Source organism: Ambystoma mexicanum, chromosome 13, assembly GCF_040938575.1.
Source record: "Ambystoma mexicanum isolate Mex_15411 chromosome 13, UKY_AmexF1_1, whole genome shotgun sequence".
In the NCBI taxonomy this organism is placed as follows: Eukaryota; Metazoa; Chordata; class Amphibia; order Caudata; family Ambystomatidae; genus Ambystoma; species Ambystoma mexicanum.
In genome coordinates this window covers 692,605,666-692,749,844 of record NC_090938.1, presented here as the reverse complement: position 1 = coordinate 692,749,844, position 144,179 = coordinate 692,605,666, and positions in this window count along the sequence as shown.

Genomic DNA, 144,179 nt, shown 5'->3' with positions numbered 1-144,179 from the left:
TTGATGAAATGAGAAAGGCGATTTGGAAGCTAAACCTGGGGAAGGGTCCTGGCCCTGATGGGCTTCCAATTGAATTCTACCGAGTGATGCCAGAATAAGATGTGTTGCTGATGAGAGAGATGTTTAAAGATAGTAAGTCAAAAGGTCTGCTACCACTAACTTTAAGGCATGCTACAATATCCCTATTGCATAAACAGGGTCATCCAGAACTCTACGCAGGGAGCTACAGACCAATCAGCCTGTTCAATTGTGACTCTAAAATCCTTTCAAAGGTCCTGGCCAGTAGGCTGGAGAAACTGCTTCCTAAAATAATTCGCCCTAACCAAGTGGGTTTCATTAAAGGAAGACTATCCTCTATTAATGTGAGAAAACTATTGTTTACCCTGGAAGTTTGTCAGAAGCACAATTTGGAATCTGTTGCCCTGTCTCTGGATGTCGAGAAGGCATTCGACCGTGTGAGATGGAGCTTGTTGATGGGTACCATGGAGAGGATGAATTTGGTTCTGGAATTTCTGAGCTGGGTTGAATTATATACAAAACCAACTGCGGAGGTCAACATGAATGGAGTCATATCTGAGAGATTTGAGTTGCAACGAGGAACAGAATAAGGCTCTCCTTTGTCTCCTCAACTTTTTGTGATCTCAATTGAGCCTTAAGCGGAAGCTATCAGATCTAATGAAAAAATTGTGGGCGTCAAATTTGATGGAGTATGTCAAAAATGATGGCTCTATGCCGATGATTTACTACTGGTCGTCCAGGAGCTGGCTTCTTTAATTTCAGAAGTGATGATCTTGATTGATACCTTCAACCTGTTGTCAAATTATAAAATCAATTGGACTAAATCAGAGGCTCTACCAGGTTTGCATTTGACAAACTGCAAGGTGCTAGAGAATCTGGGTTTCAGATGGTGCCCAATGCAAATGAAATACTTAGGAATTTGGATTACTGTAAATTTGAGAAACATGATGAACCTGAATTCGGACATAATTTTGCAAAAGATGAAATTGGAGTTGGACTGTTGGAATGAGCTTGGTCTATCCTTGGGTGGAAAGATTAATGCTATTAAGATGGTTATGGCTCTGAAAGTAAACTATATTTTGAGTATGTGAGTAACCAGACATGAAGAAAGGTGACACGCATTCTACAAAGCTTTTTGTGGAACAAGAAAACACTGAGGTTAAAGCTGTGGAAATTGCAGTTATGGGAGGACAGGGGTGGTTTGAATGTACCACATTTCAAAACATTTCATCAAGCCTTTTCTCTACAACATGTCCTGCTTTTTTTGGATGAAAGGGATGATGAATGGGCAGAGGCAGAGGCTAAAGGTGCGGGCCCCTGGACCCCTGGGGCTCTTTTGTACACTAACACAACGGATCGAAATAACCAGTCTGATTTAACTAACTTTCTTAGATCCGCATGGAAATCGTATGCAAAGTCTGCAGGGTTAATACCTGGTAAAACGGGTATTTCATCCATCTGGTTGAACCCGGATATCAAGTTGAACAATAAAACCTTGTTTTGGTCAGCGTAGTACTCTGCAGGGATCACTAGAGTCGAGGACCTTTTTGAAGGAACACATTGGAAAACATTTCGAGTTTTGAAGCTTGAGTTTGATTTATCATTGTGTACATATGGTGAATACTGAAAATTGAGGAGAGCAGTGAACATTCCATCTTTGATCAGTTCTGATTTGCCAGTAAGGCTGCGTAGGATTGGCAAAAATGAGCACTCAGCGTCCAAAATTTATAATTTGCTAAGCAGTTTCGCAGATGGGAATGTCAGACTCCAAGAGAAATGGTCTGGTTATTGGAAGGAAATCCAATGCTTACCCATCGAAAAATGATTGGATGGAGATGTATCACACAAGCAATATTGAAAGTGTGATATATTCTGTGCAAGGGAAGAGGCATACTTTTGATAAGATATGGAAGGCCTTTTGGATACAGATTAGATCAGACTATGTATCGTGTGTCAAGTTAACCTGTATACAGATAAGTAGGCATGCCTGTTTTTATCTCTTATTGTAATGTTTGGTACTGTTACTCATATGCTACGTGATTGGATGTTCTCTAAGGTTTTCTTGGTGGATGTATTCAGGACCGTGTTTTAAATGCTTTTGGTTATTCATTTTTGATTCCCTTCTTCTCCCCCCCTTTTTTTTCCTTCTTATTCGTCATATTCTTCATTATTGTGATGTAGATATTTAAGAATTGTCTCTATTTTGCTGTTATGATGTGTTAACGTTTAATAAATTGGTTTAAAAAAAATAATAATAGAAACTGCTCTCACAGAAGAATGCCCAGGATCATGGGTAGGTTTTAATCCCTTTCTTTTTGATCAACTTTCGTTTGTTCGACTACCAACGATTACACACGAACACCATCTGCCACAAGGTTGCACACTCCTCTGCTTGTTCTTTTCCATTTTCCTATCCTACTCTTGCTTCTCTTATCCTCCCACACTTTTCCTTTCCACCACGGACCACAGTCTGCTTCACCCAAGGTGTGGGCACAATTTGCCCCTATCCAGACAAGCATTGGTGTTGTCAGATCACAACTATAGTGTAATACTTGACTCAGTATAAAAGATCTCATAACCTAACATAAAATATGACATTTCATTGCACTGTTTTCCATTCCATTACCTGAAGTTGCCCTCAGGGCCACCCTGGCAGCCGGTCCACAGAAACTGGCTTAAAGGGCATACGTCTTTCTCAGGGTCCATTTCAGGGACCTAGGGCCCAGACACAGTCCCGTTAGGGAACGAATGACACTCCTGTCTGATACATATTTCTGAACTGTGCCACTTCTTTCTTTTCGTGTGTTTATTTATTTTCATCCGTACTATTTGCAACAGGAAGCAAACAAAAGGTAGCATGTTAGCCTTGTATAATACACAAAAACAGCAAATTTCATATTCTGGAAGCCAATGTTTCTTTCAAATGATCAGTGCCTGGATGCCTTTGGGTTTTGCGTGTTTTATAAATGCATAAATAGATAAATAATGCCTCATTTGCCGGCCTGCGCTTGTTATGAGCATATAGGGTAGTCAGCATATCACAGCTTTGAGGACAGGAAACTGTGAATTGCCTCAGGATCGAATGAAGCAAAGGTGTCCATGGTGGAGCCCCCTCGCCTTTGTTGTCTGGCCCTTCCTCCACTACAATTCTCCATTCTCTTTTTGCCAGTCAAGCTGAAGCAGATCAGACCCCTAAGCTAGAAGGGGTGAGTCTGGAGCAGGGTTTTGTTTGTGCGTTTGTGGGTATGTGTGTAGCATCTTAGTCCCTTTGCTGTGTTGTTGTACTGGGCTACAATATTATTTGTCGGGTACACTACTCTACACCATGTTTTTGTTATGTGGCTGTGCTATGCTACCCTATGCTATCTTCGCCCTGCTTTGAAAATGCTATGGTTTCTTAATTTTGACATGCTACTCTACGTTACGTTATGCTCTGCCAGGTCGAGTTTTGTGGGGTGCTGCATGTCACCTTCTGGCTGCTTCAAAGCACTTGTCTGCCTTGTACAGAGGAACATGACATTAATGTGAAACAATATGACATGGAATACACGACATAACCAGGTAGTGTGATAAAAAAGAGGCCTACTCCAGTGCTCGAAGTGTACAAAAAGAAGTAGTGCAACTATGTTTCCTACTGGCTTGCCCCCACTCCCCAGAAACCTCATCACCACACCCCCTCCCACACACAATACAAAGCCCGAAACACATGCACCTGCTGTTTAAGGGAATGTTCAGCGCAATGCACTGAAAGTGCAAGTTTCATCTTCTTCCTACACTGTTATTTTAAAACAAAACCATTCCAGAACGGTTTATTTTTAAAATAAAAGTTTAGAAAAAGTAAAACTTAATTTTAAACAAGCAGAGGAGCACCGCTTTCAACCACTCCTGCCCACTTTGACCACTGGCCTACTCACGCTAGTGGAAACTCTTGTTACCTTGTCTTTCTGTCTACTGCGCTCTCCTCCTCTGAACGTTCCACTGATTTCACCCCTATCACTCTATTGTTCACTTTAACATCTCAGACCCTCCACCCTCTACTTCTTCTCTCCCTCTTTAATGACTAAGAGGACATTCCATCAGGACTCTTCCTCACGATCCCTCTGTCCCCCATTTCTCCTCTCTGCCACTTCAACTCCTCACTACTTCCTTCCTACCTCTCCTACTGAATTAGCACCCATACTTCGCAGCACCAACCCATCGTGCACTCCTATCGTCGACCCGTTTGCTCCTCAAATGGTGAAACCGTTTCAATCACCTGTCCTTATTTCTTGGAGCTCTTTAACCTTTCTCTCAGCTGAACTCTTCCCTGCCCCATCACATTTGCCACTGTCCTGCCTCTTTTGAAGGAACCCTCTGCTGACCCAAACGTCCCAGCAGACAATTGGCCAGTTTCACTCCCTCCCCATTATTCAAAGGTCCATAAGCGTGTGGTCTTCAAACCGATCACTAAGTACCTTGAGTATGATGGCCGTGGAGATCCACTTCAATCTGGCTTCCATAGTAAAGACTACACAGAGACTGCACTCATGCATGTCTCCAACTTTCTCTCTAATTCTCACCACTCCAAACTTTCTTCTGCACGCATCTTTTTAGACCTCTCTGCTGCTTTCGTTATTGGCAACCACTTCTCTCTCTCCTCCTCTCTCCCCAGGGCCTTGGGGCTCACCAAAATGCCATTGCCTGAATTGCCTCCAACGTTGAAGGCCACTCCTCTCAAAACTCCTGGAACTCACAAACCTCAGACCCCACACCTCTCCCATCGGTGTGCCCCAAGGATAAGTCCATGGACATCTGCTCTTCACCATCCATGCCTCTGCTCTAGGTAGATTTATCTCATCCTTCGACGTTCATTACCAACTCTTTGCTGACAACACTCAAATCTTTTCCCCTTTCCCTCCCTCACGTCAGCCATCTCAGAACAGTTAATGAACAGTCTCACTGCAATCTGTCACTGGATGGATCTCTGCTCATGCTGAGCTCTTTGAAAACGGACGCAATGTTTCTCCTTGCTCTCAGTGCCATGCGTACCCTCTTCTCCTATCTCCTTCCCACCTTACCCTCTTGCTCCCTTGCCGAAGGCTCATAACCTTGGGGTTCTCTTTGATAGTAACCTCTGACCCCAACAATTCATAACAAAGAGCTTGTTTGTTGCTCTTAATAATCTTCTCAATATTAAAAAAATCATAAATGTCTTACTTTCACTCCATGAACACTCTAATCTCCACTCTCATACTCTGCCAACTCAACTACTGCTCATACCTACTCCTTGCCCTTCCTCTCTAGTATTTCCTCTCTCTAGACAAAGTCTTAAACTTCACTACCCACACTCTCTACAACCTACATGTGAGGAGACAGGAATGAGACACGGACACAGAGGAGACATGTTTGTGGCTGTACCCTTTTATTTAAATGAAAAGGGGGTTTGGAAAATGCTTCACTATGCTTAATCTACTGGGAATTTCCCCACAGCAACCAAAAGCTAAGGAGTCTGTCAATGTCAAGATGTCCAAATGAAAGTAAGTCCTGTGTCCCTAATCCTATTCTGGCCCTCACACTCTAAAACAAATATTAGGTGTAAAAGGGTAATGTTTCATGCCTTCTTAAAGTGCTCAAAATGTTCAAAGTTCAGCAGAAGAGTTCAAAATTCAACAAAAGTGTTTCATTGCGGACAACAGCCATAGTTCTAGGAAGAGCCTTCTTCTCTAGGCTCTTTGCCTTAAACAACCTGTTTCAAAAAGAATCACCAAACTTTCATGAGGATCTCTGTCTCCCCTCAGAACATTCACGTTGTTTGAGGAAGTTGTTCCCATCCCCCAAGGTTTCTCTTCACTTCCAGATCCAAAGGTACCTTTCTTCCCAAGGACTATTCCTTTCCTTTCCATTAAGCACTTTGTTTACAGTTCACATTTCACAATGTTGTCTTTCTTTAACTTACTCTCTTAATACAACACAGTTCATATGTATTGCTTTCTTTTTAACAGGTCACACAATATATCATACACACTTCTCTTCACCTGGTATACTCTCCTGCTAGGACTTTGTATATGAAACACTTAACTTGCCTTCACCTGGTATACTCTCCTGCCAGGACTTTGTATATTTAACACTTAAATTGCCTTCACCTGGTATACTCTCCTGCCAGGACTTTATATTTGAAACACTTAACTTGCCTTCACCTATAAATGCTCCTTCAGGTAGGATTTTATTGCTGCATTTACTGCCTGTTTAATAAATACTTTCATTTGTTTAATAGCTTTCCATTTGCTTTCTCTTTGTGTTTATTATACCATCCATTTTCACATTTATTTTTATTGCGTTCCTCATTAGTTACGAGCTTCCCACTCGCTTGAACTACTTTTGTTTTCATTTATTTCTGAATAACAGCATTGGTGCACTGGCAATCCAGTAACTCTTTTACTTTCCCTGGTCTTACTGGTTGCCTTTGCCGTCAGTTTGCCTTCATCTGCTTTGCTGTACTGGCTCGGTGAGTGCCTGGTTAAGTGCAGCCTTGCTGCTGTTCCAGTTTCCTCTATGCGCGGTTCCTGCAGCATTTTTTCCTTCCTGGTTCTGAACCAATGGCACTGTCTTCTCTTCTCTCCGAAGTCGGGTCGGTCTCTCTGCTGTCTGCTGCACTGTGTCTTCCTACCGCATGTTTTTTAGCTGCGTTCAATGACCAGCAGGCAGACCTGCGCCTGCAGCTTCTCCATTCATACTCCTTCTCCTGACTGCTCTTTCCTCAACTCTCCTTCTCTCGACACCCCTTCCCTTCACCACTGTCAGCTGGGTTTGGCTTGTATTTAAACTTTCCAGTCCATTTTCTTCCTTCCCAACATCTAGACTGTTGCGTTTGATACTCAGTCTTAGAAATCATAATTACTCCTTTGTTCTTCCTTGTGTCAGTGGGCACAGTCCTGCCTTTTGAATGACTTCAAGGGCGTAACTGCTGATCTTCATTAGGAGTAATCTTTATTACTCCTGGTCTCTTCCTCATCTCAGTAGTTTGTATGTGGTCCCTATTGGAATCTTGGGGAGAAACTAAAGCGGATCTACTGATATATTGGGGAGGGGGGTATGTGGTTTCCTCCAACCATGTCCCATCATGTCCCAGAGGTATTCTTCCCCACAGGTGGTCTGCCCTCATATAGCCGCCCCCAGGATCAGGATCACATAGCGGCTGCTGTCCCTGGTGACATAGGAGGAAGCAGCCTTAGGCAAAGTAGTGATGACATCACTAGATCCATCACACTACCCAATTCCTCCTCCACGTCTACCTAATGACACCTAGTTGACTCTCCATGCACAACTACTCCCTTTTCTAGTTCTTTCTCCTCGTCTGCAAAGCTATCAATGGCCTTGCTCCTCAGTACATGCCTGACTGTATGTCTGTCTACTCATGATCTCGATTCCCTCCGTGCCTCCTCTTAACCCCTTCAAATGACCCATACCCCCATGCCTCCTTTCCCTTCTGCTCTTTCTACCGACTCACCATGCTGCATTGTAACCCGCTGCCCATCACACTCAAATACAGCCCAGCCCGACTGCCGTTCTCTTCAAAGGTCAGCTTAAACTTCACTTATTTGCTAAAGAGGGAACTCCCCATGCACTCTACCCCACCCTCCCTACCTGACCCCACCCCTCCCGCCTTGCTGCCTGATAATGTAATTTTATATATTTGCAATTTTAAAATGTAACTTTATATATTTAGTCTGAAGCACTTCCCCCCTAGGTCAATGACTTTTTTGTTTTGTTGTTGGCCTAGGTCCCCCTTTGTTCGCTGTGCTATTGTACAGGCACCCTTGGTGGGGGGATGCCGCCACCATCTGTAAATGTGTTGTTGTAAGTCATTTCTGATCGGAATTGACATCCCCGTTCTTCAAATAAATACACATACTGAAGACCTACTCTTTACAGCGGGCTCTGCTGAGCTTATGTGCCCTTTTTAGCATAAACAACCAGGTACAATTCATAGGAAACAGGCCCTTCTGATGACTGGGTGGCACTGACGTTTGTGGCTGCCATGCAAGCAATAAGGTATATGAGTGGCGGGGGAACCTAGGACAGGAACCACAAAAATTTGTCAGACTCAAAACGAGGAGATAAACCCACAGATATATTTCGTCCCACTATCCTCCCTGCACCCCACCCCACCCCTCCTAACTCACCACTTCAAGATTAAACCTGCAAAAGTATTTCAACCCAGCAACCTCCCCTAAGCCCCAGCCTAAACCACACTCACCTGTGCCAATGTTGTGGCCTACTGAGCTGGATTCTGAATGCAGCACTGAGTAAGAAACTTCTCACCCTTTTCATTCGCATAGACTATCCCCTTTCTTCAAGTAAAATAACGTAATTGTATTATTTATGTATTTATATACAGGAGGAAAAATGCTCTGTTGATCACAAAAGAATGTACAGTAGATAGAAATCAGATTTGAAAGGAAGCAGTGAGCTTCTTACAATGGAGTGAGTTTGAGGGACATTCTGACCAAGTTGTGGAGGGAAGTAAATGGAGCAGTCACCAGGGACAATACATAAGTGGACATACATAGATTAAGATCAACCAACATTGGCAATGTTTAAGTGCAGGTAGGCGGTATTGGGTGTGACCATTGTGGGTGAAGTGCTAGACTAGAGGCAGAGGAGGTGAGGGACAGAGGCAGGTTAGAGGCAGGGAAAGCATGTTAGCTAGCAGGCCGATGAGAGTTAAGTTAAGAGGTTTAGAGGGTAACTCAGAGGCAAGGAGGTAGGCTTTTAGTTTGGTTTGGAACAAAACCGTGTGTACTGTTTCACGGATGTCCGGGGGAAGAGAATTCCATGCAAATGGAGCAATCAGAAAGAAAGATCAGAAGCGCGAGCAAGCACAGGGAGGGTGAGGAGCCACAAGGGTAGTCGAGGCGGCAGAGAAGAAATTACGAGAAGAATTGTACATTTGGATAGAGGAGGATAGATACAGCGTTGCCTTACCGTGGTTAGATTTGTGAACCAGGAGAAGACATTTAAATCTGGCCATGTTTTTTATAGTCAGCCATCCTACCTGGTGAATGTACGAGAAAGTAGGTGTGAAGTGACGGAGTTCAAAGAGGGTCCTGATAGCTAAGGTAATGATCTTGTCGAGAGGACAGAAAGCATAATTGGGGAGACCAAAGAGGATGCTGGCACAGTAGTCCAGTTTATAGAAGACAAGAGTGGTTAAGAGATGCTTGGCCGTGTCGAAAGGAAGGAGGTACCTGATTTTCCTAATATGTAGGCGGTTGAGACGAGCTGCTGTTCCAGTTTTGGAGATGAAAGTAGAGAAGGTCTGAGGAGCGTCATAGATGACACCGAGGTTTCTAGCTGAAGAAAAGTAGGGGAGTGTCAGGTGGGAACTGGATAGGTAGAGGAAGAGATGAGAGAGAGTATAAGGCAGGGAAGAAGAACACCACTGTTTTGATAGAGAACCCAAAGTAGGAGATTAGTTCCCCCGTGAGCAGAGGTGTAGCGTGTAAAGAGCAGCAGACCCAAGTCAGAGCATTGTGGAACACCAACAGCTAGAGGGGTAAGTTGAGAGGTGTTGTTGCTCCAGGAGACAGAGGATTGGCGAGGTGTGAGGTAGGATTCAGTGCAGGCAAGGGCTTGATCGCAAATCCCAAGAAGAGAGTATTAAGGAGATCAGAGTGATTGTCAGTGTCAAAGGCAGCAGACAAGCATAATTAGGATAGAGGATTAGGCAACGGGTGGGAACGTGCACTGGGTGGGAGTGGCAGGGAGGAGCCCCCGGAAAGGTGCCAAGAGCAGGCCGCATACAAAACGCTGAACTTGCAGGTGTGGCCTTTTTGGCCAAAAGTCTTTATGTTCTGACTTTTATTCGCAGCCAACAGACATTGATCTGTATAATGAGTGCACGCTGAGCACTAGGATCACAATTATTATTATTACATATTTTTATAGCGAGGGCCTAGCAGCGGAGCACTAGACAGTTCATAGGGAAAAACATTTGCAGCAAGAATTTAACTGAAGAAGACTTGGAGCAGTCTGGATTGTCATCGGGATGGAGTCCCAGAAGGCCTTGGCGTGTCATGAGAAGGACCATTTACTCGTTTTCTCTTTATAGGATGTTCTAGTTTCCACGCGGGTGCATCAGTGTCGGTGCAAAGAAAAGGTGTGGCATCGTGTTACTCCAATTTTAAAATCACACACAATGCAGGTTTTGATACCTTTAATTAGGATAATTGGAAATATTATGCAGAGCTGGAACAATGCATTAGCTTTCAAAGTCCCTTAGACTTATTCAACAGATGGTGCAGAGTGAATATACTTTATTGTGCTAATGCATGTTTCACTTATAAGAGCTTCTTCAGGGATAACATATATTGTTTGAGTCTGTGCCTCATAGTTCTTGGAGTGAAACAAGACTTTGGTGTAACCAGTCTCAACTTTTAACCAGAATCTTGTAGCAGTGGCTTTTTTTGGGTGCGGGCTCTGATGGCAAGTTCGGCAGTGCCCTGCTGAGCACTGCTCATGCCTTAGGTAGCAGCATTTTCTGAATGATTTACTATTCCATTGCTAGTGGTCAGCGCGCACTCATCATACTCAGACTTAAACACTTATTTTAAATCAAATGTTGGTATTACCCACCTCAACACTGCTGCTATAAATTTCCTGTTTGCTTGTGTATTTTTATTTTCTATTTTTTATTGAACAGAATTTTAAATGACAAAATAAGATGCAAAAAAAACTCTGAAGCAATCGCCATAAAAATTTATCAGGTGTTTGCAGATTATCACAAAGTGTGTCTTCTGCATGGAATTTAACCCTGCCGTGTCCTTTATAATTACGGTTTAACCACTTATTCAAGTTATATACAATCTATTGATTGACAACCAAGAATTACAGTCAAAAATACAATATAAAATAACAAAGGAAATAAAAAGAATAAAACCTCTCATTTAATATCAACTCATATATCGCATTCCTGCATAACCGCTCATTAAACGCATTTCTTGCATATTTCTCCTACTGCCATCCTCTCCTTACTTACTCATGGCTTATCTGTTTCTCCTATCTATTCTAACTGCTTCTCTATTAACTATCCTTCCCTTCTCACTAAGTCTGTTATGAAGGAAATAAAAAAATTATATCTTGGCTTCCAATCCAGGTCTCCCCATCGCTGATACCTATTCCAGCGCCTCTGCCAGACAAACCCTCACTGACATTCTCTTTTTCGTTCCTTCGCCGGATGATCTCTGGCCCCCTCATATGATCTCTGTGCTCTGTTCCGTCTCCTCCTCTCCCATTAATGGTGGCACCCGCTGGGAAGTCCTCATGGATTTCTTTGACTCCTCCAGAGTCATCATTAATGTCTACCTGAATGGCACTGTCATAGTGCAAGGCCCTCAGGCTAATCTCCTCCTCTTTGATAGCTGGTTCCTTCGTCTCATCAACTTGCTCTCATTTCCAGCTGTCCCCTTCTCTTCTCCCTTGGCTACCTTGTCCCCCTTTCCTGTCGCATCTGCACCATCTCAAGTTTCCTCTACACCTCTGCAGGGCATACCCCTAATTTGTACCGCTCCCCGGAAGGTTTTTAAGGCTGGCAACCTTCTTCATCTTGCCACTCTCAACTTTCGCTCTGCTGTCAAACACCCCACAGACATCTGCCACCTCCTAGAAGAACTTGACCTGATGTCCTTGGTCTTACCGAGACTTGGTTCACAGCCAGCTCGGTCACAAGTTTTGACACTCTCCTCCCTGATGGCTACAAGATCCTCTCTGCCCCCAGATCCAACCTGCCTGGAGGGGGTGTAGCCCTGATCTCCCCTGAGTGGATTCCTGCCTCTATCATCCCCACTCAGACTTACTCTTCTTTCAAATGCCTTGTCTGTAGGCTCTATCTCTCAGCTAGCCTCTCTCTTACTGTTGCAACTCTCTACCGGCCCCCTGGTCAAATCACCTCATTTCTTTCCGAGTGGGCAGACCTCTCCTCCTCCCTCCTGGCCCCAGCCACTCAACTCCTCCTCCTTGGGGATCACAACATCCATCTTGATTCTCCCTGTTTTCCTCTGTGCTCTTTCACAACCTCTGTGATTCACTCTCCCTCTCTATCCTCCCCTCCGTCCTGAATCACACACTTGATGTCTTGATCTCCTCTGGCCTCCCCCTCTCTACTCCCCTCACCACTCCTCTCTCCTGGAGTGATCACTGCCTCCTTTCCTCTCATCTGTCTATCTCCTCCCACCAAGCCAAGCCTTCCCCAGGATTGCCACCCACCTTCTCGCACATCCGGCCCTTGAAGCGTGTGTCAATTTAGGCTTTTGCTGCACCTTCTCCACACCCCCCGGCCCCTGGCTGACTCACACCCTGACACAACCCTGTCTCTGCTCTACTCCTCTATTTCTGCTACTCTTGATGTTCTTGCCCCTGTCATGAGGATCAGTTTGAAGTCCAGAGCCAAGTGTAATTCCTGGTATGACTCTGACCTAGCTACACTTAAATGCAAGTGTAGGGCGGCTGAGAGGAAATGGAGAGCTTCCTGCTCATCCTCTGACAAACTGGCCTGCTGCCTGGTCCAAAGGCAATACCGTCTTGCTGTCCGCTCCAAGAAGAGAGGCCACATTCAATCCTGCATCTCTGTGGGATCTAACAACTCGGATAAACTCTTTAAAATCTGCAAGGAGCTGGCCAACCCTGCTGCAGTCTCCACCCCTCCTCTCGCCTCCCAAGCTCTTTGCAATGCCCTTGCCTCTCAGTTTAATTCCAAAACCCAGGACATCTTGTCCACCCTCTCCTCTGCCCCCCTCTCCTCTCTTCTCTCCATCCCGGCTTGCTGACCCTCCCTCAGCCACCTGCCTTTTCTCCCCCTTTCCTCTTTTCCCCCTGGATGAGGTTGCTAGACAAGTCCGATCTATGGAGGCCTCATCCAAACAGGTCCATCCCTGTTCCTCTAAAGCCATTAAGGACCCCATTGATACCCTTGCTCCGGCCCTTGCCGATTTCTGTAACCATTCTTTTGCCTCTGGATCTTTCGCCTCCCCTCTGAAGCACTCCCTTGTGCATCCTCTCCTCAAGAAACCCACAGCAGATCCCTCTTGTACAGCTAACTATTGCCCAATTTCCATTACTCCATTTATGAGGAAGCTCCTTGAAAAGCTGGCCATCTCCCAGCTTAACCCTCATTCCGACTCTGTTGGCTCTCTCCATGAACACCAATCTGGATTCAGAGCTGCCAGAAGCATTAGAACTGCTCTCCTGAAAATCTGTGAAGACCTGCTCTCCAACCTTTACTCTTACATTCCCTCTGTCCTCATCCTACTTGATCTTTCCTCTGCTTTTGACACAGTCAACCATACCATCCTGCTCAATCGTACCCATGACAACTTGGGTTTCACTGATCAGGCTCTGGCCTGGCTGACCTCTTTCCTCTCTGGTCGACCTTCCCAGGTCCAACTTAGGTCCTTCCTTTTATCCATCTCCCTTTCTACCTATGGTTTCCCCCATGCAACTAACCTCTCGCCCTGGCTTTTCAACCAATACCTGGCAACCCTTGCCTACTGCATTTCCATTTTCTGCTCAAAGTTCCAGTGCTACGCTGATGACACCCAACTCATTTTCAGGCTTCCCTCAGACACCTCCTTCCCTTCCCTCATCTCTGATTGCCTAATTGCCATTCGAATTTGGTGTGACACCAATGATCTTTGTCTAAATGCCAACAAGACTGATATCTCCTCATTGGTACCCCTTCAGCATCCTTTCCCCTCACTCTCTGGCTGGCCTCCCTTGGCTATTCTCGGGGTCATCTTTGATTCCACACTTTCCTTCGCCGCACACATCGCTGACGTCTCTAAAAAGTCAAACTTCTTACTGCACCTCCTTAGAAGGACTCTGCCTTTCCTCTCCTTCCCTCAGAAGATCACTGTCTTCCCAAGCTCGGGTTCTCTTTAGGTTGGATTACTATAACAGCCTCTTTATAAATCTACCTGCCTCCACTCTTCGACCTTTACAACTAATCCATAACAGGACTGTAAGACGTGTCCTTAGCCTCAAGGCCTGGGATCGAATCTCTCCAGCTCTGGAATCCCTTCATTGGCTCCCAGTGGATGCAAGGATTACATGTAAAACCATCTGCATTGTCCACAAGGCTTTCTGGGGCCTGGGTCCAAAATACCTTCAACTATCCCTCTGTAAATACCTCCCCTCTCGAGCCCTTCGCTCCTCTACCTCTAACTCCCTCAGGTTCAGTCGTTTTTCCAAGAAACAAGCTGGGGGCAGATCTATGTCTTCAGCTGGGGCCTCCCTCTGGAACAGCCTCCCGGCCACCTTGAAACTTGAGGAGAATCATCTTCGGTTCCAGAAGCACCTCAAGAACTTCTTCTTTGCTTCTGCCTTTGCCCCTCTTCTCCCCTGCTGACCTGTTTTTCTCTCTCTGCACTGTGTACCTGGCCAGCCTCTGTCCTTTGGGCCCAGGTACCTGCTCAACCTGCCCCCCTCCTGCACTGCCTCTGGGCCACCCCTTGCACTGGGATCTATATCTGTACCCATACAGTCCCCCATTCTTCTTCTGCACTTATCAGATATACCCTATCTGACTAATCTTGCACTTGCCACCTGCTGGCTGCACTGCCACCTGCTGGCTGCACTGCCACCTGCTGGCTGCACTGCCACTTTTCACTGCCTTTATTTATTGCACTTATTATTTATTCTGTTCTCTCCTCTGTTCCGCACTTTCCACTTCTCCTCCATCCACGCACTTTCCCCCTTTTTTCCCTTCTCCATGCACTTGCATGTTCTAAATATCACTGGGCCTAGTAAGATCGTTGTTTTTGTTCTCCCTTGCTCCCCTCCCTTTGCTTGGTTTCACTCTGAAACACATGTGTATGATCACGATATAAATAAAATATATAATTAGCAAGTTTGTCCCCCAGAAATCCTCAATCCTCTATGCTACACCCCCCCACCCCCCTCCCCTGCACATTTCCTAATAATGGAACTTAGTATGCAGGGCTCGACATCTCGGGATTACACATCCTTTCCAGGCGGGCTTCCCACGCCTTCGATGATTTCAACTCAAAGAACACCACAGCTAATAACCGCAAAGCACACCTACACTCAGCGAACCGTGTTAACCGAACTGAAGCTGCCAACAGCACATCACAGCTCTCTTGCACTTTTCCCGCTCGTCCTACTAACTCACCCCACCCCCATTTCCTTCTCCGATCCGCCAGAGCGCCACTAGAGTAGTGCCGTAGTGCAGGTACAAATGTCCTTTAACATTACCATTTATTTCTACATGGTTGTCTGCCATAGGAAGAATGTATGTGGCTTTTCTACTAGCAGACACTAGGTGGCGCTTAAATACAACAAATGATGCAAAACGGATGATCGCTATGACAGAGAATGCAAGTTCTGGTCTGTGCCTTAGATGGGCTTTGTACTTTCAGATATTGAGAGGCTAGCATCACCTGGCTTCATGGGGTAGGGCTCGTGCCAACCCCTTTCAATTATTGACCAAACGTGTGAGCCCCTCATCTGAGAACGAACAAGGCCAATCACCTCATACTTGCCAACATGACCCATTCCAATCTGTAGGTGTTTACCCAGTCCCAGTTTTTTTCTTTGCATTTTTTTCATTGCATTCTGGGATTTGTAGTTCCACTTTTCCCACTATAAAACTGAGACTACAAGTCCCAGAATGCAAAGACAAAACCAGGACTGGATAAGCACCTACAGATTGGAATGGATCATGTTGGCAAGTTCTGTGGGATGGTGCTGGTTCGTTTTAGCTTCCCGTACCTTTCACTGAGGTGAACTATCCATTCCCATATCAGTCTGGTCCCACCTGCAAGGGCAGCCCAGCAGCAAAAGGCCAGGCATTTCTTTCCTGAACCAGAGAATCAACACCAATCCCAGACGTCATGGCAAGCGCACACCTAGAACCCACGCCACTACAACACCCTGCGGCCTGTGCACATCAGTCCATCAGACCTGGGGGTAAACAAACTGCCCCCATTCCTCGACGCCTTCATCAGCCAGCACACTCAATGGGCACCTAGAGCCTGGCCTGCGGCCACCCCCTGCAGCCTGTGCACACCTAACGCCAGCCCTAGCGCCACTCCTTCCCGCCTGAAAGCCTATGAGCATTAGCCATCAGGGCACACGTGCACCTAGGACCTGGCCTGCAACCACTCCCTACGGCCTGCGCACATATGTCCATCAGACATCAGGCTAAGGGCACTTCTGGAACTTGACTTGCCACCACTCCCGTGGACTGTGAACATCTGTCCATCAGACATAAGAATAAACGCACATCTGCAACCTGGCTTGCCACCACTCCCGTGGACTGTGAACATCTGTCCATCAGACACCCGGCTAAAGGCACTTCTAGAACTTGGCTTGCCACTGCCCCTGTGAACTGTAGCATCAGTCCATCAGACACCAGGCTAAGGGCACTTCTGGAACCTGATTTGCCAGCGCCCTCCGTGGACTGTGAGCATCTGTCCATCAGACATCAGGCTAAGGGCACATACTCGTTGGTTCTTTCCTTTGTGAAGCCGTACTTAGTCCTTTTTTAGTTTCAATGGGACAAAGGGCTCACATGCAGTCCTATTACTGTTTTTAGTCCCGCGAGTACTTATAAACACAGCCGCGGATGTTACACCGGACGGCGTGCATTCCAGTTGGCTGCTTTTCGAGACGAGAGAGAAGGCTCGTTCCGGGTGAGAACTTTGTTATTTCTTCATACACTCGTTGACTTTCCCTTTCGCGAGCCAAACTCAGTCCTCCTTGCACTTTCGATGGGACATAGGGCATACATGTAGTTCTATTAACGTCCCTAGTTCCGCGTGTATTAATATACTTAGCCGCGGAGGCTATATCGGACGGCGCAAATCTACGCCAGCTGTTTTAAAATCAAGAGAGAAAGCTGCTCTAGGTTAGAACTTCGACATTACTATACTGGTTGGAAATGGGCGCACGAGAGGTCAGGAATTGTCGGTTGCAGCATGACAAATAAGGACAGGCTTGTGTAAGTGGCATTTGCCTGACTCAAGCAGCAGTCCATCTCCTCCGATGAATTTGAAATTAATCTTAACATTCTAATTCTATTATTCTAGTTTCTTAGAGGCTCGGAGGTTATTCATCTGTCAGAATCTAATTAATTCTGATGCAGCTTGTTTTTCATCCCAAAATGCTCTTGTAATCGATGCACTTAATGATTTGCAACTATTAAAATGCAAATTTGTTCTATACCTTTCCTTTAGGGTTCTTCACCCACGGTCCTGCAACTGTTGGTCTCTCCTTCCGGCTTGACCCTACACCGTCTAAGATCCACAGATTTGGAATATTTTCTATCTTTATCTACAATTTAGTCCAATGCTGTTTTGACCCGAGTTTGAAACATTCAACATTTTAAGGTTGGTAATAGAAGGGGCAATATAGCGATCTACTCCCTGTGGAGACAGGGGATACTGGGGTTTAGTATTTGAAGTTTGAGATAATCTTGTGATATCTCATTAAGATTCATATTTTTGTCTTTTTAGATGTAAATTTACTTTCATCTTCAGTCCTGTTCGGGTGGCAGATCGAAACAAATACAATTTTCGGCACCATATTTGGACCAACTTAGGTGAATATATATATATCCCCAGGTTTCATTTCTATGGTTGGAGGCGTTGAATATTAGGAGGCTCACTCATTATATTCTGTATCTTATACTTAAAGTTTCTTTGTTTTTTCTTTTTTGTCTGTTTTAATGTGTTTTATTAAGGGCTAACGTCTCGAACAGACCTTCAGATCTACAATCAAGCACTCTTGAATTGTACAAAGTTTTACCTATGAGAACTACTGAGTGAAAAAAATTCAAGCATTAGTATGTTCCAGGTTTATATTTGCAATATTTAGTGCGCCCTGAAGAAGGCGACTACTGGCTCGTTTAATTGAGCCAGATAGGTTGATTTCGCCGAAACTGTTATGATATTCGAAGATCATGTATGCACAGTAGGCACCTAGCACTTTTTTGCATTTAGCACTTTATTCCATTGTTAACAATTTGGCACTTAGCACTTGGTTGCATTTGGTACTTTTTTCTATTGTCAACCATTCATTTTTTCTACAGCATCTCCACTATTCGAATGAAATTTGAAAATAAGATAGTGATGCTTTACCTTGAGTAATACGAGGTTATGAATTGTGGTAATCAAATTGCGATTGAATGTTTTAAGGCATTAGATTTGACAAGTATTTTATATTAAAATTAATTCATCTATTTTATTGTTGTTTTGATGTTTGTATATTATGCAATTTTATAATGGTAATAAATTAAAAAAGAAAATGTGAATTTATCATGATTGGGCTCCCTTCACTTCTTCGCCTCTATTTCCATTATTGGGTACTCAAATTAATATAGTACTCTTCCATGTGAACTTCTTTCCCCTTTGGGTTTTTTTTTGTGTTAAGGGCACTTCTGGGACCTGGTTTGCAAGCGCCCCCCGTGGACTGTGAGCATCTGTCCATCAGACATCAGGCTAAGGGCACTACTGGAACCTGGCTTGCAACAGCCCCCGTGGACTGGGAGCATCTGTCCATCAGACACCAGGCTAAGGGCACTTCTGGAACCTGGCTTGCCAGCGCCCCCCGTGGTCTGTGAGCATCTGTCCATCAGACATCAGGCTAAGGGCACTTCTGGAACCTGGCTTGCCAGCGCCCCCCGTGGACTGTGAGCATCTGTCCATCAGACATCAGGCTAAGGGCACTTCTGGAACCTGGCTTGCGAGCGCCCCCCCGTGGACTGTGAGCATCTGTCCATCAGACATCAGGCTAAGGGCACTTCTGGAACCTGGCTTGCCAGCGCCCCCCGTGGACTGTGAGCATCTGTCCATCAGACATCAGGCTAAGGGCACTTCTGGAACCTGGCTTGCCACAGCCCCCGTGGACTGTGAGCATCTGTCCATCAGACACCAGGCTAAGGCCACTTGTGCACCCGGCTAAAGGCACTTCTAGAACTTGGCTTGCCACTGCCCCTGTGAACTGTAGCATCTGTCCATCAGACACCAGGCTAAAGGCACTTCTGGAACCTTGCTTGCCAGCGCCCCCCGTGGACTGGGAGCATCTGTTCATCAGACACCAGGTTAAGGGCACTTCTGGAACCTGGTTTGCCAGGCCCCCCCCGTGGACTAGGAGCATCTGTCCATCAGACACCAGGCTAAGGGCACTTCTGAAACCTGGTCTGTGAGCATCTGTCCATCAGGCATCAGGCTAAGGGCACTTCTGGAACCTGGCTTACCAGCGCCCCCCCGTGGACTGTGAGCATCTGTCCATCAGACATCAGGCTAAGGGCACTTCTGGAACCTGGCTTGCGAGCGCCCCCCCCCCCCCCGTGGACTGTGAGCATCTGCCTATTGTAAATCAGGGTGAACACAAAACTAGAACCGACCATGTTGGTGATAGCAAGTCAGGCATGGCAGTGGCAGAAAGTCAGACATGGCAGTGGCAGAAAGTCAGACATGGCAGTGACAGCAATTGAATGAAAACCCGGCATGGCCCACAGATGGGCTCCTCTAGGGTACCCAGATCACTCCCTGTCAGGAGGGATACCGTGTCTCAGTGCTGGGCTTTCACCTTCTCCGTCCATTGCCTGCCGGGAGTTGTAGTCTTGGGTCACTTTCGTTGCATACAATGGACTGCAGTAAAAGTAAGGTAAACGCAAAGCCCGGGAGTAGAGAAAGGTTTATAACGGGAGGGCAGAGGGGGGGGGGATTTAGAGCGCACGTGGTGAAAGACAGGTGCAGGCGGGCACAATAAAATACTTAACTTACACCTATATGTCTCCCTTCCATGCCTCCTGGGTCCCCACTCTCCTGGGGTTTCGAGGTCGCCCTAGGTGTGCCTTGCTGGAAAGAGGGTATGCCACTGAGGGTAAGAGGTAACCAAGGGAAGGACTCAGACCCCTCTAGGAAGAGACACAAGGTTAGACATGCACAAGGCGGTACAAGGATAGAGAGACACTATAACTCTGGTGTACGGTCTCTTTAGTGGCAGGATGACGTCATGGATGCATGCAGTCTCTGTGCACGTGGCAGAGGAACCCTTGCCCTTCACCTGAATTGATAGGGGCGTGGCGGATGGCCACTGGCTAGGTCACTTTCAACAGCAGTTCCTTATTTAATACAAACGCATACAAATGCACACCAAGGTTAAAACACACCAACATTAACACTTATAGCTAACTAAGCAGCTGTGCAAAAAGTATTGAAAAGATAAAAATAGTCTTTGCAAATATATTCCCTGTCTATGAAGTGCACTTAATAAGTAAACTATGTACAAAGTGTTCTTACTTGACAAGCAGCCTGGCCAAGGCTGTCTGGACATCCCACATTAGCCGTGACTGTGATCCTAGTGGGCAGGGCGTGAAGAGTGGGCCCGCCCGGCAAAGGGGCGGGCCCAGCAACAGTTACATGCGCTCCACTTCCTGAAAAGGAGCACAGCGTTGAAAACAGCGCACTGTGATATGTTGCGCGCCACCCTTCCTCTAAACTGGGCTGCCGTGTTGAAGTGGAGGCAGGGCAGTGGCGGTGCGAATTCTATACGAATTGTCCGAATGACAATTGACCTTCTGCACAATTGACCAAATTTAAACGGTCAATTAGGCTATATATGCAGGGGAGAACCCCCCCCGCAATCCCCCACCCAATCCAAAACCCCCCCAAACTCCCACCCAATAACCTTATATTATTATTACCCCAACTCAACCCATTATATATATAAAAATAACCATACGGTCAATTGTACAGAAGGTCAATTAGGACCACTGTAATATGAACAATTGTGGCATTTGGTCAATCGGACTCGAACAATTTGGGTAATACCGCAGTGCGGCGTGGAGCTCCTCCTGACATTGGGGCAACGTGTAGATTAGAAGATCACAGGCTGTAGCGTTGTGCACATTTGAAGGGTCCCTGATATGCCACACGCGCAGGGGAACCCGCCATTCAAGGTGCAGGCTGGGGGATCCCGGGCTGTACCACTTTAATATGTTTTTATTTTTAACAACATGTGCCTCACCATATGCCCCTAAAAGGAGTTGGGGAGTTACGTGTTCACCCTTTCAACTATCCCCAACCCAATGATAGCGTTGGCAAGATCGATAAATCTATCCAACCACGATCTTGAATAACAGGCCGCATGTTGACATACACTTACCCTGAATCTCAGGCACTTCCCACAATACCTCTGAACTACCAGGAACTTGCTCTAAGGATGGAGGAACGTAAGACTGGGTAGAACGGACAACGTGAACCTCACACTGGACCCCTGGTGAATCATTCGTAAGTCTCATAACTGGCTTACTCGCACTGATGGAACGACAGAGAGCACTCAGGCATCATCTAGGGCTTCCTGCTGACGTAGCTGGTGGCCATCTGCCACGCCACTATCATTAGAGGTAAAGGACACGGTTTCCTCTGCCACATGCAGTTTAGCAGGGGTGATGGGATCGGATTTAGGATAACTCTTGATAGGTCGACATCAAGTTCTCTAGGAGTGGGGTCTGGACGCGTGGCTGGAGGAACCCACACAGGTGTCTGGTCAAGGAAAGGGTTACTGCAGACGTCCAACCGATCGCTCTCAGCGTCTGCATCTTCATTGGTTTCCTGGTGGCATTCCACTGGTATCACTCCCTCAGGAGCTCGAGGAGCTTCAGTGGATTGAGCCATTGAATGGCATTCACTTTTGGGTCTGTCAGCACAGGATCGCTACTGTTTGTCATTGGCTGATTGCGCAATGCGTCTTGTGTCTCCCTTTGGGCAAGCTTGATCACCTCCCGGACTGTGAGCTGGTGGTTCTGATGCAAGGTCTTGATTTTTCTTGGCCCTCCCTCCTCTCACAGGGAGCTCTCCCAGCTGATGCTGTGTGAGGAACGGTTGAGAGTCCCACTCATTGTCCACCTTGTTCCGTCAGCTCTCCCCGAGGCTCTGGATTAAGGCATGATTGCCAGGCTGAAGAGCATGCAATATGACCTTGGTGTCGAAGCAGCATTTGTTGCCCTGAGACATCTTCTCCACAGCAGCCCCGGTGAGCTGATGGGCTTGCTCTAGCTGCCGCTTGAGCAGCTTCCCCTAGCTAGTGTAGTTCTCACTGCCTGTTCCATCTGTGGACGCTCCAAAACATAGGTCTGCCTGCATCTGGTCGCCCCTTCTGAACATTAAGTAGTATGGCTTAAACATGTGGCACCATTCTTCGTATCGTTGTAAGAATGGGTCAGAGTAGGTACATGCTGACTGTACCTGGTCTTCTCCTCTGACCTCAGAGTGCCCAGTATCTCCAAGAGAGTGCAAATAAATCTCTCCAACTGGGCATCCCTCTGCTGGTGGTACAGAGTCATAAAGGTCTTCTTGATGTCAACGAGCTCCAGTATCTGCTTTATCAGTGTCAACTCAAAATCCAGTCCATGGTTGGAATTAATCCTAGAAGGCCAACGGTAGTGCACAAAGTATTTCTCCCACAGCATGTTGGCAACTGTGGTGGTAAACTGATCTTTGGTGGGAAACACCTGCATGTACCGAGTAGGGGGTCTGTCACCAATAGGATGTTCTGCACACCTCGTTGATCCATCTCTAAGCTGTGGAAGTAAAGGCGGGAAAGGTCCATGGCCCAGAGCTCTTCAAGTGCCATAGATATGCCACAGGATGAGCCATGTCTTCCTTGTGAGACACCTGGCAGAGTACTGACAATAATACTCCATGTCTGCGGATAGTCTGGGCCAGAAAAACCTTGAGCGGACCAACTCAAAGTTTATGTCCCTGCCAAGATGTCCATGCTGGTCATGGAGTGCATACAATATAGCTTAGCAGAATTGCTGCAGTTGCACCCTGCCGATCTCCCGCTCTGCTTTCCTTGTACACGACTCCACCGTTCTGCGTGAGCCTTGTTCACTCCCTCATCTTTGCAGCATTTCCTGGATCTCGAGGGACATTCCTGGGAACATCAGCTCCCTTGGCCTTGTCTTGAAGGAACAGAATGATGCTACGATCCACTAGTTGTGGCAGTCAGACCTCACCTCGGGTCAGACGTGGTAGCTCAGATTCCTCCAAGCTAGTGACGTTACAGTAGATGGCGGGTACCGCCTCAGTCAGTGGTCCCAAGTAGACCATGCCCCTGGCTCTGTCTGGCTCCTGCTGACTTGCAGCCCGGAAGATAGCTCTAATGCCTGCTGAACAGAATTCCTTCCATGAGGCAGATCTAGCTGTATCGTCTGGCAGAGCGCGAGGACTCCGAGAGAGGGCATCGGCATCCATGTTAGTGCACCCAGGTTGGTAGTGTGCACTCAATTTGTATGTGGACAATGTGGTGAGCCATCTGTGTCCAGTAGTGTCCAGCTTTGCCTACTTCAACACATAAGTTTGTGGGTTGTTGTCTGTCCTGACCATTAAAGTGGCACAGCAGAAGTAATCCTGGAACTTCTCTTATTACCTACTTGAATTCCAAAAATTCCAACTTGTGCCCTGAGTAGTACGTTTCCACGTGCAGGCCCCTACTAGCAAAAAGCGACCGGTCTCACCTCACCGTTGACTCCTGGTAAAGGCCAGCGCCGGATCCCTAAAGATTCATGTCCATGTGCAAGATGTTTGGCAACCATGGATCCATGTATGCCGGGACTGGTGCTGTGGTGAGGGTCCACCTGAGCTCCTCGAAAGCCTTCTTGCATCAGTCAGTCTGCTGGCGAGTTGGGCCGCCCAGGGCCAGGTCGGGGGGGGGGGGGCTGAATCAATAAGCACTAGGTCACATGCTAGGTGTGGCCCAGGTGACATCAGGGCAGCCCAGCCTCGACACAGTAAGTGGGTTGGCCGAGGGCCAGGTGGCAGCGCCTTGGGGCTTGATGGCCCACCCTGGGACCAGTCAAGGAGGGCCCAGAAGATCAGTGCTCCGGGCTGTGCGAGCGGGGCGATCCGGGAGCCAGAAGAAGGTTGCCAGTGTTGCTGGCCTGCACAGAGGCAGGTCAGGTGGGCTAGCAAAGGAGAAAGTCCTGAGCCCTGCCCACGCGCTGGCCTGCGTGAAGAAGCCAATGGAGGCCCCAACGGTGAAAGCGGAAGTCTGGGATGGGTTCTTGCTGTGGGCCGGGAGAAGAGATGCACCCGCATCCGAGTGCAGGAAGGACTGGGGCAAGGCCACCTATCAGCGCCACGCAGGCGTGGTGATGGAACCCGCAGGTGATGGAGTGTACAGCGTCCCACCTAGGCGCAGGGCGTTGCACAGAACAACAGCAATCCTTCGGATCGCGGTGGTAAAGTGGCACCCCACAAGGCCATGAGGAGCCGCAGGAGCCATACACATTCGGGCTCCGTGGTAGCGATAGCAGTGGTGCCCCACGTTGCCACAGTGCAATGCCATGAACAGGACAGCACCTGCGGAGCCCATCCTCTTCAAAAAATTTAGCGAGGGGTGAGCCCTCGGCCCCACCACCATCATCCTAATTATTAACCCCTTAACTGCCAGGCTATTATGCAAGTCTATTCAAAAAGGACGAGCATACTCGTCCTTGGCACTTTTAAATATACTGTGACCCTGGGGAAGAGAACTAGAAGGCCAATGGGGTGGCTGACTGCAGCTGCCATCCCACATAAGTGTATGGAATGTGTGTGTGTGGTGGGGGGAATGGTTAGTGGAGGTGGAAGCCTTGGGAGAGGGCCGCCCACTGGGGCCGTCCTCTGGCACCTCCTCTGGGTGTGTGGGTAGTGCTGGACAGGAAGGAGTGTGCAGGTCCATTGGATCCCCCTAGGGGTCCCTCCATGACCCCGTGGAGGCAGGGTGGGCTGGCGGAGCAGGAGCACAGAAGATGGAGCACTCGAGAGAAGGACGATAATAGGTGGAATATTTGAATAGTACAAAAGGGGATAAGAATTGTGATGTTTATTTTTGTTCTTGATTAAAACAGAGGTCCCCTTTGGGGCCTATAATACCCACCCTGGTGCATGGTGTCATTGGGGGTTAAAGTGAAGGAAGGGACCTCATGGGGCAACCCATGTTGTGTTCATGATGAGTAGGGCGTTACATCTTCCTGTTGCAGGTTGCCTAGCACTCCTTTCTTGGCAGCTGGGCTCAGACACGAAGGGTTGGGGAGTTGTGCCTACTGTGGACACTGGCGGGAAAAGGGGGAAGCAGTCGCTGCACCTTCGGAACTACTACACAAAACTTGGATCCTCGTTTTCTCACCATGCACCGAGAACATGGAATGACCTACCGAAGAACATACGGAACACGAGAAATCACCTAGCATTCAGAAAACTGCTCAAACCCTGGCTCTTCACGGCGTAACCAGAACACCACACAGAAGAACACCCCGACCCCTATCAACGAAGAATAAAGAGACCGACACCGTCCCTCACCAAACAACCAAACTCGATCAGAATGCACCGCACGACAGTCCACCAGACATCTCGAGAGATAGTCACAAGAGGAGGACACTACAGACCGGACACACAGTCAGACCAAGACGAAACCACTTAGTCGACTCATCCACAATATCACAGCCCATCCCACACCGAAGGTTTCCAAACAGACATATTCACTTTGATGGAAGGGTAAGAAGAGACCCCGACTCCTGCGTTGTGCCAAAACCGAATCTATGTCAGGTGTGAGCCCTTCTCTCCCCTCGCGGGACTCGATTTTAGCAGCGTTTTAGGACTGCACTGAATTATTCAATTATTCCTCAATCACAGCGAAGTAAGTTACTATACCGAGTTGCTCAGTCGGGTGTGGGCCTCTCCCCCACTCTTACTCTTATTCCCGAATCGCGCCGTTTTCGCACCAGGCAAGACTCCGGAAACCCAGGCATTCAGCCATACGGTGATTAGCTGCAAGACATTTAACCACATTGAACCCACTAACCAAAAAAGAAAAAAAAAACCCTAAACATTCTACATACTTATCTCGCACAAACTAACACAACCACCTCTCGCACCACAATCCGCCTCCACTTCACCACACTGCTACAACACATAAACCGCACCAACAGCACACGAGGACTGACATCGCCCCGATACTCGTACCAAAAGCTCAGCTCCCGGTGTATACCGAGTTGAAGCTGCCAACAGAACACCTCTCCTCCCACTATCCTACTTCCTCTTCACCCTACTAACCCATCCCACCTGGTGACGCTGCACGGTACAAATATCTTTAATATTTAACATTTACCAGAAGACACAAGTGGAACCCGCCCAGTCACAGCGGCCCCGGGCACGGTATAGACCAGTCCACCTGCGTGCTGGCTGTTCTGCCCCAGCAGGCATCAGAAGGGGCTGCATACAGAAACAGCAGTGGCACAACTTTCCATTGGGTAGATCGGGCTTTAGGCCCCCCTCCGAAATGTTAGGCTATGTTGAATTGAGCTGGCTGACCTACAAAGCTGTTAACAAAGGCCTGGCAATTCCTAGTACAAAGTGTTTCATTGTTAGAACGCGCACTCATATGCATGCATGTTTAGGTAATTTAAAACGTGGTAGGGTGGGGGAGCTTGTACTTGCATGTCAGTGGAGAGATTACTTGCATGTCAAGTGAGTGATTGGTGAATCGGGGGTGCAGGAGACACCTCATTCTCATAGCAGTTGTTAAGTGTGTGGTTTCAGACGTGAAGGACAGAGTTAACTGCTTGTAACATTGAAGCTGCACCAGAATACTCTCATTAGAGTGTGTAAAGACGTTAGATGCCTCCACACAAGTACATGTGCCCCTCCCCCACAGCCTCTGAAGATCACGCCTCTCCCAACATTTGAAGGGTTAGCCTAGCCCCCTCCTGGGAAGAGGGTGGCTGTGCCGTGATACAAGATTAATCTTCCCGCCAGAAAGTCTGTTCCCACGGGGTACAGGTCCCGTGTAATTGATGGAGCTGCCACTGGAACTGCTGAGCAAGCACAGCTGGGACTGCCCCCAGCGGGGGCAAGAGCTCCTGGGCTGAGGCAGCTCCTAAGGAGACGCCCCAAAGAAGCTGGAGGGGCCATCGATGAAAAATGGGGGTGAATGGGTTGGAGATCAGCAAAGAAAGGTTGTGCGGTTGCATCACTCTAATTGGGCGAATAGAAGCGTAATCCTAAGGAGTCAAAAAAGGGGACCAAGGACTGGGGTATACATATAGAACGCCATTACCAGGGGTACCAGGCAAAGGCGCAACATTGAGCTGACCGGGCTTCAGCCGCCTCCCCCCACGTCCCTCTCCCCCAATCTTTGCCAGGGAAGTGATTGGAAGGGTGGAGGGGGTAGGAGACAGATCATTCTCACAGCAGTCCTTAAGTGGGTACTTCCAAACTTAAAGGCGTGAATTACCTGCTTGTAACATTGAAGCTGCACTAGAATAGTCTCATTAGAATGCGTAAAGATGTTAGATGCCCCCACACAAATACAATTTCTCCTACCCCACTGTCTATGTAGTTAGCGCCTCTCCCAACATTTGAAGGGTTAGCCCCTGCCGAATTGTAGGTTTCGGTCCGCCGCTGGTACCAGGTGGGAGGACTGTTCAGATCATGTGTGGCAATGCATGCGGGTGTTGACAGCATGGGGTGATGTTATGACTTTGGCGAGGAGGGTACTTTGCTAGGGGTGAAATCATTACTCTCATGGCGCTTAACTTGCTGACTTTGAACTGCTGGGGACTGTACAGCCAGAGAAAGAGTTTTTTTTCTGATTTTTTCCAAAGGGAGGGGGGGGTGGAGCTGCTGTCTGGCCCTCTCAAGACCCTTCCTAAAGGTAAATTATATGAGATCAAAAGAGATGTGGGTAGGGTAGGGATGTCGGGTGATCCCTATTCCCATTTCAGCCCAATAGGGCTCAGTGGGAATGGGGATGCCTGTAGCACCGGCACTGTGCCGGTGCTACAGGCCTGCTGTGCTGTGCTCTCAGGTGCCTTTCATTCCGCCAGGTCAGACCTGGTGGAATGAAGGGCACCCGCAAGCACAACTCGGAGTTTGCTGGTCCGGATACAATGGTACCGGCAAGCTTACCGGTACCATTGTAACTGGACCGGCAAGCTCGTAATGAGGCCCAGTGTCTCTGATAGTGATAAGTGATAGTGATAAGTGTATGAGATAAGTAGTGGGGGGGTGGCAGGGAGAGGTACACTAGGCAAGGAATGAAAGTGGCTGCAGATGTAAGAGGAAGTAGAAAAAAAGGGGGGCCTGCACGGCACAGTTCCGGCCGGTCTCTAGGAGGCTTTTAGATAAGGGGGGCACAACTGCAGGGATGTATGCAAAAAGGATCACAATGAGTGCAGTGCATAAAAAGGGTGCATGATGTTAAGAGCACACCCTCAAAAACGATTTTAAACAGAGCACAATGCAATACAAAATGGATGCAGTGATGTAAAAGACAAACGACAAAGAACGATTTTTCAAAGAACACAAGAGCTGTAAGAGAAATAAAGTAGGAGGTAGAGGGGCAGAGTGAAATAACCAACAGTTAAGGTTCGGGTGTTCGGGGAGGAGGTAGTAGAAAAGTTCAGCCCACACTCACTGCATCTACACCCTATTGTTATTAAATGCGCCCCACCGCCGCAGGCGCATTTAATAACAAAAGGGTGCCTGCCACACCTTTTCTCACTAAGGCAGCTCGGGGGAGCCCTTAAAAGACTCCCCCGACTTGGTGTGGCGGGGGGGAGGCTAATGGTGCCCTGGGGGGCATGGCACCCCGGCCAGTCGCCCAGCTCGCTCCCCCCCCCCCACCCACCTAAGGCCGGCTCTGCCCACAATGATAGATTTGATCAGCATCTGCAGCTGGAAAGCACAGCAGCTCCCCTCCATTCTCTCCCCCCACCTCAGGATGCTGGTTCTGGCAGCTGGAGGGGAGGTGGTCGTGCTCTGCACACTTTTCCCCAGAGCTCAGAATCAGGCGCCTACTTCATTGAACCAGAGTCCCACCTGTAGCCCGCAGCTTCTCGGCTCAATGAGGAGTGGATGAGACTGGCTTTGATCCCTTTGATGAAGATGGGTGTTATCAAAAGGGGGTGAGAGGCCTTTACAATGGTTTCCAATGGAATTCAGGGCGCAAATACACGCCCTTAGCACCGGGTATGCCCCTGCCCTAAACATAACCATGAAATAAGTGGGGTGCACTGCAAACCAACATCTTAAACATCCTGGGTTATCTTTATGCATTGACCAGTCAGTTAAAAGTGCCTTCTTGGTCTTCTAGGCGCCCTCTCTTTACCTCCACAATAGATGCTGCTTGCCGTGCCAGCTGAAGGACACAAGGATGTTTCCAAGCTCTCTCTCTATTTACCTATACTCTACCGGAAGGAACAGTACTCCCTGTGCACCGAACAGGAAGAGCCAGGCATTCCCAGAGGTGGTGCTACCCAGGCTCCTTGGCAACCAAACAGTGGCATCTACGTCACTGACTAAGCAAAACAAGAACTCCCTAAAGTTTGCCTGCATCGCTGTTGGTAGCGCTGGCCAAGCAATTAGGCCAAACACGGTTCTGGCGCGTTGATGTTCTTATGGCACTGCATTTCAGAAACTCTGTGATGTGTTTCTGATTATTTTTTGCCGAATGACATTTTGCCAAATTTTGTGTGTGCTGATTTTACCAGTTTTTACTAGTCCTATGGGGCTCAATGGGAATGGGGATCACCCGATTCCGGCACCCTGCGAAGGGGCAATACACGGGCGCCGGACTTTCTTGCAAGTTTGGAGGTAGCCTTGCAGGGTTTTACCGGCAAGGCTACCTCCAACCTTGCAATGAGGCCCAAAGTAATGTTGGCTGCATTAGGGACACAGGTGTGTGCTCTGGCAATGCTGGGGGTTTGGTGGTAACTATGCAGCATTACAAGTGCAATAAGCGTTAGGGCAGAAATGGCCCTAGAGCTAAACACATGCATGCTGTACCATGGCAGTGTTTGCCCTGTGCCCAGTCCTTTGCCCTGGTGCAGAAATGCATTGAATAAATATGTGTTTTTGCATTAGGGATGCATTTAGCCCCCCGTGGCACTTGCCCGTACAATCCTAGGCCCTCTGAGACGGCTACCGTGGTGGTTTAGCACAGTCTAAAAGCGCGTTACATAACACGACTTGCTCCTGTGCAAGGTTTCCGTCAGATCACATGCAATGTGTAATGTACAGTGTACTGTAGCACTTTTCACGGTGCGCTGGGTTACATGTCTTTATAACGAATCATGTTACAACGAATGCACATATAACGAAAATTATATGACGACAAAACATTTTCTTTTTTGGGGGTGGAGGGGGTCCCCAAAACCCTGTTTCCCCCCAGCTAAAAACCCAACCGCAACCATTTCCCCACAAGATTTAACCCTTTACCTCACCCCAACATACATGTTCGTTATTTTCTTAGTTATATAATTTTCATTATATATTCATTCTTTATTACATTTTCGTTATAAAGCCTGTATACCGGTGCACTGTGCTTATAACATCAGTAAACTAAACAGAGCTTGGCAGGAAGTAGTTGGGGTGGAATGAGGTACTGTATAACACACCAAAACAAGAGTGAATAAATGGATGGATTTAAAGCCAGACAAATGTACTCCAATTGAATAGATCCTTAAATCACTTTTAAAAATTGCACACAGTATAAATATGCATAGGAAAGAAAACCTGGTCTCTCGGTCTGCCTTCTCCTCCCTTGACCTCACCCAAACAACCTACATTGCCCTGTTCTCTGCGTCCCCTTTTATTCTCCTCCTACCGCTCCCATTGGTTCTGGCTACCGCCTGTTTTCCCACTCTCCGTCTTGCTCTTTTCCTGGTGTTGGGCCGTACAGATGTGAGGCTTTAAAGTTCCTCTTAAGACCCACCCCATTCTTACATGTGGGTCTTCCAGGGTTTTGTAATGGTGGCACGCAAGCAAAATAGTCAATTTCTTATATTCCTGGAATACAAGAGGTCACAGCCACATTTGGTACTTGGGAGGGTTGAATGAAGCGAGCAATGTGTTTCTTTTATGACCCTATTGCAGGAGACATAGATGGTGGATGAGCTTGAACTAGCGGGGAGGCAATCGATTAACATTGTTGCAACTAAAGGAGAGAGAGGGAGGCCCAAGGGAGGACTCCATATTTCAGTAGATAATAACTGGCAGATTGTATGGAAAGTATGGAGCTCTTATTGGGTGGCCTAATTGAGTGTGGAGAGGGAAACACCAAGGAGAGTATTCTCCTGATTAATGTATATGCCCACCAGGGGCAATATTTTGGAGACAATCAATAAAATGCTTGTAAGAACTGCAGCAAAAACGTTGACCATTATAGGGGGAGATTTTAACGCAAAAATACCTTGGGTTTGTGCAGAAAATGTGGAAATGGAGGAACAATCTACATCTAGCAATTCGAAATGTAATAAAAAGGCCATTTGTGGCCCATGATGTATGGCAATAGTGAAAGTGATTAATTGAGAAGTCACACTAGATTCCCCATGAAATTGCCCTCTACGATGGATGACTTGTTTGTTAATACATCCCACCTGCATAAGATACCGGATATGGCAATAGTAGAAAGAGAGGAGAGTGACCATATGCCCCTGCGCACATTGTTAAAAGTTATTTAAGACCGGTGGGACGTGATGGAGGTGGGAGGACTGAGGGTGAATGGTGGTTAGAATAGGATGCAAGGGAGCTTGAAAAAACTTGAGAGGGCTAGAGTAATTCCTAAGGAAGCGCTCAGTGGTCATATGAAAAGGATGGATAATAGGGGTACTGACAATGGTGCCGAATGGATTATTGAGGAATTCGAGGAGGTGGTGACTAAGATCTGGGAGCTGGTGTTCCAGATGGGTAATACAGAACCAATAAATGGGCAATATAAAGGAATACCTACATCTAAAAGGAAAGATCATGACCGAGAGGTACAACTAGTAAAAAAAGGACTCCGAAAGTACCTTGTAGACTTAATTCAAAACCATATAGAACATGGGGAGTCAACCTCGAAGGAAAGCCGAAGTAAGAGTCTGAAGATTAGGAAACTCCAATTTAAGAGGTGGGTTCGAACTCATTTTAGAAATAGAAAAAGGAGTAGCGGTTGGCTATGGCAGACGTACTGGAAGGCAATGACTAAAGGCGGTTCTGGCAATATATAAATTGAAATAATAACCCAGGGATTCTAATTAACGTGGTATCGAGTAGAAAATAGGAGGATTATGTTACCTACACATTAGGGTTGCCTGAAGCGGTCGTCCAGAGGGAAGAAAGCCTGCACGGTAACCAATGGCGATTTAAACTGTCTATTGAAGCCCTGATCAAATTGATTAGTGAACTGAAGGTTTCTCGAGCCATGGGCCCAGATGGAACATGTAATGCCCTATTGAAACTGGACCCCCTAATATGGGCCCGTTCTCTATTTGACGTACTGGCTGAAATTGGTAAATCTGGGAAAATCCCCAAATTCCTGGCAAGACAGTCCAATACTGCCCGTGTTTAAGAAGGGAGAGCAAAGTCATCCGGCTAACTACAGGATGCTCGTTACGCTCAGTATACCATCACCATTTCTTGCAAGCATTCTCCTGGCAGAACACACGGATTGGTGTCAGAGGGCTAAAATGTTGCCCTTTAAGGTTTTCGTAAGACAATGGGGACCATTGATAACATTCTGACGCTTAAAAGCACGGTTGAGTTCACGTGGGACAGGCGGGGCTTACCTTTGTATGTGGCCTTCATAGACTACTCGGCAGCATTTGATGCAGTCAACAGAGGTGAACTCTGGAATAAATTGCGCGATTGGAATATTTCAGGGGGATTCCTGAGTATGATGGTGGCGCTACATACTAATACCAGGGTTTGTGTGCGGCTGAACCAGGCTGGGGAGGCTACCAATTGGGTGAACACAATGAGGGGGGTCAAGCATGGATGCCTGCTGGCTCCTTGTTTATTTAATCAATATCTGTCAGATCTTCAGGGTGCCCTTGACTCATCAGAAGTGTGCCTTGTTAACTTTGGAAGCTTGACACTTGGTTAGGCTACGCGGATGATCAGATCCTCATGGATTATACACTGCATGGTCTACAATTAAAATTACTCACCCTGGATCAATACTCTAAGGATAATGACCTGGGGATTAACACAATGAAAACTAAGATAATGGTCTTTCACAAAGGGACTAAAAGATGGAAGAACACAAGTGATAGCTACAGGACAAGGAATTAGAGGTGGTTAGAGAATGCACATATCTTGGGATCATTGTTGTTGACCTGCTTTAGTAAAATTGTGGGAGGGATGAATGGTTTCTCAGGGATCCGTAGAGGCCATAGCCTGGAAGCAATTGCTACATTCTACAAAAATGTGCTCCATTATGACTTACAGGGTGGAAATTTGGGGCAGTATACCCTGTCTAGATAAATTAGAGGCAAAAACCCTAAGGAAATTAGTTAATACAAGCCCTACCCTCCCAGTTGAATACTTAACCCTGGTATTTGCCCAGTTGTAGGGCAATGTGTAGACAGAAGCTAATGTTGTTATATAGGAAGCTTGCGACAGCTGAAGGCGCCTCATTGTTACATCGCTTATGGTGTGCCTATAACACCTTGAATGCCCCTCTTAGACAGGGCGTGCTGACAAACATTGAGTCTCCTGCAGTAGGGTGGGAAAGGGAGTCCATTTTGTTGTCAGTGGGGAATTTTAAAACTGTTCTACGCAGAGTATTGCACTCTCAGGATAGACTCTGACAAAGTATGGGGCTGGCAACTAAATCTAATAGCACGGAATGTATGGGCTATGTTGAGGGTAATAGCGCCCCGGAAAAATATCTCGAGGCATATCCATATGGAAACATTCTAAGGAAACATTTAGAGATTCAATTTAATATTATGTCCTCAATGGAGGTGCTAGTTGGGGTATCCCTAGGGGAGACAGAGTGTGCCGACTTTGCGGCGAGAACGTTCTGGAATCTACGCGCCACCTGATAATAGATTGTATAAGCTAAGATAAGATAAGAGGGAGCTACCTCAGGAAACATTGCAATAATGGTGCAATTGCCGATGTACAACTACTGTGGGTGCAATTTCCTAATGGTAATGATTTTAATTTGATGTTTTATATTGTGTGCTTTGCTGAAGTGATATTTGATTTATTATCTGAGTTTCTCTGTTGAGAGAGGCACTGTTTTATCTTCTGTCTTCTTTTATATTGTAGTTGTATCCTTGTGAGTCGGGATTGGATAAAGGATCAAACTGTCTATAAGGTCTTTATAAGATTATGTGTACACAATAAATAAATAAATAAATAAATACATTGAAAAAATATTCAATGACAAAGTTTGGATTCAAGCAGCCTGGATCAACCTATTCGACTCTATGCTGCTTCGGTATGCATGGCTGCTTTACTCGTGGGTTGGTTATGATATGGCATTTATAACGCGCCTATACACAAGTGTTTCAAGGCGCAATATGGTTGCACGTTTCTTCCTCCCCTTCATGGAATTATGAGCTCTGCAGTCGTGAAATGGAACAAAGGAAACAGTAGCCGGAACAGGGCACGGCTTGTATGGGGTGAGCAAAAGTCATACTTTGCTTTTGAAGCGGGGCACATGCAGAGGGCACAAAGAATGGGCTCCACCCAACTCCCTAAGCCCGCCTCTGGGGCGGGACTGGCTCTGGCAAACACCCTGATAGGACTCCTGCCGCAGATTGAGGTGGACAGGGCCTGTCACACAGGTCAGTAGTATCTTGTCACTTTTGAGACATCCATGGCAGTTTTCCACTAGGCGTGAACCATCTCGATCCACTTGAGGCTACCAGTTCGCTTCCCTGATCCTTATTCTGTACGGGTGATACCCAGGTGTACTTTATATCCTTGGTCCAGTATCTGGTGTCTCAATGGCGTGGGTGAGGCCATCTTGTTTCCTCTGAACAACATGGCATTCATCACTGCGAATTTCCCGTGTCAATTTGACGATATGGGTGCAGCGGCGTTGCCAGACTCCTCCTCTCTGGCAATCCGTCTGCCACCAACCGCTTGATTCTGTTGACTTCTGGGCATTCTTCTTCTGATGTCCTCCAGAGTTGTTGACCTACAAAGGAGTGGTCATCTTCATATGTATCGGACAATGGCGATACTATGCATTCATATTTGAGAAATGTGTTACTCAGTCTAGCAACCTAGACATGCAGTCCACCTGCAAAAACAAGGGGGGTTCTAGGAGTTTCTTTACTACCGGCCTATATCCTGGGTTACAGTCTCAACCAGAGTCTTTAGCTCACCATCCTTTCACAGAAGAGACATTTCCACTACATATCAGTCTTTGTCCTGCCCAAGGGCAGTCAAGCACCAAAATACCTGGCAATTCTCTTCTGAACAAGAGTTCCAACAGCAACCCCAGACACGTGTTTCGGCCTGGTTGGGCCTCGTCAGTGAGGTGGAGCTGTGCCTCTCTAAGGACAGTGAGCAAGGGGTCCACGTCTGGATTAGCCTAGTAACTTAGGGAGTCCATCTCAAAAGTGTACTGCAGTTTGACTGTAAGCCCTGCTAGCCTTGGCATGGATGTCTTGATGTCTCCTGGCTGAGTAGATGGACCAAGGGCTTGTGGTCAGTGAAAAGGTGGCATCCTCTTACCCCCACATAAGTGCAGAGGTATTTAGGTGCCTAAACGGAAGCCATCATCGCCTTTTCGATCATGAGCAGTTTCACTCTGCTGCTCATAGTGAATTAGACAAGAAGATAGCGCCAATTTGAGTTGTCTTGCTGCTTCTGCGCGAGTGTGGCGCCCAAGCCATAAGCACTTGCATGGTATACGTTTTAAGTCCTCGGTCAAAGGTTTGCAGGCAGGGCATGCCAAGGGTGTTTTCTTTGATCTTGCAAACGTCTGTGCCCTGCACCCTGTGGGTTCCCGGGGAAAGTCTTGTCCTTATTGATAGGGATCTCATGGGTTCTGTTTTTCCCAGATAATTTTATTTATTTATTCGTTCATTTGCAGAGCGCACCTAAACCGTGGGTATCTAGACGCATTGATTTAGACATTGCAGCAAGTATCAATGGCATTACATTAAGTCGACATTTCTAGACATTAAGATAGATTACATTACATAACACAGTGAATTTACTCTACATTACAATACGTTGCATTAGATAAACATTTTTCAGAGTGGAGACATCACGTTAGCACTCGTGTGCAAAGAGCCACGTTTTTACATTTTTCCTGAAGGTTTAGAAGGACGGTTCAGCTCTCAGAGCACGATGCATAAAGTTCCACAGTTTGGCAGCTAGTACTGGGAAACTCTTTCCCCCGGCTTTTTGTAGCCTAAATCTGGGGATATTTAGCAAATGTAACTGGGAAGATCTTGTCAGTCTGCTGATGTGGTTTGATCAGAATGTAGGTACAAACTTGGCATGGCACTCAGCCAGGCCTAGGAATGACTTTAGTTCCTCTTTGTTGCACAATGTGGGGTCATAAGTTATGGTAATAACCAGGTTGTGTTTGAGCCTTATTTCGTTACAATGCTACACTGCTCTAGTTGGACTGCATAACACCGGCGCAACTCTGCTGCTCGAATAACTGGCAGCACAGCCGGCCGCTCTGGCGTGTGGTGCAGGCCGCAGTCAGGCAGCAGGGGCACCAGATGTGGCTCACTAGTTCAGTGGGCTAGCAGGCACGCACATGTATATGTGCAACGGTTTGCATGACTGTGACGAATCAACTTCCAGGGCACCAGTGGTCAAGAGATAAATCTTGGTTTCTAAACCATCAATCAGCCCCACACCTCTAGTACACCAGAAGGGATCCGAACAGATTGGATACACAAGCAAATTATAAACCTCCTTGTCCAATTTTGGTAACGTGGATGGAATGGCAGGCTTATCTCCGCAAGGTTGAAGATCGTTGGTTAGTTGCAACACCGTGAAAATACAATTACTACCCAATGATGTCAGGGACTGTCCAGTCAAGGTTGAATAGCAATATCTACTTTATTATGATCACAACAGAGAGTTCTAGCTCACTACAAAATACAACTCACACTGTAAAGGAATTCAGAGGACAGACAGTTTCATAGAGGGGAAAAGGGGTGCACTCTGGGAGCAATGGGTTGTAAAATGTCACTAGGGTCCTTCGGAGAAGGACCAGGGGGACAGAACCACAATGTACCTTATGCTGTAGAAGTTCTTGGTGCACAACATGGTCGAGTCGGTTTCACTGCACTTTGCAGCTTCTGCGACAGAGTTCAAGATGGGAGACAGTTGCAGGTATCAAGTGGCAGGCATCAAGTGGCAGGCAGTTTGGCGAGCAAGGCTGGACGGACGGCTGCAGGCTGGCCTACACGGCGGGACGGGGTCAGGAATCGTTGTCTCAGTGCTTGTCGGCGGTTCTGAAGCACTGGCCGAGGCATCTCGGACAGCGTTAGCGACTGCAGCATAACAACAGTCAGCGGTGCAGTCAGTTGCAGCTCGAAGGGCTCGACTGGCTTGAAAATGTCATTTAAGGCAGACGTCGGTAGATGCTTGTCGATGCACTCCTCCTAGCTTCTTTACTGGGCTTGTGTTGTCCTTTAATGTGGATGGCCCAAAGCTGAGGAGAGTGTTCCAGGCAACAGCCTTTGTCCTTGGTTTGGTTCAGAGACTCTCTGGCACTTCCCACCTACTAAGCTTGCTGCAGAGCCTAGCAGGGCACGATGTGTGCTAGCTGGGTACCGGTTCTGGAGCTGCTGAAGGGTCCTCTGGATTCGGTATCTCCCTCTGTTCCCTGGGAGATGTTTAGGGGAGGGTCCCGGCCTTCCTTCACTGGTGGAAGATGTAAGGCAGACTGTACCTTCTGCCAGGGTCCAATGCGGAGTTCTTGTTACTCCTTGCAAAGTCTTCAGATGATCTGCCAAAAGAGGGGCTCAGCCCTCTTTTAAAGCCAAATGGGACACAGTGATTGGTGTAGGCTAAGCCTATCCTGATGAACCAATCCTGGGTCCCCACCAACAATCTCCTATATGTATGAGGTCATAACCAGAGTGCTTTGCAACAGAAAAGGTAAAGGGGTGAAAGCATGCAATACTAAGTCCCACCGATCGTCCTGTCTGTTCTGGATCAAAGGGTCTTTCTAGTTAATGGAGCTCCTTCTGGTTCCTGATTAAAGTGGCAGGTCTCACTTGAAGCTGCATCAGGACCAGACTTTCTGTCACTATCAATGCTCTGAATGGGGTACCCCTGCAGTGACGTCTACAGTAATACATGCAGTTCCAGAAATGACATGTCACTGTCCATTGATACTAAATGCGGAAGTTGGCTTCAGGTTTACACAGTGCATATCATCAAAGGTTGTTGGGGTTTCCAGTCTCCTTTGTTAATCTCTGCAGCCAGGCCTCGTGTGGGCCTGTTTGAAGTATACTCTATTAGTATGTTAATTGATGTCACCACCTGCAGTGCTACACAAAAGGACAGGGCAGATCCATGGAGCCTTTAATAGTTAATTAGGATGGCCACGGCAGGGGGAAGGTTTTGCCCTCCACCTTCTGAGATGACATGGTGTAACACTGGCTGTCATATCCCAAATAAATATGACAGGGGGGACTGCACCTGTAGGCTGTCTCTACCCAGAGTGCATGGGTCTATGGGCCTGATCACGGGTTGGGTGGTATCCCGATGGGATACCGCCCAACTTTATTAGCATTGGCACCCACCCGTCCGGCGGTATAACCGCCAGATCACAGGTTGGGCGCTAACTGTAAGTCCCCACATTTTCGCCACAATTACCATGCAGTAATACCGACAGCGGTAATTGCACTGTAAATTGGTATTATTTCTGCGTGCTTACCCCCAGCTCTGAGTAAACACGCCAGACTCATGATAGGGCCAGCCCTTAAATGCAGCGGTAACACTGTTACTGCTGCCGTTAAGGGATAACACCCAACTCGTGATCAGGCCCTATGTGTATGTCGTGCTGTGAGCATAGAAAAATGTATGCGGTTTAGCCTCACACATTTTCCAGAGGTTGATCTTTCATCATTCAATTTCATTTAAAATTTCCAAATACCCAGGCGAGCGCACAACACTGTGCGGATGGTCGAATTCCTCACAATGACAAAGGTTTCACTGTTCATCCGCAGGTGGGGCACTGCTATGCAGCTAGAATGGGGTGCACCATATGCCATCACTTGCCAGGCCACTAATTCACAGAGTCTTAAACACACACTGGCACATGACTGTGATCGGTGCAGCACAATTGCCAGCAGCATTTAAAGGGCAGAGGAGCCCCTGGCACAGAGAGGAGAACAACAGGACAGTCAAAAGCCAACAGCACCAAGGGAAAGACAAGGCCAGGTAGAAGGCCACTGCCGGAGAGGAGTGCCAGTGCTGAGTGCCAACCTATACAATATGATCTTGCTGAGGTGTTTGGCAGGCAAGTTTACCAGTTCAGTGATGATTTTGTCTGCATTTGCCCATCCCTTTACTGTAGGAGGAAAGTATATTTGCTCTATTTTCTGTGGGTAGACAGTCAAAATGATCCACTTGTTACGTATGGAATCAGAGGAAATTGTTAACAATGTAGATGCGCTTAGATAAGCTGTTTACTATTTAGTGTCTTCCTTCAAGATTCAACTACTACATTATTTTGAATATTTGCTAATCGCATATCTGCTGTGGGCAATGAATGAGCCGGTCTGAGTTGCAGCTGGAACCCTAAATATGTTGACACTATGGGGAGTAGCAGTGGACGGTAAGATGCTGCCGCAATGTGGCACGGGCATCTTTGAAAATATTTGGTGCCTGTCCATTTTCTCATTGATAAATTAAGCACTGCGCATGCACCGTTCAAGGAGCTCCTCCCCATCAAAGCTACAGGGCGCACTCGGTTTCCTCAAAGACATCCTGTTGAGGAGGCGGGTAGACAGGTGTGGAAAGGGTATTACCCGAATTGTTTGTTTACAATTGTTCGAATGACACAATTGTTCGAATAATAGGGGTCCTAATTGACCTTCTGCACAATTGACCGTATGGTCATTTTAATATATATTATGGGTTGGGTTGGTGTAATAATAATATAAGGGGATTGGGAGGGGGGTTGGGGTGGGGGTTGGATTGAGTGGGGAGCTGCGGGGGGTTCCCCCCGCATATATATCCTAATTGACCGTTTAAATTCGGTCAATTGTGCAGAAGGTCAATTGTTATTCGAACAATTGACATTCGAACAATTCGTATACAACCGTGGAAAGTCTGATCCCTAGGCCAGCTGTTCCTGCTGCCCTTATCAGCAGGTGGTCACCAGCTTGCCCAGTTCAGGGACAATCTGATCAAGCCGCAGATGGCCGGCAGCACCCAGACTGAGCCCAAAATACTGACTTGTGTTGGCATAGTATGCAGCGGAGGAGGAGCCATTCAACTGCAAGCTTGCACAGTCACACATCTGTGCCTGCTCTCTGGTGGCTTCAGATGCTTAAATTCTCCAGTGGTATCAAAGTGCAAGCTCAGATTCAAAGAACAGCTGCTCTCAAGCTGTGGTTCAATGCATCGAGCTGAGTTTCTTGGGGCTGTAGGGCAGTCTTGAGGTTGGCTGAAGCAGTTGGCAGTAGGCCAGTCAGATACCACGAGTAGCACGTGCCACCGCAGGCCCCTCCCTGGACACGCCCCTGGTCTGTTGACGCCACTCAGCAGCTGCCTCGTGGTTCAGCAACATGGCAGTCACAAAGTGATGCGCATTCCTGCCAGCAACTGCTGGGACCTAAAGCCCAACAGCCATGATATGCCTTTTACTGTGGGCAATCCTGCATGTAAATCAAATTACATAATTGTGGACCCTGCGGGTGGCTGGTGACAAATCGAAATGTAAGCCATGTCTGGTTAGGACACCGTGATCTCTGGGACTCCACAAACATATCAGCCAAAACTGTTTTGTGTCTGTGTATTAACAGCTTGGTTTCTAGTAACCCTCCTGGTGAGGACCACCTGTGTATTCACTATCTGGAAATTAGTTTCTCCCAAAACAAACCATTCAGGCACATCCTAGCAGAAGCTTTGTCTTCTCTCGGAAAGAGTTGTAACCTTCCAGGAAGACAGGAACTGCCCCAGTGAGCACGGAGAGAGTCAGTGCTTCAAAGCCAGACAAAAGGAACTCACACCAGGGTGGTAATTAACATGGAGTCTTTGATGCAGGCAGACAGAAGATGGAGCAGAGTTAGAATAACATAGAGAGAAGTATCAGTCCACAGACGGGTGCACCGTCTTGGATTCTCCCTGGACTCTCAAACTTCTATAGCACTCTCACCACTTCCTGCAGATAAAGCCAGGGTCGGATTGGCCCCTCTGCCTTTCGGCCCGTGGCCGAGCCGAAATCGTCCTTGGGGAGTGGGGGCCAGTTTCTGGCTCTGCCCGGGCCGGTTTGGAGAAAAACAAATTAGAAAAAAAAATTCACATTTATTTTCTTAAAAAGCCTTTCATCCTTCTTAGGTCGATAAATGAGTACCAACACAGGTTGGGTGATATTGTATGCATGCTTGTTCTATAAAAAAAAGAGCTTACCCGTAAGTGCTATACAATAACATATTATCATTTGGCCTTGGACGTCTGCTTGGATTCAAGTAATTTGGTGTACTTAGAAACAATGCTATTTGATGCCACTTCCTGTTTTGTCAAGGGGTGAAAGGTTGTGTTTCATCGCTTCCCGGGATGTCACTTTGGGGTGGGGTCAAATGACATCACTTCTGGTGATGTCATTAGAGGTCAAGGGTCGTGAGGCGAGGGGTGGGCCACTTTTTTTTGCGTGACCGGGCCTATTTCTTGTCCAAGTCCGACCCTGGATAAAGCACTCTGGGTTTGACATCAAAAGGCAGACGACTCTGAAACAGCAGCTTGGATTGGACCCCTTACTGAAAGATAGACGGGAACCAATCCACTTTAGAAGATTAACTATCAAAAGGGGAGACCCTCACCTTAGTACATTCATCTTTGGACACTTTAAGGATTCAAGGTTGGGAGGACAGTCTTCTCCAAAGTCGTCCGTCATAGAGGTGAAGACCAAGATTTCCAAGGAAGGGGCAAGCTCTTTCCCCTAACCATCCCCAGGGAATATTTGGGGTAATCTGCTTGCCGGACACGACCTCCTGCCGCTGAGACCACAGAGACCACTGAGAACCCAGAAATCTGCTCACTGGAGGGAGACAGAACCTGGCAAGTGCTCTCTAAAAACTTCCTGGCTGGGAAAAGCAGAAGTAAAGATAGCATCAGTGTCACCGTCGTCCAAACTGCTGCAAGGGAACTGCCCAAGTCATCGTCAACTTCGGCGCGCAACCGACTCGCACTCAACAGCAACATCAAAGCTCCATTGTCTCAGCATCCGAGACCGCTGAGTCTTCTAGTGCCACCAACTCAACATCGCCGGCATTGTTACCATCTTCTTTGAGACCCAAGCCGTCGCTGCCGCAGTACCACAGCACTATGTTGACCCAGTTGAGCCCGTTCAACGACTAACGCAAATCTATGCTTCTCCGCACCCGAGGCCGCAAAGTCTCCCAGTGCCACCAACCTGACACCACCTTCTGTTTTCCAGGATCTTCGACCCGCAAGCTGTTGCCTCTGCCAAATCGTCCTGGTTTGAGGCCAAAAAGAAAGAATAAAGGTACTGAAAGTGGCTCTGTCCCCCTTTCCTGGATTAAAGAGCACTAGTGATATTTAAAATCCCACTCTGTACTTTTTTAAGAGAATAACTTAAACCAGCACATTTGCTCCAGCTTTCCTGGCTTCCCCTGTCTTCCATCCTGGAATATTCCAAAGTCTGCATTCTCTGTGTTTTTCTCTACAGGTACGTGTACTTAGTGTTTTTATTTCTTGTGGGTACTGTTGGTTTAATGAAAGTATCCTCTTTTGGTAGATTCTTGGTTGAGCATTCTTTTATTTTGGTATGGCAGCACTATTGTTGTTGGGGTTGCTTCTGTTTTGGCCACACTCCTCCTGAAGATATAGGAGGCCTGCGGGCAAGTAGCGCTTTATAAGAATTCAAATAAATAAATAAATAAAACAGAACGCCCTTGGCCTGTACTGGTGTACGAGCATAAGGGGATGTGCCTGTCAGGCTGTGCCTGATTCACCTTCATGACTGGCATCACTGCTGGGTAAATAGCAGCAGTGTGAAGGTGAATGCGAGTTGTATTCACTACACATCCCTGTACTCCAGCAGAGCAGTGGTCATTGCGTCGCACACATCCTCCATCGCACCCATCCTTCCCAGTGACCTCCACATCTGTGCCTCGGATCTTTGTGAATCACCTCTGTTCCCCTCCTCCCCCTGCACGCCTCCTAAAAGTGCTGATGGCTGCAGGCAGAGCGTTGCTGCCAAGGGGCGCAGTGTCTTCTGGGAGCTACTGCTGGGATCTGGAATGGTGGCGGGTCTTACAGCTGGACGCGTGAACGGAATCAGTGGTAATGGCAAGTGGTACTGGGCTTCTAAGCCAGGAGGTGTAGAGAGACTGGGCAGTGGCGCAGGGCACCACACTGCTAGTTAGTGGGAGAATGGGAAATAGTGCAGGCTCTCTCTGCTGTGGAGGAAGGTAAGAAAGGGAGGTGGTGCAGGCCCATTCAGCTGGGGGATATAAGGAGAGTTGGAAGGTGTGCATGGCCTCTCAACTGAGAGGTATAAGGAGAATGGGAAATGGGCAGGGCCTCTCAACTGAGAGGTATGAGGAGAATGGGAAATGGGCAGGGCCTCTCAACTGAGAGGTATAAGGAGAATGGGAAATGGGCAGGGTCTCTCAACTGAGAGGTATAAGGAGAATGGGAAATGGGCATGGCCTCTCAACTGAGAGGTATAAGGAGAATGGGAAATGGTGCAGGGCCTCTCAACTGAGAGGTATGAGGAGAATGGGAAATGGTGCAGGGCCTCTCAACTGAGAGGTATGAGGAGAATGGGAAATGGTGCAGGGCCTCTCAACTGGGATATCGATGGAGAATAGGATATGCGGCCGGGCCTTTCACGTGGAGGTAGAGGCTGGGTGGGAAGTGGTGCAGGGCCTCTCACCTTGGAGGTAGACGGAGAATGGGAGATCGTGCAGGGGCTCTCGGCTGGAAGGTAGACAGAAAATGGGCAGTGGCGCAGGGCACCACAACTGCTAGTTAGTGGGAGAATGGAACATAGTGCAGGGTCTCTCTACTGTGGAGGATGAGGAGAAAGGGAGGTGGTGCAGGCCCATTCAGCTAGGAGATATTAGGAGAATTGGAAGGTGTTCAGAGCCTATCAACTGAGAGGTATGACGAGAATGGGAAATGGTGCAGGGCCTCTCAACTGGGAGGTATAAGAAAAATGGGAAATGGTGCAGGGCCTCTCAACTGGGATATAGATGGGGAATAGGATATGCGGCAGGGCGTTTCACGTGGAGGTAGAGGCTGGATGGGAAGTGGTGCAGGGCCTCTCACCTTGGAGGTAGACAGAAAATGGGAGATGGTGCAGGGCCTCTCACCTTGGAGGTAGACAGAGAATGGGAGATGGTGCAGGGGCTCTCGGCTGGGTGGTACACAGAGAATGGGAGATGGTGCAGGTGCTCTCGGCTGGGTGGTAGACAACGAATGGGAGATGGTGCAGGAGCTTTTGGCTGAGAGGTAGACAGAGAATGCGAGATGGTGCAGTGGATATCTGCTGGGAGGTAGAGAATGGGAGATGGTCCAGGGGCCCACGGAGGGAGGTAGCCAGAGAGTGGGAGATGGTGCAGGGGCTCTCGGCTGGGATGTAGCCAGAAAGTGGAGCTGGTGCATGGGCTCTCGGCTGGGTGGTAGACAGAGAATGGTGCATGGGCTCTCGGCTGAGAGGTAGCCAGAGAGTGGGAGGTGGTGCAAGGGCTCACGGCTGGGAGGTAGCCAGAGATTTGGAGATGGTGCAGGGGCACTCGGCTGGGTGGTAGACAGAGAATGGGAGATGGTGCAGGGGCTCACGGAGGGAGGTAGCCAGAGAGTGGGAGATGGTGCAGGGGCTCTCGGCTGGGTGGTAGACAGAGAATGGGAGATGGTGCAGGGGCTCACAGAGGGAGGTAGCCAGAGAGTGGGAGATGGTGCAGGGGCTCTCGGCTGGGAGGTAGCCAGAAAGTGGAGCTGGTGCATGGGCTCTCGGCTGAGAGGTAGCCAGAGAGTGGGAGGTGGTGCAAGGGCTCACGGCTGGGAGGTAGACAGAGAATGGGAGATGGGGCAGGAGCTTTTGGCTGAGAGGTAGACAGAAAATGGGAGATGGTGCAGGGGCTCTCGGCTGGGTGGTATACAGAGAATGGGAGATGGTGCAGGGGCTCTCGGCTGGGTGGTAGACAAAGAATGGGAGATGGTGCAGGTGCTCTCGGCTGGATGGTAGACAGAGAATGGGAGATGGTGCAGGAGCTTTTGGCTGAGAGGTAGACAGAGAATGGGAGATGGTGCAGTGGATATCTGCTAGGAGGTAGAGAATGGGAGATGGTCCAGGGGCTCACGGAGGGAGGTAGCCAGAGAGTGGGAGATGGTGCAGGGGCTCTGGGCTGGGAGGTAGCCAGAGAGTGGGGATGGTGCAGGGGCTCTCGGCTGGGAGGAAGCCAGAAAGTGAAGCTGGTGCATGGGCTCTCGGCTGAGAGGTAGCCAGAGAGTGGGAGGTGGTGCAAGGGCTCACGGCTGGGAGGTAGCCAGAGATTTGGAGATGGTGCAGGGGCACTCGGCTGGGTGGTAGACAGAGAATGGGAGATGGTGCAGGGGCTCTCGGCTGGGTGGTAGCCAGAGAGTGGGAGATGGTGCAGGGGCACTTAGCTGGGTGGTAGACAGAGAATGGGAGATGGTGCAGGGGCTCTCGGCTGGGTGGTAGACAGAGAATGGAAGATGGTGCAGGGGCTCTCAGCTGGGAGGTAGACAGAAAATGGGAGATGGTGCAGGGGCTCTCGGTTGGGAGGTAGTTAATGGGAGATGGTCCAGGGGCTCTTGCCTGGGAGGTAGCCAGAGAATGGGAGATGGTGCAGGGGCTTTCGGCTGGGAGGTAGCCAGAGAGGGGGAGATGGTGCAGGGGCTCTCGGCTGGGAGGTAGCCAGAGAATGGGAGATGGTGCAGGGGCTCTCGGCTGGGAGGTAGACAGAGAATGGGAGATGGTGCAGTGGATATCTGCTGGGAGGTAGAGAATGGGAGATGGTCCAGGGGCTCACGGAGGGAGGTAGCCAGAGAGTGGGAGATGGTGCAGGGGCTCTGGGCTGGGAGGTAGCCAGAGAGTGGGGATGGTGCAGGGGCTCTCGGCTGGGAGGTAGCCAGAAAGTGGAGCTGGTGCATGGGCTCTCGGCTGGGAGGTAGCCAGAGAGTGGGAGGTGGTGCAAGGGCTCACGGCTGGGAGGTAGCCAGAGAGTTGGAGATGGTGCAGGGGCACTTGGCTGGGTGGTAGACAGAGAATGGGAGATGGTGCAGGGGCTCTCGGCTGGGTGGTAGCCAGAGAGTGGGAGATGGTGCAGGGACACTTGGCTGGGTGGTAGACAGAGAATGGGAGATGGTGCAGGGGCTCTCGCCTGGGTGGTAGACAGAGAATGGAAGATGGTGCAGGGGCTCTCAGCTGGGAGGTAGATAGAAAATGGGAGATGGTGCAGGGGCTCTCGGTTGGGAGGTAATTAATGGGAGATGGTCCAGGGGCTCTTGCCTGGGAGGTAGCCAGAGAATGGGAGATCGTGCAGGGGCTCTCGGCTGGAAGGTAGACAGAAAATGGGCAGTGGCGCAGGGCACCACAACTGCGAGTTAGTGGGAGAATGGAACATAGTGCAGGGTCTCTCTACTGTGGAGGATGAGGAGAAAGGGAGGTGGTGCAGGCCCTTTCAGCAAGGAGATATTAGGAGAATTGGAAGGTGTTCAGAGCCTATCAACTGAGAGGTATAACGAGAATGGGAAATGGTGCAGGGCCTCTCAACTGGGAGGTATAAGAAAAATGGGAAATGGTGCAGGGCCTCTCAACTGGGATATAGATGGAGAATAGGATATGCGGCAGGGCCTTTCACGTGGAGGTAGAGGCTGGATGGGAAGTGGTGCAGGGCCTCTCACCTTGGAGGTAGACAGAAAATGGGAGATGGTGCAGGGCCTCTCACCTTGGAGGTAGACATAGAATGGGAGATGGTGCAGGGGCTCTCGGCTGGGTGGTATACAGAGAATGGGAGATGGTGCAGGTGCTCTCGGCTGGGTGGTAGACAAAGAATGAGAGATGGTGCAGGTGCTCTCAGCTGGGTGGTAGACAAAGAATGGGAGATGGTGCAGGAGGTTTTGGCTGAGAGGTAGACAGAGAATGGGAGATGGTGCAGTGGATATCTGCTGGGAGGTAGAGAATGGGAAATGGTCCAGGGGCTCACGGAGGGAGGTAGTCAGAGAGTGGGAGATGGTGCAGGGGCTCTCGGCTGGGAGGTAGCCAGAAAGTGGAGCTGGTGCATGGGCTCTCGGCTGAGAGGTAGCCAGAGAGTGGGAGGTGGTGCAAGGGCTCACGGCTGGGAGGTAGCCAGAGAGTGGGAGGTGGTGCAGGGGCACTTGGCTTGGTGGTAGACAGAGAATGGGAGATGGTGCAGGAGCTTTTGGCTGAGAGGTAGACAGAAAATGGGAGATGGTGCAGGTACTCTCGGCTGGGTGGTAGACAAAGAATGGGAGATGGTGCAGGGGCTCTCGGCTGGGTGGTAGACAGAGAATGGGAGATGGTGCAGGGGCTCACGGAGGGAGGTAGCCAGAGAGTAGGAGATGGTGCAGGGCCTCTGGGCTGGGAGGTAGCCAGAGAGTGGGGATGGTGCAGGGGCTCTCGGCTGGGAGGTAGCCAGAAAGTGGAGCTGGTGCATGGGCTCTCGGCTGAGAGGTAGCCAGAGAGTGGGAGGTGGTGCAAGGGCTCACGGCTGGGAGGTAGACAGAGAATGGGAGATGGTGCAGGGGCTCTCGGTTGGGAGGTAGTTAATGGGAGATGGTCCAGGGGCTCTTGCCTGGGAGGTAGCCAGAGAATGGGAGATGGTGCAGGGGCTTTCGGCTGGGAGGTAGCCAGAGAGGGGGAGATGGTGCAGGGGCTCTCGGCTGGGAGGTAGCCAGAGAATGGGAGATGGTGCAGGGGCTCTCGGCTGGGAGGTAGACAGAGAATGGGAGATGGTGCAGTGGATATCTGCTGGGAGGTAGAGAATGGGAGATGGTCCAGGGGCTCACGGAGGGAGGTAGCCAGAGAGTGGGAGATGGTGCAGGGGCTCTGGGCTGGGAGGTAGCCAGAGAGTGGGGATGGTGCAGGGGCTCTCGGCTGGGAGGTAGCCAGAAAGTGGAGCTGGTGCATGGGCTCTCGGCTGGGAGGTAGCCAGAGAGTGGGAGGTGGTGCAAGGGCTCACGGCTGGGAGGTAGCCAGAGAGTTGGAGATGGTGCAGGGGCACTCAGCTGGGTGGTAGACAGAGAATGGGAGATGGTGCAGGGGCTCTCGGCTGGGTGGTAGCCAGAGAGTGGGAGATGGTGCAGGGGCACTTGGCTGGGTGGTAGACAGAGAATGGGAGATGGTGCAGGGGCTCTCGGCTGGGTGGTAGACAGAGAATGGAAGATGGTGCAGGGGCTCTCAGCTGGGAGGTAGACAGAAAATGGGAGATGGTGCAGGGGCTCTCGGTTGGGAGGTAGTTAATGGGAGATGGTCCAGGGGCTCTTGCCTGGGAGGTAGCCAGAGAATGGGAGATGGTGCAGGGGCTTTCGGCTGGGAGGTAGCCAGAGAGGGGGAGATGGTGCAGGGGCTCTCGGCTGGGAGGTAGCCATTGAATGGGAGATGGTGCAGGGGCTCTCGGCTGGGAGGTAGACAGAGAATGGGAGATGGTGCAGTGGATATCTGCTGGGAGGTAGAGAATGGGAGATGGTCCAGGGGCTCACGGAGGGAGGTAGCCAGAGAGTGGGAGATGGTCCAGGGGCTCACGGAGGGAGATAGCCAGAGAGTGGGAGATGGTGCAGGGGCTCTGGGCTGGGAGATAGCCAGAGAGTGGGGATGGTGCAGGGGCTCTCGGCTGGGAGGTAGCCAGAAAGTGGAGCTGGTGCATGGGCTCTCGGCTGGGAGGTAGCCAGAGAGTGGGAGGTGGTGCAAGGGCTCACGGCTGGGAGGTAGCCAGAGAGTTGGAGATGGTGCAGGGGCACTCAGCTGGGTGGTAGACAGAGAATGGGAGATGGTGCAGGGGCTCTCGGCTGGGTGGTAGCCAGAGAGTGGGAGATGGTGCAGGGGCACTTGGCTGGGTGGTAGACAGAGAATGGGAGATGGTGCAGGGGCTCTCGGCTGGGTGGTAGACAGAGAATGGAAGATGGTGCAGGGGCTCTCAGCTGGGAGGTAGACAGAAAATGGGAGATGGTGCAGGGGCTCTCAGTTGGGAGGTAGTTAATGGGAGATGGTACAGGGGCTCTTGCCTGGGAGGTAGCCAGAGAATGGGAGATGGTGCAGGGGCTTTCGGCTGGGAGGTAGCCAGAGAGGGGGAGATGGTGCAGGGGCTCTCGGCTGGGAAGTAGCCAGAGAATGGGAGATGGTGCAGGGGCTCTCGGCTGGGAGGTAGACAGAAAATGGGAGATGGTGCAGGGGCTCTCGGCTGGGAGGTAGACAGAAAATGGGAGATGGTGCAGGGGCTCTCAGCTGGGAGGTAGCCAGAGAGTGGGAGTTGGTGCAGGGGCTCTAGGCTGGGAGGTAGAGAATGGGAGATGGTCCAGGGGCTCCCGGTGGGAGGTAGCCAGAGAATGGGAGATGGTGCAGGGGCTCTCAGCTTGGAGACAGAGAATGGGAGATGGTGCATGGGCTCTCGGCTGGGAGGTTGCCAGACAGTGGGAGATGGTGCACGGGATTTCGGCTGGGAGGTAGCCAGAGAGGGGGAGATAGTGCAGGGGCTCTCAGTTGGGAGATAGAGAATGGGAGATGGTGCAGGGGCTCTCGGCTGGGAGGTAGCCAGAGAGTGGGAGATGGCGCAGGGGCTCTCCGCTGGGAGGTAACCAGATAGTGGGAGATGGTGCAGAGGCTCTCTGCTTGGAGATAGAGAATGGGAGATGGTGCAGGGGCTCTCAGCTGGGAGATAGGGAATGGGAGATAGTGGAGGGGCTCCCGGGGGGAAATAGCCAGAGAGTGGGAGATGGTGCAGAGGCTCTCAGCTGGGAGCTAGCTAGAGAGTGGGAGATGGTGCAGAGGCTCTCGGCTGGGAGGTACAGAATGGGAGATGGTCCAGGGGCTCCCGGTGAGAGGTAGCCAGAGAGTGGGAGATGGTGCACGGGCACTCGGCTGTGAGATAGAGAATGGGAGATGGTGTAGGGGCTCTCAGCTGGAAGGTAGCCAGAGAGTGGGAGATGGTGCAGGGGCTTTCGGCTGGGAGGTAGCCAGAGAGGGGGAGATGGTGCTGGGGCTCTCAGTTGGGAGATTGAGAATGGGAGATGGTGCAGGGGTTCTTGGCTGGGAGGTAGCCAGAGAGTGGGAGATGGTGCAGGGGCTCTCGGCTGGGAGGTAGAGAATGGGAGATCGTCCAGGGGCTGCCGGTGACAAATAGCCAGGGAGTGGGAGATGGTGCAGGGGCTCTCGGCTGGGAGGTAGCTAGAGAGTGGGAGATGGTGCAGGGGTTCTCGGCTGGGAGGTAGAGAATGGGAGATGGTCCAGGGGCTCCCGGTGAGAGGTAGCCAGAGAGTGGGAGATGGTGCAGTGGCTCTTGGCTGGGAGATAGAGAATGGGAGATGGTGCAGGGGCTCTCGGCTGGGAGGTAGCCAGAGAGTGGGAGATGGTGCAGGGGCTCTCAGCTGGGAGACAGAGAATGGGAGATGGTGCATGGGCTCTCGGCTGGGAGGTTGCCAGACAGTGGGAGATGGTGCACGGGATTTCGGCTGGGAGGTAGCCAGAGAGGGGGAGATAGTGCAGGGGCTCTCAGTTAGGAGATAGAGAATGGGAGATGGTGCAGGGGCTCTCGGCTGGGAGGTAGCCAGAGAGTGGGAGATGGCGCAGGGGCTCTCGGCTGGGAGGTAACCAGATAGTGGGAGATGGTGCAGAGGCTCTCTGCTTGGAGATAGAGAATGGGAGATGGTGCAGGGGCTCTCAGCTGGGAGATAGGGAATGGGAGATAGTGCAGGGGCTCCCGGGGGGAAATAGCCAGAGAGTGGGAGATGGTGCAGGGGCTCTCAGCTGGGAGCTAGCTAGAGAGTGGGAGATGGTGCAGAGGCTCTCGGCTGGGAGGTACAGAATGGGAGATGGTCCAGGGGCTCCCGGTGAGAGGTAGCCAGAGAGTGGGAGATGGTGCAGGGGCACTTGGCTGTGAGATAGAGAATGGGAGATGGTGCAGGGGCTCTCAGCTGGAAGGTAGCCAGAGAGTGGGAGATGGTGCAGGGGCTTTCGTCTGGGAGGTAGTCAGAGAGGGGGAGATGGTGCTGGGGCTCTCAGTTGGGAGATAGAGAATGGGAGATGGTGCAGGGGTTCTTGGCTGGGAGGTAGCCAGAGAGTGGGAGATGGTGCAGGGGCTCTCGGCTGGGAGGTAGAGAATGGGAGATCGTCCAGGGGCTCCCGGTGACAAATAGCCAGGGAGTGGGAGATGGTGCAGGGGCTCTCGGCTGGTAGGTAGCTAGAGAGTGGGAGATGGTGCAGGGGTTCTCGGCTGGGGGGTAGAGAATGGGAGATGGGCCAGGGGCTCCCGGTGAGAGGTAGCCAGAGAGTGGGAGATGGTGCAGTGGCTCTTGGCTGGGAGATAGAGAATGGGAGATGGTGCAGGGGCTCTCGGCTCGGTGGTAGACAGAGAATGGGAGATGGTGTAGGGGCTGTCGGCTGCGAGGTAGACAGAAAATGGGAGATGGTGCAGGGGCTCTCGGCTGGGAGGTAGCCAGAGAATGGGAGATGGTGCAGGGGCTCTCGGCTGGGTGGTAGACAGAGAATGGGAGATGGTGCAGGGGCTCTCGGCTGGGTGGTAGATAGAGAATGGAAGATGGTGCAGGGGCTCTCAGCTGGAAGGTAGACAGAAAATGGGAGATGGTGCAGGGGCTCTCGGTTGGGAGGTAGTTAATGGGAGATGGTCCAGGTGCTCTCGCCTGGGAGGTAGCCAGAGAATGGGAGATGGTGCAGGGACTTTCGGCTGGGAATTAGCCAAGAGGGGGAGATGGTGCAGGGGCTCTCAGTTGGGAGATAGAGAATGGGAGCTGGTGCAGGGGCTCTCAGCTGGGAGGTAGCCAGAGAATGGGAGATGGTGCAGGGGCTCACGTGGGAGGTAGCCAGAGAGTGGGAGATGGTGCAGGGGCACTCGGCTCAGTGGTAGACAGAGAATGGGAGATGGTGCAGGGGCTCTTGGCTCGGTGGTAGACAGAGAATGGGAGAAGGTGCAGGGGCTGTCGGCTGCAAGGTAGACAGAAAATGGGAGATGGTGCAGGGGCTCTCGGCTGGGAGGTAGCCAGAGAGGGGGAGATGGTGCAGGGGCTCTCAGTTGGGAGATAGAGAATGGGAGATGGTGCAGGGGCTTTCGGCTGGGAGGTAGCCAGAGAATGGGAGATGGTGCAGGGGCTCACGTGGGAGGTAGCCAGAGCGTGGGAGATGGTGCAGGGGCACTCAGCTGGAAGGTAGACAGAAAATGGGAGATGGTGCAGGGGCTCTCGGTTGGGAGGTAGTTAATGGGAGATGGTCCAGGTGCTCTCGCCTGGGAGGTAGCCAGAGAATGGGAGATGGTGCAGGGGCTTTCGGCTGGGAATTAGCCAGAGAGGGGGAGATGGTGCAGGGGCTCTCAGTTGGGAGATAGAGAATGGGAGCTGGTGCAGGGTCTCTCAGCTGGGAGGTAGCCAGAGAATGGGAGATGGTGCAGGGGCTCACGTGGGAGGTAGCCAGAGAGTGGGAGATGGTGCAGGGGCACTCGGCTCAGTGGTAGACAGAGAATGGGAGATGGTGCAGGGGCTCTTGGCTCGGTGGTAGACAGAGAATGGGAGATGGTGCAGGGGCTGTCGGCTGCAAAGTAGGCAGAAAATGGGAGATGGTGCAGGGGCTCTCGGCTGGGAGGTAGCCAGAGAGGGGGAGATGGTGCAGGGGCTCTCAGTTGGGAGATAGAGAATGGGAGATGGTGCAGGGGCTCTCGGCTGGGAGGTAGCCAGAGAATGGGAGATGGTGCAGGGGCTCACGTGGGAGGTAGCAGAGAATGGGAGATGGCGCAGGGGCTTTCGGCTGGGAATTAGCCAGAGAGGGGGAGATGGTGCAGGGGCTCTCAGTTGGGAGATAGAGAATGGGAGATGGTGCAGGGCTCTCGGCTGGGAGGTAGCCAGAGAATGGGAGATGGTGCAGGGGCTCACGTGGGAGGTAGCCAGAGAGTGGGAGATGGTGCAGGGGCACTCAGCAGGGTGGTAGACACAGAATGGGAGATGGTGCAGGGGCTCTCGGCTGGGAGGTAGACAGAAAATGGGAGATGGTGCAGGGGCTCTCGGCTGGGAGGTAGACAGAAAATGGGAGATGGTGCAGGGGCTCTCAGCTGGGAGGTATCCAGAGAGTGGGAGTTGGTGCAGGGGCTCTAGGCTGGGAGGTGGAGAATGGGAGATGGTCCAGGGGCTTCCGGTGGGAGGTAGCCAGAGAGTGGGAGATGGTGCGGGGGCTCTCAGCTGGGAGACAGAGAATGGGAGATGGTGCAGGGGCTCACGTGGGAGGTAGCCAGAGAGTGGGAAATGGTGCAGGGGCACTCGGCTCAGTGGTAGACAGAGAATGGGAGATGGTGCAGGGGCTCTTGGCTTGGTGGTAGACAGAGAATGGGAGATGGTGCAGGGGCTGTCGGCTGCAAGGTAGACAGAAAATGGGAGATGGTGCAGGGGCTCTCGGCTGGGAGGTAGCCAGAGAGGGGGAGATGGTGCAGGGGCTCTCAGTTGGGAGATAGAGAATGGGAGATGGTGCAGGGGCTCTCGGCTGGGAGGTAGCCAGAGAATGGGAGATGGTGCAGGGGCTCACGTGGGAGGTAGCCAGAGAGTGGGAGATGGTGCAGGGGCACTCAGCAGGGTGGTAGACACAGAATGGGAGATGGTGCAGGGGCTCTCGGCTGGGAGGTAGACAGAAAATGGGAAATGGTGCAGGGGCTCTCGGCTGGGAGGTATCCAGAGAGTGGGAGTTGGTGCAGGGGCTCTAGGCTGGGAGGTAGAGAATGGGAGTTGGTCCAGGGGCTTCCGGTGGGAGGTAGCCAGAGAGTGGGAGATGGTGCGGGGGCTCTCAGCTGGGAGACAGAGAATGGGAGATGGTGCAGGGTCTCTCGGCTGGGAGGTAGCCAGACAGTGGGAGATGGTGCATGGGATTTCGGCTGGGAGGTAGCCAGAGAGGGGGAGATAGTGCAGAGGCTCTCAGTTGGGAGATAGAGAATGGGAGATGGTGCAGGGGCTCTCGGCTGGGAGGTAGCCAGAGAGTGGGAGATGGTGCAGGGGCTCTCGGCTGGGAGGTAGCCAGATAGTGGGAGATGGTGCAGAGGCTCTCTGCTTGGAGATAGAGAATGGGAGATGGTGCAGGGGCTCTCGGCTGGGAGGTAGCTAGAGAGTGGGAGATGGTGCAGGGGCTCTTGGCTGGGAGGTAGAGAATGGGAGAGGGTCCAGGGGCTTCCGGTGAGAGGTAGCCAGAGAGTGGGAGATGGCACAGGGGCTCTCGGCTGGGAGATAGAGAATGGGAGATGGTGCAGGGGCTCTTGGCTGGGTGGTAGAGAATGGGAGATCGTCCAGGGGCTCCCGGTGGGAAATAGCCAGGGAGTGGGAGATGGTGCAGGGGCTCTCGGCTGGGAGGTAGAGAATGGGAGATCGTCCAGGGGCTGCCGGTGGGAAATTGCCAGGGAGTGGGAGATGGTGCAGGGGCTCTCGGCTGGGAGGTAGCTAGAGAGTGGGAGATGGCGCAGGGGCTCTCGGCTGGGAGGTAGAGAATGGGAGATGGTCCAGGGGCTCCCGGTGAGAGGTAGCCAGAGAGTGGGATATGGTGCAGGGGCTCTCGGCTGGGAGGTAGCCAGAGAGTGGGAGATGGTGCAGGGGCTTTCGGCTGGGAGGTAGCCAGAGAGGGGAAGATGGTGCTGGGGCTCTCAGTTCGGAGATAGAGAATGGGAGATGGTGCAGGGGCTCTCGGCTGGGAGATAGAGAATGGGAGATGCTGCAGGGGCTCTTGGCTGGGTGGTAGCCAGAGAGTGGGAGATGGTGCAGGGGCTTTCGGCTGGGAGGTAGCCAGAGAATGGGAGATGGTGCAGGGGCTCTTGGCTGGGTGGTAGCCAGAGAATGGGAGATGGTGCAGGGGCTCTCGGCTGGGAGATAGAGAATGGGAGATGGTGCGGGGGCTCTTGGCTGGGTGGTAGCCAGAGAGTGGGAGATGGTGCAGGGGCTTTCGGCTGGGAGGTAGCCAGAGAATGGGAGATGGTGCAGGGGCTCTTGGCTGGGTGGTAGCCAGAGAATGGGAGATGGTGCAGGGGCTCTCGGCTGGAAGATAGAGAATGGGAGATGGTGCGGGGGCTCTTGGCTGGGTGGTAGCCAGAGAGTGGGAGATGGTGCAGGGGCTTTCGGCTGGGAGGTAGGCAGAGAATGGGAGATGGTGCAGGGGCTCTTGGCTGGGTGGTAGCCAGAGAATGGGAGATGGTGCAGGGGCTCTTGGCTGGGTGGTAGCCAGAGAGTGGGAGATGGTGCAGGGGCTTTCGGCTGGGAGGTAGCCAGAGAATGGGAGATGGTGCAGGGGCTCTCGGCTGGGTGGTAGCCAGAGAATGGGAGATGGTACACGGGCTCTTGGCTGGGTGGTAGCCAGAGAGTGGGAGATGGTGCAGGGGCTTTCGGCTAGGAGGTAGCCAGAGAATGGGAGATGGTGCAGGGGCTCTTGGCTGGGTGGTAGCCAGAGAATGGGAGATGGTGCAGGGGCTCTCGGCTGGGAGATAGAGAATGGGAGATGGTGCAGGGGCTCTTGGCTGGGTGGTAGCCAGAGAGTGGGAGATGGTGCAGGGGCTTTCGGCGGGAGGTAGCCAGAGAATGGGAGATGGTCCAGTGGCTCCCTGTGAGAGGTAGCCAGAGAGTGGGAGATGGTGCAGGGGCACTCGGCTGGGAGATAGAGAATGGGAGATGGCCCTCTAGCTGACGGATGAAAGGAGAATAAGAAATGGTACAGGGCCTCTCATTTAGCAGGCTCGGGCCGGACGGCTTCGTCTCGATATAGCATTGGAAAGGGCCGCACACTGAAAGCACGACGACAGCATCCACTGGAAGACATTTGGTTAAAATGCGGAGATCTTGAGCTGGGGGAGTGGGGTATCAGGACTGTGGAGCTGGGGTGCGCCGCCCTGGGAAGAACGCCTCTTGGAGAGTAATGGGTCCGTCTCGCTCTCCTCCCGGGCAGCTCCCGGCTCCTGCATGGCTGCCCGCGCTGCTAATGGGGCGCTGGCCGGCGCCTCATTTCTCATCGCGCCGCTTCCCGCTGCTGAGCCCGCGCTCCCTCTAACCCAAGTTATTTTTAAACCCCGTCAATATCAAAACTCATCAATAATGGAACGCGTCTTTTTTTATGCGCATCTAAAAATAGCCTGTGTTTTCGGGGAGTTCTGAGCTGGCAACAGCATCGCGGCTCCGACTGGGCCTGTGCCTGCCAGGAGTCTGGAAGCCGTGACAGGCAGCGTTATCCTCGACTAGGGGCTGCGAGGGGGTGGCAGTCACATGAGACAACACACACACACAGAGGACACTCACACATCTGGGAGAATACACACACCCCGGGGAAGCCGTGACTGGGAACACCTGGGAATGCATACTACACACAGGGGGAAGACTTAGGACGCCACACACAAGGAAGCCCTGGCCGGGAACACCTGCAACCACATACAGTCCGCTCCCCCCACTAGGGGGTGGGGGGAGCGGACTGACTGGCAACACCTAGGATGATCAACCAGTGCTTCAGAACCACCGACCAGCACTGAGTCGATTCTGACCCTGAGCCGCCATGTAGGAAGCCGTCCATCCCGCCTCGCTTGCCGAACTGCCTGCCACCAGATACCTGCAGATGTCTCCCATCCTAAACTCATTTACTTGTCTTCCAATCTGTTTGGATACCTTCTGCTGTACTAGAGGTGTGGGGCTGATGAATGGTTTAGAAACCAATATTCATCCCTGCACCACTAGTTACCCCGGAAGTTGATTCGTCACGAGCAGTGCGCTGTATAGATCAACATACCATAACACACTGGTGCCCTGACTGAAAAAGGATGCCACACACACAGGGGGGAGCCGTAACTGGGAATAACTGGGAAAGTAAACACACAACACACACAGGAAAACACATGTAGACGGACACAGACAATAGGCCGTGACTACGTGGGAACACTTAGAGACTCCAGACACCATGCAAACCCTGACTGAGGACACCAGACAGAGGAGACGCTAGGCCAGGAATACGCACTGTCACCAGACATAACAGAAGCCATGATGGACATCACCTGTGGACCCCTAGGGGCAACAGGCAGCAGGGAAGCGCAGAATGGAACACCTAGGGGTAACAGGCAACAGGATAGCACAAAGTGGAACATCTAGGGGTAACTGACAGCAGGGAAGTGCTGAGTGAAACACCTTGGGGTAACTGACGGAAGTGCAGAGTGGAACACCTAGGAGTAACTCACTGAAGGGAAGCGCAGAGTGGAACACCTAGGGGTAACTAACAGCAGGGAAGCGCAGAGTGGAACACCTTGGGGTAACTGACAGAAGGGAATTGCAGAGTGGACAACCTAGGGGTGACTGACAGAAGGGAAGCACAGAGTGGAACACCTAGGGTTAACTGACAGAAGGGAAGTGCAGAGTGGAACACCTAGGAGTAACTGACTGAAGGGAAGCGCAGAGTGGAACACCTAGGGGTAACTGACAGAAGGGAAGCGCAGAGTGGAACACCTAGGGGTAACTGACAGAAGGGAAGTGCAGAGTGGAACACCTAGGGGTTACTGACAGAAGGGAAGTGCAGATTGGAGCACCTAGAGTGACTGACAGAAGGGACGCACAGGGTGGAGCACCTAGGGGTAACTGACAGAAGGGAAGTGCAGAGTGGAACACCTAGGGGTAACTGACAGAAGGGAAGTGCAGAGTAGAGCACCTAGGGGTGACTGACAGAAGGGAAGGGAAGAGTGGAATGCCTAGGGTTAACTGACAGAAGGGAAGTGCAAAGTGGAACCCCTAGGGGTAACTAACAGCTGGGAAGTGCAGAGTGAAACACCTAGGAGTAACTGACAGAAGGGACCCACAGGGTGGAACACCTAGGGGTAACTGACAGAAGGGAAGCACAAAGTGGGACACCTAGGGGTAACTGACAGCAGGGAAGCACAAAGTGGGACACCTAGGGGTAACTGACAGCAGGGAAGCGCAGTGTGGTGGCTTTAGGAGTTAGCAAACACAGAGGTGCCCCAAATTTACACTAGAACAAACACCCTGACAAACTGAGATGGGGCAAAGCCCCCCAGCACAGAGCTCAGGACAAACGCTGATAACAGGCGATCTGGGAGACCCCAAAGCCAAGGCAGAACAGAGCATCCCGGATGTCCAAAGACACCGGAAAACTGGACTATGCCGGACAAGATGGGGTACAGAGGAGATGCGTTGAGACATTTAGCAGAGGAGAACTGGAAATAAGCCAAGGAGTGGAAGACATTGAAGGGCATGCATTAAGATGTGGAGGGATGCTCAGGAGTGACAGCACGTTTGCACGGCAATAAATGCACAGAATCCCATGTGTTGTTCTCGGTTGAGCTCAAAGACAGGCCTACCTACCCCTTTGGAGGTGCACCTCTCTACATAAAGTATTACATGTTATGGGTCTGGGGGATGCCTGGATCTGGGGTCTCCTGCTGCCTCTCATTATTGCATTTGAAATGTCACCTTGTGCCTCTGACCTTCCCCCACCCTGCTTTCCTCAGCGTGGGTGCATGGTGGCCGATGACCCATGGACCGATGGTGCTTGATGGGCAGCACAATCGGCAGTCAGAACCCCACACGATCCTTGCTGCAATATAGGGCCGCCCTGCATTCTGTACTTCCTCTATCTCCCAAGACCCGCCATCTTGTTTCCTTCCTTCCCTCATTCTGGCAGCGATAAAGGGTTTCTCGTCGATGCTGCTCCTCTTGTAAAGCACTCCACTGCGGTTCTTGCTATTAGCAATAAAAAACTGAAGCTACCTGGCAGAGCCGGCCTTAGGTGGGGTGGGCCTTAGGGGGTGGCGGCCCGGCCGACCCCGCAGGGCACCACACCCCCCCAGGGTGCCATTAGCCCCCACTACCGCCAGCTCGGGGGAGTCTTTCAAGGGCTCCCCCGAGCTGGCCTAGTGGCAGAACTCGCGGCAGTTGCCCCTCTAATATTAAATGCGCCCGCGGCGGCGGAGCGCATTATAACAATAGAGTGCTGATGCGCCCCATTCACAACATTCTCCTGGTTAAAAAAAAAGTGGCCCATCCTGGCCCCGCCCCTCCTCTGCTCCGCCCCCTGTTGACCAGGGGCACGCGGGGAGGGACGGGCGCCAATTCGCGCAGGGTGCTGCTGCCCCCAAGGCCGGCCCTGCTACCTAGGCATTGCTGGACTGCATACCAATAGGGCTCCAAAGGGGAAGGGTAATGTTCGGCACAAAACTGGCTGCTTATTTGGCAAACCATTTATTATGGATGCAGATTTATTATTTTACCCATAATCAAAGGTTCTGATTAACTCGGGCCCCCAGCCGTTACCATAGAATAAACAGCAAAAGGATTTGCCGTCCAATGAGACAGTATAACTCCCAGTGTAAAACACCCATTTGTTGAAAAAGCAACATGTTTTGTTATGTTTATTCTTTGTTTTCCAATTTCATGTCTTCATGAAATTCCCATATTTACTTTTACTCGTTTTTTTGGGGATTAATTCAACAATCAAAGCCACGAGATCTACATGTTTCGATCTTTTGTAGATCGTCCTCCGGTGGCTTCTTGTCTGCACACCACATCCCAGTCCTCACGTGGAAGGATACCTTATGTGGGACGTTACCACCCGGTATGGCCCTCAGAACTCATGAGTATGGCTATTAGCACCCTGGGTTCACGTTCCGAGGTGCTAATAGGAATGTATTCCTTTGAAACAATGGGACTCGGTCCACACACAACACATTGTTTCAAAGAAATACTAACCTAACATGGCTGTCATGGAAATGGAAGCAAGTCTTTCCTTGGCTTTCACTATGTATTTATGACTCCATTTGACCAAAACTGTCCAATTTGCATACTCACACCACCCCTGTCCTCAGTCTTGGATCACCTCTGAAATTAAGATTCCAAAACAAGCGTGTGCTGTGATCTAAAATGCTGGCGCAAATTACGGCTAGCCAAATTTAGCCTACAAAAATTCCCTTGCTGATCTAAGCTCTGTACTGGACTCGGACAAATACTTTTACTTCACAAAGCTAATCTCCTCCCTTTGCAATCGTTCCACAAACGTTCATCTACCCCCAAGCTATGCTTGCACTGATTAAGTCAATATCCATTGCGTACCTCTCTTTCTACTAATGACTTTTCCTCTAAAATCTTTAAAATGTATGCCTTTCTTACAGCCCTGCTTTCTCACACCACCTCTCCCCCTACCTCTTCTACTCAACTACTTCTCCCCTACCTCTTGAATTGAATTAGCACCCATCCTTCGCAGTGCCAACCCATCTTGTGATCCTATCGACCCTTTTGCTCACCAAATGGTCAACTAATTAGTCTCAATCACTTGCCCTTATCTCTCTGAGCGCTTTAACCTCTCTCTCTACGCTGGGCTCATCCCTGCCTCCTTCAAAACTGCAACTGTCATAGCCCTATTAAAGAAACCCGCAACTGACCCAAACATCCCAGCAAACTATCGCCCAGTTTCTCTGCTTCCTCACTATTCAAAAGTCAATGGGCATGTGGTCTTCAACTTGATCGCTATGTGCCTTCAGGATAATGGCAATGGAGATCCGCTTCAATCTGGCTCCCGTAGTAAACACTCCACTGAGTCTGCACTCATGCATGTCTCCAATTTCTCTCTAATGCTCTCCACACCAAACTATCTTTTATACTCACCTTTCTGCCACGTTCTACACTGCCAACCACTCCTCTCTCCTCACTCTCTAGGATCTTGGGTTTTGCAAATCTGATCATGCCTGGATTGCCTCCTACCTGGAATGTCGTTCCTTTAAAATCTCTTGTAACTCACAAAGCTCTGACCCACCCCTCTCCCTTTTGGCGCCCCACAAGGATCAGTCCTTTGACCTCTACTCTTCTCCTTCTATACCTCTGCCATAGGGAGACCTATCACATCTTTTGGCTTTCACTATCACTTTTTTTGCTGATGACGTTCAAATACCTTCCCCTTTCCCTCCTTCACACCGGCCATTTCAGAACAGATCATGTACTGTTGCGCTGCATTTTACCACTGGATGGCTCTCCGCTGCCTCATGCTGAGCTTTTCAAAAGCAGGAGCCATCTTTCTCCCAGCTTCCAGTGTCATCCCTCTCCTCCCCTCTGCTATCTCCTTCCCACCCGACCTTCTTGCTCCGGTATCAGGTAATATTATCCCCACCAATAATATTGCCGTATATAGGGTTGTGGGGTAAGGCCATAGGCGATATTATTAGTGGGGATAATTTATGGGGTTATTGTGACCGGGGAATGCGGGGGTGCCCGCTGCATTTGATCTTGTTGATCACCAACTTTTGGCGGACAGGCTAACATCAGTTGGCAAATGCACCAAAGAAGCAACGACCTGGTTCAAATCTTTCCTAGGCCCACGAAATATGAGAGTAACTAAAGACAATTCCTTCTCTATTGCCTCTATCCTACTATGTGGTGTCCCTCAGGGGTCGTGCTTATTGCCCCTTCTCTTTACTATATACTCACATCTTCTCTGTGTTCTTCTGTCGGCCATGGGCATATATTTTGCCAATTATGCCGACGACACGCAGATAGTCATCAAACTTACAGGCGAGTATCAAAAAGATCTTGAGTATTAACCACATCTTTAGGGAAATTCAGAATTGGATGGCCTTGAACTCATTGGCCCTCAATAATGCTAAAACCGAGTTGCTCATCTTGGGCACTCAGCAGCGGCTAAAGAAACTAGATGTGAAATATGATAACTTTTTGATTGATCAGCACGTTATTCACGTATCAAAAACGTAAAAACTCTTGGGGTCTATTTTGACCCTCAGCTGTCTTTCACCCGGCAGACCAATTACCTCAAGTCCTCATGCTACTTTTACATCCAACTCCTATGGCAGATTCGTCCTTATCTGTCCAGAGAAAATCTTACACTGATGGTGGCTGCAATTGTGAACTGCAAGCTGGATTACTGTAACAGTCTTTTGATTGGTACATCTCAGACTAATCTTAGAACATTACAGGTGATCCAGAACAGCGCTGTGCGAGCTGTGCTTGGAGTTGGGCGCAATGTGCATGTTTCTGAAGCAAGCCGCAGCCTGCATTGGCTGCCTGTCCAACAAACACTGCATCACAAGGGGCTGTCTATCGCCAACAACGACTGCATCACAAGGGGCTGTCTATCGTGCATAAATGTTTGCATGGTAAGGCACCATCATGCCTCAAGACCAGGCTAAAAAAGAAACCTGTTGGTCGTCTATTACGATCCAACGGCAATAGTTCTTTGTTCGTACCTATGTCCGTGCTGAAGGGGTTTGGAGGAGCCAGTTTCAATTCCTGGGCTCCTACCCTATGGAATTCCATGCCAAAACATCTGGCTAATATCAGCTCAGTAACTGTTTTCAAGAAACAACTGAAAACTTTTTTGTTTGACCTAGGCCATGGGTAAGGTCTCCTCTCCTCTTGTTACTGACACTACCCTCATTGTGTCTGCTCTATAACATCTTATGACTCCTTGTCTTCTTGTAGAGTCCGGCTGGTTTCTACCATTTTCGTTGTCCTCTTCATATTCTATGTTCTCTGTTGTCTGTTTCTTTTTCTCCTGTGTGCGCCCTGAGGCCTTAGGGTTAGTGGCGCAATACAAGAACATAGATAGATAGATAGATAGATAGATAGATAGATAGATAGATAGATAGATTAAAAAATGATGGGGTTGCGGAGGTGTCCCCCCGCAGGTTCCATGGCTTAATATCACCGCAGAAATATGGCAATATTTTTGCTGGGATATTAACACATGGAACCATTGCTCCGTCACCCAAGGCTCGCACTCTTGGGGTTCTCTTTTATAGCGGCCTACGACTGTCACCAGCACCGCATCTGCTGCTCCTCAACATTCGGAAAAATTTGTCCTTTTCTTGCTAACCACTCTACAAAAACTATAACCTCCACTCTTGTGCTCAGCAAACTAGACTACTGCTCAAGCCCCTGGCCTTCCTCTCTAATCCTTACACCCTATAGACAAAGCCCTCAATGCTGCTACCCTGCCTTTGCACTCTCTACAATCTACCAAGATCCTCCCCATCATCTACCTATCAGCAACAGGCTGATTGGCTTTCCATGCACAAACACTCTCTTTGCAAGTTCCTTCTCCTAGCCTGCTGCTTTCCAGTACCTGTCTGACTGTATCTCTGTTTGCTCACCATCTCGTTTCCTCTGATCCTCCTCTGCAGTGGTGTTGCTAGGTCTGGAAAAGATTGGGGGTAATGCTAATTTTTGGACTGTCGGGACTCGGGGTTTGCTAGCCTTTTGGTTGTAGCCCCTGAGATTCTATTCGGGGCTACAACCAAAAGACATGGGGCTATAGCCCCCCCACCCTCGCAGCAGCGCCTCTGCTCCTCTGTACTCAACCTAACCGTCCCATGCCCTCTCTCTACATCCTCTCGCTTCTGCTCTTTCTCCCTGCTCGCTCCGCTCCACTGGAACCCACTGCCCATAACAATCAAAGGCCGCCCAACTGTGCAACTCTTCAAAGCTTTGCTTAAACTTCCCTTACATGCTAACGAGCAAGCTCCCCCTGCTCTCTCCGCCATCCCCCCTACGGGACCCCACCACTGCCCCCACCGACGCTCAATAATGTAATTTTGTATATTTAATTAGTACTACTCTTTAGTTCGAAGCACTTGCCCACTTCGGTTAATGTTACCCCTGTAAGTCACCCATTTTCTTATATACATTTCTTTCCGTTTGTTTTGCTTCGTCCCTGGAATATGTCAAATATATTTACACCCTCCTGGACTAGATCACCACTTGCTCTCACACAGGCAGCCTTCGTGGGAGGCCTGCCACCTGCACAGGTATTATTGTTAGTCATTTCTCATCGAAACTGACATCCCCGTTCTTTAAATAAATAGGAATGCAAAACGCAAACATGGAGTGCAATGACGTCAATGGTCAGGGGAGGCGCGCAGTTCATGAATTGGTCTTAGGAGAATGAGTGTGGTTGGTACATTTCTTCCCACTGCTGATGGTGCAATGGTCTGCAATAATACCAAGGAGACAGTGGGGGGGGGGCAGGGGAGGGGGCGCACAGGCCTCTAAGGAGAAGACAATGCAGCAATGACAGGCTGTGTGGTCCACTCAGCATAGAATGTTAACGTTTGAGGTGGCATTCTTACAGTGAGGGTGGGGCACAGGGGCGGTGCTAGGGTGGGGAGCCTAAGGGGGCTATAGCCCCTGATCTTTTGGTTGTAGCCCCGGATGGAATCTCAGGAGCTACAGCCAAAAGACTAGCTAGCCCCCAGTCCCAACAGTTCCGACATCAGCGTAGCCCCGGGTCTTTTCCAGACCTAGCAACTCCCCTGGTGGGGCAAGTAACCAGGAGGCCCCCCAGGAGGCACTGGTGTCCCTCATATTTTTGTCCCAGTCCTTAAGTATAGGTACAGTGCTTTTCCCCTCTCAAGGGGCCAGAGAAGTGCTCAACAGGAGAGGTGGGGGAGTATCACGTAGGGTTGGCAGACTCACCACCTCTTTAGGTTGATCGGTAATGTCTTCCTCATCAGTAAAACTCGACTCGTTCCCCCGTTCCCTTTCCTCCTCACCTGAGCTTGAAGAGTAATTTAACTTCTTTCTTCTGGTGTGCAGAGCGGGAAGCCTTTTCTTCTGGAGAAGGTAAGGTCGGCCTCGAAAGGAAGCCACCGCGGCTCCACACAGGAGGCACGGTGACCCCCCTCCGCGACGGACTAAACAACGGAGTGAGGGGAAAAGCCAAACGGCATAAAAACCCCTCCGGAAACCAGGAACCAAAACAGGAATGCTTGGTGATGTAATCAGGCGATCCTAGGTAAGGTGAGTATGAGAGCGTAACAAGATAGGAAAGCTCCGTAGAGAAAGGAGCAGCGCGAGAGACCGCAAGGTGAAGGAACGGACCGGTGCAAAACACCCGGGGGGGGAAAAAACTGGAAAGACTGGAAGAAGAAAGAGCAAGGGGAAAAAGAGCAAGAGCTAGGAAGAAAATAGGACAGCACGGGCGGAGCACCGCCAAGGAGAGCACTATAGATGAGCGAGAGCAACAGAGGGAAATCCGAAGTTGCAACGTGCCGAGCCGCCTAGCGTGTGGAAGTAAATACGCGTAGGCAGCGGCCATGTTGGAAAAAGACTAGAACGTTAGCGCTGTAAGGGAAATAACGTGACGGCACAATTTAATGGCGGCCCAGCTTCCACCTATTCCACAGCCGCCAGCGCTCAGCGGTCGTGACAGTATGCCCCCCTCTAGGGCTACACCCCCCGGGCTTGCCGGGATGCAGGCTGTGGAACCGGCGTAACAAACGGGGTGCGTTAACATAAGATCGGGGTTCCCAGGAATCCTCGGAAGAAGGGAAGCCTTTCCAATGGATAAGATATTCCAGGCGACCCTTATGGTAACGGGAATCACTGATGTGGGAGACTTCGTATTCCTCAGAGTTAGGGTCGGGTGGAACGTGAAGTCTGGGAGCTCTCTGCCTTTTCTCATCAGCCACATAGGAGCGGAGCTGTGAGGAGTGAAAAGTCGGGTGAACACGACTGAGCGACTTAGGTAACTTGAGGCGGTAAGCCACTGGGTTGATCTTGGTCAGGATGTCGAAAGGTCCAATATACCGGGGGGACAACTTGGAAGGTCTAACCCAACGGGGTAGAAACTTGGTAGACAGCATAACCCTTGAGCCTTTGTCCCACATCGGCACCTGTCTCCGGTGGCGATCTGCTTGGTCCTTGTATTGAATGCTTGCCTTCTTTAAACTCTGTTCGGCGGATATGTGAGCTTCTCGCAGCTGCGCCAAAACGGATTCAATTGATGGGATAGAGGTATCTTTCCAGAAGGTGGGTATAATAGATCTGGGGTGATATCCATAAGTACAATAAAAAGGACTCATACCTAAAGAAGCATGAATCGCATTGTTGTACGTGAATTCGGCAGTTGGGAGAAGAGAAACCCAATTGTCTTGTGACTGATTAACGAAACACCTCAGATATTGCTCTAGAGTACCGTTCAGCCTCTCAGTTTGGCCATTAGTCTGAGGATGGAATCCAGAAGAAAGAGCCCTCTCAATCCCCAACAATTTGCACAAAGCTGACCAAAACTTAGAGGTGTACTGGCTGCCACGGTCGGTTACAATCTTTTGAGGGAGACCATGCAATCTGAATATGTCCTTAAGAAAGACTTCAGCGGTGAACGAAGCAGAAGGTATGCCGGACAATGGGGAGAAATGCGCCAATTTGGAATAGGTATCGACAGTTACCATGATGCATGTACAACCTTGGGATTTAGGTAAGTCGACGATGAAGTCCGTAGAAATGTTAATCCAAGGACCTGGAGGGATCGGGCTGGGTTGAAGTAACCCCAACGATTTCTGGGTGGAATTCTTGTTACGTAAACAAGTCAAACATGTTTGAATATAAGCCTGAGTGTCTGCCCTCATATTGGGCCAAAAGAAGGTTCTTTGGACTAGTTCTAGCATACCACGAAGACCTCGATGACCCGCAACCTTCGAGTCGTGGCACCACTTAAGAGCTTGTACCTGGAGGTCGTGTGTAGGTAGGATTAGTCTTCCTTGGTTGAAATACAGTCCATCTTTTTCCTCGACAGGTAACTTTCCTAGAGTGGGAGCGGGTCCTTCTAAAGGAGTATAAGCCCCCCTAACCTCTTCTAGAAAAGACGACACAACCAGGACGATCTTAGTTCGAGGAAACATGAGTTCTTTCTGATATGGCTTGTTGACTTCATTTCTTCGAGACAACGCGTCAGCGACTTGGTTCTGAGATCCCGGAATATACGTGATGGTGAAATGAAACTGAGCAAAAAAGTGTGTCCACCTGGCTTGTCGAGTGTTATAGCATTCCTGTTGCCTCACAATCTGCAGATTTTTGTGATCGGTACGTATCTGAAATGGGTGCATACTTCCTTGAAGTAAGTGTCTCCATTTCAGACAGGCCAATTTCATAGCCAATAGCTCTTTCTCGATGACAGAATAGTTTTGTTGACTGTTTGTCAAGGTCTTAGAATAATAGGCTATTGGATGTTCCATGTCGCGGTTGACTTGGAGAAGAACGGCCCCTACTGCAGCAGCAGAAGCGTCGGTCTCCATTATGAAAGGTTTCAGTTGGTCTGGTTGCCGAAGAATAGGAGCCGTGCAGAATCTTCCTTTGAGACTAGCAAAACTGTCTTCAGCCTCTTTATTCCAAAGAAAGGGTTTAGAGGATTTCTTAAGGAGAGAAGTGATGGGCAAGGTGAGCCTTGAAAACCCCGGGATGAATTTCCGGTAAAAGTTTGCCAGTCCTAAAAACCTCTGGACGTCCTTGACAGATGAAGGAGATGGCCATGAGAGAATGGCTTCTACCTTCTCGGGATCCATGGTTATCCCCTCTTCAGAGAGTATAAAACCCAAGTAAGGCATGGATGAATGAGCGAAAGCACATTTCTCTGGTTTGACCAAGAGGTGATGTAATCGGAGTCGGTGTAACACCTCCAATACCTGGGAAGAATGTTCTTCCTTCTTCCGGGAAAATATCAGGATATCATCAAGGTATACAACTGTGTTGATCCCCAACAGATTGGAAAATATGCGATCCATAAACCTCTGGAATATAGAAGGAGCATTTACCAGTCCAAATGGCATCACTCGGTACTCAAAAAGCCCGTAGGGAGTGTGGAAAGCGGTCTTCCATTCATCACCGGATTTCACCCGAAGCAAATGGCATGCGTTCCGAAGATCGAGCTTAGTAAACAATACCGATCCCTGGAAGGCTTCAAGTTTCTCCGAGATTATAGGCATCGGGTATCTGTCCTTGATCGTTACTTGCTTTAGACCCCTGTAATCGATACAAGGTCTGAACTCCTTGGAGTCTCTCTTGAGTATGAAAAATAAGGAAGCACCTGCTGGGGATCTCGAGGGTCGGATCAATCCGTTAGCAAGATTATCATCCAAATAGCTCCGGAGAACTGCCTTTTCAGCCATAGAAAGGGGGTACATTCTTCCAAAAGGAACCAAGGCATGTGGTATGAGGTCAATATTACAATCTTCCGGCCGATGAGGGGGGGAGTACCGAAGGTTGTTGTTCCTTAAAAATATCAGCAAATTCCTCAAATATCCTGGGTATATTGTGGATGGAGTTACTCTCAGTAGCACATATCGTCTTGACTTCCTCAAACATAGGTCCCGGCAAACACCTTTCTTGACAAAAGGAAGAGTGAAAACTCAGCAGGTTGTCTGTCCAATTTATTGTTGGGTTGTGTTTGCGGAGCCAACCAATCCCCAATATAACAGGGAAATGGGCGGCCCTAATGATATCGAACTTCAAAGACTCAGAATGTTGTTGGATAGATACTTGTACTTCCTCGGTGGTGTGGGTAATGAGCCCGGAGCATAAAGGAGTGCCATCTACCCCTTCTACCTTCTGGTCTTCCTTCTTAGGAACTCTGAGAAGACTCACCTTGTCTGCCCACAAGGTGTCTAGGAAATTTCCGGCAGCTCCACAGTCAAGTAAGGCTTGTGTCTCTATGTTCTGTCCTCTAAACCGGAGTTGGACGGCAATTACCATCAATCGATGGTCTTTGGAGGTCTTGGCAGGGGTCACTGAGAGCGTAGCATAGGAACCAACTGACGCCCCTCGATAGTCTGTCCCACCGACTACCGAGGGCGCTCGTTTCCCGGCCTTCTCGGGGGTACGTCAGGACAGTCTCTCAGAAGATGATTGGCCGAACCACAATAGAGACACAGATTGCCTTCTCGCCTTCTCCTCTTTTCTTCCGCTGTCAAAGGAGCTCGGGTAGTACCAATCTGCATTGGTTCGTCTCTGGAAGGTGGGCGAGTAACAGGTGAGGAGGTCGAAGTGTGGGTTTCAAGAAAGGATCTGGGAGGACGAGTCTTCTTCTTCTCGTTCTTTCTTTCGGTCATGCGATAATCGATCCTTATTACCGCCTTAATGAGATCGGAGAAAGAATCCGGACGGGGAATTCTGGCTAGTTCGTCTTTTAAGTCCTCCCGCAAACCCCTCCGGAATATGGTATACTGTGCTTCTTCCTGCCAACCAGTCTCAGCTGCTATTTTTTTTAAAGAGGACAGATAGGAAAGTAGGTCGGAATTTCCTTGACACACGTCAAGGAGGTCTTCGCTGGCTACAAAGGCTGTTTCCGTATGGAGGAAAGTCTGTTTGAGAAGGTCCTTGAAGGCTGTATAATCCTGTAACACCGGGTCTGATCGAGATACCAAAGGGGTGGCCCATGCTAAGGCATTCCCCGTCATATGGGTTATCATGAACCCTACCTTGGTATGGTCTGTGGAAAAGGTGCCTCTTCTGAAAGCAAAGTGAATATTACAAGCATCAAGGAATTCCTTTACTTTCCTCTCGGTGCCATCAAATTTGCCTGATACCAGGGGTAGGGGGGGGGAGATCCGCTGTGAGCTGTTCTCGAGCAGCAACCCTTTGTTGAAGGGCGGCATTGTCTGTTTTCAATGTCTGAACCTCCTGACTCAAACTCTGCACTGCTGCGACGAGTTCCTGGAGTTGTTGTGGGGTTGCCATCTCAATATTGGGGCGTTGCAAGCTATCACGTAGGGCTGGCAGACTCACCACCTCTTTAGGTTGATCGGTAATGTCTTCCTCATCAGTAAAACTCGACTCGTTCCCCCGTTCCCTTTCCTCCTCACCTGAGCTTGAAGAGTAATTTAACTTCTTTCTTCTGGTGTGCAGAGCGGGAAGCCTTTTCTTCTGGAGAAGGTAAGGTCGGCCTCGAAAGGAAGCCACCGCGGCTCCACACAGGAGGCACGGTGACCCCCCTCCGCGACGGACTAAACAACAGAGTGAGGGGAAAAGCCAAACGGCATAAAAACCCCTCCGGAAACCAGGAACCAAAACAGGAATGCTCGGTGATGTAATCAGGCGATCCTAGGTAAGGTGAGTATGAGAGCGTAACAAGATAGGAAAGCTCTGTAGAGAAAGGAGCAGCGCGAGAGACCGCAAGGTGAAGGAACGGACCGGTGCAAAACACCCGGGGGGGGGAAACTGGAAAGACTGGAAGAAGAAAGAGCAAGGGGAAAGAGAGCAAGAGCTAGGAAGAAAATAGGACAGCACGGGTGGAGCACCGCCAAGGAGAGCACTATAGATGAGCGAGAGCAACAGAGGGAAATCCGAAGTTGCAACGCGCCGAGCCGCCTAGCGTGTGGAAGTAAATACGCGTAGGCGGCGGCCATGTTGAAAAAGACTAGAACGTTAGCGCTTTAAGGGAAATAACGTGACGGCACAATTTAATGGCGGCCCAGCTTCCACCTATTCCACAGCCGCCAGCGCTCAGCGGTCGTGACAGGGAGACACAGAAGTAATAGGAAGAACCAAGCCAGAGCCGAGCCATTAGTCCTGGCTGGGGGTCTAACAGCAAGATGCGAGCCCATCTGGCAAACGATGCACACCATGGCATCTGTCTCCCCCAGCCCCAAACACAAACCCCAAAACCATCATCCTGCCTCCTCAACCTCTACAACAAAACCCCAACACCCGGCATCCTATTTCCTGCCACTCACAACACAAACCCATATCCAATGTCCGGCCTCCCCGCCCCCATAACAAGAAATCTAGCCATAGCATCCCAGAAATTAAATATGCGGCACAATGAAATTAAATGATTTGCCCAAAATCACACACTTTCTGTGAGATGCAGTTTGAACCCAGTCTGCGGTGTAGCCGGTCATGCATTGTGTATGATTACTCCCCTCCCCCGCCCCCCACACTTAGGGGAGAGCAGATAAGAGTGGACCCCAGTCTTTGCTCCCCTCCCCCATCCACCAGCGTACACACTGATATACGTGCTCGGTTTGACAACACCCCCCCCCTTGCCCCCCTCCCCCCACTTCGCACAGAGCCCCCAGAGGTCGCTGCCGCTGGAAAGGCAGGGTCAATATGTTCTAATTTTAGCCGCGCTGCTTCAGCGAGAAATCACCGAAGCTATTTTTATCCCATCGACATCATCAAGGCCTGCGCCACCTCCCCGGGCTTTCCTGTCAAAAAGCGCTGGCGAGGTGTGTGTGTGGGGGGGGGGGGGCGGCGAGGAGGTGGGAGGGGGCCCTACGATCGACCTGCCAAGTAATTGCAGGGCTTTCCCTTCAAACCGCACCTGCAGAGCTTGTGGGGGAAAAAAATCCCTTTGCCACAAGCTTCCTCAGAAACACGAACTGGTAGAGTTTATTTCGTTTTTGATGTTTTGTGCAGCAATTACAGGCCGGCTGCTTCCAAGCTCTGTGGCGCAGCACAGACAGCTGCGCATCAAACAGAACGAGAACCACTAACCAATGGAACACGGCCGGCTTGGGCGCTGGGCAGCCCTGGTAACGCTCGCAAGCGAGGGTAGGGTTCATTGTGATGGGGGTATTTGGAGAGGTCCCAAAGTCAGGTAGTATGATATGATAGGTTATTTGTAACGCGCTTAATCCACAGAGGTTTCTAAGCGCGGACCCGGGGATCTAACCTGTGGTGCTCTGTGTCGTCTTGCTTCCAAGGCGAGCATGTTGCGCCTGAGCTATCCTCCCGGCACTAGTAAACACAGACACACACCCATGTACACGGTTTAACACGTAGACAAAGAAAGACCTTACTATGTAGCTTGGATTTCAAATAGGCTGAAAAGGGTTAATAGGAGCAACAGCCTTCACTGGCTACGAAGATGGTGGCCATCTTATGGGAGGCCTGGGGGTTATTTAAGCTAACCTGCCTTCCTTTATGCGCCTAGCATCCTCGCCCGCCCTTAGCTTACCTCAGGTTCCGGTCAGGTCCACCAGCCGTTCATCATCGGTTCGGGTTAGCTCAGCGGCTCCATTTTCTGTGCGATAGGAGCTTGATGACTTCTCTGGGGTCTGATTGGCTCCACGGGCAGAGAAAGGTAGGTGGCTGAGTGGAACCTTCATACAGACCCTCTGCGATAGCATTACTTGGTCGATGCCTATAGGTCCCGTTGTCAGCATGCCTTACTCTGGTACTCCGGTAGCGTAAGGTAATTTCACTTACTCCTCTTGTCACACTTGGACCTGGTGTGTGCTGGTGCGGCTGCCCTCCCCTTCTGCCGTAGCCTTCTCTTGGTTGACACAACCCATAAGTGTCCTTCATGGACCAGCTCCACCACCTGTCGCCTCAGAAATGTGGGTACCACCAGCTTGTTCCCGTTGAGTAAGAGTGTCTTATGCGACACAGCCAGCTCGTCCTTTACCAGTAGAAGGTTGTCCACGTCCCGCTTCACCTCTTCTGACTCTTGTTGACCCCTCTGCTTCGCTCTCTTCCACCTTCCTGACTGCAGACCTTCAATGATGATTTGCACTGCCACATCTTTTTCCGTCCCATGAGCAATTTTTACGATATCCACCCCTTGCGGTATCGCTTGGTGCACAACATATCTGATGTACCTGTCAGCCACTGGTGGTCCTGGGGAGTCTGCTTTTCTCGGGTGACGGGACAGGAAGTCAGCCGGATTCTACTCTTTCTTTGGCCGGTTGATGATGTCAAATGCATAGTCTTGCAGACGAAGACACCATCAATGTCACTCACCGTACAGGGGTGGCCTGGATTGGCGACTACGTCTGTATGGTTGGTGATTTGCTTGAAGAGCTTGGGTTGGAGCCTCCACCCGAGCCTCCTCTCTGTGAGGGATAAAGATCTTTTTAATGATATGGCCCTCTACTGGTGAATAGTACAAATGACCTGATCACTCAAAAGAGCGGGGAGAACACACCGCCACGGTACCAGCTGCAAGGAAAAAAGAGACTGTGAGTAACGGGTGACAGGTAAGATGACATAAACTATAGCCTTGCTCTGGTGTATACCTGATAAGTCCTCCCCCCTGATTAGTGGCTAGAAACACATAGACGCCTTCCCACCTAATGGTACAAAACAAAAGAAATACCAATGTGATAAGCTGGAATATAAACTCTTGATGAAGTACCCAAAAAGGATGATGTTAGATCTTACCAATGAATGTACTGGCTCCACTTCCATGGAAACAACGACAGGTATAAAAGTAAAAAAAAGGGAATTAGTGATTAGTAGGGAAACTATACCCGGGTAGCACGAGGCGCACTCTAGTTCCGGGTTAGTGCACAATCAGCGTAGAGTCCCAAGTGCACGTAAGTAATCATCAACAGGAGAAATGCCAGTGCAGGTTGGAAAAGGGAAGTTTAGGATAGGCAGTCCAATAACAGCAATAAGTCACTAATAAGCGAGTGGAAAATTAACCTCAAAGACAGGAAAAGGAACACTCACATTACCGGAGGACCCAGATCCAGAGGATGTATAGCGAGTTGCTGAAGATGGGATGTCACGGCAATCGTTATGTGGTGCAATCCATGAGAGTAGCCAAGGGTCTGGTACACAAGCTGACAAGCCAATAACAAAATCATAATCAGAAGCAGTCCGTGGGAGTAGCAGGGTCTGGTACACGGGTCGGGAAGGCAAGGACAGAATCGTAATCTAACTCAGTCCGTGAGAGTAGCAAGAGGTCTGGTACACGAGTTGAAACGCCAGGAACAGAATCGCAAAGCAGGGAAGTCCGTAAACGAAAGCAAAATCAATTTGGCACGGAAGCAAGGAAGACGTGACTTCGGAGAGTAACTTCAAATAGAAGCAGCGAAGAACGTTTCACAGCTGCTTAATAAGGCGGAGCTTCTCCACGAGTGGAAAACATAGGTCACCTGACACAAGCATGGCAGCTTGGGAGATGTAGTCCCAATACAGGCACCTGTTGTCTAGTGACGCCGAAGACACCATCTAGCAAAAAATGGTGCAACAAAACGGCGCACACCATGCGGGATGGCCATAGTTCTGTGCGCAGTCCCACGGCGCCCGCGAGAGTGTTTATCCAGGAGCACAGGGAAGCCGAACCGCCGCACGCGCACAGGGTGAAGTGTGACAATCAAGTTATGCGAGGTGGCATTTTTGCTTGGGGGTTGCCACATAGAAACAGTAATGCCTGGTGGTCTGTAATAATTGTAAACGGCTTCCCGTTTAGGGACAAGTGAAATGCTCACACGCCCAGACCACGACCAGACTCCCTTTCTCGCCTGTGAGTATGCATGTTCTATCTTTGAGAGGCTTCTACTGTCTTTGGTGATGATGTGTCTCTGCTGCGAGTTGCCATTCGCCCTTTGTGCTAATAATGCCATCCTTGTTGAGGGTGAGGTTTCCTGCCTCCAATGCCATGCACAACCTCGATAGCGTGTCATTGTGTTCATCCACACTGGTGCCAAATACTAACATTTCATTACTATAGTTAATGCATTTGGGAATATGTTTGATCACAATTGTGTATTTAAGCCTGAAATATTTCAGCCGCTAAAGAAACACCAAAACTCAACTGCTTGTACCTGCGCAGGCCAGGTGAGTCACAAAGGTTGTGATGTAATGGCTTACTAGGCTTAGGACCAGCTGGTGATAGCTTGTGTGGTCAAGTTTAGAAAATACTATGGTGCCATTTAGTAAGTGTAACATGTCAGTGATACGGGGGGGGGCAAATGTGGTTCCCTCTTTTTGGCTTTGTTTGGTCACCTCATGTCCACACACAGTCGTATGGCGTCTGAACCCTTGTTTTGCACCGGCATAATGGGCGACACCCATGGTGTGCGTCCTGCTGCTGGCTGTATTATGTCCTGCTCCAAAAAATGTGTGAAGCTCTTCTTCTACCTGTCTCTGTATGTTTGTATGGAATGCCTCTGGAATGCTGGGCTACCGGTGACACCTCTTCATCTATGCGGAGCTTGATCTGTTTATTTTTTAGTTTCCCAATGCCTTTGAATAGTGTCGGGAACAATTAGTCTATCTTGTCCACCGTGTCAATATATGTATTGACCATCAGTCTATACAGTACATGTATTAGGCCTGTGTCAATGGCCATTTTAAAACTCGGAATACACCCACACTCTGTTTCCATTGTTAGCACGTGCATAGGGATTCCTATTTCCTGTGTTTTACACCTCCAGGTCGCCTCAAAATATCCTATGCAGCGTAGCAGGGACTTGGACCCTTTCGGGTAGATATTGACCTCTAATGGGCAAAGCCTGGGTACTTGTGGGAGGGTTTGTTTGTTTGTTTGTTTATTTTTAATGCGCGCCAGACCCAAGGGTATCAGGGCGCAGAGGGAACAAGGAGATCTACAGCTTAGTTTGACAGTAATATACAGAATACAAGTAAGGATGTACAGGGGAAAATGATACCGGTGATGGTGGGTGCATACAATACAGGGGAGAGACACCATAGAACAAGAACATCATTTAAGATAGCAATCTGGGGTTCGTTACAGTGCAAATGAGGTAGTAAGCAGATGAGGTGTAGCTGGATCATTCAAAACATGAGTGTTCTGTATGCTTGCTCACTGATGACATTACCCATGGCACCCGGGGCCACTGGAAATTCCATCTGCTGCTCATTTAGGTGCATGAGCAGTGTGGAACTGTGTTCCGTGACCTGTTTGTTTCCCAAAGCATAGAGATATCCTTTTAGTCGTCATTCTCCCTCCGATGACCTGAGTTCAGTTTCTGACTGTGACTGCTCAACCAAATACCTGACATGGCGTGTGGATCGTCTTACTGGCCGTGATGTGGAGATGCGATACCATCGACGGTCCTTCATCTTCCTCTCTTCTCCCGAGTCTTCCTCCTGCCGTCCCCCGTCTTTGTATTTTCCATACATCTGCACCGCTATTTGCGCCACCGCCATTGCTGTAGTTGGGGCACGGTCTGTGATTCTTCCTTCGCTACCTCCTTCAGTTCCCCCCTTCACTGGGTTGCTGGACATCCTGCAGACAGACTTGAAGTGATTCTCACCCCCACATGCCGAGCATTGCTGCCCTAGCACCGGGAACGTTCCTTCATGGGGGAATTTGTACCCACACCTGCAGCAAAAAAATGGATCTCCTTGCATCTTGGGTGGCGCACCAACCATTTTATGCATCGTCTCCCAGTGTGGTGCAGAACATTTTGCGTTTCCCATGCCTTCCACCTGTGATTCCACTGCCAATTCCGCCCTCGGCAGCATTAAGATCTCCTCCAGCGTCCTAGGTTTTTGTAGCAGTTTCCTCCTAAAATTCTGCGATTCACATGCAGCGATTATCTGGGGCCGTAAGGCTTCAGTGTTGTAATAGTTGTTGAAATCACCATGTTTGAGCTTGATCCTCAGTCTCATCACAAATGTGTCCATGGTCTCACCCTTCAGCTGTTCGGTGGAATGGAACACATGACGCTAATAGTCCAGATTGGCGTGTGGCTTGAAATTTGTGGTGATAGCTGCTTTCAACCCTTGAATTGTGTCTATGGAGTCGGCCGGCAGCTTATCCGTGTGGTCCCTGGTCTGCGGGTCCTACAGGCTTACAGGCATTCCCCGTGGCACCCACATATAGATCAAAGTCTCTTGCCCATCTGGAACATCTATGCCCCATGCTGTGGTATCCGTGACATCAAAGACCCCAGGTAGTTGTAATGCCAGGCACTCCTGAGCTCGATGCTGTGCCCAGGGTCGGACTGGCGCATAAAATTGTCTCAGGCACCACTAAAAAGTGGCCCACAGTTGCAAATGGCAATCATTCCTTTTGTGGCAGACTGTTTGAGTAGTACCCAATGGGGAGGTTTTCGATGAATTGTGATGCAAATTGTGCATTTTAAAGAATATTTATTCAGTGACCAAAAAAAGGGCCCACACTAGCATTTTGTGTTTTTGGTTCAGGCATTGCCCTATAGGCCAGTCCAAGCCTGGCTGTTCCTGCACAGGGGGCATGACAGGGACTGTGGCAGGAATGTCATGGTCTGACAGGGTGATTCAAAGAGCTTGTTGGGCCTGCAGGTTAAGTGGCTTGATTGTATGTGTGTGCTGGTGGAATAGTGGTTGCACTGGTCACAGGGCTTCTGCAGTGGACCAGATCACCCACCTGCTTCTGACTAGTCCATGATGTAACAGGCCTTGTCGCCTGTACGAGTGCGTCCTCCTCAAAATGGCGGCCACCTTAAAGGCACGTGCACCGGTGTGCTGCTGCTGTCTGGGGCAGTTTTCTGCCGTTACCACTGGCTCCTTGCATGCAGCTTGCCCGTGGGCTGGATACTGGGAGGATTTCAACCTCCTGTCGGGCCGACTGAGATCACTGCTTCCTTCTTTGCCTACGTGTGAACACGCAGTCACCACTAGACCCGTGGTGCACAACCAAATCTCCTCAGCAACCCAACATGGGCCCGACCAAGACCAACTGCCACGCGGGGCACCTCAATCATCGCCAATGTGCTGTTTCTCTACCCGGGGGCTACCCGGGTGTAATGCATCAGGCCCGCACTGCGCCGTAACAAAGACGCAGACTCCCGGACATAAGGGGATGCATCTTTATTCCTCATCCCCTCCTCGAAAATTAACTCCCTCCCTTGACATAATTTCCATTCCCTCCCCGCACCCCGGTCCTGCCCCCAACCCAAAACTAGACTGTCTACATGGGGAGCCAGAGATTTCATGGAAAGGGCTGTGCCAGGGCTAAGCGTGGTGGTCTGGCCTGGCCCTTAGGGCCCAACACGAGCCGAGCCCGTAAATGTCTGTGCAAAACGAGGGGGGCTGTGTCAGGGCGGGCCAAAAAAAGAGGCCGTGGGGATGGAAAGGGATTGCTCAATAAAAAAGGCTAAAAAGGTTTGGGGCAACAAAAGGGACTGGGGTGAGAAAAGGGGCTAAACGCGAGCAAGAAAAGGGGATAAACAGTACTTGGGCAACACAATTGGCTAAAGGGACTGGGGGCAACAAGGGACAAGAACAGATGTAGAAGGAGCAAGAACAGATGGGCAACAATTGGATAAAGGGTCTGGGGGCTACAAAAGGGGCATGAACAGGGGCTAAAGGGTGACGGGGCAACAAAAGGGTCTGGGGCAACACAATGGGGCCAAAGGGGGCAAGAACAGGGATTAAAGGGGACACAGATAGGAGCTAGGTGCAACAAAAGGGGCTAAATGGGAATGGGGGTCAAGAAAAGGGGCAAACGGCCCTGGGTGCAGCTAAAAGGGTTAAAGGACACGAAATGGACTGGGGGCAGCTAAAAGGGTTAAGGGGCACCAAAGGGACTTGGGGCAGCTAAAACGGTCAAGGAACAACAAAAGGAGCCAAATGGGACTGGGAGTCCAGAAAAAGGGCACCATGGGCCTGGGGGAAGCTACAAGGGTTAAGGGGCAACAAACAGGGCTAAATGGCACTAGGGGGTCAAGAAAAAGGGCAGAATGGGCCTGGGGGTAGCTACAAGGGTTATGGGACAACAGACAGGGCTAAATGGGACTGGGGGGGCATGGAAAGTGGCAAAACCGACCTGGGGGTCGCTACAAGGGTTAAGGGGCAACAACAAAAGGGGCTAAATGGGACTGGGGGTCAAGAAAAGGGGCAAAACAGACCTGGAGCAGCCAAAGGGATTGGGGCAACAAAAAGGGATAAAGGGTACTGGGAGGAGAAACAAAGGGGCTCACTTAGCTTTTTGAAGTCACTGCTGCCTCACAGTACCACCAGGAAGTGTTCCAGTCATGGCAAAAAGAAAAAAGATGTGCACCTGGTCATCAATCAATCAATGAGTGGCTGGGGAGGGACCGGAAGTCAGGTGGCCATAACCGGAAGACAGGCAGACGTGGTTTCTGTATGTTCTGTCGGCACATTTAGAGGGGACACATCTTTTTTTATCTACAGAGTGGGTAAGCACCAGGTGGGGCTCGTGGCCAGCCCCTGCTTTGGGCAGGCACTGGACCTAGAGGGGGGTCAGATCAGAGCCCTAGGTGGGCCTTGGGCTGGCCCGACCCCCGCCAGGTTAGCCCAGCTCTAGTCACACTACAGCCAGTCTCGGGCTATTAACTCCCTTCTCCAGAACTGACTTCCAAACCACTCTGACAGATCAGTCTATTTTCCGATGATGGCCAAGTGGGTTTGGCCTACGTATTTTGTGCCCCCTCCACCACCTTGTACTTTTGCTTCACTCTTTCTCTCACACTCTCCCACACCTGCCTTTCTTCAAGTGCACCTCTTGGCACTGGCAGTCCCAGGATGAAACCCCTGGGGTTGGATGTGGGGGCATATCCAATACCGAAGCTAGCCTCCACACAAGGGAGAGCTTAAGCGCTGTTAGGTAAGAATCGATGCAGTCACACTGTGTGAGACTACACAACACTTATCTGCTTGGTATTAGGTAACCCACCTTTTGGTATAGGTCTGTACTACACAAGTTGGTAGAGTGAATGAGCAGCCAGGCCTATCTCAAGAGGGGTAAATGTGAGCTGTAGAGCTGTTGCGATAACATTCGTGAATACAAGTAACCAAGTAACACTTCCACTCAAGGTTTCAGTAATAAACAGTTATTTATTTAACATCACTTTTTAATTAAGCATTCTTTAAAAAAGCAATTCATGTAACAATGCAAATAAACTTTTAAATGATTTACCACAATCAGCACACGACACAGACGCTTTGGATATGTGCCCTGCACGCTCCGTAGAGAGATGATCTTACGTTCGGGACATACCGATATCATGGGTGCCTTCTGGTGCAACAAAAGCCTCCTGGTCCAATTTTTTCACCTACGCACAATTACATACACCTACTCTGTAAAAGACCAGGGTCGCTCATCATGGAATTCTGTGAATGACGCTATAAATTCAATCATTCTGTCCCTGCTCCGTCCACCACTATAAGGGGAGTGGAGAACAACCTAGGAATCACCCGCCTTTGCTCTACTATATGAGAGTTTGACCAAACCATAAGACTCCTTTTCATTTGTTTTTATGTTTTAAAAAATAGAAGTACTACTGGGTTTGGAGGTTTTAATTCCTCAACATTTAATTTATACTCTGTCCTGATGAAGGCCCGGTTTGACTAAAGAGGAGACCAAGGTTGGATGCGGTCTACCTCCACCATTTGGGCCGAAACGCACCGCGTCGACACCATTCCCTGCAATTTCATCCATTGCTAATAAGACACCTGTTGAGGTGATAGATAGCAAGCACCTTATAATCAATAAGAGACTGATTTATTTCACTTTCTTTCACTTGTTTTGATGTATTGTATGTGGCAGTACTGTGTTTTTTTGTCTAAACCCAGACCAAATTTCTAATAATACGAAAATATGTTCAATGTGAGAAAATTGCTTGTGGCATATGTTGTTTATGCCTTTTATGTGCTTCATGTGTTTTAATACAAAAAGAAAAAACAGAGACTCAGAACGAGTTAATAACAAAATATGATGCTCTGTTATCAAATAAGTATTATTTGTTGTATAAGAAGTTGATATGTGTCACGACTTCAGGGTGTGTACTTGGCTCTGATTATTGAGATTCAGCCAAAAATGCAGGAGTAGGAGGAAGTTTGTGGTTCTTTTTCTGTTACCACCTATGTGGCACAGCAATATCAAAGTCAATGGGCTAGAAGAGTCTGCAGAAGGTCAGGACAACTAAAGTCAATTTGAAACACTCTATGGGGCCGAAGCACTTCTTAGAATCAAAGTTTTGCACACAGAGAGTTTGTTAGATGAAAATCACTTTTAGGGTCACAAGCCGTTAAGCCTGTGGAAGGAGAGTTGGAATCAACTCTACAGGTAAGCCAATGCAATTCCCAACAGAGAAAAGTACAGCTAAAAAGACAATGAGGTGAGTACCCCAAGACTAAACAGAATCTCTGGTTTGAAGAAGAGTGGTCCAGCTGGATTCTGTCCTGTTACAGCGGTGCAGACCCTGTGTTCATGAGCCTCAGTCATGGGGACAAGAGGGAGTACATCTGGAGGGCTCCTGCGGCGGTACTTGGGAGGTTGTCAGCAGCTACGGCGCTCTTTTTCGAATCAGCTGCACTTCACGGTTTCAGCGGTTAGCGAACAGCACCGTCTCGGATCTCGGATACCAGTTGGACTTCCTGCACTCTGCTGAGGGGACTCGAGCTCTGGTCGTCTTGCTTCTGAAGGGTCTTTATTAGACTCCTGGAGCTTCTGGCTGGATTTCAGACCTTGCACTCGACTATGGATTTCTCAACCCCTGCCATTCGGTTCCTGCAGCAGCAAAGAAGTACAGCTAGTCGGGGAAGATGGTTCAGTGGAGGTCGTCTCGGGGTTAGATGGTCCCACTAACCAAAGGGAGGAAGTCGTCCCTTCCGGAGCTTCTCTGTCGAATCGAAAAAGGAGTTTCAGCAGAGCAGAAGGGGTTCACCAGGCAATTCAAAGGTCCTGGCTCAACGCAGAGACTAAAACTGAAGAAAGACCGTACAACAGAAAATGGCAAAAAAATAAGACCGGGGCCATTTTGATGAAATGATCACCCATGAGTGCTGTACTGCAGCTGAGTGCTAGGAAAGATTAAACCACTGCTACCAGCCATTTAAAGTAATGAGGGTAACATAAACATGTTACATGAGAATGTAGGATAAGGGGCTACTAGGTAACCCCCCCAGCACACCACATGGGATGGTGTGTGCTGGACCTACAAAGAGAAAAGGTAAGTAAAGGCAATTTCACTTTACTATTCTTGGGAACAGTAGTTCACACAAGAAAAGGTATTTAAATCTTATGTGACACTGCACTGAATGCGCTGTGTGTCACCATACAAAAAGGAGATGCCTATGGATTTTTTCAGACTCCAAAAACAGAGGAAACAATTAATCAAAATCAGGTCAAAACACATGAGAGAGTGGTAAAAAAGGTCTCACTCACTCCATGGTGAAAATTAAAAATTCCTAAGTCCAGCAAAAGAGCTGGGGGTCTCTAAGGTGGGTGGAGTTTTGCACAGAAATGAAAATTCTCCCTAAAACCCCCCTCCCCATACTAAGGGACAGGAGGATCTAATCCTCACCAGGATGGATCTCCTATTGCAAGTCGGTTAAATTGTTTGCTGAGTCCACCAGGAATCCTTTGTAACCCTTGCTTTTGAACTTTTTAACATTGGTTTTCATTTGCAAGCTATATGACCTACACATACTGTTGGGCACATCTCTCTTGTTTAATGTATAGGGGATCAGATCTAAGAGTCACTCAGAAGTTGTGACAACTTCTGAACCTACAATAGGCTTTTTTAAGGGATTCTTAGGAAAAGTCCCTTAGACCTAGAGGCGCCTCCATGATTTTCTCACAAGCTCTCTCACAAGAGCAGGTTGAGTCTCTGTTACTTTAGTTGGATGGGTTGTGGTCAAGCAAGGCACATGCTTCCGCTTCCTCTGAGATCTTATTTTACCTGGTTTAGAGATTTTCCTCCTAACACTAGGATTTATACTGGAGGTCTGAGCAGAAAATCCAACACTCTTAAGGTGTTTAGCCTTAAACTTATCTTTCCTGGTTTTCCACCAGTTTTGAGAATTACCAGCAGTTCTCACAGGCCTAGAAAGGGGTCCAAGTTGTCTGTCCACCCCTTCCTCAGAAGCAGTGTGGGTCGTATTCTGTACAATTGGAGAGGCAATGATGAAGCATGGTTTGGGCTCCCATTTCTCTAATATTCTAGTCTTGGATTGGCCTTGCCTAGAGGTTAACTTGCTAACACAAGGATTTACAGTGGGATTCTCTGTAGAGGGTCCCACAGGCTCAGAGTGGTCTCTTAAGGTTGCCTCTCTAGCCAATCTGTTTCGCTCCTGTTTCTTTCTACTGGGAGGCCTGGGGACACTGGACACTACTCTTAGAGTTGTTAAGTCATTCCCCAACAGGACTCTCCCAGGCACCTCATTCTGTACACAGACAGGGATTCTTACTGTCAGATTGTTACCCTGAATGATAGCTGGTAGAATTGGAACCATTTGGACAAGGCCTCCAGCAAATCCAGTGGGGCCTTTCGGTGCCTTAGCCACATCCTCAGGCTTGAAAAAACTTTCATCCACAACTGTTCTGCTGGCCCCAGTGTCTCTCATGGCAGGAGTTTCCTGGCCATTCACAAGAATACTGTCCATATAATACCCTTTGGGGTTATGTGAAATGGAGCTATACACATCCATATTTTGGTTTTCACAGACCCAGGGACACTAAAGATACACTGGCTTGAACTCCAAGGCGTTCTTCAGCCAGTAAGTGAAAGTGTGCACTAGCCATCTGAACATCTCCCTCAGGGATGAAGGCTAAGGAGGCAGTGTTGACCCCTGCAGGTTTAGCCTTGCATCTGGGACCCCCTTTCACATGGTCCACCAAAGCATTTCCCAAATGCTCTCTGGAATGGGGGTTTATGCTGACCTCCCTCTGGTTGGGGACCGGAGGGTTCACTAGACCTACCAGGTTTCCCATGGGATCTACCCTTATGTTGTTTGTGGACCTCTTCTGGGTGGTTGGAATTAGACATTTGTCTATTCTCACCTTTGTGCTGCTTTCCCTCCTCCTTTTTGTGAGTGCCCCGGAAACCTTGTGAGCGGAAGAGTCAGCTGCTTGTGCTAGCTTTCTAGGATCAATTTTCTTAGAGTCAGCCAAGTGCGTCTCAGCTCAGGGAAGCAGGCATCAAAAATAGATTCAAGCAAAAAAAGATTTCTCATGACTTCAAATGTGTGACTCTGTACCCCTTAACCCAACCATCTATGTTTTTCAAACATTCACATACCCAGGTAGCCCAAAGGGTACCATCAGTCTTTTTGAAGGTCCTACACCTCTTAAGGTACTAGGAAGGAGGTTTCCCAAATCTGGCTATTAATGCCAGCTTCACTGACTCATAGGGCCTCATTACGACCCAGGCGGTAAGTTACCGCCTGGGTCGTACCCTTACCACCATGGTATAAACTACGGTTACACCATGGTGGATGGCGGATTTATCGCCCCATTCCAAGGTGAATGGGGCGGTAAATCCCCATTTCCCATTTACCCTTCCCCATTCCCATTTTTGCCCCATAGGGCTTAATGGGAGTGGGGAAGGCGCTAATTACGCCACCGTAAATTACGGTGGCGTAATTAGCACCATGGTCCCTTAGCGCCATGGATTTTAACGCCTGCAAAAAGCAGGCGTTAAACTCACCATGGCGCAAAGGGACCTCGGAATCAGGCGTTAAGGGTCGGCGCCGTTTACGGCACCGTTAACCCCTTAACGCCTGACTCGTAATGAGGCCCATAGTCCTTTCTATCACTGGCACCCACATCCATTACAGCATCACAGCCACTCAGGGGGAGCCTAGGCACGAGCCAAGGGATTAAACCATTCCCACTGATTTCTTGAAGACCATAGGTGTATTCAAACATACCCAGCCAATCAAACACAACAAGTTTAGGTTCATACATACTCGCAGCTTCTTTAGGCAGGCGAGGTCTCGTGGGACTAGTAGACCTAGAGGCCCCTAAAAGGGAAGCAGAATCAAGGGACATCTTTCTCCTCTCCATTTCATGCTGTATTTCTCTTTCTCTTAGTTTCACCTCTTGTTGTTTGGTTTCAGCTAGGACATCTAGTTTCTTGAACTCCAGCTCTAATCTTAGCCTCTCAAGAGAAATATTATCTGGATTTAGATTTGGACCTTGTGGGGTCACAATGGGAAGTGACTGATGTACGGGGCAGGCTGTGGAAGAGGGTGGCTCCCTTCTGGAGACTCCTCTCCCTCCTCTGACTCCTCTTGCAGATTGGAGTTTGACTCTAAATGAGCATCCTCATCGTTATCTTCCACATTATTTTGGTGAGTCGGTGTTACAGGCCAACTACCCAAGCTTTGGTGATTTAGCAATCTTACAATCGTCTGAGCAGAGATTCTTCTGGGCACTGTAAAGACAGACACAAGTGATCCCAGTTCAAGGGTGTTTATTAAACTGTATAACAGGTGAGATAAAACGCCTAATCTAAACCTAAATCTAAGCTACGACCATCAAATAATAATAAGACAGTCCTAGTGGTGCCTTGACAAATAAAAAAGGCCTATACTAAAAAAAAACGATTGCCAATCCTTACCGCTAAGTTACAAAATAGTGTGGGATAATGTTCATCAGAAAAGAAAGAAGTGTTCTCAAAATGATAGGTCAGGATGTTATGGCTGGGGTCTCCCTTCCCCACGTTTTTAGCATGGGACAAGGCGGGGCTCCTAAGCACAGCACCCTTCTGGGGCTCGCCAGCACGAGGTTACAGTTCGTTTCCAAATTATCAGGACCTTCTGTGGCCAAGTCTCTTTCACACAAAGTCTCTTGCCTCAGAGGACCTGATGTGTCGCAATCCAAAGAAAAAAAAGGTTCCTTCAATGACTCTTCATGGGGTGACTACTATTCGCCTTAGGATCACCCTCTGCCGGGCTCCGATCTGTCGTGCAATGTCGGCCTCCCTCCATCGGGATCACTACTGCCTTTTGTTCACAGTGTTACATTCAAGAGTCTCAATGTCTTTTTAGACAATCATTCACGGTGGACAACCCTCAGCCGGGTTCGCTCTTGTCGACACAGTGGCTACGGTGGTATTCCTATTCACCTTGATTCGCAGGCTTCCCTCAGCTGAGTTCATGTTTGCCAAACACACAATTCACTTTGCTCTCCTTCTTGTCAACGTGTCAGAGACTTTCGATTGTGCAAGGGGTTTGACTCCACCCTTGCATGACCCCTCTGACTCCTCACGCCGGCCTATCCGAGGGCCTTCTGGTACTTGTAGTTTCAACAAAGGGGACAAGCCAGAGTCCTTCTGCAGTTGGTACTTCGGTGGACTTTCCTTCAATCTTGAACACGCAAGTTCTTTGTTCAAAAGGATTCACACAATGTTGCAGTTCGCAACCTTGGGCAACACAGTTCGGTTTTCTATCAGGTCTCTCTCCAACTCACTGACTGTTCTGAACCCATTGGCATTTCTTGCCTCTGGAGTCAAGGACGGTACCACGGTAGCAAGCGCGTCTCGCCGCCTTGCTTATCAGTGCGAGAGGGCTCCAGGCACAGTTGACATCTGATACACCACACGCCAGCTGGACTCCCCGGTCTTATGATTTCTCTTTTGGAGGCTTTGCGGGTCTGGGTCGAAAAGGGCAAGGGCACGTCCCTCCTTGTCATCCTCTCAGGTCTTGCCACATTTCTTCTCCGTTTGAACTGCCGGCTTGGAATTATGGCTTCCTCGTGTGTTTGACCTTGCTCGAAGTGTGCTTTCGTGTTCTGCCTTTTATCCCTGTGGGGAAGGGAAAGGGCGGTCAGGTGTGCATAGTTATTATCAATTGCCTGACTCTGCCTGACCCTGGTATTGGGACATGTCAGGTAAACAGCTCGAGTGTTAGTCCGTTGTCTGTCACAGTATGAGAAAGTGTTTGTGTCGGAAAAGCAGGGGTAGAGCTTCTACATATCCTACGGGGTAGGTTGGGGAACAGGTGTTAATGGGAAGGGGGTAATGGGTCTCAACCTTAGGTGTCCTACTTCCACTCCCCAAAGACCCCATCCAAGTGATCCTCCCCCACTGATCCACACCCAGCAACTGGATCCAATAGGGAAGGCCGTGTCCTGGCCACCTGGACAACAGATCTCGGAGGACTAGCGGGTGAGACACCTTCAGGTTTCTCACAGCACACTCGGGAATCAAGAGGCAGTAGTTCCAGATTGTCTCTATATTTGTGATAAGAATGGTATTTCACCTTCACTTGTATCCTCTCTGCTTGCTCACTGCGCTTTTGGCTAGATTCTCGACATTCTATGATATGTGTGCAAGAAGACTTAAGCTGCACAATACCACAACTCCTAATTGTTGTGAATCCAGCTGTTCCATTCTGTCTGAGCTATTTTTGCTCTGATGTACAGTCCTTGGTACGCCTGCATATTGATGGAGCAACTGTTGTCCTGCAGAGTCTCCCAAAAACTGTTCTTCGCCCCATAATGCTGCTGTACTTTAATGTTGGTGCAAGACATTGTGATCCAGATCATGGTTTGTGACTTTATTGCAGAGAGGGACGAGAAGGGAGAGGTTAGAGAGGGAGGACTGTCGTGACAGGAAAGGAAGGGGGGAGTGGTCAGGAGGGGGAAGAAGATTGCAGAGTGATCTGTCCAGATTAGTGGGCAGGGAGGCATGGCACAGATCAGGTTCGTGGAGCTGAGTAAAGAATCGGGGGTGGGTGTCCTGTGGTGTGGGTGGGGAGAGATCTGTTGTTTCAAGTTGAGGGCTTCCAGGTTGTAAGTGAGAGAGCGGGTCATGGGGTTTAAAGGTATTTGAAACCAGATGTTGAAATATCTGTATATGGTGAGAGAAGAATGCAGAATTAAGGTGGTTGATGAGTCATCACTGAAGGAGTCTGCATAATTCCTGTTCTAGCCACAAGGGTCTGTAAAGGAGTAGAAAGCTGTGGCTGATGTAGGGTGAGACTTGTATCCTTACTAGCAGTGATTAACAGTCAGTGTTGCAGGGTAGTTTATCCTTGAGTAGGACTGAAAGGTGCTGTTTGTGGAGGATGGCCAACCCATCTCCTCTGCTCGACCTATTCTGCACTATTAGCGATTAGCTTGGAGGGAAGGCCTCGTGTGTGATAGATTCGTAGTCATCGGAGAACCAGGTCTCTGTGATGAAAAGGATATCCGGGTTTTTGTCTGGGATAAAGTCGAAGATGTTATATTTGTTTTTGGACACTGATCTAGTGTTGCTGAGTATGCAAGAGAGCAGGTTTGGATTCTGTAGGAGGATTGTGTTGGGGTTAAGAGATTTTGGCATGTGTGGTGGTGGAGAAGATGGCGAATGGGAGGGTCTGACCGTGAGTAGGTAGAGAGGTGTGCTGGTGTAGGGCCGGAACATGGAGGGGTGGTGAGGAGAGAAGGGGTGGCAAGGGAACAGATGGGGGGATTCAGGGGAAGGCATTTTTTGGGGGGTGTGGGTTAGTGGGAGACTGGCAGGGTTTGGGGGTTTGGGGAGAGGAGAAGAGGGCTAGGATAGGTTGGGCAGGGGAGTGTTGGGTGGAATAGGGGGGGCGAAGGGTAGGATCTGGAATGGAGCAGAGGAGAATTATGAGGGTGGGAGGTGCTGGGGTGAGTGAGACAGTGCCATTTCGGGGGAGTCTGGGGGCCAGAAGGGTGTGAGTGAGCGTGGGAGGGGGCTGCTGAAAGTGGTGTTTTGGCTAGAGTGGCTGTGCTGCACTTAGGGATGGGAAGTGCAAGTTGGTGATGGAAGGGAGAGGTTCTAAGCATGATGTGGGCAGAGGGAAAGGTTGAGAAATGGCTAGGGCGGAATGTGTGGAAAGGTTGTTGGGGAGGCGGTGGAGAGGAGAGATGGGAGGTTGACCGAAAGGGCTGATGTTTTTGATTCTGGAGTGACAGCTCGCAGCTCGGTTCTGGGATGTGAGAGATCTGAGGGTGCTTGGGAGGGTTGAGGAGGGTGGGATAGAGGTGAGTGGTGGCGGTAGATGGGCTTTGAAATGGGTGTGGTGCGGAGGGGAGACGGGTGTGTGTGTATGAGCAGGGGAAGAGAGGGGCAGAGGGTTGGAGGAAGGGGGAGAGGGTGGCCAGGTATGGCATTAGTTAGGTGTTTCGCGCACCCGCGCGCAGCTCCGATCTGGCCAGTGTGTGGCATTGTGGAAGTGGTGTAGCATGAGAGATTGGGAAATGGAGGCAGAGCTGGGGTTAGTGAGCAATGCTGTGAGATCGATCAGTCTGAGGTCATGAATGACCTAATTTAAGCATCTGTAGAGCCTGACGTTGACTAAACCTTGCAGGCTTCAAGAGTAATCAAAAGTCTAAGCACAACCATTGTCTGGAAGTTGTTTGATTGAAAGACCTAAACAATGTTTGCACGTTGTCTATGTTCAAAGGCTAAGGAACGCCTGAAAAGTTGTCTAATTTCTAAATCTTTGAATAATGCCTGAAAAGTTGTCTACATTCCAATGTGAAACAGTGCTTGCACATAATTTAAAATTCAAAGCTGCGCAACGCCTGAAAAGTTGTCTAAAGTCAAAATATTTACACTCCCTGGAGAAGTGTCTAAATCCGAAACATTTACAATGCCTGAAAATCGTCTAAATTCAAAACATGAACAATGCCTGAAAAGTTGTCTAATTTCGAAATATTGACAATGCCTGAAAATTGTCTAAATGCCTGAAAATTGTCTAAATGCAACACATGAACAATGCCTGAAAATGATCTAAATTTAAATGAGAAACAGTGCTTGCAGGTAATCTAAAATGTAAATCTTTGCAAGCATAAAAGGCTGTCTAAATTCAAAACATTAACATGCCTGAAAGTTATCGAAGTTCAAACAAGACCAGATCCTAAAAGTGGTCTAATAGAGATTTTTGAGTAATGTATGGGAGGAGAAAGTAGCTAAGGAGCAGGGTGTGAGTTTCACGTGGAAAGCCCTTGACATGTAAGGAGGCCCTACAATCTGAAAGAGGTGGGAATACTGATCTATAGACGTTATGTGGATATAAGGGTAACTTACTTCTATAGCAGCAGGAATCTGGTGTCAGACACTCTCCTTGAGTGATGATGTGTAATACAGTAAACTAGGTTTGCATGCAGGAAGATGATAGACTAGAGGGTGCTAGGGAGATGTAGCAGGTACAATGCAGTGGAATACTTTACAACACATAACAGGATGTATTAGAGCGATAAAACAGGTAGTAGAAGAAATAAAAGGTAGTGGACGGGTTTACCTGACCATAGTAATTGCTATGTTCACCACCCGTGCCACCCTACCTTTCGTTGTTGCTGTAGGATGATACTTTGCGACGGGCGTCCAAGGGCGAAAAAGGGCAAACAGGTAATGGAGCTGCCATAGGGAGCTGCCCTTTGCTGTGGTCCTTGATCAGCTGCCCTGGGTGTCACTGCTAAGAAAGAACGCTTTGTGTGCAGCGTTCGAGTACCACTTCTTCCTGGATTGAAAGGGCCAATCAGGGTGGGGTGGGCAGGAGTGGGGCGGCCATGAGGACTGCGGAAGGAAATGGAGGCCAGGGGAGCACAAGAGCATGGAAAGCGCTGAAAAACAAAATTCAGGCAGCATGGCTCCTTACCCCAGGAGGTTGCCTCCAGTTGAAGAGGTGATGAGGAGAAATTGTGCCCCCTGCATGGGGAGTACAAAGAACGCTTCCCGTGCAGCATTCGAGTACCACTTCATCCTGGATCGAACAGGCCAATCAGGTTGGGCTGGGTTGGAGTGAGATGGGAATGAGGGCTGGGGAAGGAAATGGAGGCCAAGACAGCATAAGAGCACGGAAAGCTCTGAAAAACAAAATGGAGGCCGCAAGGCTGCTTACCCCAGGAGGTTGCCACCAGTTGAAGAGGCGACGAGGCAAAGTTGTGCTCAGTGGCATAGGGAGCACAAGGAAACACTTCCCATGCAGCGTTCAAGTCCCAATTCTTCCGGGATTGAAAGGGACAGTCTTTATTTATTCATTTTATTTATAACGCGCTGGGACAGGGGCAAACGGGCATAGCAGCGCAGACAGATGTACATCAAATAACAAAAGCAAGAGCTGGGCACAGGAGATCCAACAAAGGATCGGATTGAATTAGGGAGTCGTCAGGATTCATTCAAACAGAAAGGATTTAGTCAACGTTGAAATAGCCCCAATGAGGCACAGGACCTAAGGTCCAATGGTAAGGTGTTCCAAAGGCGAGGGGCTGCCAGTGGAAAACACCCTTCCAGAACCAAGGAGAGTTTGACTTTGGGGTTAGCAAGAGACTGGCATCATTGGACCTCAAACCCTGTGTATCTGGGAGCCAACTCTCCAGCGAGGAGAGATAGAGTGGACTTTTATCATAAAGACAAGCATGTGTAAGGCATAAAGTGCGAAAAGAAATTATTTTTCTTATAGACAGCCAGTGAAGAGCTTTTCTGCCCACAATGATATGATCTGTTTTATGCATGCGACAGACAACGCAAACAGCATTGTATTGGGCCAACTGAACGACGATTCAGTTCTCTCCGCCCAATCCCTTGCAGAAGGCTAGAACAGTAATCCAAGCGTGAACCAATAATGGCGTAACCCACTGTGGCACAGCTGTTCTCGCTAAGAAGGGGACGGATCAATGCTAGAAGCCCCAGGTAATATGAGGCGCAAGACACTAGGTGGCCAACATGGGCTTTCATGCTCAGTTCCGAATCCAAGATGACACCCGGGGTCTTGAATTTTTTATAAAGATTTTAGTGTATAGTCTGCCACCTTAAAGGACTGGAACGTAGAGTCTAGCCTACACAGTTTTTGGGAAGTGGCAGCCTAAGAGCCTAATCTCTGTTTTTGTATTGTTCAGGGACAGCCCATTGAACATCACCCATTTATAAATGAGATCATAGCAAGTATTAATGGTCTCTAGATAGTCTCTAGGGATATAAATCCTGGATTTCTCTACCCACGCACTATTAAGCCCAAACATTAGTGATTACCCGTCCTTACTGCTTGGAAATTAGTCACGTGGCACACAACAATAGCTCACTGTAAGAATACGAGTATACATATGATTTCAATCACACTATTTGCAATAGCTAGATACTGAAGTCTTGGCTCTCACACACACATGTACCATAGATAAGGGGCGAGCAAGGAATGCTTTATAAGCATCAGCGAAAACCAGCCTCTCAAACGCAATCAGGGTGGGGTGGGCGGGAGAGGGACAGGGATAAAGCCTGGGGAAGGAAATGGAGGCTGAGGGAGCACAACAGTTTGGAAAGCGTTAAAAAACCAAAATGGAGGCCGCAATGCTGCTTTCCCCAGGAGGTTGCAACCAGTTGAAGAGGCGACGAGGCGAAGCTGTTCTTACTGCCACAGAGGACGAAATATACTGGCCCTCATTACAAGGCAGGCAGTGGACCATGGTGCTATTAGCACCATGGTCCATGCCGGATTCCGCCATGGTGGATGGCGGAATTACCGCCCCATTCCAAGGTGAGTGGGGCGGTAATTCCCCATTCACCATTTGCCCTTCCCCATTCGCATTTTTGCCCCATAGGGGATAATGGGGATGGGGAAGGTACTAATTAGGTCGCTTAGCGCCTTGGACTTTAACGCCTGAAAAAAGCAGGTGTTAAAGTGTGAATCAGGCGTTAAGGGTTTAACGGCGCCGACGCTCTTTACGGCGCCGTTAACCCCTTAACGCCTGACTTGTAATGAGGGCCACTGTCTTTTTTTGTCTTTTTAAATTTGTATGCAAGGTAATACTAATGTTTATATTTTTGTACCGTTACCCTTTCAATTGTACAGCAATCCAAACGCCTTTGGAAAGATTTGCGGTCCATGAAAAACCTGTTATTAAATAAAATACAGATTAAAATTACTGCCACGAGGGGAAAAAACACAGGGATTTGTTGTACAGGTCAAAAGCCTTCATTGAAGTAAAAAGGACTGTTAGCGGCCCGCCACAGGTCACCGGGGCGGGCCGCACCAGATGTCAGGATCACCTGACTCGCCAGTAAGGCTGCGGATATGCAGCAAGCACCCTGCCACGTCCAGGTCACCGGACTGCTTACAGTAGCTGGGTGCACCCAGCCTATGGCAGCCTCAGCTCTGGGGGCACACAGGCCAGAGCTGCAGGACCAGGCCGTGTTCACACGGCCAACCAATGGCAGCAAAAGTCACAGACATGAATTGCCCCTTCCTGGGGCTCTGCTCCGCTGCCACGTGCCAGCAGAGCCACTTTTATTGGGGAGCAGGCAACGGGCCCACACTTAAATGGGCCACACACCACACCCCTCCTTTATTATAACAAAAAAACACAGCACACATAAAACAAAGACCCCATGCAGGGGTCTACTACTGTGGTGTAATCCAGTCCACGCACCACCCCGATGAACTGCTCAATCACTGCAAACACAGGTGCATTCCAGTCCGTGCACCCACGGGGGCCTGGTGGCTGACCCTGGGGATCAGAAAATGCATGGATCAAACTGGCCGCTTGCGCTGCTGCAGGACAAAAAGAACACATTCTGCTCACCTTCTTCCTCGGCATAGTCATAGAGTCCCCTCCTTTGCTCCTCTGCCACCGGGACCGCCGCCACTCTGGCGGGCTTCCTCCCTGCGACCTCCTTTGACACACTTCCTGAAAGACCCAACATAGAGCCGAGTACTTCAAATAACTCAAGACAGAGTGAAACCTGTCCAGCTTTAACCTGCGATATACCATGCGCTCCCCATTTCTCTCTCGCCACGCTTCCCTGCACTAGACAAACAGTGGCATTCATGGCATTTTGCTAGGGGCAGCGATCCACCATCACACGTGCGTGCTCCTTCTGAGTGATTTTCTATCAGCCAGTCTTTGGGCTCCCCCGATGAGCCCATCCATATTATAAAGTTGAGGTCAGTGTGCACCAAAAATAGTGGTTCGTACAGACATGGGCGGGCCCAAATAACAGCGGCATACTCCCATTGCAGCATTCACCCGGCGCAATCGTGCCCACATGCCCACATTCACGAAATCAGTCCGTATGATCATGTGGACACCTGGCAGCACTAGTGGAACAGATTGCAATGAAGAAAGCAGCAGCCTGGTACAAGCTCCCCCTCTCCCATGCAATCAAGTCCTTCATGCCCAGCTCAGGCTTGAGGAACACTGTCCAATCCCTGATGCTGCTCCACCGGGACAGTGGCAGCTACAAACCTAATGCTCCTCAAAGCTGTCCAGCATGTTGCAGCCCACCACAAAGCAGAGCAGGGAGGATTATATAATAATATAATTGGTTATTTATAACACGTAATACCGAAGAGAGGTTTCTAAGCGCAGACCGGGATTCGAACCTGTGGTGCTCTGCATCGTCCTGCTTCCAAGACCAGCACATTGCCACTGAGCAATACTACCCATGCCAACTGAGCTATACTACCCATGCCAACTGAGCTATTCTACCCATGCCATTTTGAACCACCTCACCCCCCCATACTAAAGGAACTTTACTGGTTACCCCTCCACGCCCGCATCACCATCAACATGAAGAACTGTTGACCAAGGCATGGTCCTATTTGGCTAAGAAGCGGGTGTCCCTGGAGGCAGGGCCAGTCCACCAGTGGGAATGGCAGTGGCCATGGTCTTCCAGCAATGGCTTCTCTGGCTCACCTGAGGATATGGGAAGAGACTTTCGAGACACCACTGGATCCGGGACTGTTGTTCAGAGTCTCAGGGAACTGACCTTCGGGACACCTGTGGAGAAGAGAGGAAGGCTCAGGGTGTAAAGGAAGGGTCATCTGACATCGGATGAGAGGTATGGATCAGTGGTCCCCTGGCAAGGGTCTTCTGGGCCACATCTGCAGAGAGGGGAAGGCCTGCGTCCTGGGAAGGTACTTGTGACACATCTGTAGAAAGGTGGGAAGAATTGGGCAGTGGAATATGGAAATTAGAACACATCTGGAGAAAGAGGAAAAGCACTGAGCACCACAGAAGAGACATCAGACACATCTGAGGAAGGAGTGCTGTTCCAGGTCACGCTAAGAGGACCACTGCCACATCTGGAGAGGGTGGAATCTTGGCCCCGTGGGAAGGGATGGGCACGCCTCAGGGAAGAGCATTCAGGTGTATCTGTTGAAGGAGAGGAAACTCTCTACCTGCAGGGACAGTACCTGTAGCACATCTGGAGAAAGGAACAAAGTATGGGTACCCAGGAAGGGGCTTCTACCACATCTGGAGAGGGTGGAATCTTGGCCCCGTAGGAAGGGTTGGGCACGTCTCAGGGAAGAGCATTCAGGTGTATCTGTAGAAGGAGAGGAAACTCTCTACCTGCAGAGACAGTACCTGCAGCACATCTGGAGAAAGGACCAAAGTACGGGTACCCAGGAAGGGGCTTCTTCCACATCTGGAGAGGGTGGAATCTTGGCCCAGCGGGAAGGGATAGGTACGTCTTAGAGAAGAGCATTCAGGTGCATCTTCTGTAGAAGGAGAGGAAACTCTCCACCTGCAGGGACAGTACCTGTAGCACATCTGGAGAAAGGACCAAAGTACGGGTACCCAGGAAGGGGTTTCTGCCACCTCTGGAGGGCAGTGGCGTTGCCAGGAATCAAATTTAAGAGGGGCACAGAGGGGGCCACAGACAAATGTAGGGGGGTCACAGACAAAAGTAGGGGGGGCCGCCTATAAAAAGGCAATGTGTGACTGGCAATGCACTCCTGCAGAGAATGTTTTGTGCACACCAACTACCGCACCCCACTGCACCTCCCCTCCCATCAGAATGTAGGCACTTATCCATTAAGTCACTAATGACCCATCATTAGCAGTTTTGTGCGCTACATTCTGATTGGAGGGGCTGCTCTTGGCTTCATTGTTGTGCGGCAGAATGGTTTGCTTCCCTGTGTGTGTGCTGTGCTGGTGGACACAGCACCAGTGGCGTCACTAGTGGGATCCTGGGCGGCCCATGCCCCCCCCCCCTCTGAAATCCTGAGCCCCCCCTTGTGTCCTCCCACCTAGGGCGAGCAGTGACTCTGTTCTCCGTTCGTGGTGTTACTTGTGACACTCACTGAGGCAAATGTCAGCATTTCACACGGCAAATACTCTCCTCTTGCCTCAAAGCGAGCAGTGATCTTGGCATGCATTCTGGCCTCGGCATGAACCTGAGCACGAGCCACTTCTCAGGTGTTCCTGCCCCACTTCTGCACAGCGACCTCCATAGTGTGCAGAGCAGCTTGCAGCCCCTCCCATCAGAATGTAATGCATGAAACTGCTAATGATGGGCCATTAGTCACTGAATGGTTTCGTGCCTGCATTCTGATGGTGGGGGTAGTTGGTGGTCACAAAAGCCTCTCTGCAGGAGTGCTTGTGACGTCACACATTACCTTCCATAGGCGTACCACACTTTTGTCTGTACCACCCCTAATTTTGTCTTTGGCCCCCTCCGTGCCCCTCCTAAATTTGATTCCTGGCGACGCCACTGCACAGCACTGCAGAGAAAGTAGGCCATCTGAGGTAGGGGGGCAGGGAGGAGGGGGCCGGGCCCCCCCTGCACCCCTAGTGACGCCACTGCTGGAGGGAGTGGAATCGTTGCACAGTTGGAAGGGATGGGTATGTTTCAGGGAAGAGCATTCGGGTGAGTCTGTAGAAAAGGAAAGACCATAGCTGTGGCACGCCTGGACAAAGGACCAAAGCACTGGAACCCAAGAACGGCCCTTTGGCACATCGTGGATCTGGGATGCAAACTCTGGAGCCAGATAAAGGTCTCCCACGGCCACATATGGAGATAGAAGAATGTTCTTCTTCTGGGGCACATCTGCATTGCCTGTGTTATGCCAGGCAGTGGGCCAATATATTTCAGGGATAGCCCATTGACAATGCACACAAACCTCCAAAACACCAACATGACATGAACTGTGCATTTCCAATCAGCGCTATATACAACAGATATAATATAATAGGTTATTTATAACGCCCCTAATACCCAGAGGTTTCTAAGCGCGGACCCGGGAATCGAACCTGTGTTGTTTCCTGTCGTCTTGTTTCCAATGCGAGCACCTTGCCCCTGAGCTATCCTCCCCGAGCTACCATCAACGCGTTTGAAAGGAATGAACTCTGGCTATTGTGCATCTGGTTTCCATGAAAGGGCTCAGCGGGTGGGGCCGGGAGGGGGAGGCAGACGGCAGAGAACATTCGTTTAACACAAGCTTATCACGTTTGTTTACTGTCTAGGCGCTGACTGATTCCTGCAGGCCCTGGGCAGGGAGCCCGTGGAGCTCCAAGGTCACGGGGTCAATATATTTAGCGTCCACGTGCCTCTCATTGTGGCACGAGAAAGGACTGGCATCTATTAATACCAGTCTGATTGTACAATGCCCAGAGCTGTTCTGCGCCTCCCATCACTGGAGCCTGCACGTCTGAGAGCGCGGGGCGTGGCGGCCAAGCTGGGCATCTCTGGGCCCACCAGAAGCTGGCACCATGGAAAGGTGCCAGTGAGCACAACCCACCAAGGAATGGATAGACCCTGGAAGGAAGAGGCGGGAGCGAACCACCGGCACCCCCGACCAGCCAAAGCTTGCACACGCCTCACCAAGCCTGTGCCCCTCACAGACCTCAACCGTCGAGCCCCTCAAAGAGATTAGAAAAAAAGCCTTGACCTCTAACTGAGCCCCTCACACACATCACTAGGTGGCATCACACATATATCCCACTTTGTCTCGGAAGGATAGCTCAGGGGCAACGTGCTGGCCTTGGCAGCAAGACGACACGGAGCAACACAGGTTCAATCCCCAGAGCCGTGCTTAGAAACCTCTGGGTATTAGGCGCGTTATAAATAACCTGTCATATCATATTATTACTGTGACCCTCATCCACATGGCTCATAACACACCTCACACCTGCTGGGCCCCTCCATCACACACCCCATTAACTGTTGCCCATGTACAGTCGCGCCAACTAAGCCCCTAACCTTAGTTGGTTCCCTCATAGTGCACCTGCTGGGGCTTCATGCTCCTCGCCTGTGTCACCCCCGGCACAACTCAATAACTGGGGCCCCTGTCACCTCACCTGCTGATCTCCAAAACTGGTCCCACACATACCTCACCAGCTGAGACCCTGGAATAAAGTTCCATGTCAAAGTTAGGCAATTCCAGGGCTCCACCAAAAGACAGAGAACATGGGAGGGGGCAAAATATCACTCTGCCAGATGCAGCATTAAACCTTGTAATGGCACCTCCTCATACAACCCAATCTCACATTCACTAAGCAGAGGCCCTCACCCCCACCCTCCCCAGCTGGAGCCTGTGCGGTTGGGAGTTGCTTTTCAAACCCCACAGAGATTCAGCATCGGCTCAAAGGTGGCAATCCTTGAGATCTCTTTTGCCCCTGGTCCACATATGAACCCTTAGTACGAACTCAAACAAAATGTCTTCAAGAAAGCCTGGTTTACATTTTGATAATGCAACTAAACACTTAGGCTGTATTCTGTGGAAGGCAGTTGTTGGGGTGGTCATGGAAGGTCCCAACGGTAAAGAGGGGTTCATGTTGGCACGCCATATTTGTAACTGGGGGTGCAGCGAGCTGGACGCGATGTTACAATTTCATATTTAGACAGTGTAGTTAATTGTGAATGGGATATGTTATGGTGGTGTCACTTTCTGTTTAAATTAATATACATTAGTCTTGCACGCGTCTAGAAAGATAAAATGCTAAAACCACCAAATGAAATATAAACGCGATTCAGACATAATGTGCTATAGAGTGCCCAGAAGCAGTTAACGAGGAGTTTCTTAAATGTGTATGTGGGACAGGGGACCTGTCCTGAAAACCCGCTGTAAAGCATAAATAATATTTATTAAACATGCGTGCACACTGAGGGACATTGAAAGGGAATTTATAATCTGTAGTGAGATTTTGTAAATTAATTTAGACTTTGCAGCCAGCAGTTTGTGCAGTGAATTTCAGGTTGCTGTGAAAATCTAGTTCTGCAGGATTGAAAGTTAAAGGAGGAACAATGATTTACCAAGTGTAGGGTCAGTTGTTGAACAGTACACAATGTGTATAGCTCGTTAGTTCCGCAGGAGGCAGATGTAATCTCCTTAAGTGCCTTGAAGTTTGCAGAGGGACCCGGCGATTTGTTCTGACCAGTAATAAATGTGGGGTGAAGTAGCGCCCGAGACTAAAGTGATACCTAGAAGTTTCAATTGTATTCCCAGATGTGCCATACGTGTGGAAATGGTAGTCATTTAGATTAGAATGTGTCAATGGAGCAAGTAAGCCAGGGGAGATGATATAGCTATCGTCAGTTCAAAGAGCACCTCTTTACTCAGCCTCCTTCATATCGCTTAAAGTAGCTGTGCGATCCATGTGCAATTATGTTTAAGGTTAAATGGCTCAGGCCAGTTGTTACTAGTAATGAATTATGTTTGCACACAAATGTTTAACTGTTTGATGATGTCACGACCTGCCACGGACGAATTCCAAAAAGGGGTGTGCTATGAATATGATCTGAAGATGGTAGTTAAGATAACAAGTGGCCAATGAGAATGCAAGAATTGGAGAAAGATGGTATTTCTTTGTAGAGGTTTTGTCCAATCACAATCGGGGAGTGGATTGTAATAAAATATTTGGGAGTGTTTTAACTGTTGCAAAAATGTGTAATGTGTCAATTTATGTGGTTCGATGAGTCTTGAGTTTGGCTCAATAGCATCATCTAGCAAGATGGCTTTGGACTGTGCAGGAATAGTTCACTCCAGATTCCACTCAAGTAATATTTAAGCAATAAGACCCGAGCTGGGTTACATTACCGCTTCAGGTAATGCCCTGGGGCCCGTAGTTACAGGCCTGAGCGAAGTGAAGGCCTTAACGCAGGCCCCGGGGAATTACCAGAAGTGGTAATGTCCCCCCAGCGGGGGGCTTGTTGCTATTAGTACACCGGCCTGTTAGACAAGGTTACTAATAGTTTCTTTTTTCAGTTGTCAGATGCTTTGGCCTTTAGCAAGTGAAAAAAGAAAAGAAAATAAGAAGGCATACATAGTCTGTTCTCCCTTTCCATGGTGACCATTAAAAAGCTAAAATAAAAGTAAAACAAAGAAGATGGCCACCATGGAACGGGGAGAGGGGACTACATGTAGTCCTTTCTCCCTTTCTATGGGGGCCGTTCAAACATTGAAGTCGCCTAGGGGAAAGACTTTGTTGGGCTGGTAGCAACTCGGCAAGGGTCAACAAGCTTGCTTGTTGCAGGCTCATTGTCCCTCGCCGGGTGCTAATATTGAGTATTCCTTCATCTGAATGCTATCAGCAATCATGTGTCTCAGAAGAGTAACTAGCGGATCTGGAGGCCAAGATTCCTTGTGACAGTCATGGGCTGGTGGTGGGTTCTCCCACAGCGTCCCAGCTATGGCTCTTACCAAAATGGAGTGAGATAAGCATTTGGAAAACAGTGGCATAAGCTGTGAAACAATCAGTGTAAAATCTCAGGGCTTTTGTGGGACCTCGGAATCAATAGTATAACATTTCTGCCAATGGGTTCAAGAAATATGGCTCCTAGCATTTGCCAGCCTAGGGTCCATTTAACAGGATGGACATGCACTCAGACTGTCACAAAACATTCTTCCTGACTACATCCATCCATCTTTGTGTTGAAGAATCTAATTCCCACTTCCCATTCTCTTATCCTCCCCTCGCTCATTGTCTTTGCTTCAGATACTAAGGCCTGGATTCCTTTGACTAGGGCGCAATATGGCAATTCCTTGACAAGCCTGGGTGCTCTGAAACTATTATGGTGGTGATTTGGCACAGTATAAAAGCCTATTAACATAACATAACATGCTAGTCCTCAAGGCTACAAAACCCAAAAGATGTGCCCTGCAGCTCCCCAAATCGAGAGAGGGTTGAGATGAACAAGAATGGTTTCAATGCACTATCCAAATGTGGAACCTCTGTTTTATTTTCCTGTGGTGTCATCTTTACAGCAATTGGTTTCTCCTCTGTGGGGCTGCCTAGCTCCTTAGAAACGCATTATGTGCTTATACTGTATACTATAAACAACTTTCATGTCAATAGCTATTATTTTGCTGCTAAAATGTATTAGCACCCGTGGCGCGATGAGCAGCCAATCAGGTATCTTAGATCGCAGCCTGAAGCTGCTAATCTCAGCCTGCATTCAATGGAACCTGGAGGCTACTTCCTCCGCCCCGCCCCTCCATCTTCCCCCTACCCTCCCTTATCTTTTTTTTACTTTGTCCCCCACCCCACTTACGTCTTTTCTTGTCGCTGCTGCGGTGCGGCTGCCACTGCTCCACGGCCACCATGGAAATGGAAGAGGGGCTCCTACTGAGCCCTACCTTCCACATCCATGGTGGCCATCTTCGGATATCCCCTGCATACCGGCACAAATGAAGCATACACATCCCAGATTATCCTGCTAATTATTAATCGCTCCAATCAACCCTTCTTCTCCCTCCCTAGAATGCCCCTTTTCCTACTCCCCCTACCATCACAGCCCCTCTGCTATCCCTGCACCACACCTGTCAGCCCATGGGTGTGTCCCCTATGTACAGCGCTCAGTTACGTCCCAGCTATGTTCTTGCTTGATAAATCCTGTCCAGCAATCTGCTAGTTGTCCTCCAGGCATAACGAGCATGCATGACCAAACATGCCACCCCAAATCTCTACCCGCTCAAAGGAATCTACGCCACTGTTGCCCTGTACAACCATGCTAGAGCCGAGGCCCATGCTCACCATGATCATCCTGATGCCGCCATTTTAATGCTGGCAGCCAGCATCGCCATGGGAATCGCAATGCTGCATGCAACGAAGGTAAGCGCAGCTCCTAGTACTACGAGCTCAACGTGGCAGGCAGCATCCAGGCTCCAGTGCTTTCTTCACCACAAGGAGAGCCTCTAATGTGGCTGGGTCTTATAAAACCATGCGAAGGGAAACACCTAAGCTGAGAGATGCTATCCCTCAAGGGAGTTGAACGAGACACTTGGTCCCAAACGACAAGGGATCATGTGGGCTTCATAGGGCTGGCCTTTGCACAGAGGGGAAAATTTGCAAGCTCACCAATCTTGAAGGATCTCCCATAGTACGGACTTCGATGGGGTGTCACAAAAGAATTTATTTTCAAAAGCAGTATGGCAAATCGTCTGGGACTGCTTTGAAAATACGAGCTAGGCAAGCAGGGAACTCCCTTACCTTCAATGGCTTGGTGCCCCCTCCCTATAAGAATGTGTTGATTCTGTGAGGGACAGCACAGGAGAGAGATCAGAGACCATCCAGGACCAAACATACATTTGGAAATCCAAAATGGCTGCCAAGCTTTATTACCTGAGTTTATTGGTCATGTGACAAAAAACACACCCAAATGGCCCGGTGTGAAGAAAGGCCTGGATCAGGGTTAGTAATCAATAGGCATGTTGAAGAAAGGTGCAGACACTGTAGGGTAAAAGGGTAAAACAGTATGGGGTTGCATGTTATAATATTAGCTTTCATAGGGGTTTTATATAGCACACAATTGTGAAAATAATATTTGTACACCCTACCAAACACATTTTATTTGCCCTGCAGAAGGCCGGGCTCTTCGAAAAACAGCTGCAGTCCCAGGCCGAAACTCGAGTTGGCATCAGTTACTGGCACAAACAAATGCCTCACGTGCCAGTGACCATTGGTTATATGTTGTTCCTTTCCTTGTTTGTTTCTCCGTTCAGTAGTATGTATTTAAGTTTATAACACACATATCGCCACAAGTCGCATAAAATTGGGCACAGCATATACTATGATGGTGCCGATCAGCAATAATTCCTGTCGTGCTTTTGAATAGGATCGATGTATTTTACGCTTGAGGTATTTGTAATGTATGTTGGAGGATTGAGGTTGCCATGTGGACGGGTGTTTGACATTATGGTTTTGGTGCGTGGCTTGACAAGGGGGAAATGTGTTTATCTTATAATTTTGATATTCGTCTATTATAATTGTTTAAATTAAACCTTTGGTCTGTTTTACTTTGTTTAATGGGACATCAATATTTAGCATTTGTTGAATACATTTTGCATTGCTAATTCTCTTTGAATGGTGGCGCCCTCATTGATTTCTCTTTAATTACGTATGCAAATGAGTTATACCTGGGTTGTCTTTTTGTTGGTTTGTGATCCTACCCACTGGGACCTGGTGTGTATGAATCACTGGGACCCTGAAGACGCAAACCCATGTTCAGTGTTGGCCCTGAAAAGTTCTGTGCTGAAGGTACCCAGTGATTTCATCGCAGAATATTCACCAGCCACATTTGTCAGTGCAGTCTATTCATCGCTAAGAAATTCACTGTGATGGGGTGGCCCACCACGAACAACCACTCTGAGTCAGATGTAAGTCCAACAGTATTTATTGACCATCAATAGACAGGCTGGATGCTGAATTTGGGGGTTCTCGGAGGTTCTTGAGGCTTGGGGTTTCGGGCGCTATGGCCATCCCCCTCTGGCGCGACTTCCCCGGCCTTGCCCTCCTTCCTAGCTCAGGCGTCCGTATCAGGGGCGTTTGTTCTATTGAACGGTGCCACCTGTCTGTCTGGTCTTCTGACTGGGACTAATGATGTTTTCCCTAAGAAGATGGCTACCTGTCTCCCTAGGGGTCCTCTAGCTGTCCCTAACCAAGCCCGAATAGTACTCTAGGGGTGTTGTGGGATGGTGCCTCGTTCCACCCACTTCCACCTGTTCTCCTTGGACACACAGTCTCACCTGATTCGTCCCTACACAAGATCCCAAGATGTTCTCCCTCCACGGTACTACTGTTCCTCTGATCCCACACTCCACTTCCTACCTCTACTCTTAGATGTCTCCAATCTCCTTATTCGTCTATCTTCAGCCACCACTCTGCTACCAATACCTCCGCTACTATCTCTTTCTTTCCTCTTCGCTACTACTCCACCTTCTACTCCCGCTCTACTGTTACCACAACTTCCATGCTACCCCGACTACCTCTCGGCTGTTCCACTACTCTTACTTTCACTAACTCTCTCCCGCTAGAGTGACTTCCGATGCTGTCGCTACCACTCACTAACGTCCACTACTAACTACTACCACTTCCTGCTACTACCACTTTCATCTCTATCGCTATTTCACACACTCCTTACTCTCACACACAAACATCCAGAGACCCCCCTTCACACTCGTTTGCCGCTCTCCCCCTCTGGTCTCTCAGACATCCTCCTCTACCTCCTGTCCTCACCCAACTAACCCATACTTAGCCGCTCACATACATACTTAAAAATCCCCCCTTCGCAGGATTGGCAACTTACCTTATCCAATAGCTTACCTGGCTAACGAGGTGTGACAGGAGGAGGATATAGGGAAGCCTTAAAAGGGCTTGTAAACCCTGCCCCTTCTTCATGTAGTCCTGCTGACTTTCCAGCATGTGTCATGCAGTGATCCACAGGGAACTGCGGGCCCCCCGCCTTTTTCAGGCCTAGTTTGTATTCTATATCCCTGGAGGGCTAGTGGAGTTTTACCATGGCCTCCATGGAGGACTTTCTTTAATAGAAGTCCCTGTGTGCTTAATGGTGGTTCCCTTACGGCAGGTTCTGGTAGGCTCTGTCTGCTGGAGTTGCGCTCTCATTGTGTTGCCCGGTTGCGGTCCTTCCGGCGCTGTCTCCGCCTCCCCATCTCTCCTCTCCGGTGCTCTTCAGGCTACAGTTGTTCCAGGCCAACTGGCACGGCCTGGCTTCCCCACATTACATTGCGACGCTGGGGATGCCCGCCTTCCTCTGGCGTCCCGGTGCGTCACCGCCATCCCCACTGCTGCAGAGGAAGGTAATGGAGGTGCTCAGAGGGGATCTGTTGGCAGACATTCCAGCACCTGCTAGGGAGTCAGGAACAGTGCTCCTTCCCTCCCCTGACAGGACCTGTTTCTCAGCCCTTTCACATCACCTACCATGAGTAAATTTAAAAAAGGGAAAGATAGTAAGTTTGGGAAAGTAGATCATTTTATTTTAGGGGTGGTGGGTGGGATTGATGGCAAAATTGTGCTGCTGTTCTGAATTTTAAAAAGGTGAAAATTCAAAAATGAAATGTTTGGGGATGAAAGAATTTGGGGTCAAAATATACAAAACTATGCTGGAGATCTTGAAGACACTTTTGTCACGAAGCACAGTGACAGGGAGAAGCTCAAGACCCTTCAAGTACTTGCCCAAAGCAAGGGATTCTGTGTCTTGTACTGAGCACTGCGAGAGAACTGTGCCAAAGTAAATTATGCAGCGTGTGCTCTGAAACAATTATGCAGCTGAGACCCAGGATGTAGCATGAAGAGACAATAAGCATAATTGCTTGTTTAAGGGTTGCAAACCCATCACCCGGTGGAAGGTGTGATGAATCAGAGACGATTCCCCCAGAAACTGCAACCTGGGACCTCGCTCATGTAGCCAGGGAAAGGCAGACTCTTCCTGATCCTGACCCTGGGGGTGATGTTCTGCAGGAGGATCACATGGGGTGCGGGGGGAGACAGGTCGAGAAGAATGGGAAAATCCTTTTTTTAATACCTTCCCCAGAGACCCTACCCTTCCGATGGCATACTGTAAAATCAAAGCTGTGGAGAAAACTGATCTTTAAATTGTGAACTCCGAGCACCACAATTCCCAAGGTACTGGAACGAAGAAGAGGGCTGCAGAGGCACTAGAGTGCAAGTTACAGCCTGTTGGTGGTAATGACCCACACCTGAGGGGACTAGGAGGCATAAAAGGCCCCCTCGGGTGCAGGCTGTAGAGAAGAGTAGTAGCAGGAGGTTGGGTAGTCGTGGCACCTCCACGTGGCAGCAGACGTTAGAGGAGAGCAGAGACGCTGGGACCGCTGTTGTATGCTGAATGGATGCCAGTCCAGGGAGGGTTTCTTCTGTCCGAACCCTTGATTGCAGAGGTTGCGCAGTGTGAAGTGTGGCGATTGACAGCTTTCCCACTAAGGACTGCAGCTGCCGAGGTCTTGCAGCAAGAAGCATGCACTTTTAAAGCTTTCCCAGACGAGCACCGGAGAACCATGGGGAACGAGGAGAGCTCCTCTATCGACTCGCATGGGCCACAGGAAGCCGAGAAGGAGAGGTTTCCGGGCCGCATCGGAAAACAGAATCAGAGGACCAGGAGGCAGCGAGGAGAACTGACACGCATACCAGACCAAGTAAATTCAATAGCAGTCCAGGGCCTTAAGCACAAAAGTAATATAAACAGAGTGAAATGGAATTAAAAAAACCTTTTGGAATACCGAACTGACATAAAGCAGGCATTCTATTGCAAACCAAGCTGATTCAAAAAGGAGCAGGTGACATAATAAGAACTTAACTATCAGACCAGAAGGGTTTGATTGTAACTTTGTGGGTCAGATTAAAGGCCCGCAACAAGAGAGGGCAATGCACCAATAAACCAATACAAACAACTGTTGCCAAGGCAAGTTATAAAGAACCAACATTGCCAAGGCCAAGAGAGTTCAAAAGGAATTCAAGTGTTTGTAAAGCATTTTGCCCATATGTAAAGGAGGTCATAGGAGGAGCTGGCTTAAACCCATATTGCCAAAGCCAAAGAAATGTGAGAGTGAGAAAGAATCCTTGTCAGCATTTGGTTAATGCAGAAGTGGGGAAACAAGACTGCCAGGAGGGCGGTCCTTCTTGTAGGAGATATTCAGGAGGAGTCGAGCATAACCTGAATTGTGTGCGGCAATCAAAAGTATATAACAGACATCACCAATGTGTTTCTTATTTTCCCAGAATAAATATTAAAACTTGATGTTGTGAACCAAAAGACATTGCTAATTTGTTAGAGGATAACCTTTACCACAAAAGTATGTGTAGTTAGTAGTTTATTCTGTTCTGGCAGGAGAGTACACCAGGGCAGAGGACCTTGTAGTAGTAGGCTTGGCAAGTGAGTGGACCAGGTGTAAATCATTGAAGTACTTTGGTGTGGTTAAACGCCTTGAAGAAGAAGTGGTGGAACCACTAACATGTTTTTGTGAACTGATACAGAATCATCCTGCAAATTAATATCACTGATGCAAGTGTTGTGTGAACTGTTGCAGAATTATCCTGACAAAGACATTGGGCCTCATTACAAGTCTGCCGGTCTGGAAATAAGGGTGCCAGTAGCAACATACCAGCACCCTTGCCAGACAGGCAGACTACAACTATGCTTTCTGGGGCCTCTGCAGCAGCAGGTATGACCTGCCGGGCGCAACGCCCCCGGAAATCAGAGTTGTCACGGAAGCACCGGCACTGTTAGCAACCGGCCAGTGCTTCTGAGTCCCTAGTCACATGGAGTCTTATCAGACTCCACGGGAATGAGGACTAATATTTTCCAGCGCCTGACTTCCCAATCCGCTGGGGCTTGTAATGTCCCGGTGGCACCAGGAAGTCAGGTGGCGGAAATAGTCTTATGGGGTTGACGGCAATCCACGGGTGGTTTACCACCAACCTCGTAATGCGGCCCATTGTTGTTAATCTTAGTGAACAATGGAAGTGTTCTTGGCTTACGAGAAGAAGTTGCTCTGAGCTCTTTTGTCACAAGTGAAAAGAGGAAAACCTTGTGGAACATTTGTAATCTGTTGGTTGAATTCAAGAACAAAAAGTACTGAAGTGAAAGACAGGGTTTCTTTATTCTTTTGGAACTGTTATAAAATACTCCTGCTTGAATCTAGGGAAGAGAAATTCACCCAGATTATAAGGCAGAGACTGATATCCGGTTGTGAACCTAACTGATAAAGTTGTTTTATTTGAACTGTCATATATTACCTTATTGAGTTGTTGCATGTACAAGCGTGAGGGACAGAAACCTTTAGTTAGAGTGTTTCCTTAAATTTAATTTAGATAGGGAAATCCTCGTCAGGGTACGGATAGTGAGGCATTTATCCAACCCTTTGAGTTAATAAAACAGCATCCTTGGAACAATCTTCCCAAAGGTGTCCGCCTCACATTTCTGACCCCTCACAATAGCACAGAGTATCTGGGGGCAGAGGGGGCACTGTATCCATTCTCACTGAAAAACAGAGGCAGGATTGTCATTTGGCCCCAGTGGAGAGTCTGCCACCAAAAGTCCAAGGTTAAAAAACGCATTCAGTGATATGCTTTTCTAAGTCACTCTGTTGTGCTGGCGCCTCACCTGCTGGGATCAGGTTTAGCTAAGTGTCAGCAGGCATCTTGCAAAATGAGCAAGTGCTGCTCACTTCAAAGTGGGAAGGCCGCCTGATTGTCACTTCAGCCTTCATTTGAGGGAAGGCGGGGGGGGGGGGGGGGGGTTCAGGCCAAAGCTGTTTGCAGGCGGGCATGGGAGAAGTAGGGAATACCAAAGCAGATTGCTGGAAAGACAGCTCAGCAGGCTAGGGGACTGTTGCTGGGATGTTATATGTTTACAGCTGTCTGTAAATGCTATGACATTTTTCCAATTCTTGCTGCTAAATGTGCTTTAGAATGTGTTGTTTCGACCTGGGGATAGACACGGCTCCCTTGCTTCGGTCGGCGTGGGAATGTCTGCCCCTGAAGCGGAACTCAAAATGTGGTTTTGCCCACTTTGTGAAAATCAAAAGTTGACACCTATGACCTGGTGAACAGGTCAAAGTTCAATTTGTGACTATGAAAGTAAATGCAGGCTTGTGCTTATTGTACCCTCACATAACTGTAATGGCTGAAATGCACACATGCATAATAGCTCCTCCCAATTCTCCCAAAGTTTGGACTCCGGTCCCTCCGAGGGCGTTCAATCAACAGCGCGTTGGGACCATAATTATGGTGAAAGGCGCTATACAAATATCAAAATGAATGGATTAATAGCTAGCCTATGATACATAAAGACACAAGCTAGCAGACAGGTTTGTGAAATGTAAGCATTTAAATACATTCTTACAGACAGGAGGTAGGGGAACACCTCTGCTGAGCCTGTGCCTACAGTCGACAGGTAGGAGGCATCTACGTAGGTGTGTATTGTTACTAAGCGTGAAGCACTTCATTTTGGGAAACTGAGTACACTCGCAAAGCGTAACTTAAATAAGCGAAGGAGAGTAAGAGATATGCTGCATTCTGGGAAATGGAGTGTAAACTCCGAGCCTAGCTAAAAATAACAGCCCGAAAATCAAGTAAAATGATGCACTGTGGGAAATGGAGTACAATTCCAAAACATCTCAAGGAGAGAGCGAGAAAAGGACAGTCTCGATGCTGCATTCTGGGAAGTTGTAGAAAAAAATAGCAAAGCTTCTCGCAGACATGATGACAGCAAGTCTACATCACATCCTAACTGCAGGGGTATGTGGTGGCCAGCACGAGAGCAAACCAATGAATACAACCCTGGTTCAGTCATTGCCCAGGAAACAGCCACCAGGACGCATATGTCTTTAAATGCGGGGCTTCGCAGTTAGACCTACACCTTGAACACCTGCATCCTCCTGTCTATTTGCCAATCAGTGCACTCCCCCAGGCGTGCAAGGGCGCCCACTGATGCAAATGGAACTTAGGAGTTCACAAGTGCTCTGGGGCACGGTGATTGGCTCAAGAGGTTATGAAGGCAAAGGATTGGAAGGCCAGATCCCCTCTCCCCCAAATTGCGTTCCTCCTTTACCGATACTACGCAGGATTATAACAATGGTAATAGCACCCGGTTATACAGCGGTTCATGCGCCCGAGCTATCCTCTAATGATCGACATATATCAAAGGGAGGCAGACACATAGGCACGCTGAATAATGCGCGGTCTCTTGGCGCTCTGGCGGATCGGCAATGGGACGGGGTTAGGGGTTTGTTAGTGGGGTTGAGCCGGAAAAAGAGCAAGAGAGCTGTGATGTGCTGTTGGCAACTTCAGTCCGGAGACACCAGTCACTCAGCATTGGTGCGTTTTTGGTCGGTAGCCATCATGTGGTATTGAGGTCTGGTTGTGTATGGTTTGCTTTTACGTGAGGTGTTGAGTGCAGTTTGTGGTGCAGTAGAGATATGGTTGTGTTTAGTTCAGAGTTTGAGGGCGAGTATGCAGAATGGTGAGTTTTTAGTATATTAGTGGCAATACATTTCCTATCCCCAACTATCCATCTAAGTGTGACACCATCTTGCCCCAACAATCCATCCAAGTGTGACACCCATCCTGCCCCCAACCATCCAAGTGTGACACCCATCCTGCCCCCAACCATCCAAGTGTGACACCCATCCTGCCCCCAACAATCCATCCAAGTGTGACACCCATCCTGCCCCCAACAATCCATCCAAGTGTGACACCCATCCTGCCCCCAACAATCCATCCAAGTGTGACACCCATCCTGCCCCCAACCATCCATCCAAGTGTGACACCCATCCTGCCCCCAACCATCCAAGTGTGACACCCATCCGGTCCCCAACAATCCATCCAAGTGTGACACCCATCCTGCCCCCAACAATCCATCCAAGTGTGACACCCATCCTGCCCCCAACAATCCATGAAAGTGTGACACCAATCTTGCCCCCAACTATTAATCTGTGACACCCATCCTACCTGCAACAATCCATCTAAGTGTGACACCATCCTGCCCCAACAATCCATCCAAGTGTGACACCCATCCTGCCCCCAACAATCCATCCAAGTGTAACACCCATCCTGCCCCCAACAATCCATCCAAGTGTGACACCCATCCTGCCCCCAACAATCCATGAAAGTGTGACACCCATCTAGCCCCCAACTATTAATCTGTGACACCCATCCTACCCCCAACAATCCATCCAAGTGTGACACCCATCCTGCCCCCAACCATCCATCCAAGTGTGACACCCATCCTGCTCCCAACAATCCATGAAAGTGTGACACCCATCTAGCCCCCAACTATTAATCTGTGACACCCATCCTACCTGCAACAATCCATCCAAGTGTGACACCCATCCGCCCCCAACCATCCAAGTGTGACACCCATCCTGCCCCCAACAATCCATCCAAGTGTGACACCCATCCTGCCCCCAACAATCCATGAAAGTGTGACACCAATCTTGCCCCCAACTATTAATCTGTGACACCCATCCTTCCTGCAACAATCCATCTAAGTGTGACACCATCCTGCCCCAACAATCCATCCAAGTGTGACACCCATCCTGCCCCCAACCATCCAAGTGTGACACCCATCCTGCCCCCAACAATCCATCCAAGTGTGACACCCATCCTGCCCCCAACAATCCATCCAAGTGTGACACCCATCCTGCCCCCAACAACCCATCCAAGTGTGACACCCATACTACCCCCAACAATCCATCCAAGTGTGACACCCATCCTGCCCCCAACCATCCATCCAAGTGTGACACCCATCCTGCCCCCAACAATCCATGAAAGTGTGACACCCATCTTGCCCCCAACTATTAATCTGTGACACCCATCCTACCTGCAACAATCCATCCAAGTGTGACACCCATCCTGCCCCCAACCATCCAAGTGTGACACCCACCCGGCCCCCAACAATCCATCCAAGTGTGACACCCATCCTGCCCCCAACAATCCATCGAAGTGTGACACCCATCCTGCCCCCAACCATCCATCCAAGTGTGACACCCATCCTGCCCCCAACAATCCATGAAAGTGTGACACCCATCTTGCCCCCAACTATTAATCTGTGACACCCATCCTACCTGCAACAATCCATCTAAGTGTGACACCAACCTGCCCCAACAATACATCCAAGTGTGACACCCATCCTGCCCCCAACCATCCAAGTGTGACACACATCCTGCCCCCAACAATCCATCCAAGTGTGACACCCATCCTGCCCCCAACAATCCATCCAAGTGTGACACCCATCCTGCCCCCAACAATCCATCCAAGTGTGACATCCATCCTACCCCCAACAATCCATCCAAGTGTGACACCCATCCTGCCCCCAACCATCCATCCAAGTGTGACACCCATCCTGCCCCCAACAATCCATGAAAGTGTGACACCCATCTTGCCCCCAACTATTAATCTGTGACACCCATCCTACCTGCAACAATCCATCCAAGTGTGACACCCATCCTGCCCCCCAACCATCCAAGTGTGACACCCATCCTGCCCCAACAATCCATCCAAGTGTGACACCCATCCTGCCCCCAACAATCCAATCCATCCAAGTGTGACACCCATCCTGCCCCCAACATCCATCCAAGTGTGACACCCATCCTGCCCCCAACAATCCATGAAAGTGTGACACCCATCTTGCCCCCAACTATTAATCTGTGACACCCATCCTACCTGCAACAATCCATCCAAGTGTGACACCCATCCTGCCCCCAACAATCCATCCAAGTGTGACACCCTTCCTGCCCCCAACCATCCAAGTGTGACACCCATCCTGCCCCCAACAATCCATCCAAGTGTGACACCAATCCTGCCCCCAACCATCCATCCAAGTGTGACACCCATCCTGCCCCCAACAATCCATGAAAGTGTGACACCCATTTTGCCCCCAACTATTAATCTGTGACACCCATCCTGCCCCCAACCATCCATCCAAGTGTGATACCCATCCTGCCCCCAGCAATCCATCCAAGTGTTACATATCCTCCCCCAACAATCCATCCAAGTGTGACACCCATCCTGCCCGCAACAATCCATCCAAGTGTGACACCCATCCTGCCCCCATCCAGGTGTGACACCCATCCTGCCCCAACAATCCATCCAAGTGTGACACCCATCATGTCCCCAACAATCCATCCAAGTATGACACCCATCCTGCCTGCAACAATCCACCCAAGTGTGACACCCATCCTGCCCCCAACAATCCATCTAAGTGCGACACCCATCCTGCCCCCAACAATCCATCCAAGTGTGACACCCATCCTGCCTGCAACAATCCATCCAAGTGTGACACCCATCCTGCCCCCAACCATCCAAGTGTGACACCCATCCTGCCCCCAACAATCCATCCAAGTGTGACACCCATCCTGCCCCCAACAATCCATCCAAGTGTGACACCCATCCTGCCCCCAACAATCCATCCAAGTGTGACACCCATCCTACCCCCAACAATCCATCCAAGTGTGACACCCATCCTGCCCCCAACCATCCATCCAAGTGTGACACCCATCCTGCCCCCAACAATCCATGAAAGTGTGACACCCATCTTGCCCCCAACTATTAATCTGTGACACCCATCCTACCTGCAAAAATCCATCCAGGTGTGACACCCATCCTGCCCCCAACCATCCAAGCGTGACACTGATCCTGCCCCCAACAATCCATCCAAGTGTGACACCCATCCTGCCCCCAACAATCCATCCAAGTGTGACACCCATCCTGCCCCCAACCATCCATCCAAGTGTGACACCTATCCTGCCCCCAACAATCCTTGAAAGTGTGACACCCATCTTGCCCCCAACTATTAATCTGTGACACCCATCCTACCTGCAACAATCCATCCAAGTGTGACACCCATCCTGCCCCCAACAATCCATGAAAGTGTGACACCCATCTTGCCCCAACTATTAATCTGTGACACCCATCCTGCCCCCAACAATCCATCCAAGTGTGACACCCATCCTGCCCCCAGCAATCCATCCAAGTGTTACATATCCTCCCCCAACAATCCATCCAAGTGTGACACCCATCCTGCCCGCAACAATCCATCCAAGTGTGACACCCATCCTGCCCCCATCCAGGTGTGACACCCATCCTGCCCCAACAATCCATCCAAGTGTGACACCCATCATGTCCCCAACAATCCATCCAAGTATGACACCCATCCTTCCTGCAACAATCCACCCAAGTGTGACACCCATCCTGCCCCCAACAATCCATCTAAGTGCGACACCCATCCTGCCCCCAACAATCCATCCAAGTGTGACACCCATCCTGCCCCCAACCATCCATCCAAGTGTGACACCCATCCTGCCCCCAACAATCCATGAAAGTGTGACACCCATCTTGCCCCAACTATTAATCTGTGACACCCATCCTGCCCCCAACAATCCATCCAAGTGTGACACCCATCCTGCCCCCAGCAATCCATCCAAGTGTTACATATCCTCCCCCAACAATCCATCCAAGTGTGACACCCATCCTGCCCGCAACAATCCATCCAAGTGTGACACCCATCCTGCCCCCATCCAGGTGTGACACCCATCCTGCCCCAACAATCCATCCAAGTGTGACACCCATCATGTCCCCAACAATCCATCCAAGTATGACACCCATCCTTCCTGCAACAATCCTCCCAAGTGTGACACCCATCCTGCCCCCAACAATCCATCTAAGTGCGACACCCATCCTGCCCCCAACAATCCATCCAAGTGTGACACCCATCCTGCCTGCAACAATCCATCCAAGTGTCACACCCATCCTGCCCCCAACAATCCATTCATGTGTGACACCCATCCTGCCCGTAACAATCCATTCAAGTGTGACACCCATCCTGCAACAATCCACACAAGTGTGACACCCATCCTGCCCTCAACAATCCATCCAAGTGTCACACCCATCCTCCCCCCAACAATCCATCCAAGTGTGACACCCATCCTGCCCCCAACAATCCATCCAAGTGTGACAGCCATTCTGCCCCAACAATCCATCAAAGTGTGACACCCATCCTCCCCCAACTATCCATCTGTGACACCCATCCTGCCCCCAACAATCCATCAAAGTGTGACACACATCCTCCCCCAACTATCCATCTGTGACACCCATCCTGCCCCCAACAATCCATCCAAGTGTGACACCCATCCTGCCCCCAACAATCCATCCAAGTGTGACACCCATCCTGCCCTCAACAATCCATCCAAGTGTCACACCCATCTGACCCCAACAATCCATCAAATGTGACACCCATCCTACCCCCAACAATCCATCCAAGTGTGACACCCATCCTCCCCCCAACAATCCATCCAAGTGTGACACCCTTCCTCCCCCCAACAATCCATCCGTGTGATACATATCCTCCCCCCAAAAATCCATCCAAGTGTGACAGCCATCCCACCCCCAACAATCCATCCAAGTGTGACACCCATCCTATCCCCAATAATCCATCTAAGCGTGATACATTTTCTACCCCCCAACAATCCATCTAAGTGTGTTACATGTCCTACCCCCACCAATGCATCTCGGTGTGATACATGTCCTACCCCAATCCATCTCGGTGTGATACATTTTAAGCACATGGTAAAATACCTACTTTACTAGATCCAGTACCCATGCGGATACTAATCCAGTAGCACAGTACTTAGGGAAGTGGGAGAATTGAGTGGCAGAGACCCAGCAATGCTCCTGAAACTCACAGAGATGTGCAAACAAAGTGGTCTCCTCAGAAAGAGACCTGCACAAAACCTGAAATCCCAAGCATTGTGAGGGGTCGGGAGTGCCCATGGCCAGGCTGACCCTCCACCCTAAATCATCACACATAACACACACACAGAAATTGGACACTGGAACAGGATGACACATCAACTTGACTTGGGTTTAAGGTGGGCAGCAACTGGCCCATTATTTTGTTTTAGAGGATCAAATGAATAAGAGGGAAGACTCCATTTGAAGAGTGCACCTACGCACACCTACTGCCAAGATGGCTGCCACCTAAAGCGACTCCCTGGGAGCTTTTGCCACTTCTTCTGTGTGCCACCACCAGGAAGACCTGGGTGACATGGCAGCTTTTCAAATACCCTCAGGCTCAGCTCGAAGCGTGGTAGTGACGCCATTGTGCAGAGTCATCACCACAGCACACCACAGCAGGTAGACTTCCAGCCCAGGCAACACCGGCGGCGGACTAGAGAGGTGGTCCAAACGGTCTGAAGCATGCAAGCCCCAGGTGGAGGTGGGGGGACAGCCACCTTGACATGCTCCAGAGACCTTTTTAAGGGGCTCTGTATACCACCCATAAAAACCTGAACCCCCACCCCAGCGGTCTCCTTGATCCCCCACTCTTGCACAATGCTGCACCTTGTTTTCTGCCAGTGGGTGGGAGTGGGGGGCAAGGCTTGACCCCACACCAACCCACAGTGAAAGCATGCATCCCATGAAAGTTGCGTCCCTCTCTGACCAGCAAGGACGAGGTGGGGGTCTCATGGTTCTCAGAGGGGGATTGCTGGCCAGGAAACAGTGGGAGATGCGCTTTCAACTGAGGTAGGTATTAATTTAGTGCTCGTTTCTGTGGGGTCTTTATAAGGAGCAGCACAGGCAGACACTTTCCAGGAAGGCACCTGTTTAGTTGCAAGAAAAGTGAGCACTGGAAATTAGGGGGCAGGACCAATCTGGGGGCTAGAAGTGGATATACAGCAATATGTGGATGGGCAAGAAGTGGGGGACTTCCTCAAAACCAATGTAATTGAATGCTAACAAAGGAATTGCCAGTCGAAAGATTTCAGGCACACGTTCAAAATGGCCAGAATTAATTGTGGGTATTATATACGGTTGTGCCAAATTAATAGGGACCCTCGAAGAATGCCTTTGTCGAGGTTGGGGAACATGCCCCCTCTAGGCTACGTAGCGGACATGCCACCAAAAAAACAGAAGAGTCTAGTAATGTGGCAAAGATATTGTTTTATTAATACCCAAATAAAACAGGGATAGTCATGGACATCGGGCGATCTCCAGTTACTTCTCATCCCAAAACAGGCTTGCCACAGAGTTTTACCTTAATATGACATCACAAACAAATGATACATTGATCAAACCTAGGGGAATTGGATTGGGTGAGCAGTATGGTAGTGTATATTTTCTGTATCGGATTAGTCGTCCAATTGGTCTGGCGATACTGAGTGACTCCGCCTAGGGCCACCTACGAAATGGATCCATGGGGAGCATGCCACCAGGGTAAATGATGAGTGACTGCGGCAACACTGCTAAGGTGAACGTGGAAGGTGGACGGGGTTTGGTCAGGGGGTGGCTTCGGCAGGTTTCAACGGTTACCAGCACAGGAGGAACAATTGAAGGTGAAGAAAACGGTCCCAAGGTGCTGCGTGTCCCATTCCCTGATTCCCCAGGCCTCGAGCCAGGACATTTGGCTTTCAACTCAGTACTATATTGTATCTTTCGTCCAAAGAGATGGATGGCAACAAAGGTCTCGGTCTGCTCTTGTCTGGCTCTAATGGATAGGTCTTCTCTGCCAGCTGCAAGTCACGTGCGTGGCGACCGTATTTTGAATTATCCCGTTCAGTAATTTAAACACCATTTAGCTGGTTCTTCTATGGGTGTTGTTACTGTCCTGGCCTCTGGAGACTTGTTCGAGCAACCTTCTCCTCCTCAGTATCAGCTGTGGGCTGCTGAGAACCTGACCTTCCTACAACATTTGTTTCCTTGTTGATTTCGATAAAGTTATGTCCGCCGTCTGGAATCTGACTTGTGTCCGTGTTTTTCCAATGCTGGCTCGAACCTGTCCTTCTCAGCTAACCGTGGCAATCTTATGTGCTTGCTAGCTGCCCTCTTCGGGGCTTGGCCCACCTGACGACTCAGTAAACAAAATCTCTCTGCTGGGCTATGGTGTCTCAATATTTCCCATTAATATTTCGTGACTGCGTCATCCATCTTGTTTTACATGGCCACCAATTTCTGTTGCATTCAGCGCTAAGCAAGCATTTATATGTATTCTTGTGCGACTTGCGTTTCAGCATAGGAGGGAGAGAGAGTCCACGTTTTTTACCCTAGCGATTGTAAGTGTTTTCTTCGTGCCTAAGTGCAGTTTGACCTAGTGTTCGTGTATCTTCGCGCTTGGATGCATGTGCTTCGTGTCTAATGTTCCTACGTGTGTTAGCCTTCTCTGTGGCGTCCTTTGTGTCTTTTGTAATTACAGCTCATCCAGGGGCTCCATCGCCTGCAGCGCTGTTGCTTCAGTGATGTCATCTGGGTGGGGTCTGTACGGTTGTCTCAATGAATAGCGCCACTCTCATTGGTGGTATAACAGCGGTGAGGGGGTAGATGCTATGAGCGACGTGCACAGTTCGTGTCTATACCGTCGCAACGGGGGGAGGATCAAAGCAATAATTGGCACGTTCATTTGCCTCTCTTCACCTTTCTCTCCAAACCATGTTTCTACCCTTGAAGCAGCCGCTTGTAATGCTGGGGGGGGGTTAAAGAGTAGGTGTGGGGAATACTAAATACAAAGAAATGATCAAAGGTCAGCAGCCAATGGCTCTCCATATGCTTTGCCCTACAAATCCCTTCAGCCCTATCCAGCATATTCAATGGTGTGGGATCATGGGAGCCACAGTATAACGCATCAGGAGAGCCGCAGTGGATTAGGGTGATAAGATAACTTCGTGTCACTGAGACTGCATCCAGGGCTGGAAGTATCCTTTAGCAATAATTTGGGTTAGGCGGTCCACTGCAATTTAGGGATAGACAATCTGCAGCTCTCCAGATGTTTTGTACTACAACTCCCAAACACCTCATCGTTGACTACAGTGGCCGGCGATGATGGGAGCTGTAATCCAAATATTTGAGGGACACAGGTTGCCAGCACCTGCTATAATTGGTTTTAGCGAATTGGCCCTCGGCTGCAACTCCCAGAAATCATTGGTTCTTTGAATGAAAGCCCTTGACTGGAAGAACGTTGCCCCGGTTACGGGGAGTCCTGTGATCGCTGCGCACGGGAGGAGGAATTGCTTATAGGTGGAGAAGCACCAAAAGTAGCGTACTTTCGGGATACGATAGGACTAGGCCACCGAGTACCAGATCTCAAATCCCGTGGAAGGAGAGGTACTATCCCTGTCTTCTCGGTGCCAAGTCTTAGGAACAAGCCTTACAAATGGGGAAAGCAAGCGCCACAGTGTTGAAATCGGGTGCATGGTGGGTCAGCACCTGCAAGGAACGGTGGGCTCCCAAGTGCTAGGTACCACCCCAGAGGTTACATCACAGCAACTGCCCCAAGCATGGGAGGTTCGAGGCTGCATGAATGTGGCGTTGCTGGGCAACAAGGTCCAGATGTGGGCCAATGACATGGTCCAGAGGAAGCTGCGGGCTTTAGCGCCAGCTCCAGGGAGTTGAGTGAGCCGGCTCGTCTCTTACAAACTATCAGTAATGGAGCTCAGGTTGTCACTGTAGACCTGGATGTAGTTAAATAGGTCGGTACTTTTCACCTGAAGCCAGCTCGCGGACCCAAGGAAAAAAGCGTGCTTTCTGTAAAGGGGGGAAATCAGCATTCCAAAGACACAAGAGAGTCCAAATAATAACTCAAAATGAATTGTCTCCACTCAGTGGATTGGTACCTGTTACTACTAGCGAAGTAAAATGACGAGTTGGTACTGTTAGGCAGAAACCTGTGCAGTTCCCTTAGGGACCACTGCAAAAAGCTTAAGACTACAGGTGTTGGCAGTAAACCCAATTGGTAGCAGTCTGTACCACCCAGATTTACCTGGTAGCTGTGGCTGAGCAGTCATACTTCTCTCAAGAAGAGTTAGGCAGTATATAGAGTATACACATTAGGTACAACAATACAGTAGCACAAGCAAACACTGACCAGAGCTTTGGTATAAAAGTATATAATTATTTATTTAAAAACACACTTATAAAAATACTATGGCACTAATATGTCAAGCAAGTTAAAACACAGTCACTAGGAATATATACACCTCCCTGATTAATTATTCGACAAGTCTTATGAAAAGAACACCACTTATTATCAATGCAGAGGTGAGCGCTTAACCAAGATGGCACTCCAATAATTATTTAAAAAGGGAGGGAAAAGGCAGAATTAGGAAAGCACACAATACCAACACTTTTAAAAGAACCACAGCAAGTCAAGAAAGGCAGAGTCTACTGTAGAGCAAGAAAGTTCATAGGCCAGGCCCACTCTTGGAGAGAGCAAGGCGGAATGTGCCCAAGATCACACAGTTGAAGTACACTTAAAAAGTCTTTGCAGATAGTTCAAAAGGAGTTGGATCAGTTCAGAAAAGTTAGTTAACAGGTCCCAGGTCACCCCAGGATAAAGAGTCAAGGATTTACGGACACCTTGAACAGTCTGTTGCAAGGGAGATCAGGCGGGACACAGTACCTGAAATGGTTAGAAAGCTCCAGCGGGGGCAGTTGTTCCTGGCAGCGGGTGCAAGTCGTTGCTCCGTCCAGGGGAAGTGAAGAGTTCGACGTGGAGGAAAGCTGGAGGTCGTTGCACTGCCAGGGAAGAAGCCAGCCGTGGAGTTTCCCCGTTAAAAGGTACTACCCTTTTATTCACGGTAGTGGTGAAGCGTGGCTATCCGGCCGCCGGGGTGCTTGGCACGGGCGATTCGACCATGAGACGATCCAGGAAGGTGAAAAGAGGGCGAACTGGTTAACCCCACCAGTTCAAAGGAAGAAGACTCTCCAGGATGAAGATCTTCTCTGTCGTCGGGAAGTGGTGAGGCGGTTCAGCAGGGCTCCACCGGTGGTGTCGTCGTTGCAGGTCGGCTCAGCTTCTCCCTCTTCCGATTCTTTAGGTCCTGTGGCGACCTCTGAAGTTCCAGTCCCCAAAGCCCTGCTTTTATGCAGAAAACCCCCATTCACCAGTCCTAGCTGTCACTCAAACATGCTTAGTGGTGAGCCGGGCAGCTCACCACTGGGCCAATCACACAAGTGTGCGACTTGACTTGCCGAGGCAACTCAGTCCAGGGTGCCTATTCCCCCCTCCCACACATCCTGTAGACCCAGACAGAGTGGCACCACTTTTGGAAGCTTCTGTGCAGAAGCCCGCCAAAAGTGGAACAAAGGGCTCGACTTGGGTTGGAGTTGCAGAGGCGAACACAAACGCCATTTTAAAACCGAGTCCTGTCAAAAAGACCCAAACGGGGAATAAATATTAAATAAATAACCCAGCGGTATCTTTAACATTGCACCAAAAAAGTGGTGCGTTTAAAATGAAATGGAAAATCCCATAGGAAATATTCTGGTGGAATATTTTGCGTGGTAACCACTGCCATCAGCCAGAAACTCGACAAGGGGGGACTGGACAGTGCCCCCTTGAAAAACAGACCCAGGGGTAATCGAATTACCCCTACCAGCACTTATAAAACAATATGATGGTTTTTACTGGTTCTGTTCACAATTTAAGATTGGTAAAGTCAATGGTGACTTTACATGCCCTGGGAGACAGTAGTCAGTCCCAGGGTATGGAGTCTATGTTTGGGGGACACTATGACACCCCTGTGTTACACATGAAGCCCTATGGAGTAAAAGACCCCATAGCCCATAAAACACATTACAAAGTCAAAGGACATTCTCAAATCATGCCTAAGAGTGGGAGAAAAAGAGTCTCACTCTTAGCAGGAGAAAAAAATAAACCCCAAAAATCCAGCAAAGCTCACTAGGTTTGGGAGATTAGCCTTTACAGAGAATTCTCCCTAACAGGGACTTGCTCTGATTCAATTTGCTTCGATTAAGCTATTGAGCCACCATACCACATTCACCACCGTTCCAAAGGAGAGGACTGGCTATGATGCGTGTGCACAGAGTAAGGAAGTGCAACACATACTGTAGAAGCACAGTTCCCACCCGACTGGGAGTGTTGGGATTTGCTGTGATTCGATTTGCTCCGATAAAGCTACTGAGCCACCATACCACATTCACCCCGTTCCAAGGGAGAGAACTGGCTTGATGCGTGTGCACAGAGTAAGGAAAAGCAATACATGCTGGGGAAGCACAGTTCCCATCTGCCCGGGGGTGTTGGAACTTGCTGGGATTCGATTTGCATGAGTGTGTGAGCTACTGACCCACCATGCCACATTCACCCCATTCCTAAGGAGAGGACTGGCTATGATGCGTGTGCACAGAGTAAGGAAGTGCAACACATGCTGTGGAAGTACAGTTCCCACCTGACTGGGTTGTTGGGGCTTGACTTGATTCAATTTACTTGAGTGTGTAAGCTACTGAGCCACCATACCACACTCACCCCGTTCCAAAGGAGAGGACTGGCTATGATGTGTGTGCACAGAGTATGGAAGAGCAAAACATGCTGTGGAAGCAGAGTTTCCACCTGACACCTGGGGTGTCTTTTCCAGACCAGACAGCAATTGAGTGTTCCTGGACTCAATCGTGCTCATTTGGTGGGGATTCTGATTACATTCAGGGGGCAACTGGGGAGTCCGTTTTTTAGTTTTGCATCTTAGGTTGCGCTTAAGCACCACCTATGCTATTACATTGGAGTACAGTTTGGAGGGAGGGACACCCAGCTTGAGGGTGTTGTTTTGTTATTTACCCAAACAATTACTGGCCATGGCCATGCTAAGAATGGTGACCATTACCTGCCCCTCCCTGCCTAAAACCCCATTTAATCAAGCAGTAACATCAAACTTTAGCCTGCCAGTGTAATTTCAATGCACTCTGCTGAGACTTAATGACTTACGTGATGCTGTAAATGCACTTCTAATGTAATAAAGGTGTCCGAACCATGTCTGTCATCACCCACTTGATTTGTATATATTCCTTGCACTGAGGTCCTGTTAAAAACAAACATTGACAATGCAAACAGTTTTGGCTTTGGTATAATGCATATGGATGTGCGTTTTCCAGGCACTACCATCATAAGCCCAGGTATCCACACCATTTGCCAGCTGTTGATCTCTTACGGCCTGGTAGTACCCTTTTGGCAGTGCCTGGCAAACGCCTATCTCATGCCGACACAAAGACCAAAGCCTTTGGCTTTGCCAATGCTTGCTGAAAGTGATGTGCTTCTCGCGCATGCGCACGGAGACGCAGATGCAGGGCCTTCTGGGACACGCTCGCCGGCGAGGCACACGTTGAGGCATGTGTACGTGCTATTAAACAGGATGCGGATGCACTTGGGGTTACGGTGGGGAAAACTTCTAATGGCTTCCTCTGGGACGTTGCAGGCATCCTCATTAGCGGGCCTTTGTTGCTGCGCTGCAAGGTCTCCGGATCTCAGGGATCAATGATCACACCTTGTGAACTTGTCGACAGCAGGAGAAGACACTTCCGGGAACTGTCCAATCTTTGGGTATCTTTCGGTAGTACGCAGTAATAAAATTGTGGCAAAAATGTCACCTTTACAAAATATCGTGGCCGTGGTTTGACCCGGTAAAGGTGTTCCCCATTATACCACTTAAAGGGAGCAGGGGTTGCAGGGTGTCCCTCGCTCCCCTTAAATGGTATAATCGGTCTGGGGGTTGCAGGGGTGTCTTCCGCATCCTTTACTTGGATTGCCGTGGCAAAACCACAGCCTTTTTGCCGAGATTCTTTGTGTAAACGGACATTTTTGCCGCAATTTTAACACATGGAACCCTTTCGGTCCAGTGGGTTGGAGACTTTTCCCAAGGGGACAGCCTCGGCAGCCTCGCACTAACAGGGCAGCTCTGTGGGGCTTGTCACACCTTTAGCCCAAAGAGATGGGGAGAGGGGAGCACTAGAGAGAGGGTCAAGGTTTAACCAGGATCCAGTGTGGGGTGAATGGGTTTGTTTTAAGATGCCAATCTCATCCTAATACCACCCCATACATGTACATTTGAGACAATGCTGCAAAAGGGCCGGGAGGATAGCAACGCGCTCGCCTTGGAACCGAGATGATGCAGAGCAACAAAGGTTCGATCCCCGGGTCCGCGCTTAGAATAAGCGCATTATAAATTATAAAGAGGGGTTGGAGGTCTCCCAGGAAATAATGCAGAGCAATTCCTTTTTCCCTGAGGTGGACAGAGCCCCATTTCTTTCTACCCCGAGAGACCCCACTGAGCCCTGTCCTGGAACGCACACATGGACACTGCCCCCCCGCCCCAGGGCTGCCATCTTCGGTATGCGGCGAGCCCCCGCGGAAGAATTGGCAATTCTTAGCCCGCTACTCATGCCTTCCCACATTACCCACACGCCCCGGTTGGTCGGTGAAAGAAATCCAGTCCTGAAAAGTGGTAGGGAACGTAATCCAGCAACAGGAAGTGTTCGTTTTTTGGGTGAGATCGGAGGTGCAGTTGGAGGACGATTAAGAGATCCGGAGTCAGGTAGGAGCAGCAGATTGTGGAGCAGGAGAGGTCTGGCTGTGGCATGGAAGTGGTACTGCAGTGTGAGTGTGGGTGCTTGTGTACAGACATGGAGTGTAAGGAGTGATTGTGAAGCGAATGAGTACTGGGTGAAAGGAGGTTGGTTGTGTCGTTAATTGTGGAGGAGGGAGGGGGGAGGAGTGGCGTGGAGGACAGAGCAGTAGTGTGGGGAAGGAGAGGTAACATCAAACAGGGTAGATGAGACCTTGGAGGAGTGAGGACATCGAAGGGACAGGATATTGGTGGGAGGAGTTAGGCGGATTGGCGCTACCCCAACTCCCCATTAGAAGACTAACCGATGGATAGAGTAGGGAGAGTTAGGAAGTCCCAGAGTGAGTCTAGAGACATGGGGATTTCAGCGTTTAGGTTATCACCTCCCGCTCAAGACAGATATAGAATGTAGGGGTCAACCTAATATATATACTAACCCCGGATCAGGAATGCCAGGGTCGGAGTGGAGGCTCTACACTGGAAGACAGAGAGAGGGACGGCCATACGCCCCACAAAATCTTCAATAAACACCCTAGAACCCCCTCTGAGACTAGGAGTGATGCTTGAGCCCTCTCTGAGAGTACTCACTCACCACTGGGTATAACCCACAGTACAACCTTCCCTTGTACTCTTTGTTCCCACTCACCTCTGTTGTGTATGTAGGTTTCCTAATGTCCTCTGTGCCCTTTTAATGCCTTTTGTGCCTTTATCCCTCTTAATGCCATCTACTCCCTCCATGCCTGTTAATGGTTTATTGCACCTTTGAGTCGCTGCGGTTAAAGCCTTCCAGGCCGATGATGCTGCCCTGTCATTAATGCCTTCTACTCCTTGTTATGCCTACCATGCCTTGTATGTCATCTTTGCATTGACTGCCCTCAAATCCTTTAATTGCATCATTTGTGCTTATTAAGGACTCTTTAGATCTCTTCTTACCGTGCATTGCCAAGATTGCCAATGTATCATTTGCAGAATCCTGTGTGCTTGACAATCTTAAGGAGGCATGGATCACTCCCCTCCTGAAAAAGGACAATCTGGACCCAGCCCTAACCAGCAATTACCGGCCAATCAAGAATCTTCCTTTCCTTTTGAAAATTCTGGATAGGATTGCATGTGTACAACAGCAGGAGTACATGGAAACCCACAATGCATTGAGGCTGCGGCAATCAGGATTTCGGGCTAATCATGGGGCTGAGATGCCCTATTAGATCTACAGTCCAACATGGCCGACATCATTGAGAATGGCCACACTGCACTCCTGATGCTGCTGGATCTTTCAGCTGCGTTCGGTCTGGTGGATCAAAAACTTCTCGCCAGAAGACTGATCGAAATCGGGAGATGCTCTGAAAGTGCTGACAATTGGAGTGAGTCGTTTCTGGGGCCCGATATGCCAGATTAGCAATGGGTGCTTGTGAAGCCGCACCGATTACCCTTACATGCGGGATACCACAGGGCTCTTGTTTCTCCCCGACTCTTTTCAGTATTTACACAAAGCCTCAATTTATGATCACCTGGACAGTTGGGGTGTTTGCTATACTAACTATGCAGATGACACCCAGGAACTACCACTAGTACTAGAGCTTTGGGGTGATCACTCACAGGACTCTTTGGCCATTAATAAAATATTCTTGTCGATCCAGTCACGGATGGCGTTAAATTCATTGGCACTAAATGACAATAAAACAGAACTGCTGATTATTGGCTGCCGCCCTAGGTTACGGAAATTTGACCGCTGCTACGGTCAATTTATAAGAACAGGTGGCCCCATTTCGGTGGCTCCTTATGTTAAAAGCATGGGTGTCTTTTTTGACTCCCTGTTGTCATTTAACAAGCACACTGCCTACTTGCGCTCCTCGTGCACGTACACCACCAACTTGCCCAGGCAGAGTCGCCCTTATCTTTCTGGGGAGAATAGAGCCGTGGTCGCTTCAGTCCTCATTAACTCAAAGTGAGTCTATTGTTATAGCCTACTTGTGGGCACCTCCTCTGCTAAACTGAAAACGCTCCAGAGTATTCAGAATGGGGCTGTTCGGGCTGTTCGAGGACTGGGCAGGACGGCTCACCGCAGCCAGACACGATCTACATTGGCTTCCTGTGAAACACAGAATTCGACATATAGCCGCCCTCACCATGATTCACAAAAGCCTTTCTGATAACGGACCTCGATATCCAGCTGATCGCCTGAAGGCGGCACCTTGTAGGGTGCCATGTGTTAATATCCCTGCAAAAATATTGCCATACAAAAATATTGTCATATTTTTGCGGTGATATTAAGGCATGGAACCTGCGGGGGACACCCCCGCAACCCCTGCTCCCAAAAATCCCCAAAATGATCCCCCCCCAAAAAAAATTGCCTATGGCCGTTCCAAACAACCATATATACGGCGATATGTTTGGTGGGATAATATGTAGTGATACCCTTGTAGGTGAGTTACTGGGCCCCTAAGGTGTGGAATGAGCTTCCGGCCACACTGAGGACTATACCTTGTATGGGCGCTCTGAGGCCTACGGGCGTGTAGCAGGTTACAAATAATAAAGTAAAGTTGTATGCTTCTAGATGCCCTCAGGCCTTTAATGCACACTTATGCCCTGCATGTCTCCTACACCTGTTAATGCATCCTTGTATGCCCTCCATGCTTCTAGAGCAGACTTATACCTTCTTATGTCTTTAAGGCTTGGGATACGTTTAATGCAAATACCACAACCCACACCATACAACAACACAGCAAACAATGCACAGAACACAACACACAAGGCAAGACACAACACAATGTGCACAATCTACACTTCACATACCACAATACACAATGCACACACCACACAAACAATAACACATAATGGCCATACCAAAATACAACACACATACCACAGAATTCAAATATGACCACACTATGTACGCAACACGGAATTGAGCACATATGACACACATCTAAGACCACTGATCTCATGACACCATGCACATGGCACCCTCCTCTCCATCTCGCCACCCTTCTTCCTTTCATCTCCATCCTCATTCCTAACACACACTCTTCTCTATCCACACTCAACCCATCCTGCCCTTTCTCCCTCCCACTGCCTCCTCTCTCTCTCCCCAGCTCTCATCCTCTCCACCACTCTCTCTAACTGTTTCTATTTCCTCTGCCCACGCCCCTCCACCCCACTCCACTGCACACATTACTTGCCTTCGTGGCTCCACCCTTCTTTCTCTCATCTCCATCCTCTTTTCTCCCTCCAAGTACCTCCTCTTTTTCTCTCCCCATCTCTCCATCCTCTCCACCCCTCTCTCACTCTACCGGCCTCCATGTCCTCTCCCCTCGCCTCTCCACACCACACCATTGCACACATTACTTGCTTTCCACTCTCCACCCTTCTTCTCCTCTCCATCCTCTTTTCTCCCTCCCACTACCTCCTCCCTCTCTCTCCGCATCTCTCCATCCACTCCACCCCCCTCTCTCTCTACCTGCCTCTATTTCCTCTCCCCACGCCTCTCCACACCACCCCACCGCACACATTACTTGCCTTCCTGGCTCCACCCTTCTTCCTGTCATTTCCATCCTCTTCACTACCTCCTCTTTTTCTCTCCCCACATCTCCATCCTCTCCACCCCTCTCTCACTCTACTGGCCTCTATTTCCTCTCCCCTCTCCACCCCTCTCTCACTCTACTGGCCTCTATTTCCTCTCCCCTCGCCTCTCCGCACCACCCCACCGCACACATCACTTGCCTTCCTCGCTCCTCACTGTCCTTCTCTCTTTGTCCCTCTATCACAAACTCTCCCTGTCTCTCTCTCTGTCCACTTCCTCTCTCCATCCTCTACTTCCCACACTCCTTTCCCACATCTCTCTCGCTCTCTGGCCCCTCTCACTCGACCCACCGAAGCACACCCCTACTAGGAGATGGTGGAGGGGCTTGCAGGCATTGCAGCCTCCTGTCTGACTTTAATCACACAAACACACTTTAATCCGATAAACAGAAGATTAGGAGTGCCAATCTGCCTGTGCCCCCTGCATAGACATGCCCAGGGAGGGGCATGGGGTGGCATATGCTACTACTGGAATCTGACTGGCTACCTCCGGGTGCCACCCCATTATCCTAAACTATAATCATTAAGCTTTAAACACAGGAATGTAAGATACTAATGTTGGTAATTAAAGTAGATCTGGGTAGCGGAGACAGATAGTACATTAATACTATTCAGAAGAGAGAGGGAGAGAGAGACACACACACACACATGGGCCACCCCAATCAAAGGAGTCTGGACACGCCACTGCCCCCCCGACAGATCCTTGCAAACGTGTACTGAATGATGTTTGGGGGGGTCCTTCGGTTCCTGGCCCCCTGCCAGGAAAATGTCTTCCTACCTTCCCCTTAGATACACAACATGCCTCATCTCCCTGACCACTCAGACAGAGAGAGAAACACACACACCACAACATAAAGGCACAGATTGTAGAGAAGCACAGGCTACCTCCCACCACTCGACAAAGTACCCATTGTAAACACACTGGCACACACCATCAAACTGCTATAAGGAGATGATGGCAATACTACAGACTCCAGCATCCTTATACCAGCCATAGGCGTCCCTAGAAGGCGCCGAGGGGAGCAATATGCCCCCCCCCCTCTAATTGGTGGCTGTCCCTCCCTCTGGCAAATAACTCTTTCCAGGAGCCTTAAAGGTGCTCCTTCATTCGGCCGACAATTGCACGTTTGCAGGTTCTGTATGCTCAGCCTGAGTTTTTACTTCTGTCCTGAAAGGGATGTTGTATCTGAGCCAGTGATGAAAGGGAGCAGGAACCAGTCTGACTCAGGTAAGTACCAAAAAGGAAGATGCTTTATTTACTCCTTAGTTTCATAGATACAGTATAGAGGATGAGAGAGAAGGCTACATGCTTCTGCCCTGGTCCCTTTCCCAGCTCCCAGTCCCCAACCGTCAACCTTGGAACCTCCAAACCCCAAACACTCCACAATCCACCAAGCATTCCACAGGGCCTAGCTACTCACACAGACACACCATAGCATACACGATACTACACTAGACACCACAGGAATCAATGTGCCATAAATATCACTGGGGTGGGGGACATTACTAATAAATACCTACATGCTGGGAACACTATTATTTTCCAATGTGCATCTTACACTTGTCTAGAAAAAAACAAAAAGAGGTTTCTAAACATGCTCTTAAACTTACATCCACTAGTTTTCTTTAAAATGTGCTTCTTTTTTTGTCGAAGTAGCACACAAAAACTCTGTGATTTTTGTGCTTCTTCCTTTATGTTTTATCACAGGATATATTTCTAAAGTTGTTATATGTTTGTCAAACTGCTTTATCACAAATAAATGCTTCTATTGTGTTGACAGCCATTCTTAGGAAATTAAAATGTGGGTTCATGGGTGCCACCTTTTGATTTCCACCCTCACCCTGAATATAAGCAAACTACCACACCCTAACCCATCCCCTGGCTGAATGCATTTTATAGCACTTGCTCTTTTATTTTAAAGGAATTGCAAAAATGCATAAGATTTACGGCCAGTTTAACATATGTAACAACTTGGCAACAGTCACTCAACCTGCTGAGCTACCCTGGTAGCCTTTTACTGTAGGACATGCCTATGGATCCCTCAATGTGTTCTAAATTGCTGAATTAACACCAGTGCAGTTCATGTGCATGACTTCTAAGTCAACAGTATTTAATCTCCAGCTACACTGACCTTGTGCATAGATTTATATGCAGTGTACCAGTGGCAACTTCTCCATAATGGGCAAGGAGCGCCGCACCACAGGCACCCTCACCCATTATGAGGAGCCACGGAGCCAGCCCAATGTAAACACTGAGCACTCCCTCAGCTGCTTTTTGCAGCTGAGGGAGCACTCCTCGGCTGACTTGAACTGTAAAAGGAAAATGCATTTTCTGTTTGACCGTTCTGTTCCCCAGCCTTGCTTATCCAACGAGCCATGCAAAGCTGGGGGCATTTTGCTTCCCCAACATTCCATGGCACATCGTGGATGCTAGCTGAAGAACTGCATGTTTGTATGTGCGATGGGAAGCACTATTGTGCCTCCTCGAACATACAAACAGAGCAGGCCACTTCATTATCAACGCTCCAGCTCTTGCCCGCAATTGCACGAGCCAGGAAGCGCTCTTTGCTTCCTGCTTCTTGTTCATGCTATGCAGAGCCTGGAACGCTTGGAGGGAACATCAGGACCGGGGCAGAAGATATGTTAATTTAAATATGTGTATGTATTTGTGTATGCTTGTGTTGTGTATAATTAGTGAGTGTATGATGATGGGTGTGCGTGTGAATGAGCAACTGCATGCTGCGTGTGAAGGTTGTGTGAATGTGTGTGCACATGTTTGTACTGGGACGTGGAGCTTATTTTGGCAGGAGGGGGGTTGTGCATCAGCCAAAATCAGCTCCCCGTGCGAGGCGTTGGGCAGGCCCAGCGGGGGCAGGCATGGTATTTTTTTTACTGCCTATCTTCGATAGATTCCTAGTAAAAAAATACCATGCCTACTCCTTGGGCCCCCTATCACCTCACATGAACACATAATCACATTGTGTGTGTGCAAGGTGCTGGGGGGACCAGAGGGCAGGCATGGCATTGTTTACTGGGCATCTATGACACAGCAAGCATGATAAGTGTTATTATGTAGCTAGAATGGCATTTTAATGCAGCCAGTCAAGCCATTTCTTAGGGTGGCATGCCTTTTTGCATCGGGCATCTTTGATAAAGCAAGCATGATACGTTTTATTATGCAGCTAGAATGGCATTTTAATGCAGCCAGTGTGGACATATTTTAATGCTGTGGCAAGGCATTTTTTATGGAAAAGCCAACTGGAGGATGTTCTTACGTGGGGATGCTGCCATATTTTGGCAGAACAACCATGGACAGGATATCTTATAGTATCATTAATTACTGGCGTTATGCATAAAGCAAACATTAATACGGGAATAAGAGGGTGTGAGGAACTTTTGAGGGATATCAACGTGTGGGCCTCTGCGCCCTGCAGTCCTTGGGGTACAGGTGTCGCATGCATATGAAAATTAAAACGGAGAAAAAAGTCCCTCCACTCCACTGTTTAGCATGAGGTAGTGCATTGTTGTTTCATATTTGTCATGCGCCACAAAACAAATTGAACATTTCACACAGATGTTTGTTTTGAGATCCAGCTCAAATATTTGCACAGCACAACATTCCACATGACATCACAAGCTTGCAACATGCAATGACAAGCACTATACAACAAATATGTGTGCCTCTCTAGTTAAAACATTCACCAGCAGGGGAGTTGCTAGGTCTGGAAAAGACCCGGGGCTAAGCTGATGTCAGAACTGTTGGGACTGGGGGCTAGCCAGTCTTTTGGCTGTAGCTCCTGAGATTCTATCCGGGGCTACAGCCAAAAGATCAGGGGCTATAGCCCCCTTAGCCCCCCCCTAGCAACGCCCCTGTTCACCAGCCGCCAGTGGGGTGTTCAGTCAGAAACTGAAAACTGGCAACAATTCTGCGGGGGCAAAGTGGGCTTCCTGAAACCATTGCTAAAGAGCCAAGGGAGCAGTTGCCTCCTTCCCCCTGTACCCAGCGCCTTTATGTGATATTTCATCTGTTAGACAGACTGTCCTTGACTATCATTTGAAACAGAGGTGTGGGGGATATGTCTCTTCTGTTAAAGTGACTGACTGGCTATTCTTTAAAGCTGAGCTGGTAGTGATTGCTCTGCTGCTAAATACCACCTCGAACTATGCATTACTTGAAGCTGTGCTGGGAGTGGTGTCTGCTTGAGGTGAAAGAATGCAGTCTTTTGCTGCCTTCAAGAGCATTTTTGAAACTGTTGAACATGAGTTAACTTTTTAGGATGCATATAACATGATGCAACACTTTTATTGGTTCCTAGTCATTGCATCGAATTCCTACCATCGACATACCATTCCAGCAAAAAAAAATGCAACTAAAAAAATTGCATCAAATGCATTTTTCTTTTATTTTTTAATTGGGGTCCTCTTCCCCCCCAAACCCCTTTTTTTTTAACCTTTAAAACCCATAATTAAACTAAACCCTTTTACTTAACATGCATTTGATGTTTTTTTTAATGCAATTTTTTCGATGGTAAGGCATTCGATGCAATGACCAGATACCCTTTAATTGCATTAAGCCTACTCCGAGCATGCTTAATGACACGTTTTTTTTAAACCAGATTGGTAAAATGTAGGTATACTTCTACCAGTTTGGCCGGTTGATCCTTATTTGGTGTGCCACCACCCCGCCCCACCACGTTGTAATATTTGACCCCCCCACCACTTGTTTGCCCCACCAAATACTAATTTCTAGGGACGCCACTGATACCTGCTACCACCAAACACAAACCACGCAGACTCGCACACGTGACCACGCCAACCCCGGAATGAAACGTGCTGCCCTCCTTGTACTCATACCGCTTTCTATATTCACCCCTCCCTGTACAGAAAACATCCGTGCATACGCATTCATTATTAAAGACTTATTGGGCAAGTGCCTTGAACTATTCGATGGAATCTAGGCACTATTGAGTTGGTTGCCAGAGCAGCCTCGTGGCCATCCCCATGCAGAGGGCCAGCCCCCGCTGACTCGTGCTGGCGCTTGCTGACTTGTTCCAGTGCACCCGTCCTTTCTCCGAACGGCCCCTGCTGACTTCTGCAGACTCCCTGGCACCTTCCTTCTCACAGCGAGCCAGGACACCCTGACAGCAGCCGACCCAGAGGCATCTTTGTTAGCGACAGGCGCCTAGCAACGAGCGATCCCATGGCAACCCCGGGCATCGTGCTGTGCATCCTCAGAGGGAGGCCTCTGAGTCATAGGTAAGTATTTTTAGCAGGGGAATCACTGCTGGGGGATCCCTGCTGGAGAGGGGCCAGCCCATATCAGGACAGGTGCAACCATACACTAGGAGCATTGCAGGCTGTAACCCCAAGCTCACGTGCCACCATGCAACACGGCCTTCGGGAGATGCTCACCAGCAGTGCAATTTGCATTCTGGGAAAAAGCAGAACTACACGTGGGACTGAAAAGAAAAAAAAAACATGACTGGAAAAGCATCGCCAGATCACCCATAATGTGTTCAGAACAAAATCTTATTTGGTTCAATAATTGGTGCTATGACCCGTTGAAAGTATCAGAGCTGTGTTTAGTTCGGTGTTTTGGTATTATTATGTTAAATGCAGGGTGCAGAACCAATTGCACAAGTGCCCGATTCATGGAACTTTTTGTACGGTTCAAAGTGACTGTGCACTGGTGAAAAGTGACTTTGCACTGCCTACACAAACCATGATTCATGGAACAGTGCAAAGTCCGCGTATAGTCATTTTTGCAGTATTAAATGACTTTGCACTGCAAAAATACACTTTACACAGTTCCATGAATCAGGATTTGTGTCGGCAGTGCAAAGTCACTTTTCACCAGTGCACAGTCACTTTCAACCGTGCAAAAAATGCCATGAATCGGGCCCTTTAGTTTCCAAAAATATGTGCAAGCACCCAAAACCAGCTTGACGCATGTTCTGAAAACGGTATTTATTTATTTATTTATGTATTTATGTCCTTGGTTTGCAGGGCCCAGACGCGTAGGTATCACGGCGGTAGCACATAGCATGGTGACATGCGAAGCAAGGAATGTTCAATGTTCCTAATCAGAAAAAGGGTGCCAACACGTGGCCCATGTTTCGCACATATGCAGAACGAAGCATAATGATTTCATATTTCTGAATATGTGGTCGTTAATTCTAAGCAAGCCCCTGATCTGTGTTCTCATACAACGATGTGTAAGGAAACACAACTCCAAGAAACGGGCTGCGAGGCTTGGGATCGATGTAAGGTCTGTTAGGCGCTTTACTTGATTGCTCGCCGAAGCACGTATGATGTGAAGAGTTAAGTCACCTCTTGGTAGACGTGTGTTTCAGCAGCATGCCTTCTGTGGCGCCGTGGCACTGAGGGCTGCGACTTCTGCACCCGGCATTTAAGACAATAATATCGATTGCTCCTTGCTTGCGCTGGAGAGTCAGGATTCTATTAATGGCACAGAGGCGAGCATTATGCATCATTCTTTCCTTGGCTTCCAGATCAGTAAGCAATGTACAAACAGAAAACAGAACTACAAAACCCATAATCCTTTAGGAGCATGTGTGCCTCCACCAGTGCCCATGATATCATTCCCATAAATATCCTGAACGTCAGCAGCTCTTTTCCTTCTATGACACTAAAGCCAGGTTTCCAACGTCCCTCGCGGCAACATCGCCAAGGCAGTCCCCCACCAACGAGTGGACCACAAGAAGAGACAGAGAGAAAGGGCTTATGAAAGGACATAAAAAGTTGATCTGCTGAACCCAAAAGGGCCAGAGCCCTAGCCTCATAATCCCAATGGCCTCACACAACCGTGGAACATCTGGAACTGCATTGAAGGAAAGGACCCTAGGTCCACACTTAGTTCTACCCTAAAGCTACAGCCTACCGCCTGCCGCATAGAACAATCTCACAGAGAGATCAAAAGTCCTGGCATCCCACACTCTCCTAAAGGACCCCAAACACATCAACATGACCAACTTGGCTGGCAAAGCCTGCAAGGAAAGGTTAGCATCATCAGGACAAATTCTGAAAATACGCAACATGACGTTACCATCCAAGTGGCAGGCATACCTAAAATTTGGGCGGGAAGTCAAGGCACTCTAATTCCCTTAATAATCTGCAAACCAAAGAGCGTTCCCCTGCAGGAAGGCCTTCCACCAAGGCGTGCCTCGAAGATAATGCTGGTCTGAAGGTATTGATAGAGCGATACCACCTGAGATAATCTGGCATGAAGGATATCCAAGTTCCATGGAATGCATCCGCGAACCCATGCGTTCCAGGCCAAATCGTAGGCCCTTATGTTCCTGGGCGCCCAGGAACGTTGTAGGAGCTCCGGAGCCACCTTGAACATTCCTGAGGAGGTACATCTATCCCCGAAACTAGGTAAACTACTAACCGCAAGGACCCCTCCAAAACCAGAGGGTGGAGGTGCTGCAGTGGATCTGTGAGCAGGAGTGAAACTACCGGAAGAAGTATGGTAGTGCCATGGACATCTGCAGAGCCATCGGAAATCATGGCTGACCTCTCCAAAGGGTACAACGTTCTTCTATCGGCAGTGTTTTTTGACGATTTACTTTTCTCGAAAAAACACATTGAACAGTTACAGAGGGTTGTGGGCAAGGGTATACAAGTGGTGGCGGGGGGTGTAGGGAATAGTGTAAAATTAATAGGGGAGGGGAGTTTGGGGGGAACCCCTTAAAAACCAACATTTTCGATGGGTTTTTTCAAAGAAAGAAAATTTGGCAAAAAACCCATCGAAAAAAACACTGTCGATGAATGAACATAGAACTCTCCAAACAGGAGTCACCAGGGCAGTGCCTTGCAGGCAGCCCTGAATGAGCATCTGCAAAATCATGGCTATGGAACGGAACGCGTAATGCCTTCCTTCTCCCCAGTGTTGGAAGAAAGCATCTGCCGCTGTGGTGAATGGTTCTGGTCATCAACTATACAAACTCGGAAGCTGAGTGTTCAAGCAAGAAGCAAACAGGTCTATCTGGAGCGGGCACCACAGTGCCTGAACCCATTAAAAGAGTGAAGCATGGAATCGCTCCAATCCCTCCAATGGCGGGAGCATCGATCTACCCCAGATCAAGAGATCCCGGCAAATACTCTACTGATGGGGAACATAAAGCATGAAGCCCCAGAACACCATTGCCTGGTCTGAGAGGGACCGAGACTGGGTTCCCTCCCAGCTTGCTGTTGTAAAGGACTGCCACTGCATCGCCCATGAGTAAACGCACTACACCGTGGGAGAACCTTCCTGCAAAACAGATGATTGAAAAAGTACCCGCTAGCATCTCGAATTTATATGCCAATACGACTCCTGCAGAGACCGTAACCCTCCAGTTAAGGTAATGCCACACATGGTGCCCACCTTCTTTTAAGTGCATCTGATTCGATTGCAGGCTGGGGGAAGTAGTGAGGATAGCCCTTCTGTTCCAAGCGTCCAAGTCTTGCGCCCACCAGATAAGTTCTTCTCTTGCGTCAGAGGAAGGTGGCACCCTATAGGCATACCCCAGACCAACGTCCTGGAATTTATCAGAAACTCCCAAAACGGCATTTACTCCAAGGGCACTAGGCCTGATTTTGGATGGTTTATAACAAACCCCAAAAGATGGGCGGAGAGCCACTGCCAATCTCGAGTGGGACTGGGTGGACTGAACCCATGGTAAGGGTGTCGTCCAAATAAATAAGGACATTGACCTTTCTGGTCCTGAGACATTCTGCCACCTGTATGAGAAGCTTGGTGAAGCACCAAGGAGCTGATGACCACTTGAAGGGAAGGATGGAAAATTGGTAGCAGCTGCCTTCCCAAAGGAGCTGTAGAAATCGCCTCAGAGGCTTGAGAATAGGTACCGCCTGGCAGGATCCTTGAGATCTCGTCTCATACACCAATCTCCAGGTCTCGAATGTCCTATCATCTCGATTTTGAAGTGACGGTAGACCATGAATTGATTGAAGGTTCTCAAGTTTATTACCGCCCTGAAGCCCTTGGTTTTTTTCCTAAGCAGAAATACATTGAGGCGATATTACCCGAGGTGACACTTGCTCGGGCCCTTGCTCGGGCCCCGACCCCAGACTTTCCCAAGAGCTTGGATTTTCAACATCTGTAGAGCTTGATAATGCAGAGGGCAGGGAAATGTGGTCTGGATAGAGGATGAAAGGAGGCCCAGTGATCCCGGAGAGATGTCTGATCGTCACCTAATGACCACTCTAAACATGCTCAGGCACATTTATATTTTCCAACTAGTGAGTGTGTTGCATTTGCACACGAGCACACGAGAGCCCGTGTGAGTCTTTAAGTCAATGTTAATTGGTAACCCATACGAGTGCCGTATCCCTCTGGGGGTATGGACAGTACCTTAGTTCAACAGTTGGGGAGGATCGCAGTGAGTTAAGCCATACATGAGCTACACTTCGTTGTATGCACATTTTGGCGGTCAGGTGTACAATGAAATATCAGAGAACAATTTTGGAAATGAGTTATCTTAACAAGCTTTCCTCTGGAAAGTGAGTTTGTGATTACCTCATTTTTACATAGCTTAAGAGTGTTATAAGCACAAAACTTTTGGTCACATATTAAAGTACTCATTTGATCTCTTTTTGCCCTCAGCCACAGCCCACTGGAAAGCCCAGCCCATCACCATTGGTTTCACCCGGGGAGAGGCACTGGTCTTCCTTCCGAGTGAGTACACTAAACTCTAACAGTACTAGTCAAAAAGCTGAATCATGTTTGAGAACAAATCTTTACAATCCACTTTTGCACATTTTACCATACAGGCTGATCCCGGTTGTTGCTGCATACACAGGAATGAGGTTAGTTTTACTTTTTCCTTGAGAGTTACCTATGAAATCTCTCGTTTGACATAGAAGTCTAATTAGGTTATCCTTCCCTTTTGTAGGAATTAATGAACAACTTTGAAACTTTAACACATCCCGCCCTGAAGAAGGATTGTTGCATAATCCGAAACGCATCGGTACACATGGTTGTGTTTAGGAGATTCTGAGCAGAAAGAATGATACTGCCCAGAAGGACAATTGAGTTAAAGTGGCTACTTTGTTGTACCTAGCCACGTAATAATTCCATGTTTAAATGTGCTACTTCACAAATGATATTCTGGGAACATTTGGGTGCTTTGAGGACTATGATTCAGCTCAGAATATTGTCATTTTTTGAGATTATGTGAATGTATAACTATTTTTGTTTCTAATGATTTCCACGCTATGAGTTAATAGTGTGGGTGCAATATCTGAATGCGCTTTTTGGTAAAATAGTCTAACTTACATATAAAAATAATTTATCTGTCTATAAACAGTTTTGTCCCAGCTTTGTGGTGCTTCTCTGTAGACAAACAGATAGACAGATGCTTCATATACCTTGTTCATCATATGAATAGCTTATGAACACAGTGAAGGCTTGTGGCATTGTAATTTAATCGATAGTGGGGTCACTCGTGCCTTAAGACTTCCCCTGGCTGGAGTTGGATGGGGTTCACGAGATACTTAAAATAACTTTGGGGACTTGTTTTCCCATCAGGAGTGCAGCATAGGGCTATCAGCTGGTAACAGCTGGTGTGTGTCTGGTGTTTCATGTTTTAGGAATCTCGAGTGGCCTCGAGAATCTCCCTGCTGCACCTGAAATTGTGTATGAACTACCTGAATTTGAATAACCATATTCCAGCGAAATTACCTTAATATACACATCTTGACACCGTTGTGCCTTCCACCATATACTTTGTTCTGATTTATTGAATTTAGCCAGCCTGGATGGGGTTAAGTATACTCGGTATAACAGGTTCAGTTGTATTTGTCTAAATCTATGGTTTCTGGATACTGTTTTAGGGTACGATAGAGCCCTCTCCCATTCTCCATCAGCTATTTCCCGGCCCATGTCCGTTTCCCATCTTCTTTTCAGATCAGCACTTCGTGGGTTAGGGGTGTCACTCAAGTGGCTGTAGATCTGGGACACTGGTCTCCATCCCTTTCCCAAGCTGTACAATAGTGTGATCAGAGGGTTTGATTCCGGTTCCTCCGGCCATGTTGTCCACTTGTTTCGTGCTGTAGTCCGTATCCTTTGATACCACAGAAACTGGCCTGTGTGGATTCCAGCTTCCTCCTGTAGTGTTTCAAATTCCATAAAGGTGCCATCGTCGTACAGGTCTCCCCATGTATATATCCCTTTTTCTTCCCAGTGTCTGAGGTGTTGCAGGTCCATGTCGGATCTGCATATGTCCGAGATCATTGGTATGTCTGGGGAGTACTGATGCTTTGCGTGGGCGAGTGCCTCTGCTCTGTGCCATACTTTTCGCCCTAGGGCAGCCAAGAAGGGGGCATTTCGCATCAGGTGGCTGGGGGCCCAGATAAGTTCCTTCAAGTGGATTGGAGAAGCCAAGGGTTGTAGCAGGGGAATCTCAGATGTGGTGTCGTCTGCCAACCACTTGGTCACAAAACTGAGTTGTGCTGCCAAATAATATTTCTCAAAGTTTGGAAGTTGAATTCCTCCCTGGCTGTACAGTAGGACCAAGGTGGTGAGTGCTATCTTGCGTCTTCCTTTCCCCCATAGGAAATCACATAGTATCACTTCTAGCAGGCGAAAAAAGGAAGCATTGATGTAGTAATCCAATTTTGGTAATGTGGACGGAACGGCAGGCTTATCTCTGCAAGGTCATGGACCTTTGGTTAGTTGCAACACAGCAAAAATACAACAGTTACCCAATGATAAAAGTGACTGTCCAGTCAAGGTTCTATAAAAAAAAACATCTACTTTATTATTATCACAACAGGCAGTTCTAGCACACTACAAAATATAACCCACCCTGTAAAGGAATACAGAGGGCAGATTCTGGATACTGACAGAAGGGTAGTCGGTAAAGTAATTAATCACAATGTTCGGGATACCTATTTTCAGCACAAATATGTCACTGGGGGCCTTCGGAGAAGGACCAGGGGGAGAGAACCACAATGTACCTTGTGCTTGTAGATGTTCTTTGTGCTCGAAAGTGTCGAGTCGGTTTCCGGGCGCTTTGCAGCTTCTGCGACAGAGTTCAAGATGGGAGACAGCTGCAGGTATCAGGCGGCAGGCAGTTGGGCAAGCGAGGTTGGACGGATGGCTGCAGGCTGACCTACACGGCGGCTCAGGGTCAATATTGTTTCCTCTATGCTGGTTGGTAGATCTGGAATGCTGGTCGAGGCGTCTCAGATGGCTTTAGTGACTGAAGCGTGACAACAGTGAGCCGTGCAGTTGGTTGCAGCTCGAGGGGCTTGACTGCCTCGGAAATGTCCTCCTTAAAAGTGGACACGGGTTGATGCTTGTTGGTGCACTCCTCCTAGCTTCTTCGCTGGCCTCGTGTCGTCCTTTAAGGTGGATGGCTTTGTCCTTCTTTCAGTACAGAGACTCCCTGGCACTTCCCACCTAGGAAGCTTGCTTGCAGAGCCTAGCAGGGCACGCTGTGTGCTGGCTGGGCACCGATTCCTGGAGTTGCTACATGGTCCTCTGGATTCAGTATCTGCCTCTGTTCCCTAGGAGATGTTTAGGGGAGGGTCTTGCTTCCATCACTGGCAGAAGCAGTAAGTCAAACTGTACCTTCAGCCAGGGTCCAAATGAGTTATTCTTGTCTCTCCTTAAAAAGTCTTAAGATGATCTGCTAAGAGAGGGGCTCAGCCCTCTCTTAAAGCCAAATGGGCCCCAGTGATTAGTGCAGGCTAAGCCTACCTTAGTGAACCAAACCTGGGTCCCCACCAGCAATCTTCTGTTATGTGTGAGGTCATAACCAGAGTGCTTTGCTACAGGAAAGGTAAAGGGGTGAAATCATGTATTACTAAGTCCCATCCATCTTCCTGTCTGTTGTGGACCAAAGGGTCTTTCTGGTTAATGGAGCTCTCTGTGGTTCCTGATCAAAGCGCAGGTCTCCCTTGAAGTTATGGCAAGCACATACTTTCTGTCTCCATCAAATCACAAAAGCAACAGAAAGTGATAGGTCGCCTACCCCTACCTATAGACCCTGAGTGACAACAAGGTTAAGTCCAAGGAAACCTCATGTAATTTTGAGGTTATAGAAAACACACAACCCTCATTCACATATTTAAGTTATTGTACAATTTTCAATTTATTATTCACAAGATTTATAAAAAACATTAGTATAAAAAACAACACCTAAGCCAATATAAAAACAAACTGTGCTAATCACTTACAGTCTTGCTAGTGCGAGTGTACCAGGCCTTACAAGAAGGTCATAAACCATAGTGAAAAGATAAAAATAACAGGAAAAACAGTATATCTTACTGTTCAAGTGTACATGTGTACTTGCAGGGGAGAGTCAACATATATTGTAGTCTCCCAACTACTGATGTGTACCTCAAAGGTTTATGCACTGAGTGAATGATCTAATATTGTGTGTTTAATTTATTGATCACTCAGTTTCAGATAACTTGCATCGATATAGGGTAGCACAGGGGTATATGATATGCACCAGCTATCCTATTATAAATTATTTAATATGAGAGGTAGGAATCGGCTAATACACACGTTCCTCTTAACACGTCGACATATGTTTCGGCCTTGTGACTCATACGGGACTCTCTCTGGTGCCGTTGGTCGTGATGTAGATAATGGCCGTCTTCAGGACAGGAACAAATTGGTTTTTTCGTATTGAATACTTTCCCATTAGTTAGACATCTGCAGGAGGCTCAATTTCTTGGGGTCTGGTGGTAAATATCGGTGGATTCAAATATATTCAAATGGGTTCCTACAGGAATACCATCCCTTTCACGTCAAATAGGGAGTCTTTCATGATGTGATCTTGATAAGCTAACAGGCTAGAAGGACTTCACTTCACTCGATTAGCAGTATTCCTCCGTGTGTTGATATAGCACTCTGGCTCTTACACGAGCCATAGTCGGTAAGTTCTAGTTTAAGATGTTGTTGATACGTCTCATAGTGCTAAATATGTGAATGAGGGTTGTGTGTTTTCTATAACCTCAAAATTACATGAGGTTTCCTTGGACTTAACCTTGTTGTCACTCAGGGTCTATAGGTAGGGGTAGGCGACCTATCACTTTCTGTTGCTTTCGTATTAGTCTCCCTTAGATAGTGCCGCCCCCTCGATAACAAAAAATTTGGGAGTACCCATTCTTATAATATCCATCAAATCACATACTTCTTCCCTCTGAAAGGGGGTCCCTGCAGGTGTTACCTACTGTAAACAGGTGTCCCAGAAATGACATTCACTGCCCTTCATTCTAATGGGCGGAGCTGACTTCAAGTTGGCACAGATACATATCAAAAAGGTGTTGGGTTTCCTATTTCTTTTGTCAGCTCTGCGACCAGGCCTCTCACAGTTCTGCTACAATGAACTCTCTTCAGTATGCGCTGCCACCAGCAGATTGACAATTTGCAGGGCAAATCCATGGAGCCTTTGATAGTTAATTAGGCTGGCAAAGGCCAGAGGAAGGTGTTCCCCTCCTCCTCTGGAGATGCTTTCATGTACTCCTGGCTGTCACATTCGAACTAAATGTGGCAGGGAGGACTGTGCCTGTAGGCGGTGTCCCCCCAGAGTACACAGGTCTATGAGTTTGTTCTGCGGTAAGCATAGGAAAATGTGTGCAGATTAGCCCCACACATTTTCTGAGGTTGATCTCCATTCAATTTCTTAAAAAATATCAAAAAAGCCCAGGCGAGTGCACACCCACTGTGTGAATGGTCAAATTCCTCACAATCCCTCACAAAATGGTCACCAAAAAGCAAAGTTCCTGAATCTTCTACCCATTTAGAGTCTCCCAGTAGTTTGCCTTTACTTCTCTCCTGCATCCTGGATGTGTTGGCGTCCCACTAAAAAATATCACCCTCTCAGCCCAACTGCCCATCTTTATAGGGGAGGGTTCTGCAACCTTTGGCTCCCCAGATGTTGTGGACTACAACTCTCATGTGTATAGTCAATGGTGAAGGATCATGGGAGTTGTAGTCGAAAACATCTGGCAAGCCACAGGTTTCAGACCTCTGCTATAGGGTCTAGTAATTCCCATGCTCCCTTTGCCTCCTTTGCTAGTTCTAAGATCCTGGCCAGTGGGCCTACCACATTAAGCACCTGCCTTGACATGACTGCCATGCCCTACTTACGCCCTTTGAAACATCTGTTCCATAATTGGAACACATGTGACTATTTTAGGGTCAACCATAAGGGCAGACGCTACAGTGTTGGGAAGGGAAGGCCAGGGGCATCCAGCTGCCATCTTGGTCCCGGCTGACGGCTTCATCCTGTGTTTAAGGCATGCGCCAGGCTACTCCCCTGCGGTCTGCGACAGAACCCATTCCCTAGAATTAGGATGTGTGATTAGGTCTGGACTGAACATAGGGTTCCTTAACCTGTTCTGCAACCCAGATGGGCCTTCACCTGGGTCCAGTGGATCAAAAACCCCATCCTGGGTTACTGGATCTCCCAGTAAATAAATTAATAAATGGGCTCTTGGGTCCAAGCCGGGGTCCCTTGTCCTTGGGTCTAGAGCTGAGTTCATGTCTCTCTTAGCCTTCTTCTGGTCCTCCTTCAGGGCTGAGTGTCTAGTAATTGCTTGAAGCAAGTCCACCATGGGTCATCCCAGCATCGTCCTTCCCCTGGGCTCACCGGGTAGAGGAAAACCACTGCTGTGGGTTCCCTGTTCTGGGGGCTTCCTCTTGGCTTTAGAACTGGACCCCCATCACCTTCCCCTGTCCCATTGGTCTGAATGTCATGGGCTCTTCTGGGAATTACCAAAGCTAAGGCTTGTGACACTGAAGACTTTATAATCTGGGAGAATGAGGAGTGTGTATGGTCTGCCCGGGAGAGGGAAAGATCGACAAAATAAAGGAGCGCCATCTGCCCCTTCATCCTCTGACAACCGACCTCCAAGAAGGATGCCCCCAACAGCAGTGGCAGATTTAAGGCAAAGGGCCCTGTGGTCAAAACTGACAGAGGGCCCCAAGTGGGCAGGTCATGAAGGCACCCTCTGCCCAGGGCCCTATGAGCCCTGCCGCTAGGCCCCCCCAAGTGCAGCCACACATGCTGCACACTGGCGCCGACCCTGTTCCAGCTCTTAAAGTACAATCTGATGAGTGTGGGAAGGGCCGGGGAAGGCACAGGGGCCCACTCGACATTTGTCTGCCTGGCGACTGTTAAATCTGCCTCTGCCCAACAGGAGTACCATGCTTTACTGCCTCACAGTTTGAACAGTAACCGAACAATTCATATATTTCAATTGGCGCGTGCTATCAACTGCCATGCGGCAGGGTCTTTTCCTCTAGCCCACCGCCGGGGCGCTCGCTGTGACGCGGCTCAAACACAATTCAAGTTAGGGAGTGGCTGCAACCCTGATAGTGTTTGCCGAGCATTTGCCAGGCCGCACCTGCAGCTCTGTGCTTCAACAACCCAGAAATACACACGCAGCCCCACTCAGTTTAAAGAGCCCCAGATAAGAAGGCAAGGAGCGCTAGGCAAGAACAAAAGGGAGTGATCTTGGCTGCAGCTGTGGAGCAGTAAGAAAAAGAAGAAGGACTACTGACGTTCATGATATGGATGGGCTGGACTCATGGGGATTGGTGGAGGATAACATGTTATTCAAGGATTATGGACTTAGTTTCGTTTTCCGTTTGAGCCTTGACTAACACACCCATTCATCCTGAACAGCTCTCATATGTCAGTCGAGCTAAAGGTTTCTAGATGTCTGACGTCTCAACTCTGAAAATAAGGGTCCGCCAGCCCCTCTTTCCACCGGGAAACCATCTCCTTCAGTTGGGCCCCCTCACCTTCTTCTGATTCCCTCTAGTAGTCTCCCTTTTCTGGGGTCACACCATGGCGTGGCGTGGCGTAACCAGGCTTGTCTAACAAGTGGGGCGTGACGCTAATGTAGTTGGACCCACCTCAGTGACATTCAAATCTGTAAATGCCCACACAGCGCTGCTGAGTGGGAATTTACAGATTTTGGGTGGACGTTGCCCGCTCAGGCCATACCCTGTCTACGCCCCTCAGACATGGGCCCTCATTACGACCCTGGCGGAAATTGACTGACCGGACCGCAACAGCGTAAATAGCGTTTCCGCCATAGCACGAAGGAGCAAAGTGCGGCCAATCACGACCCATCGGGCACGAGCATTACGCCATGGCGGAATCCGAAAGGCTGCGATGGCGGAAATGACCCCAAAACGGCCCTTACCGCCGCCGTACGCTGCACCAGGTGCAATACCGCCACCCATCTTAGCGGTCACCGTAATGAGCGGTCACCGTAACGAGCGTGCACCGCAAATTACGGCCACCGTAAATATACGGAAACGGAAGTAAAAGCATGTGGCCGGAACGGGAAACAGCACGCCGCACAACTATAAAATCCGAATCCCAACACAACCATAAAAAATCCGACCCT